Genomic DNA, 122,356 nt, shown 5'->3' on the forward strand with positions numbered 1-122,356 from the left:
TCTTTGAGAATCATAAAGGTATGACATAATGCTGTGTTTGTCTAAGAAATGGACACGTTACAATGATAACGTTAAGTGAAGTGCATTTTGACAGCACAAGATAAACTGATTCTGTTACTCCACAGGGGAACCATTTAACACATCACGTCCAATAAATTATGCAACATCCAACATCATCTCTTCCATCGTGTTTGGAAGCAGATTTGAATACGATGATCCTCGATTTACAAACCTGGTCAGTCGGGTCAATGACTCTATAAGCCTATCAGGCTCAGCAGAAATCCAGGTAAGCCAAATGTTTCATAAAAAATAAATAACATACTTTAGTCAAAGAGGGAGTTTAGCAGGACATGATGACAAATGTTCTATGTGAAAGGTAGGGACTGTTAAATTATTGTCTGATGTCCAAGCACTGAGCTTACTGATGCAATACAGTTTTGACATGTACACAAATGCCTTAAACCTTTGAGATCATTTTCAGAATTAGTAACATTACAACCACAACTATTAATGTATTTTATTGAGACTTTATGTCATAGAACAACATGTTGTAATGCATAAATGTGAAGTGGAATGATAGGGACACATGTTTTTAAAAGGTTTTCACACATAAAAATATTAAGTGTGGCCTACATTTGTATTTAGCAGAATCTAACGTTCCTGGATAGTCCTTTTTTTTAGCTCCATTTTTCATTTAAATCTGCCTACCTGTCCTTGCTGTGCATCCCCACAGCATCTTACTGCCACTGCCCTGCTGTTATAGGTGTTAGTCGTGGTGATGGTGATGTGCGGTACCGGGTTATTTTTAATTTTCCTCCACACATAACGTTTTGCGTATAGACAGCACAAGATAAAGGCTGGTTTTCCAACAATGGATTTCTTCTGGCCAATAAATCATAAAGGCTAGATTTGTGGAGTGACTAGGGACTAAAGGTTATTTGGGGGTATCAAGTCAAGTCATGTCAAGTTTATTTATATAGCGCTTTTCAGCAACAAGGCACTCAAAGCGCTGCACATGTATCAGGGTTAAGAGGCCTGAATAAATACTTAAGCCACTCTGTTCACATTTCTATTTGTAAACAAAATATAAAAACAAAACCCCCAGTGATTGGACAACCAGTCCTGTTTCTAATTTAAAACAAGCTCACAGTGAGTCTCCATTACACAAAGTTTGAATTAATATTGAATTTACTTTTGAATGTATTTTTCTTGATTTGGAGCTCTACAATATGTTTCCCCGGCTGGTCGGATGGATAAAAAGCCGTCAGGGGATGTTAAAAAATGCTATGATGACGACCAGAGATGTGAAGGATTTAATCAAGAAACTGAGAGAGACACTGAACCCTCAGATATGCAGAGGACTGGTGGACTGTTTTCTGATTCGGAAGCAGAAAGAAGAGGCAAGGCAACAAGTTGATCCATCTTTTTAAGGTTGATGGCTGCATCAAACATTGTCTTATGTATATTTTGGATTTCAGGACTCTTGTGTGAAAGACACTCAGTTCATCGAGGAGAACCTGCTTTATACAGTGACCAACCTGTTTTCTGCTGGAACTGACACCACAGCTGCAACCTTGAGGTGGGGTTTGCTGCTCATGGCCAAGTATCCACAGATTCAGAGTAAGAAAGACAAAATGTTATCTGTGATTTTTGTTTTTTATTTTCTGAAAACATATTTTTTAGAATGTTTTACCTTTAAATTTTGCAGTCACATCTGGGTTTCAGATTTTGGCACGTTAATGCCACAGACTTCAGTGCATTTAATTATAATTTTATGTGAAAGAACAACACAAAGTGGCATATAACCTTCAACAGAAGTAGACGGATACACGATTTTTATTTCAAATGTATTTCAAATCCATTCATCCATTGTCTACACCCATTTATCCTTGCAGGGACGTGGGGGAATGATACAATTGTCATGTTTTTGGACTGTGGAAGAAAGCTAAAGTGGAGGGGATCAAATACTTTCTCAGGTTATTCTTAATAGGTGTCCTCATCCAAATTTGCACGTATTATCATTGATCCCCAGTTAACTTCATATAGCTTTAGTGGCTAATCTCATGCAGAAAGGAAAAAAGCTTAAATGAATCTGTAACTTTAAGTTCTTCATTTGGTTTAACATTTTGACTTAATAATTAAAGATTAAATACGAAGGTTTGGAAATGTCCATCAACTTTGTTATTGGAGGGAGAAACGCTGTTAACCATCGTATCTGCTAGACCCCTGCATGTTTGTCGTTGTGACCACTGTGATCTATACTTGGGAGAACTGTTAGTCATTGGGGCAACGGGGTCTAAGGTGGTAGGGGGTTCGTCTTGTAACTGATTGTAGTGTAAAGCACTTTGGAGTCCTCAGACCTTAGAAAATGGGATGCAAGTGGAAGACATTAACCATTTTGTTTTCTGCAGACCAGGTTCAGGAGGAGATGGCCAGGGTAGTTGGAAGCCGTGAAGTCCGAGTGGAAGACCGTAAAAACCTACCGTACACCAATGCTGTCATCCACGAGATACAGAGGCTGGGTAACATTGTCCCCATGGCCATCCCACACAAAACCAGTCAAGATGTCACCTTCCAGGGATACTTCATCAAAGAGGTCCACAGTTGTGAAATATTTCTGAGCTTGCTACAAACAACTGGCTCCTGAATAATGACGATTGTGCTCGTATTTTTGCCTTCAGGGAACGACAGTGCTTCCCCTGCTTACATCTGTTCTGTATGATGAGAGTGAATGGGAGAGCCCTCACACCTTCAACCCTTCTCATTTCTTGGATATGGAGGGCAAATTCATCAAGAGAGATGCCTTCCTGCCATTTTCTGCAGGTAAAACAGCTCAACATTTTGTTTTCGCCAGATGCACTTGCCCAAACATGGCTGGATTAAAAATGTGTGAAATGTCTTGTTTCATCAGGTCGCAGGGTGTGTCTCGGGGAGAGTCTGGCTAAGATGGAGCTCTTCCTCTTCTTCACCTCCCTCATGCAGCGTTTTCAGTTCACGCCTCCACCTGGAGTGTCTGAAGATGAGCTGGATCTGACTCCAGCTGTGGGCTTCACTGTCCCTCCTTCTCCTCATGAGCTTTGTGCCGTCAGTCGGCAGTGAGAATGAAGCCTAGCAATATAGTTCCTCTCTGTATCAGTGGCCTGATGTGGTTTAACACATTTAATATTTAAATTTCCTCTGCGTGTCATTGTTTAAACAGTTGACAGAAATTATGATTTTTAGTTTTGGGTTTGTGGAGATCTATGTATACTTATGTCACTTCTCACCACTGTTGCACTGTTAAATGCACTGCTTACTTATTACTGATTCGAGGGAGAATTGGAAACAGCCGGAAGAAGAGAGACTGAAGCCAACTGAGGGGGGGAAAATAATTGACACAAATAAGCAGGGAATTCAGGGAAACAACAAATACATCTAAGTAAAAAATAGAACTAACTTAAATAACATAAACAGGGAGGAAAGAATCTACAAGGAATTACAAACTAAAACATCTAATACAGGAATCCAAGAATCTGACCACAAGAATGAATGATTAATCTAATCTAGAAAAATTAAAACGAGCAAAAAACAGGGACCAACGGGCTTGTCTGGAGTTAAGTCTCTTGGCATTTTGGACGTAAGAGAGGTTTTTATGGTCAGTCCAAATGAGAAAAGGGACTTCCGCCCCCTCTAACCAATGCCGCCACTCCTCAAGCACCAATTTGATAGCCAGAAGCTCTCGATTTCCCACATCGTAATTCTGCTCTGCTGACGACAAACGACGAGAAAAATAAGCACAAGGATGCACCTTGTTGTCTATAGGAGAACGTTGAGACAAGATGGCCCCTACTCCAATGTCAGAAGCATCAACCTCCATAACGAATTGCGCACTAGGATCAGGATGAGTCAGAATGGGTGCAGAAGAAAATAAAGTTTTCAATTTGCAAAAAGCTTTCTCTGCCTCAGGGGACCAATGGAATGTCTTCAGAGAGGAGGTAAGTTGAGTGAGAGGCACAGTGACCTGACTGTAGTTCTTTATGAACCTTCTATAAAAATTTGCAAAACCTAAGAACCTTTGGAGTTGCCTGCGATCCGTTGGAGTAGGCCACTCTGCCACTGCCTTGGTCTTCTCAGGATCCGTTCTGTACCTGCCTGCTTCAAAAATAAAACCCAAGAAGGTCACAGAAGAAACACCGAATTCACATTTTTCGGCTTTTACAAAGAGTTGGTTTTCATAAAGCCTCTGGAGTATGGTCCTGACATGCTGGTGATGCTGATCAATGTTCTGAGAGAAAATCAAAATATCATCCAGATAAACAAACACAAAGAGGTTGAGGAAATCACGGAGAACATCATTTATAAGAGCCTGAAAAACAGCGGGTGCGTTAGTCAATCCAAAAGGCATCACCAAATATTCAAAATGTCCCAGGGGAGTCTTGAAAGCTGTCTTCCACTCGTCACCCTCTCGGATCCGAACCAGATGATACGCATTGTGCAGGTTGAGCTTGGTAAAAATCTTGGCAGAGTGTAATTGGCCATGTATAGAATCAATGAGTGGTAAGGGGTACTTATTTTTGATTGTGATTTGATTCAACCCCCTATAATCAATGCAGGGTCTTAATGTGCCGTCTTTCTTCCCCACAAAGAAGAAGACGGCGCCAACGGGGGAGGTAGTTGGCCGAATGATCCCGGATGCTAAGGAATCCTCAATGTACTCCTTCATGACTCTTCTCTCCGGTCCAGAGAGATTGTATAGTCTGCTGGATGGTAACGGAGCACCTGGGAGGAGATCAATAGCACAGTCATAGGGGCAATGCATGGGTAAAGAAAGAGCCCCCTGTTTACTAAAAACAGATGCAAGATTGTGGTATTCAGGAGGAATCTTAGACAGATCAACAGGCTCAGGTGGTTCAATTTGTTTGCTAGAGTGAGAGACAGCAGTCTTTAGACAATTCTGGAGACAGTAATCACTCCACTTCTCTACTCTGCCCTCCACCCAATTAATCGCGGGATTATGTCTCTGCAACCACGGAAATCCTAGAACCAATTGTGGGGAGATAGAGGAGACAACAAAGAACTCACCCCATTCATGGTGGTTACCTGAAGTAATGATGTGAAGGTGGGGCACTTTAAACTTGACCTGAGATATGGTTTGACCAGTGATGCCCGAAACAGAAAGGGGGTGGTTGAGAGACTGAGAAGGTATCTTAAGTTTGTCAACTAGATCCAAGGAAATAAGATTCTGTTCCGCACCAGAATCAATAAAAGCATCCACTGGACACTTTTCTTGGCCAATAATAATAGTGACTGGAAAACACAGATGAGATATAGGGGAAAAATGGGACATGCTCATCAAAGTCCCCTGACCTATTGACGAGCCCCCTCTTTTCCCTTCTGAGGGCATCTTGCAACATAATGTCCACCTTGTCCACAATACAAACAAAGACCAGCCCCAAAACGACGTTGTCGCTCTTCAGGAGAGAGACGAGTGTGACCAACCTGCATAGGCTCAGGTTCCACAGATCCCTCCGAAGAGGAAGTGGGTGTATCAAGGTAAGCGGTCCGAGGTGCCATAAAGTGCTGCCACTCTGACTTATGATTCCTCTCTGCTTGTCTCTCTCTTAGGCGGTTGTCAATACGGATTGACAGTTTGACTAAATCATCCAGTCTCACGGGTTGATCTTTTAAAACCAACTGATCCTTTATCTGATCTGTAAGGGAATTCACAAAAATACCCTTGAGTGCCGCTTCATCCCAACCCACCTCCTGTGCTGCCACCTGGAAGTCGATGGCGAACTCCGCCAATGCCCTCTTTCCCTGTTTGAGGGTAAGTAACTTCTTAGCAGCTGTCTCCTGTTGGAGTGGTTGATCAAAGACTTCCTTGAAGTGACTGAAAAAAACAGCGTAACTCAGAGACTCAATAGGGTCAGTTGTGAGAAAAGCGTGCGCCCAGCGTAAAGCAGATCCTTTTAGGGATGTAACAATAAAAGTGATCTTGGAAGCAGCAGTCGGAAACAGAGAGGGGGAACGACTAAAAGCAAACTCACATTGGAGAGAAAACCCACCAAAATTATTAGGGTTGCCATCAAAAAGTTCAGACGGATGGAAATCAGGTTCTCGGATCCCGGATGAGTGGGTTGTGGGTGGCTGAAGATTCTCAGAACGAGCTGGAGGATTGGAAGGAGCGGGTGAGAGTTTGGTTAATATTTCACTTAAGGCATGTACCATACCACCAAGGTCCGTGAGATGGGCATCTGTCGTCCTTTGTTGTTGTAGCAACTGTTGAAGCATGGTCTCAGTGCATTGGAGGCGTTCCCTCCAGGAGGTCTGTTCATCTTCATCTGATTTGTTTTTCGACATGTCTGCTGGCTGGAACATACTATCAATAATTTACTCAGGTTGTCAAAATATAACCAAATCAGAAGATGACACAGATTCGATGCACAGAATTAGATTGAAATGAGGTTTTATTGTTCCAACTGAGGTAGACCTTGATTAGAGTTGTTAGAAGCCAGAGGATGAGGAAGCCCCAAGGATCCGAGCAGAGAGAGAGTGTTCTGGCGGTGGAAATATTTACAGTGCAGATTTCCTGAAGAAGAGTTCCATATGGCGACAGGCAGGCAGACAGATGGGCAGATCGACAGGAAGGCAGGACAACAAGCAATCAGGCAGGCTGACAGAAGTCCACATAACAGAAACTATGTTCCAGCAACAGACTTCTTCTTCTTCTTCTTGTTGGTTTTATTTGCGGTTGGCAACAAACGTTTAGTAGCATTACCGCCACTTACTGGTATGGAGTGTGGTTCGTGTCGGTCTATCTATTTATATATATATATGTTTAATTCTACAAATTAAATAAATAAATATATCTTACCTATATGTATATATACAAATAGACATACTTACACATTACATTGTATTCTACCCTTCTATATCCTCCATACTTTCACAATTTTATCTACTATAATCAAATTCTATGAAATAATTTTGTTTTCTTTAAAAAACGAATCACTATTTGTACATGTTTACTCCCTAAATTCTTCCTCAAAATATCTAATAAATTAACCTTTTCCTTAATACCTTCAAACTCTCTTCTCATATATCTTCTTTCTCTTTCATATTTATGACATTCTAATATAACATGTTCTATTGTTTCATATTTTCCACAGTAATCACATTTACCAGTATCATGCTTTTGAATTTTAAAAAGTGTATAATTAAGTCCTGTATGCCCAAATCTCAACCTTGTTATCACTCTTTCCTCCTTTCTATTTCGTCTTCCATTTCTTCTTTCTCCTACTATCTTCTGAATTTTATAAAACCATCTTCCTGTTTTTCCTTCATCCCACCTTTTTTGCCATTTTTCCATCAGCTTTCCTTGAACAATACTCTTTCCCTCAGATTTACTTGTTTTAACTGTAAAACTAATAGGATTTTGAATTACCCTCTTTGCTATTTTATCTGCCCTCTCGTTTCCTTCTACTCCAATATGTGCTGGAACCCACACAAATATAACTATCAAGCCCATTTTTTGTATTCTGTATAATGTATGAAATATTCCTAATAAAATGTCCATCCTACTATCTGATTGATTATATTTTAAACTTAATAATGCAGAGCTTGAATCTGAGCAAATTACTGTTTTTAATGGTTTTATGTCTTCTACCCATTGTAAAGCTAATAATATAGCCAACATTTCTCCTGTGTATACTGATAAGCCGTCTGTAATTCGTTTTCCTATTTTTAGATTGAATTCTGGTACTACAAAAGCTATTCCTACTTTTCCATTTATTTTTGATGCATCTGTATATATTTGAATATATCTATAATAATTATTTAAATGTATCTGTACTGAATAACTATCTACTATGGAAGATTTATCTTGCTTCTTTTCCATTATTGACATATCTACTATTGCTTCTGGTAGAATCCATGGTGGTATAATTGATATTGGTGATGTTTGACTAATTTCTAAATCAATTATTTTAAATTCTTTTACTTTATTTTCAATTGTCCATCCAAAACTCTTCATTTCTTTCTTTTCTTTTTCCCAACATGGATTTAAAATTTCCCAAATTGGATGATCCAAGTTATTACATTGTAAATTTAACCAATAATTTATTTCTAGTTTTATTCTTCTTAACTCTAACGGCATTTCTCCCATTTCTATTTCTATTGCTGCTGTTGGTGTAGTTTTAAATGCTCCAGTACATCATCTTAATGCCTGATGTTGGATAATATCTAATTTAACCAGATGTGTTTTAGCTGCTGAACCGTAAACTATACAACCAAAGTCTGTTAGATCTTATCATTCCTGTGTAAATCTGTTTTAGTGATTTCCTATCTGCTCCCCAGTCACTGCCAGCCAAGCATCTCATAATATTTAAAATTTTCTTACATTTATCAACAACTTTTTGAATATGTATATTCCATTTTAGTTTTTCATCAAACCATAATCCTAAAAATTTTATATATTTTACTTGCTCTAATTCTTGGTTATATAATTTTAATTTTATTTCCTTGTTTATTTTTTTCTGATTAAATATCATTACTTTGGTTTTTTCAACTGAAAACTTAAATCCCCATTGTAACGCCCATTTCTCTATTTCAATAATAACCTCTTGTAATTTCTTTACAATGAAATCTAAATTTTTTCCTCTTTTCCAAACAGCTCCATCATCTGCAAAAAGTGAACATCCCATTACTTTTCCAATATCTTTAAATACATCATTTATCATAATTTAAAACAATAACGGACTTATAATACTCCCCTGTGGAGTTCCATTTTCTACTATATATTTTCCTGAGATCACTTCCCCAGTTCTAACTTGTATTTTCCTATTTGTTAAAAAGTCTTTGATCCATTTAAATATTTTCCCTTTAATGCCCAGTATTTGTAATTTAATTAATAATCCTTCCACCCACATCATATCATATGCTTTTTCTATATCAAAAAATACTGCCACTACACTTTCTTTATTTACCTGTGCTCTTCTAATTTCATGCTCTAAGCATAGCATTGGATCATTAGTACTCCTCCCTTTTCTAAAACCACTTTGATACTTTGACATATATCCTTTATTATTTAAATAATATATTAGTCTACTATTAATCATTTTTTCCATTATTTTACATAGATTTGATGTTAAGGCTATTGGTCTATAATTTCCTGGATTTGATTTATCTTTTCCTGGTTTAGCTATTGGTACTATAATTGATTCCTTCCAGCTCAGTGGTAATTTTCCCTCCTCCCATATTTTATTATATAATTGTAATATTATATCTTTCGATTTTCCACCAAGTTGCCTTATCATTCTGTACCAAATTTGATCTTTACCTGGTGCTGTATTTTTTGTCTTCCTAAGTGCATCATTTAATTCAGCTTTTGTAAATTCAACATTTAACAAATTATTTGTTTCTTCAACACTCTGTAATACATCTTTATATATAAGTTTTGTATTTTCTCTTCCTTTTCTTCCCTCTTCACTAATATTATTTGAACTGTTAATTTTACTAAATATTCTTGCCAATATTTCAACTTTATCTTCATCTTTTACTATATTTATATTATTTATTTTTAATATATGATATTCAAACTCTCTCTTTATGCCATTCATTCTTTTAATTATTTTCCAAATTTTTTCTATTTTTGTTTCTTTCCCTATTGTGCTACAGAAATTTCTCCAATATTCTCTTTTTACCTTCTTAATAGTTCTCCTTACTATTGCTTGCTTTCTTTTATAATCAATTGAATTCTTATAAATTGGATTTCCTTTTAGTACCTTAAATCCTTTATTTCTTAACTTTATTGCTTCTTTACATTCATTTGTCCACCATGGTACCATTTTCTTATTACTTTTACACCCTGCTTTCTTTATAGAATTATCTGCTGCTTCCATGATTACCTTACAAATTTTTAAATTTACATCATTTATATCCATTCTCATATCTACTTTCTCTAAGTTTATTTGACTCAAGTATCTAAATTTAGTCCAGTCTGCCTTATTAAAATTTAGTTTTTTATTGACACTTATATTCCTATTATTTAAAGTTAATCCTACTCTTATTGTAATGGGATAATGATCACTACCTATTGTTGATTTTTTATCAATGCCCCACTCACAACTACCAGCTAAACCATTTGAAACCATTGTTAAATCAATAACTGATTCCATCCCTGTTCTTACATTGATTCTTGTTCCCCTCCCATCATTAATACATACTAGATTTTTTATTTCCATTAATTCTTCTATAACTTGTACATTTTTATCATTACAATTACCCCACAATGTACTATTTGCATTAAAATCTCCACACCAAATAACTTTCCCTTCCAAATATTCATTTAACTCCTCCATTATTTCAATTGACAATGTTTTACATGGATTATAAAAATGTATTATTTTAAATTTACCTTATTGTTCCCATATCTCAATTACTATATATTCAAGTTCTTTCCCTTTCCCTAATACCTGATATTGTATCCCTTGCTTAATAAATATTCCACATCCTCCTCCACTTCTCTCCTGTCGATCTCTTCTTACACCATCATATCCTTTTATCACAAAATCCAATGTTGTTTTTAACCATGTTTCCTGAACACAAATAATTTCTGGTTGTTCTTCAAGACTATCAATATAACCTTTAAGTTCTTGTCCGTTAGCGATTAAACTTCTTGCATTCCATTGCAATATTAACATGTACTTTCACCAGATGTTCCTTGTCTCCCATCTACCTCCAACTTTTTATTTATGTTCTCCCACGATCCCTCCTTAAACCCCAAAAACTTTTCAGCTCCTCTCACTATTATTTTAATCTTCTCAGTTTTATGCTTGGCTTGGTCAGTACAGTTGATAACATAGGCTACGAATAATATTAGTTTTTCTACTGATATTGTAACATTTTCTTCTGACTGTACTTTGCTTTGCTGTGGAATTTGATTTGCTATTTGTTCAATCTTTCTTGTTTTCTGTTCCTTCACATTTTTAACTGCTTCTGCATAGCTTATGTTTTTAGTCATTTTAATCTGTATGATTTCTTTTGCCTTCTTCCTTACTTCACATCCTCCATACGTAACTCTATGTTGCCCTCCACAGTTACAACATTTTTCTTGTACTTCTTCTTTACATTCTTCAAACTTGTGATCTTCACCACATTTAGGACATCTCTGCTTCCCTTTACAAACTGCTGCTATGTGTCCATACCTTTGACATTTGAAACAACGAAGTGGTGGAGGGATATAAGGTCTAACCTGAAAGCTGAGATAACCTATTTTGATGTTTTGTGGCAACTCTTTTTCGTCAAATTCAATGAAGATTGACATACTTCCTACTTTTTCTCCATTTATTGTTTTTGACAATCTCTTCAAGTTATTCACTTTTGCACCAATAATACTTCTCTTAATTTTATCAAGATCTTCATCTAGAGGGATCCCTCCAGCAACAGACTGTGTCAGCAGCTGTCTTAAAAAGCCATGAGCTCATTAGCTGGATGAGTTGCAGCTGAGAACAATGAAGTGCCAGAACCAGCCAGCAGAGATCTCACAGAGATGGAGATGGTTCATCCTCAAACACATCATGAATACATAAACGTTTTTGGGAATGTAAATAGGTTCTTTTTATTTTAAAGTCAGAATGGACAAATTTAGGGACCTCCACATAAAACTATGTACTGCCTAGAATTAGTTAGAGAAAAGTCAAAAGTCAACTTTTATTAACACAAAACTTACATTCCTGGTTTTCCCTGCTATCCATAATACAAACTTGTTCAAATATACAATATAATAATCCTTTTAACAATAGATTAACAGGCAAATGAAGCACACAGATCCATAGAAAAAATAAGCAATAAAAACAGAAGCAAAAATACAAGGTAATAAAAGGTAGGAAAAACTATATAGTTATGAATAAACAGCAGATCCTACAAATATAAAACTCTATTAAGATTATATGAAGCTGAACAAAGATTATATGAAGCTGAACATAGATTATATGAAGCTGAACAAACTGGTTTTTATGTTTGCATTACCAGGCTATTTGCAAGAATACGGAACCCTGTGCAAAGAACAACAGTGATGAAAACGTTTAGTTTGGTTTCTTGGAATCAGGTATGGTTATACAGATTATAATCTAGATATCTAAATAGATATTTGATTAATTAATCCTACTGCTAAGAAACATCACTCCAGAGGTTTAATGAATGTATGCTTCTCACTGTCCAGTATGAACAAAATAAAAGCCATATTCTCCTAATTTTCACTTTTAGAAATTGTTTTGTATTTATTGCACAATTTATCCTTCAGAGTCTGCCATTTTGGACTTTGTTTTGGTTTTGCGTTTTGTTTACCTTTCAGCTAGGTGTTTCTATTTCCTTTGGGGTTAGTAGTTATGTTTGTTTATTCCTTCTGTCATCCTGATAGTTTTGTTCTCTCTCCAGCTCCTTAGTTTAGTAGTTCTTTCTCCCCTCGCCTATAGTTCCCTTGGTGGTTGCTTTCTCATTTATTTATTACTTAGAATGGTTTTCTCCTCTGGTTATTATTATTATTATTATTAAAATAGTTCTCTTTGCTTCTTTGGCTTTTCTAGTTTAGTTTCTCGGTTAGTGTTTCTGTGCTTGTTTACTGTTAGGTTAATTGTTCTTGCTGCATTCTTCTAGTTTATTAGTTCCCTTTGGCCAAGACCCCTTTTTGTTATTATTTACCCAGTTGCTTGTTTCCCTTAAGATTAGTTGTTCTTTCCCAGCCTTGCTCTCTGTATAGTTCCTCATGTCCCTGCTTTGTCTAGTTAGTGTTCCTCCCAGTTAGTTTAGTGTTTGTTTATCAGTCAGGTGTTTCTTCTGTTCCCTCTAGTTTCTCGGTTTACTTTAGTTAATGGTTATTCTAGATTATTATGCTTCATTTGGTTATTTTTCTATAACTATATCTATAAACCTATAGTTTTGCTTAGATCTGTTTCCACCTGGTTATGTTAAGTAGTTTAGTATCTTGCCCAGCTCCTCGTGTTCCTGGTTACCCCTGCTAATTAGTTTAACTTATTCCCTCAGCTTCCTGCAGCCTGGTCCACACCTGTTACATATTTCCTCTGATTACCTGCCTCCCTGTCTCATTGGTCCATACTCCACTTCCCTCAGTTTATAAGCTCTCTAGTTTTCATTGTTCCCCTCTAATTCCTTACGTTGACAACCCTTGTTGTATTCCCGAGTTCCTCCTTATGGTTTGTTTGTCTCCTGACTGTACAACTGGATTACTTACCTGTAAATTGTTGCTTTTTTAAATTAAAACGTCTTCTACTCACCATGCAGCCTCCTCGCCCTGATCTGCATTTTGGTCCTGCCACCAAACCCACAATGGTGACAGATCCCCTAATTACAATTAACTACAATCAAATTACAACTTGAATCTGGGCTCTGCTAATGTTTAGGGGTCGAGTCCTGCTAAAATAAAGCGTCATATTTTGAAAAATTGAATTTCCCTCGTTGAAACTGTGACGTGTATCACTGTCCTTTTTAAACTAAATAAGACTCTCCAGAATAAACAATTTTTTTCTATTGAGGATATTGTAAATCCACCTTTTGAAACTCACTCTTTTCATGGAGAAATTGTCCAACCAACATAAAACCATTCATTTACTCTTAATAGGTTCCATTTTATTGTCAGTATAATCTAGTTTTCAGTTTTTTTCTTTGAAGGCAGTCAAACCATTTCAGAATAGTTTGTGGGAACGTTACCACATATAATAAAAGAAATACAAGAAAGTGATGCAAAATTGACCGTGTATTCCTTGATGATTTTCTACCAACTCTCAGATTTAGAGAGCATCCAACCTTTTCTTCTGCTACCAACATCCATGGAAAACATAGAAGAAGCATATGTTGCACTAAATGACATTTCTTTCTGCATTGATGCTGCAGTCACAGAAGTATGCTTGGCAATGATGATGCATTCGTATACCATCATAGGCTCTTAAACTAAAACTTAACAAAAGCCTCCAAGAGTCTTTTTGTCTTTAGTTCCAGGACTGTGTTTTCCCCATGTCTTCTAAAAATTAGTTCACTTATTCTCTTAACTGTAATCCACATTTTTTTGTCCTCGGCGTCTTCAGCTTATCCAGGACCGGGTTCCAGGGGCAGCGGTCTCAGCAGAGACACCCAGACTTCCCTCTCCTTAGACACCTCCTCCAGCTCCCCCCGAGGAGCAGAAAGACATAGTCCCTCCAGCGTGTCCTGGGCCATCCCCTGCGCCTCCTCCCAGTGGGGCGTGGCTGGAACACCTCCCAAGAGAGGCATCCAGGGAGCATCCGGAACAGATACCCAAACCACCTCAGCCAAGCTCCTCACTCTACCTCTAAGGGAGTTGCCGGCCACCCTGTGGGGGAAGCTAATTTCAGCCGCATGTAACAAGGATCTCATTCTATTCAATTCAAATTCAATTCAAAGATACTTTATTGATCCCCGAGGGGAAATTAGAATTCCAGTACAACCCATCCAAACATACATTATGACACAAGACAATGGGGAGATGGGTCACCGAGGCTTTGCTGCCCACTCACAGGCGCTGCCCTTGCTAGATGAGAAAAGAGGCCACATTAGGAAAGTACAGGGAAAAAAATCATATTTCACACTTTATCCTTAGCAGGATTCAGTTTGAGATTGCAAAAAACTTCAGCACAAAGAAGCAACAAGTTGACAAAACAACATCATGCCGGGAACGGTGAAGGTGGTGTGAGGGGTACATATGTTTATCTTGAGCGTGTGTGTGTGTGTAAGTGAGTGTGTGCAAGTAAGTCCATGAAGCACTGTCCCAGAGGCCATTGTCCTTGATCGCCCTGAAGATCCCATCATACATGCCAGGCAGCCTCACAATGGCCAGAACAGCTGCTGACATTCTCCGAATTTCTCGATATGCCAGGTAACCGCTGACTCCAAAAAGCAGAAATCCTGATATCAAACATCCAATTATATACACATCTTCCACATCCTCGACTGACATTATCGACAAACACACAATCCTCCACTTCTGTCCATTGTGTATCCAGAGAAAAACGTCCAGTCCGGACAAGTTGGGCTCTCCTTCACCCTGTCTTCTCCTCAAGAACAATTTGATCAATTGCATTGAGAGACCAGCTGACCAAATCCATAACTAAGAATTTGGAAGATATGCAAGAAGAGGCTCCAAAGACAAGACACAGAGCTGAAGCAGGGCAGATATAGATATTGGTCATGACCCAAAGTTCCTGCCCTTAGGTGAGGGTAGGAACGCAGACTGACAAATCAAATCACATTGTCTTTGAAGTTAAAGTGCCTCAGAAGAACTTTAATATTAAGAAACATTTTTACACATTAATATTACACCTTACCTATTTGTGTTAATCAGCTACTTGAACAGTTTGAAAAGACCTGAACCCTTCTAAAAATAGGACTGTTACTAAGTTAAAGGTTGAAAAGCAATAACATGGATGGATCGAGTTGCACAGCTGCCCTTTACAGCTTTGAACTGTTTTTAATATAGTGCCCACAATTATGAAAACGTTGTATGTTCTCTGAAATAACATTGTGAAAATGTGACATTTATACTACATTCAGATGTTAATACTTACAAAGAATCCTCAACAAACTGTCAAGGTTTACTGGAGTTGTGTAGGACCAAAGTGCAGAGCAGATCCAATGAGTCTCATGATGAGTTAAACGTTTATTATGAAATAAAGCTTTCACTTACAAGAATCACTGCAATTTAATACAGGCAGGTAACAAAGCTTGGGTATGAACAAACTAGGGAATGAATGGGTTGCAAGCAGGAGAATCTAGTGGCAAGCATGGAAAATCAGAGAGTATAAATTCTGGGGAAGGGTGGAGAATGGACCAATTAACACAGGGAGCTAATTTAGGGGGAGATCAGGAACAGCTGGTGTAAGTGAGAAAGCAAGCAACTGAAGAAGGGTGGCTAATTAACATAGAAGAGCAGGGAGACCAGGGGGAGCAACCAAACATGTAAGTGAACAGGAATAAGTAAACAATGAAACTAAAGAACATAGAACATAAACAGAGAGAAACCAGGTCTATAAGGAAATATAAACTAACTCATCTATCACAGTAATACAAGAAAAGTAATCTAAACACAAGGATGGAATGATGATGCTAAACATGAATTAAAATAACAGCCAGTGATGAACATAAGAGAAACAGACTAGGAACTCAGACAATAAGGCTAACACAGACAGATCCTTACAATGTTAAGTGCAATAATTTACATTAAGGTCCCTTTAAGTTTTTATGACAGCACATTAGAACAATATTTGAAATGAATCCAAAGATTAATGCACACTTTGTTAATCTTTTGTTGAGTAAACAAGTGTCGGTTTTACTGCAGTAGTTCAGGGGGACATGAAGCTGAAATGTGTCCAAAAGCATAAAGTGTTATGGTTTGCAAGATATTGGACCCCAGAATGCAGACGAGCAGGCATCGTGATGGTAAGTAAAAAAAAGTTTAATTACAAAAACTCACACTCAGCAGGAGGCAGGAACAAAACAAACGGGCAGGCAAGACAGGCATGGCATGATCAAAAAGACAAGACTCGGTTTGCAAACAAGACATGAGCATGAAAACGAGAAATGTTTCCGTGACGACTAACTGAACAGGTGTGTATAAATGGAGCATGGTACAGGTGGAAAACAAAACTGATTAACATGGTGCAGGTGAACCGAATAAACTTAATTGACAGAACAAAACGTGACTGGAGCAAAACAGAGACTCTTGAACACAAACTAGAAAAACATGAAGCAAAAGCATAACCAGATCCGAAAACCAAACTTGACAAAACATGAACAAGACGACAAAACAAAAGCATGAACCAGGAAAATAACAGAAGCATGATTCAAAATCTAAGAAGAATAACAAAAGAACGAGTCAAAACCTTAACTGTGAAAAACATAAGAAAAAACCAGAAACCAAAAACCAAACAACCCCTAATCATAACATAAAGTTGTTTAATTGTACAAGCATGAATGTGTGAAACTGCATTCAGAACATTGCAGTAGGTTAGTTTTTGTATGAGGGGTTCATATATTATTTTCTTGAGTGTTAAACAGTTGATTTCACAGGACTTTAAAAACTGTAATACACATTACCTCCTCTCTCTGTGAAACATAGCACAAACGTTTCACTGTTAGCAAGATTTTCAGTTTTTCCCAAAGCAAGTGATGCTTTGATGAAAATGATAAAAAAAACCCACTTTTCAACATGTAAAATAAATCATGAATAAATGATTTACCCTTGTGTGACATTTATCCTTGTGTGACATTAAAGCTCCTGCCATTTTTTTTTCACAATGTAATGATGACATTTTATAAAACATTTTTGTAAATTCTTGTAAATATCTTACATTGCCCATCTAAAAAGCAGGCATCTATTCAGTTAAAAAACCTCAGGCAGCTGACTGAGCCAACGAAAGATAAATGGTTCACAAAGGCCATGTAGGGGTAAGGGGTGAATAGAATACCTATAGGTGAAGCAACATTCCTATGAGCTTTTCCCAGCAACACAGACTCCTCTGTGTCTTCAAAATGCAACACAGGACTGGAGCTCATGGATCAGTTTTTGGCTATTTTTGTGAAAATGTCAAAGAGACTAATGGTTTGACACCACCTGTGTCTTCATCACTATGACAACAGAATACAGGAACAAGGAAAGCAATTATTGACAACCTGAAAGAGGTAAACAGAAATCACTGGACTTTTGGCAAACTCATGCTGCAAGCTTATTGGTTGGGTAAAATAAGGGTGGAGGTCACTCATGTTTGCTGTCTACACCCCAACACATCTACACAGCAGAAAAGAACATAACATACTCTATGTTGCTAAAAGCATTTGTCTGTCTACTTTTACATGTACATGAACTTTGATGACATTCAATTCTTAATCTATAAGGTTCAATTGGTTGATGGACACACCGTTGCCAGCAGAATTGCATCCTCCGCTCTAATTCGTATCAAAGCAGGTTCAGATCAGGCCAATCAAGTTTCTCCACACCACATTTTACAAACCTACAGCCATGGAAATGATTGGACCACCTGAATCCACTGATTTGGTGGTGTGACCGAATACTTTTGGCAATATGGTATTATCACAAACCATTTACAGAGGAGCATATAAAAAGGAGACACAATAAAAAAAGTAGTCCAGCCTTGAAGTAACAAATGCATGGACTAGTTTTTCAGCGTCACTCCTGGATAGGATATTTCTAATTTTGGCAATGTTCCGGAGGTGAAAAAAGGAAATCCTAGAAATATGCTTAATATGGGATTTAAATTACACGTCCTGGTCAAAAATAACACCAAGGTTTTTTACTTTATTACCGGAGGTCTATTTATGCCATCCAGGTTAAGTGATTGACTAAGCAGTTTCTTTTCTAAAGACTCGGGTCCAAAGACGACAACTTCTTGCCGACAAAGATGATTTATCATTTACATGAACAAACTGGAATCTGTCAGACAAACAAGATTTAAACCAACCTAGCGCTGTTCCCCTGATCCCTACAGCATATTCCATCCTTTCTAAGAGAATATTGTGATCAACTGTATCAAATGCAGCACTGTGATCTAACAGAACCAGAACAGACACAAGTCCATTATCTGAGGCCATAAGAATATCATTAGTGACTTTCAGCAGAGCTGTTTCAGCAATGATCTTCAAACAGATCATTGCTGTGTAAATGCTCACACATTTGATTAGCAACTATTTTCTCAATAATTTTAGATAAGAATGGAAGATTGGATATAGGTCTGTAATTTATTAAACTATCTTGATCAAGCTAAGGTTTCTTAAGTAAAGATTTAATTACAGCTACCTTAAAAGCTTGTGATACATTTACAAACCTGGTCAGTCGAGCCAATGACTCTATAAGCCTATCAGGCTCAGCAGAAATCCAGGTAAGCTTAATGTTTCACTTGATCTGCTTTGTAAATAATATACTTGTAGTCAAAGAGGGACTATAGTAGTTCATGACGACAAATGTTCTCTGTGTGAAAGGTAGGGGCTGTTGAATTATTGCCCGATGTGCAAACACTGAGCTTACTGCTGCAATACAGTTTTTACATTTAAACAAGTATCCCAAAACAAAATTCCTGTAAAAGGCCTTTTCGGAATCAGATCATTTTCACAATTTGTAATGTTACAACCACAACTATTAATGTATTTTATTGAGACTTTATGTAATAGAACAACATGTTGTAATGCATAAGTGTGAAGTGGAGGGATTGGGGACACATGGCTTTAAAAGATTTCACATGTAAAATATTAAGTTTGGTCTGTGTTTCTATTTAGCAGACTCTGCTAAATAGACATGTGTTGCCCTGATCTGCATGTGTTCTTCCTGGATTGTCCTTTATTTAGCTCCATCCTTCATTTAAATCTGCCTACCTGTCCTTGCTGTGCATCCCCACAGCATCTTTCTGCCACTACCATGCTGTTATTGTTGTTAGTCGTGGTGGTGGTGGTGATGTGCATACATGCTTGCTTTTAATTTTCCTCCACACATAACGTTTTGTGTATAGACCTCTTAAGGCTGCTTTCCAAAAATGACTTTCTTCTGGCCAATGTTCCATAGAGGCCAGATTTGTGGAGTGACTAGGGACTAATAGTTTTTTCTGCTAGACATATTCTTCCACCTGACCATTAAACCTCAGTTGCTTCTCTTGAGTCACCATTGGCCTCTTGGCTGCTACTCTGATTAATGCTCTACTTACCCAATCTGTCAGTTTAGGAGGATGTCCTTGTCTTGGTAGTTTGGCAGTTGTGGCATGCTCTTTCTATTTTTAAACTTTGGATTGCTTCATAAGATGTTCAAAGTTGGGGGTATTGTTTTACAACCTAACCCTGCATTAAACCTCTCCACATTTTTCTTCCTGACTTGTCTGCTACGCTCCTTGGTCTTCATGATGTAGATTGTTCACTAATGTTCCCACAAAATTTATGGTTTCATACTGAGAATTTATGGTTTCATACTGAGAAATTCACTGAGAAATTCACATAAATTGATTGTGTTTGCTAGCATACAATGGGGCAACTGTTGCTCATTTTATTTGGGTGTATCAAGGTTAAGAGGCCTGAATAAATACATAAGCCACTCTGTTCAGATTTGTTTTTAAAATAGTAAAACAAAACCTCCAGTGCTGTTCTTATTAAAAATGTATTAAAACAAGCGCACAGTGAGTCTTTTTTACAAAATGATTCAATTAATATTGAATTTACTGGTGGTGGAGTAGAGGCCTGAGGAGATTTGGAAGGAGTTTTGAAGCCAAATGGTGGAGATGGGGTGGAGAAGGGTCAAAGTTCAGCTGCAGAACAGAGGGATCCATGGATGAAGATCTTTTAAAAAGGAGCCTTGAAGAATGATTGGCCGGGGAGAAATGCAGACTTGACGCTGATTGGTGGAGCAGAGCTGCATTGAGGAGTAATTAGGCGAAGCTGGAGGTGATGGTGAGTCTTCCATGTTGAATTTTCGCTTAAACTCCATTCGTCTCATGTATATTTTTTCTGTCAGGACTCTTATGTGAAAGACACTCAGTTCATTGAGGAGAACCTGATTTATACAGTGACCACCCTTTTTTCTGCTGGAACTGACACCACAGCTGCAACCTTGAGGTGGGGTTTGCTGCTCATGGCCAAATATCCACAAATTCAGGGTAAGAAAGACAAAATGTTATCTGTGATTTTTGTTTTTTATTTTCTGAAAACATATTTTTCAGGATGTTTTATTACCTTTAATGTCACGTTCTGAGGTTTAGAGTGACCAAAGCACAGACAAGAGCTAGGCAGCAGCATGTTTAACGGAGTCTTCTTCTTTATTTTAAGAATAATCAAAAGGTTTTCCAAATGTAGCAAGAATGTAGCAAAATCACTGCAGTATCAACTACAAAGTTGATACTGCAGGAACATAGTAGGCAAAGCACTTAGGCGAGGGTAGCTGAATGGAGTTGTCAATGGAGATTCAAATGGAGGGAACCAGCGAGGAACAAACAAGAACAGAGGGCTTATGAACAGAGGGAAGTGGAGTATGGACCAATGAGAATGAGAGATAGGAAATCAGGGGAGATGAAATTCAGGTGTGGACCAGGCTGTAGAGAACTGAGGGAATGTGAATAGTTGCTAAGGTGACAAGGCTAGAAACAAAACGAAACACGAGAGCTAAACCATAACATAAATCCAGAGGGGAAAACATGAGGGAAGCTAGACAATAACATAACCAAAGGAACCTGACTACAAAAACAAAACTATAAATAACAAAACTCAGGGAAAATGGATCAAAGTAAAACTATGGACCAAGATAATAAACCAAAAGAAACATAAGAACCAAGAATAATCAGAGAACTAAACTGAAATAACAAAACCCGGGAAAAGTAAATCTAAAGGGAAACACAAGAACACAAGAATCTAGGTAGTGATAATTAAACGTAAGTAAACAACTAATCTAGAAGAAACAGAAAAACACCTGACATAGAAAAAGTAAATCAAAAACCCAAAATGGCAGATCCTGACAACCACACAGGACAAATAACTAGCCTCAAGGCTAAAAAGACTAAAATGCCTATCCACATTAGCTGAACGGACAGCCTGCTAGCACTTCGATTGCTTACTTTTCAACACAAACAAAGCAAAATGTCATAAAATAAATAGTATTTAGATTATTTTATCCTCAACTAATTTTCTCTGCCCAAACACCACCTTCTACGTGAACCGCTCTGAAGCAGGGGTTCCAAAGAACGCTGGTTTTGGAAAGCAAAGGTGGTCCGGACCAGTCCAGCCGGACTCGTCCAGTAGGGGGGTCGGGCTGCATCCGCGTGCAGAACTACAGTTCCGAACACAGGTTGCTTCTTTGTAGACCTCAGAAAGAAAGGTTCGAGTTACCGTTGTCTTAATTGCCAGCTTCGAATGAATGCTGGATTATCTGAGCAGTTGATCATCCTTAACTTTGTGTCTTTCTATTTGCGGGTATTCAACCGTAAGATCGTAGTCACTTTGGATTCATGTTTGAAGAGTTATGCCTTTTCACCCGCGAGGTGCGATTATACTCTGAAATTGTCTTTTTGCCTTTAGTTCCCCAGAATGTGCTTTGCCTATTTAACCTCCCAAGAGAAGGTTTTCTGGGAAGCATCCAAAACAGATGCCCGAGCCACCTCAGCTGACTCCTCTCGATGTGGAGGAGCAGCGGCTCTACTCTGAGCTCCTCCTGGATGGCCGAGCTCCTCACCCTATCTCTAAGGGAGTTCCCTTCAAATGTTTTTAATATGGTGCGCACAAATATAAAAATGTTGTGTTTCTTTGAAGTACATCATGAACCTTTGAAGGATATTAGACATTTATACTACATAATACATAGTGTTTACACTTACAAAGAATCCTCGTCAAACTGATAAGTGTAATGATGCTTTACTTTAAGGCCTCTTTTTTAGGAATTAAGTTTTTATGATGATGCATTAGAAACAATATTTGAAATGAATCCAAAGATGAATGTACACTTTGTTAATCTTTTAGTTGAGTAAATAAGTGTGGGTTTTACTGCAGAAGTTCAAGGGGACATAAATCTATGAATTGTGTCCCAAAGCATAAAGTTGTTTAATTGCACAAGCATGAAGATGTGAAACCGCATTCAGAACAATTGCTGTAACTTTGTTTGTCTGAGGGTTTCATATTTAATTTTCTAAAATACAAAGCAATTAATTTCATTGGACCTTAAAAACTGTAATTAATACCTCATCTCTCTTAGGAATCCAGTATTAAAGTTTCACTGTTAACAAGATTTCCACTGTTTTTTCTACAGCAAATGATAATTTGATGGAACTGAAATAAAATCCGTTTTTGCATCTGTGAAGTAAATAATGAATAATGATTTACCGTCATGTGACATTTTTTTATTTCTGAACCACAGGCATGTCACAATGTAATGCTGACATTTTATAAGTAATCTGTGAACCTTGTAAATATCTTTTTCAATTCACAAAGTGCTTTGCTTTGCATGTATAAAACGCTGGCACACAATCATGTTTCGACACCATCTGTCTCCTTATCAAAGTCACCAGAGAATATAGAAACATGCAAAGTAATTATTGACAACCTGGCAGAGGTGAACCGAAATCACTGGACATATGGCAAACTCATGCTGCAAGCTTATTGGGCAGGACGTTGGGTGTGGCTAATGCAGAGCTAACCTATAGGTGAAGCAACATTCCCATGAGCTTTTCACAGCAACACAAACTCCTCTGTATCGTATGTGTAGACTCGGACAAGAAGCTGAGCACATGGAGGCTTTGAAGGACTTTGCTTCTCTCTGCTCCAGTCCTACCACTGTGGTGGGCGTAGTTCTCTTGATTATACTTTATTTGATTTCTCTTGGTTCTTCCTCCAGAGAAACAGGCAAAGAACCTCCAGGACCAAAGCCTCTGCCTCTGCTTGGCAACCTGCTGCAACTTGATCTCCAGAGACCTTACAAAACACTGTGTCAGGTGGGTTTACTGTACTGGCTCAGGCTACTGTGTAGTATTTATGCAGCAAATACTTATAAACTAGTTTAATATCTGATCGATTTTCTCTTTTTAATCCATCCAGCTTTCCAAAAAATATGGGTCTGTATTTACAGTTTATTTTGGACCAAAAAAAGTGGTTGTCCTTGCTGGATACAAGACAGTCAAAGAGGCTCTGGTCAGCTATGCAGACGAGTTTGGAGAAAGAGACATTGCACCTATATTTCATGATATGATCAAAGGTCATGGTAAGATCACAAATAAACACATACAGAGTTTTGCAAAAAGTAACAATAGACAATTCAGAAACCGTTTCAATTGTTCTCTTGCCAACTTTAATGTATTTAATTGTGATTTTTATGTGTTGTATGAAAAGGTCGATAAGAGTACTTTGGCAAAGCACTGTACCTATAAAATTTTTGTTTTATCTTTTGCCTGACAATATTATAAACATACAAATGCAAATGCCTAAATAAAAGTAAAATTTTTCTTTTTTCGTGTACTGTAAAGGAATTCTGTTTTCAAATGGAGAAACATGGAAAGAGTTGCGTCGTTTTGCCCTCACCACCCTCAGAGACTTTGGGATGGGGAAGAGAGTTGCAGAGGAGAAGATTTTGGAGGAGTGTGGACACCTTATTCAAATCTTTGAGAATCATAAAGGTATGACATAATGCTGTGTTTGTCTAAGAAATGGACACGTTACAATGATAACGTTAAGTGAAGTGCATTTTGACAGCACAAGATAAACTGATTCTGTTACTCCACAGGGGAACCATTTAACACATCACGTCCAATAAATTATGCAACATCCAACATCATCTCTTCCATCGTGTTTGGAAGCAGATTTGAATACGATGATCCTCGATTTACAAACCTGGTCAGTCGGGTCACTCTCTCTATAAGCCAATCAGGCTCAGCAGAAATCCAGGTAAGCCAAATGTTTCATAAAAAATAAATAACATACTTTAGTCAAAGAGGGAGTTTAGCAGGACATGATGACAAATGTTCTATGTGAAAGGTAGGGACTGTTAAATTATTGTCTGATGTCCAAGCACTGAGCTTACTGATGCAATACAGTTTTGACATGTACACAAATGCCTTAAACCTTTGAGATCATTTTCAGAATTAGTAACATTACAACCACAACTATTAATGTATGTTATTGAGACTTTATGTCATAGAACAACATGTTGTAATGCATAAATGTGAAGTGGAATGATAGGGACACATGCTTTTAAAAGGTTTTCACACATAAAAATATTAAGTGTGGCCTACATTTGTATTTAGCAGAATCTAACGTTCCTGGATAGTCCTTTTTTTTAGCTCCATCTGTTGTGATTATGAATCTGAGAATATTATTTAATATTTAATATTAATATCTTAATATTTTATCAAATAATATTTTGGTCTGTTAAGGGTTGTCCTGTGAATACCAGCCCAATAAGGCGGTGGTATTAGGACAAAATAGAAAGGTGTGAGACGAGCTCTGACATTATTGAGCAGTAAAACTCTGCACACACATGGAATGAATTCACACAATTTCTTAAAATACAAGAATTTATTAACAAAAATAAGTCAACTCAAAGTCCAACATATTTCAATCAACAAACTCTTTACTATGCTAAAACAATCCAACTAAACTACCAAGCAGAATTAAAGAATAACGAAGACTAATGGGCTATGTACAATATAAACAAGTTGATTAAAGATGATTGGAAATTATGACCAAAAAAGTGATGCAACATTATCATGCAATGTTTATGTTTGAGAACCAAGGATTATCTTGAAGAATCTGGAAATGAAGTTAAGTTAGTCTTGGAACTAACTTAGAAAATAATCAGCAAACGTTTAGACAACCAATCACAATGCAAGATCAGATAAAATATTATTTTAATGAAATAATATTTTAAAGAATGATCTGCTGAATAAAACCAACCTTCTGGACGACTAATTCTCAACGGTGTCTAATTAGCTGCCTTCATTTATTCAAATAATATTTGAAGAAATATTATTAAGGGGATATTTTGGAAACGAGCCAAATCTTTCTGGAGAAATGGGCTTAATGGCGTTTACTTAGTTATCAAATCTAGTAAATTATGTTCAGCGACTATTATTCACTAGCTTGAAAACCAACAACCTTTCTGTTGAATACTCTTTAGTAGCAAGCACGTGTTCTTACCGGTTAGCAGTTGAGCTAACAAAGAAGCTAATAGCTTAGCACCAGAAACAAACACATACCTTTAAAATACCTCGGTTAATATAAGGGTTAAAATGCATAAGTGCGGATGGCGCGTTAAGATCAATGTTTTGTTTAAAAATCAACCTTTAAATAAAGTTTGTCTTAACTTTAAAAACATGCCGGAAGAAGGTTAATACACTTTATTTTGAAAGTTCCAGAAAAGTCCGTACCAGAGTTTAATGTTGAAATCCATGGCTGTGGATCCCAACACATCTTTCATTTAAATCTGCCTACCTGTCCTTGCTGTGCATCCCCACAGCATCTTACTGCCACTGCCCTGCTGTTATAGTTGTTAGTCGTGGTGATGGTGATGTGCGGTACCGGCTTATTTTTAATTTTCCTCAACACATAACGTTTTGCGTATAGACAGCACAAGATAAAGGCTGGTTTTCCAACAATGGATTTCTTCTGGCCAATAAATCATAAAGGCTAGATTTGTGGAGTGACTAGGGACTAAAGGTTATTTGGGGGTATCAAGTCATACATAAGCCACTCTGTTCACATTTCCATTTGCAAAAAAAATATAAAAACAAAACCCCCAGTGATTGGAACACCAGTCCTGTTTCTAATTTAAAACAAGCTCACAGTGAGTCTCCATTACACAAAGTTTGAATTAATATTGAATTTACTTTTGAATGTATTTTTCTTGATTTGGAGCTCTACAATATGTTTCCCCGGCTGGTCGGATGGATAAAAAGCCGTCAGGGGATGTTAAAAAATGCTATGATGACGACCAGAGATGTGAAGGATTTAATCAAGAAACTGAGAGAGACACTGAACCCTCAGATATGCAGAGGACTGGTGGACTGTTTTCTGATTCGGAAGCAGAAAGAAGAGGCAAGGCAACAAGTTGATCCATCTTTTTAAGGTTGATGGCTGCATCAAACATTGTCTTATGTATATTTTGGATTTCAGGACTCTTGTGTGAAAGACACTCAGTTCATCGAGGAGAACCTGGTTTATACAGTGACCAACCTGTTTGCGGCTGGAACTGACACCACAGCTGGAACCTTGAGGTGGGGTTTGCTGCTCATGGCCAAGTATCCACAAATTCAGGGTAAGAAAGACAAAATGTTATCTGTGATTTTTGTTTTTTATTTTCTGAAAACATATTTTTCAGAATGTTTTACCTTTAAATTTTGCAGTCACATCTGGGTTTCAGATTTTGGCACGTTACTTCAGTGCATTTAATTATAATTTTATGTGAAAGAACAACACAAAGTGGCATATAACCTTCAACAGAATGGTAAATGGACTGAACTTATATAGCACTTTTCCAGTCATACATGACCGTTCAAAGCACTTTTCACTAGAGCCACATTCACCCAATCGCACTCACTAACGCTCACACATTCATACACTGATACATAGGTCGGTAGGCAACTTGAGGTTAAGTGCCTTGCCCAGGGGCACATTGACATATGGCAGGAGGAAGCTGGAATCAAACCCACAACCTTCTGATTGCAAGATGACTACTCTTCCTACTGAGCCACAGTCACCTCGTGTAGATGGATACATGATTTTTATTTCAAATGTATTTCAAATCCATTCATCCATTGTCTACACCCATTTATCCTTGCAGGGACGTGGGGGAATGATACAATTGTCATGTTTTTGGACTGTGGAAGAAAGCTAAAGTGGAGGGGATCAAATACTTTCCCAGGTTATTCTTAATAGGTGTCCTCATCCAAATTTGCACGTATTATCATTGATCCCCAGTTAACTTCATATAGCTTTAGTGGCTAATCTCATGCAGAAAGGAAAAAAGCTTAAATTAATCTGTAACTTTAAGTTCTTCATTTGGTTTAACATTTTGACTTAATAATTAAAGATTAAATACGAAGGTTTGGAAATGTCCATCAACTTTGTTATTGGAGGGAGAAACGCTGTTAACCATCGTATCTGCTAGACCCCTGCATGTTTGTCGTTGTGACCAGTGTGATCTATACTGGGGAGAACTGTTAGTCATTGGGGCAACGGGGTCTCAGGTGGTAGGGGGTTCGTCTTGTAACTGATTAGCCACTAGCTTTAGTGGCTAATCTCATGCAGAAAGGAAAAAAGCTTAAATTAATCTGTAACTTTAAGTTCTTCATTTGGTTTAACATTTTGACTTAAGAATTAAAGATTAAATAAGAAGGTTTGGAAACGTCTTGTAACTGATTGTAGTGTAAAGCACTTTGGAGTCCTCAGACCTTAGAAAATGGTATGCAAGTGGAAGACATTAACCATTTTGTTTTCTGCAGACCAGGTTCAGGAGGAGATGGCCAGGGTAGTTGGAAGCCGTGAAGTCCGAGTGGAAGACCGTAAAAACCTACCGTACACCAATGCTGTCATCCACGAGATACAGAGGCTGGGTAACATCCTCCCCACGGCCGTCCCACACAAAACCAGTCAAGATGTCACCTTCCAGGGATACTTCATCAAAGAGGTCTGCAGCTGTGAAATATTTCTGAGCTTGCTACAAACAACTGGCTCCTGAATAATGACGATTGTGCTCGTATTTTTGCCTTCAGGGAACGGCAGTGCTTCCCCTGCTTACATCTGTTCTGTATGATGAAAGTGAATGGGAGAGCCCTCACACCTTCAACCCTTCTCATTTCTTGGATATGGAGGGCAAATTCATCAAGAGAGATGCCTTCCTGCCATTTTCTGCAGGTAAAACAGCTCAACATTTTGTTTTCGCCAGATGCACTTGCCCAAACATGGCTGGATTAAAAATGTGTGAAATGTCTTGTTTCATCAGGTCACAGGGTGTGTCTCGGGGAGAGTCTGGCTAAGATGGAGCTCTTCCTCTTCTTCACCTCCCTCATGCAGCGTTTTCAGTTCACGCCTCCACCTGGAGTGTCTGAAGATGAGCTGGATCTGACTCCAGCTGTGGGCTTCACTGTCCTTCCTTCTCCTCATGAGCTTTGTGCCGTCAGTCGGCAGTGAGAATGAAGCCTAGCATTATAGTTCCTCTCTGTATCAGTGGCCTGATGTGGTTTAACACATTTAATATTTAAATTTCCTTTGCGTGTCATTGTTTAAACAGTTGACAGAAATTATGATTGTTAGTTTTGGGTTTGTGGAGATCTATGTATATTTATGTCACTTCTCACCACTGTTGCACTGTTAAATGCACTGCTTACTTATTACTGATTCGAGGGAGAATTGGAAACAGCCGGAAGAAGAGAGACTGAAGCCAACTGAGGGGGGGAAAATAATTGACACAAATAAGCAGGGAATTCAGGGAAACAACAAATACATCTAAGTAAAAAATAGAACTAACTTAAATAACATAAACAGGGAGGAAAGAATCTACAAGGAATTACAAACTAAAACATCTAATACAGGAATCCAAGAATCTGACCACAAGAATGAATGATTAATCTAATCAACATGAAATTAACTGAAATAATAGCAAATCAAGAACATGGCAGTGCAGAGAAAACAAATAGAACTCAAAACCTACGTAGGCGGATGTGAAAATAAACAACCCCCCATCTTAAGGTCAGATCCAAGACGCCCTTCCAGATTCCATATAAACAATTCAATTAAATTTCAATTCAATTCAGTTTTATTTATATAGCGCCAATTCACAATACATGTTGTCTCAAGGCACTTCTCAACAGTCAGGTACATACATTCCAATTAATCCTAACAATTGAACAGTGCAGTCGGAGTTAGCTTTTTATTCAAATTGGATAAAAAGTTTTTCTATCCAAGGAAACCCAGCAGATTGCATCCAGTCAATGACTTGTAGCATTCCCTCCTGGATAAGCATGTAGAGACAGTGGACAGTCACTGGCGTTGACTTTGCAGCAATCCCTCATACTGAGCATGCATGTAGCGACAGTGGAGAGGAAAAACTCCCTTTTAACAGGAAGAAACCTCCAGCAGAACCAGGCTCAGTGTGAGCGGCCATCTGCCACGACCGACTGGAGGTTTGAGAGAACAGAGCAGAGACACAAAGAGAACAAAGAAGAACTGATCCAGGAGTACTTTTTATGGGAAGGAAACGTAAATGTTAATGGATGTAGCTCCTTAAGTCGTTTCACCTAGAAAGAATTAACAGATAAACTCTGAGCCAGTTTTCAAGGTTAGAGTCTGAAAGAGCACATAGAGTTAGTCACAGTAAAAGCTCAGTCAATTGCTATATCTAGGAGAGAGAAAGGGTTAAACACTAAAAGACAGGGCTATGTGGATCATGGGTAGACAACCATGAGCATTAAGTTGTTGCCAGCAGAAGCTCGGACAATGCCCCTCTCCAGAAAGGTGTCACAGGTAGACACAGAGCCAGGCCAGGTGTGGCTTCTAGGAAGAGAAAAGAGAGAACAAGGTTAAAAGCTGAAATAACAGCAAACAATGCAAAATTGGAGAGTAGTGTGAGAATGTAGTGAAGAAGGTGAAAGTGGTCGTTATGTCCTCCAGCAGCCTAAGCCTATAGCAGCACAACTACACAGATAGTTTCAGTTCAGATTATTTAGTTAAACGGCGCTTATTTACAACAATGTCGTCTCAAGGAACCTCACAAAGGGTCCCACTGATGGTCATTGTTATACTAAAAACCACAAGGATTGGGATACCTCTCTCTGTCAGACTGATTATAACCATTGGAAAAGAGAGGGGGTCATACAGGTAGCAGAAATGGAGGGTATGTTTGCACCTCAACCATAACTGAGCCGGCTTATGCTAAACCTGACTCCCCTTTACTCCAACCAACAGGGAGGGAAGAAGACGGAGGTAAAAAATAAGGAAGATAGCTCAGGATAAACTAAGCCACTCTAACTATAAGCTTTATCAAAAAGGAAAGTTTTAAGCCTAGCCTTAAAAGTAGACAGGGTGTCTGCCTCACGGACTAAAGCTGGGAGCTGGTTCCACAGGAGAGGAGCCTGATAACTAAAGGATCTGCCTCCCATTCTACTTCTAGAAACTCTAGGAACCACCAGTAAACCTGCAGTCTGAGAACGAAGTGCTCTGTTAGGAACATATGGAACAATCAGATCTCTGATGTATGATGGAGCTAAATCATTAAGGGATTTATATGTGAGGAGGAGAATTTTGAATTCTATTCTGGACTTAACAAAAGAACCAAAACTCTAAACGACATGAACAGAGCAGCCTGAGGGGGCCTCGGAAGAAGGGCAAGTGCCAAAATAAAAAACAGACCTCAGGCAGATGGACGGGAGGATGTCTCGGCGAGGCACAGAGTTGTTAAGACCCTGGAGATGAAGGAGCAGGAAGTCAGGCGGAGGCAGAGAACGAGTTCTGGAGGCTGGCGCCGGCAGAGAAGGAGGTCTGAAGGCCGGCGACAAAGCGTAGAGGACCCTCTGGGGACTCTTTCTGGAGGTCGGCTGCGGAGAGGTTGACTAAAAGGAAGGAATGGAGCTTTGGAACCACAATGGAGCTCAGGGGCCTTGGAACCAAGGAGAAACTTTATGGAGCTCTGGGAGGATCCTCGGCGAAGGCCTGAAGAGTGGTACAGGACCTCACAGAGAAGCCTTGTTGTTGAGGTGCTGGAGATGGAGACGGTTCATCCTCAAACACATCATGAATACATAAACGTTTTTGGGAATGTAAATAGGTTCTTTTTATTTTAAAGTCAGAATGGACAAATTTAAGGACCTAGACATAAAACTATGTACTGCATAGAATTAGTTAGAGAAAAGTCAAAGGTAAGATTTCCAACTTTTATTAACACAAAACTTACCTTCCTGGTTTTCCCTGCTATCCATAATACAAACTTGTTCAAATATACAATATAATAATCCTTTTAACAATAGGTTAACAGGCAAATGAAGCACACAGATCCATAGAAAAAATAAGCAATAAAAACAGAAGCAAAAATACAAGGTAATAAAAGGTAGGAAAAACTATATAGTTATGAATAAACAGCAGATCCTACAAATATAAAACTTTATTAAGATTATATGAAGCTGAACAAAGATTATATGAAGCTGAACATAGATTATATGAAGCTGAACAAACTGGTTTTTATGTTTGCATTACCAGGCTATTTGCAAGAATACGGAACCCTGTGCAAAGAACAACAGTGATGAAAACGTTTAGTTTGGTTTCTTGGAATCAGGTATGGTTATACAGATTATAATCTAGATATCTAAATAGATATTTGATTAATTAATCCTACTGCTAAGAAACATCACTCCAGAGGTTTAATGAATGTATGCTTCTCACTGTCCAGTATGAACAAAATAAAAGCCATATTCTCCTAATTTTCACTTTTAGAAATTGTTTTGTATTTATTGCACAATTTATCCTTCAGGGTCTGCCATTTTGGACTTTGTTTTGGTTTTGTGTTTTGTTTACCTTTCAGCTAGGTGTTTCTATTTCCTTTGGGGTTAGTAGTTATGTTTGTTTATTCCTTCTGTCATCCTGATAGTTTTGTTCTCTCTCCAGCTCCTTAGTTTAGTAGTTCTTTCTCCCCTCGCCTATAGTTCCCTTGGTGGTTGCTTTCTCATTTATTTATTACTTAGAATGGTTTTCTCCTCTGGTTATTATTATTATTATTATTAAAATAGTTCTCTTTGCTTCTTTGGCTTTTCTAGTTTAGTTTCTCGGTTAGTGTTTCTGTGCTTGTTTACTGTTAGGTTAATTGTTCTTGCTGCATTCTTCTAGTTTATTAGTTCCCTTTGGCCAAGACCCCTTTTTGTTATTATTTACCCAGTTGCTTGTTTCCCTTAAGATTAGTTGTTCTTTCCCAGCCTTGCTCTCTGTATAGTTCCTCATGTCCCTGCTTTGTCTAGTTAGTGTTCCTCCCAGTTAGTTTAGTGTTTGTTTATCAGTCAGGTGTTTCTTCTGTTCCCTCTAGTTTCTCGGTTTACTTTAGTTAATGGTTATTCTAGATTATTATGCTTCATTTGGTTATTTTTCTATAACTATATCTATAAACCTATAGTTTTGCTTAGATCTGTTTCCACCTGGTTATGTTAAGTAGTTTAGTATCTTGCCCAGCTCCTCGTGTTCCTGGTTACCCCTGCTAATTAGTTTAACTTATTCCCTCAGCTTCCTGCAGCCTGGTCCACACCTGTTACATATTTCCTCTGATTACCTGCCTCCCTGTCTCATTGGTCCATACTCCACTTCCCTCAGTTTATAAGCTCTCTAGTTTTCATTGTTCCCCTCTAATTCCTTACGTTGACAACCCTTGTTGTATTCCCGAGTTCCTCCTTATGGTTTGTTTGTCTCCTGACTGTACACCTGGATTACTTACCTGTAAATTGTTGCTTTTTTAAATTAAAACGTCTTCTACTCACCATGCAGCCTCCTCGCCCTGATCTGCATTTTGGTCCTGCCACCAAACCCACAATGGTGACAGATAACTTGAATCTGGGCTCTGCTAATGTTTAGGGGTCGAGTCCTGCTAAAATAAAGCGTCATATTTTGAAAAATTGAATTTCCCTCATTGAAACTGTGACGTGTATCACTGTCCTTTTTAAACTAAATAAGACTCTCCAGAATAAACAATTTTTTTCTATTGAGGATATTGTAAATCCACCTTTTGAAACTCACTCTTTTCATGGAGAAATTGTCCAAGCAACATAAAACCATTCATTTACTCTTAATAGGTTCCATTTTATTGTCAGTATAATCTAGTTTTCAGTTTTTTTCTTTGAAGGCAGTCAAACCATTTCAGAATAGTTTGTGGGAACGTTACCACATATAATACAAGAAATACAAGAAAGTGATGCAAAATTGACCGTGTATTCCTTGATGATTTTCTACCAACTCTCAGATTTAGAGAGCATCCAACCTTTTCTTCTGCTACCAACATCCATGGAAAACATAGAAGAAGCATATGTTGCACTAAATGACATTTCTTTCTGCATTGATGCTGCAGTCACAGAAGTATGCTTGGCAATGATGATGCATTCGTATACCATCATAGGCTCTTAAACTAAAACTTAACAAAAGCCTCCAAGAGTCTTTTTGTCTTTAGTTCCAGGAATGTGTTTTCCCCATGTCTTCTAAAAATTAGTTCACTTATTCTCTTAACTGTAATCCACATTTTTTTGTCCTCGGCGTCTTCAGCTTATCCAGGACCGGGTTCCAGGGGCAGCGGTCTCAGCAGAGACACCCAGACTTCCCTCTCCTTAGACACCTCCTCCAGCTCCCCCCGAGGAGCAGAAAGACATAGTCCCTCCAGCGTGTCCTGGGCCATCCCCTGCGCCTCCTCCCAGTGGGGCGTGGCTGGAACACCTCCCAAGAGAGGCATCCAGGGAGCATCCGGAACAGATACCCAAACCACCTCAGCCAAGCTCCTCACTCTACCTCTAAGGGAGTTGCCGGCCACCCTGTGGGGGAAGCTAATTTCAGCCGCATGTAACAAGGATCTCATTCTATTCAATTCAAATTCAATTCAAAGATACTTTATTGATCCCCGAGGGGAAATTAGAATTCCAGTACAACCCATCCAAACATACATCATGACACAAGACAATGGGGAGACGGGTCACCGAGGCTTTGCTGCCCACTCACAGGCGCTGCCCTTGCTAGATGAGAAAAGAGGCCACATTAGGAAAGTACAGGGAAAAAAATCATATTTCACACTTTATCCTTAGCAGGATTCAGTTTGAGATTGCAAAAAACCTCAGCACAAAGAAGCAACAAGTTGACAAAACAACATCATGCCGGGAACGGTGAAGGTGGTGTGAGGGGTACATATGTTTATCTTGAGCGTGTGTGTGTGTGTAAGTGAGTGTGTGCAAGTAAGTCCATGAAGCACTGTCCCAGAGGCCATTGTCCTTGATCGCCCTGAAGATCCCATCATACATGCCAGGCAGCCTCACAATGGCCAGAACAGCTGCTGACATTCTCCGAATTTCTCGATATGCCAGGTAACCGCTGACTCCAAAAAGCAGAAATCCTGATATCAAACATCCAATTATATACACATCTTCCACATCCTCGACTGACATTATCGACAAACACACAATCCTCCACTTCTGTCCATTGTGTATCCAGAGAAAAACGTCCAGTCCGGACAAGTTGGGCTCTCCTTCACCCTGTCTTCTCCTCAAGAACAATTTGATCAATTGCATTGAGAGACCAGCTGACCAAATCCATAACTAAGAATTTGGAAGATATGCAAGAAGAGGCTCCAAAGACAAGACACAGAGCTGAAGCAGGGCAGATATAGATATTGGTCATGACCCAAAGTTCCTGCCCTTAGGTGAGGGTAGGAACGCAGACTGACAAATCAAATCACATTGTCTTTGAAGTTAAAGTGCCTCAGAAGAACTTTAATATTAAGAAACATTTTTACACATTAATATTACACCTTACCTATTTGTGTTAATCAGCTACTTGAACAGTTTGAAAAGACCTGAACCCTTCTAAAAATAGGACTGTTACTAAGTTAAAGGTTGAAAAGCAATAACATGGATGGATCGAGTTGCACAGCTGCCCTTTACAGCTTTGAACTGTTTTTAATATAGTGCCCACAATTATGAAAACGTTGTATGTTCTCTGAAATAACATTGTGAAAATTTGACATTTATACTACATTCAGATGTTAATACTTACAAAGAATCCTCAACAAACTGTCAAGGTTTACTGGAGTTGTGTAGGACCAAAGTGCAGAGCAGATCCAATGAGTCTCATGATGAGTTAAAAGTTTATTATGAAATAAAGCTTTCACTTACAAGAATCACTGCAATTTAATACAGGCAGGTAACAAAGCTTGGGTATGAACAAACTAGGGAACGAATGGGTTGCAAGCAGGAGAATCTAGTGGCAAGCATGGAAAATCAGAGAGTATAAATTCTGGGGAAGGGTGGAGAATGGACCAATTAACACAGGGAGCTAATTTAGGGGGAGATCAGGAACAGCTGGTGTAAGTGAGAAAGCAAGCAACTGAAGAAGGGTGGCTAATTAACATAGAAGAGCAGGGAGACCAGGGGGAGCAACAAAACATGTAAGTGAACAGGAATAAGTAAACAATGAAACTAAAGAACATAGAACATAAACAGAGAGAAACCAGGTCTATAAGGAAATATAAACTAACTCATCTATCACAGTAATACAAGAAAAGTAATCTAAACACAAGGATGGAATGATGATGCTAAACATGAATTAAAATAACAGCCACTGATGAACATAAGAGAAACAGACTAGGAACTCAGACAATAAGGCTAACACAGACAGATCCTTACAATGTTAAGTGCAATAATTTACATTAAGGTCCCTTTAAGTTTTTATGACAGCACATTAGAACAATATTTGAAATGAATCCAAAGATTAATGCACACTTTGTTAATCTTTTGTTGAGTAAACAAGTGTCGGTTTTACTGCAGTAGTTCAGGGGGACATGAAGCTGAAATGTGTCCAAAAGCATAAAGTGTTATGGTTTGCAAGATATTGGACCCCAGAATGCAGACGAGCAGGCATCGTGATGGCAAGTAAAAAAATGTTTAATTACAAAAACTCACACTCAGCAGGAGGCAGGAACAAAACAAACGGGCAGGCAAGACAGGCATGGCATGATCAAAAAGACAAGACTCGGTTTGCAAACAAGACATGAGCATGAAAACGAGAAATGTTTCCGTGACGACTAACTGAACAGGTGTGTATAAATGGAGCATGGTACAGGTGGAAAACAAAACTGATTAACATGGTGCAGGTGAACCGAATAAACTTAATTGACAGAACAAAACGTGACTGGAGCAAAACAGAGACTCTTGAACACAAACTAGAAAAACATGAAGCAAAAGCATAACCAGATCCGAAAACCAAACTTGACAAAACATGAACAAGACGACAAAACAAAAGCATGAACCAGGAAAATAACAGAAGCATGATTCAAAATCTAAGAAGAATAACAAAAGAACGAGTCAAAACCTTAACTGTGAAAAACATAAGAAAAAACCAGAAACCAAAAACCAAACAACCCCTAATCATAACATAAAGTTGTTTAATTGTACAAGCATGAATGTGTGAAACTGCATTCAGAACATTGCAGTAGGTTAGTTTTTGTATGAGGGGTTCATATATTATTTTCTTGAGTGTTAAACAGTTGATTTCACAGGACTTTAAAAACTGTAATACACATTACCTCCTCTCTCTGTGAAACATAGCACAAACGTTTCACTGTTAGCAAGATTTTCAGTTTTTCCCAAAGCAAGTGATGCTTTGATGAAAATGATAAAAAAAACCCACTTTTCAACATGTAAAATAAATCATGAATAAATGATTTACCCTTGTGTGACATTTATCCTTGTGTGACATTAAAGCTCCTGCCATTTTTTTTTCACAATGTAATGATGACATTTTATAAAACATTTTTGTAAATTCTTGTAAATATCTTACATTGCCCATCTAAAAAGCAGGCATCTATTCAGTTAAAAAACCTCAGGCAGCTGACTGAGCCAACGAAAGATAAATGGTTCACAAAGGCCATGTAGGGGTAAGGGGTGAATAGAATACCTATAGGTGAAGCAACATTCCTATGAGCTTTTCCCAGCAACACAGACTCCTCTGTGTCTTCAAAATGCAACACAGGACTGGAGCTCATGGATCAGTTTTTGGCTATTTTTGTGAAAATGTCAAAGAGACTAATGGTTTGACACCACCTGTGTCTTCATCACTATGACAACAGAATACAGGAACAAGGAAAGCAATTATTGACAACCTGAAAGAGGTAAACAGAAATCACTGGACTTTTGGCAAACTCATGCTGCAAGCTTATTGGTTGGGTAAAATAAGGGTGGAGGTCACTCATGTTTGCTGTCTACACCCCAACACATCTACACAGCAGAAAAGAACATAACATACTCTATGTTGCTAAAAGCATTTGTCTGTCTACTTTTACATGTACATGAACTTTGATGACATTCAATTCTTAATCTATAAGGTTCAATTGGTTGATGGACACACCGTTGCCAGCAGAATTGCATCCTCCGCTCTAATTCGTATCAAAGCAGGTTCAGATCAGGCCAATCAAGTTTCTCCACACCACATTTTACAAACCTACAGCCATGGAAATGATTGGACCACCTGAATCCACTGATTTGGTGGTGTGACCGAATACTTTTGGCAATATGGTATTATCACAAACCATTTACAGAGGAGCATATAAAAAGGAGACACAATAAAAAAAGTAGTCCAGCCTTGAAGTAACAAATGCATGGACTAGTTTTTCAGCGTCACTCCTGGATAGGATATTTCTAATTTTGGCAATGTTCCGGAGGTGAAAAAAGGAAATCCTAGAAATATGCTTAATATGGGATTTAAATTACACGTCCTGGTCAAAAATAACACCAAGGTTTTTTACTTTATTACCGGAGGTCTATTTATGCCATCCAGGTTAAGTGATTGACTAAGCAGTTTCTTTTCTAAAGACTCGGGTCCAAAGACGACAACTTCTTGCCGACAAAGATGATTTATCATTTACATGAACAAACTGGAATCTGTCAGACAAACAAGATTTAAACCAACCTAGCGCTGTTCCCCTGATCCCTACAGCATATTCCATCCTTTCTAAGAGAATATTGTGATCAACTGTATCAAATGCAGCACTGTGATCTAACAGAACCAGAACAGACACAAGTCCATTATCTGAGGCCATAAGAATATCATTAGTGACTTTCAGCAGAGCTGTTTCAGCAATGATCTTCAAACAGATCATTGCTGTGTAAATGCTCACACATTTGATTAGCAACTATTTTCTCAATAATTTTAGATAAGAATGGAAGATTGGATATAGGTCTGTAATTTATTAAACTATCTTGATCAAGCTAAGGTTTCTTAAGTAAAGATTTAATTACAGCTACCTTAAAAGCTTGTGATACATTTACAAACCTGGTCAGTCGAGCCAATGACTCTATAAGCCTATCAGGCTCAGCAGAAATCCAGGTAAGCTTAATGTTTCACTTGATCTGCTTTGTAAATAATATACTTGTAGTCAAAGAGGGACTATAGTAGTTCATGACGACAAATGTTCTCTGTGTGAAAGGTAGGGGCTGTTGAATTATTGCCCGATGTGCAAACACTGAGCTTACTGCTGCAATACAGTTTTTACATTTAAACAAGTATCCCAAAACAAAATTCCTGTAAAAGGCCTTTTCGGAATCAGATCATTTTCACAATTTGTAATGTTACAACCACAACTATTAATGTATTTTATTGAGACTTTATGTAATAGAACAACATGTTGTAATGCATAAGTGTGAAGTGGAGGGATTGGGGACACATGGCTTTAAAAGATTTCACATGTAAAATATTAAGTTTGGTCTGTGTTTCTATTTAGCAGACTCTGCTAAATAGACATGTGTTGCCCTGATCTGCATGTGTTCTTCCTGGATTGTCCTTTATTTAGCTCCATCCTTCATTTAAATCTGCCTACCTGTCCTTGCTGTGCATCCCCACAGCATCTTTCTGCCACTACCATGCTGTTATTGTTGTTAGTCGTGGTGGTGGTGGTGATGTGCATACATGCTTGCTTTTAATTTTCCTCCACACATAACGTTTTGTGTATAGACCTCTTAAGGCTGCTTTCCAAAAATGACTTTCTTCTGGCCAATGTTCCATAGAGGCCAGATTTGTGGAGTGACTAGGGACTAATAGTTTTTTCTGCTAGACATATTCTTCCACCTGACCATTAAACCTCAGTTGCTTCTCTTGAGTCACCATTGGCCTCTTGGCTGCTACTCTGATTAATGCTCTACTTACCCAATCTGTCAGTTTAGGAGGATGTCCTTGTCTTGGTAGTTTGGCAGTTGTGGCATGCTCTTTCTATTTTTAAACTTTGGATTGCTTCATAAGATGTTCAAAGTTGGGGGTATTGTTTTACAACCTAACCCTGCATTAAACCTCTCCACATTTTTCTTCCTGACTTGTCTGCTACGCTCCTTGGTCTTCATGATGTAGATTGTTCACTAATGTTCCCACAAAATGTATGGTTTCATACTGAGAATTTATGGTTTCATACTGAGAAATTCACTGAGAAATTCACATAAATTGATTGTGTTTGCTAGCATACAATGGGGCAACTGTTGCTCATTTTATTTGGGTGTATCAAGGTTAAGAGGCCTGAATAAATACATAAGCCACTCTGTTCAGATTTGTTTTTAAAATAGTAAAACAAAACCTCCAGTGATGTTCTTATTAAAAATGTATTAAAACAAGCGCACAGTGAGTCTTTTTTACAAAATGATTCAATTAATATTGAATTTACTGGTGGTGGAGTAGAGGCCTGAGGAGATTTGGAAGGAGTTTTGAAGCCAAATGGTGGAGATGGGGTGGAGAAGGGTCAAAGTTCAGCTGCAGAACAGAGGGATCCATGGATGAAGATCTTTTAAAAAGGAGCCTTGAAGAATGATTGGCCGGGGAGAAATGCAGACTTGACGCTGATTGGTGGAGCAGAGCTGCATTGAGGAGTAATTAGGCGAAGCTGGAGGTGATGGTGAGTCTTCCATGTTGAATTTTCGCTTAAACTCCATTCGTCTCATGTATATTTTTTCTGTCAGGACTCTTATGTGAAAGACACTCAGTTCATTGAGGAGAACCTGATTTATACAGTGACCACCCTTTTTTCTGCTGGAACTGACACCACAGCTGCAACCTTGAGGTGGGGTTTGCTGCTCATGGCCAAATATCCACAAATTCAGGGTAAGAAAGACAAAATGTTATCTGTGATTTTTGTTTTTTATTTTCTGAAAACATATTTTTCAGGATGTTTTATTACCTTTAATGTCGCGTTCTGAGGTTTAGAGTGACCAAAGCACAGACAAGAGCTAGGCAGCAGCATGTTTAACGGAGTCTTCTTCTTTATTTTAAGAATAATCAAAAGGTTTTCCAAATGTAGCAAGAATGTAGCAAAATCACTGCAGTATCAACTACAAAGTTGATACTGCAGGAACATAGTAGGCAAAGCACTTAGGCGAGGGTAGCTGAATGGAGTTGTCAATGGAGATTCAAATGGAGGGAACCAGCGAGGAACAAACAAGAACAGAGGGCTTATGAACAGAGGGAAGTGGAGTATGGACCAATGAGAATGAGAGATAGGAAATCAGGGGAGATGAAATTCAGGTGTGGACCAGGCTGTAGAGAACTGAGGGAATGTGAATAGTTGCTAAGGTGACAAGGCTAGAAACAAAACGAAACACGAGAGCTAAACCATAACATAAATCCAGAGGGGAAAACATGAGGGAAGCTAGACAATAACATAACCAAAGGAACCTGACTACAAAAACAAAACTATAAATAACAAAACTCAGGGAAAACGGATCAAAGTAAAACTATGGACCAAGATAATAAACCAAAAGAAACATAAGAACCAAGAATAATCAGAGAACTAAACTGAAATAACAAAACCCGGGAAAAGTAAATCTAAAGGGAAACACAAGAACACAAGAATCTAGGTAGTGATAATTAAATGTAAGTAAACAACTAATCTAGAAGAAACAGAAAAACACCTGACATAGAAAAAGTAAATCAAAAACCCAAAATGGCAGATCCTGACAACCACACAGGACAAATAACTAGCCTCAAGGCTAAAAAGACTAAAATGCCTATCCACATTAGCTGAATGGACAGCCTGCTAGCACTTCGATTGCTTACTTTTCAACACAAACAAAGCAAGATGTCATAAAATAAATAGTATTTAGATTATTTTATCCTCAACTAATTTTCTCTGCCCAAACACCACCTTCTACGTGAACCGCTCTGAAGCAGGGGTTCCAAAGAACGCTGGTTTTGGAAAGCAAAGGTGTTCCGGACCGGTCCAGCCGGACTCGTCCAGTAGCGGGGTCGGGCTGCATCCGCGTGCAGAACTGCAGTTCCGAACACAGGTTGCTTCTTTGTAGACCTCAGAAAGAAAGGTTCGAGTTACCGTTGTCTTAATTGCCAGCTTCGAATGAATGCTGGATTATCTGAGCAGTTGATCATCCTTAACTTTGTGTCTTTCTATTTGCGGGTATTCAACCGTAAGATCGTAGTCACTTTGGATTCATGTTTGAAGAGTTATGCCTTTTCACCCGCGAGGTGCGATTATACTCTGAAATTGTCTTTTTGCCTTTAGTTCCCCAGAATGTGCTTTGCCTATTTAACCTCCCAAGAGAAGGTTTTCTGGGAAGCATCCAAAACAGATGCCCGAGCCACCTCAGCTGACTCCTCTCGATGTGGAGGAGCAGCGGCTCTACTCTGAGCTCCTCCTGGATGGCCGAGCTCCTCACCCTATCTCTAAGGGAGTTCCCTTCAAATGTTTTTAATATGGTGCGCACAAATATAAAAATGTTGTGTTTCTTTGAAGTACATCATGAACCTTTGAAGGATATTAGACATTTATACTACATAATACATAGTGTTTACACTTACAAAGAATCCTCGTCAAACTGATAAGTGTAATGATGCTTTACTTTAAGGCCTCTTTTTTAGGAATTACGTTTTTATGATGATGCATTAGAAACAATATTTGAAATGAATCCAAAGATGAATGTACACTTTGTTAATCTTTTAGTTGAGTAAATAAGTGTGGGTTTTACTGCAGAAGTTCAAGGGGACATAAAGCTATGAATTGTGTCCCAAAGCATAAAGTTGTTTAATTGCACAAGCATGAAGATGTGAAACCGCATTCAGAACAATTGCTGTAACTTTGTTTGTCTGAGGGTTTCATATACAAAGCAATTAATTTCATTGGACCTTAAAAACTGTAATTAATACCTCATCTCTCTTAGGAATCCAGTATTAAAGTTTGACTGTTAACAAGATTTCCACTGTTTTTTCTACAGCAAATGATAATTTGATGGAACTGAAATAAAATCCGTTTTCGCATCTGTGAAGTAAATAATGAATAATGATTTACCGTCATGTGACATTGTTTAATTTCTGAACCACAGGCATGTCACAATGTAATGCTGACATTTTATAAGTAATCTGTGAACCTTGTAAATATATTTTTCAATTCACAAAGTGCTTTGCTTTGCATGTATAAAACGCTGGCACACAATCATGTTTCGACACCATCTGTCTCCTTATCAAAGTCACCAGAGAATATAGAAACATGCAAAGTAATTATTGACAACCTGGCAGAGGTGAACCGAAATCACTGGACATATGGCAAACTCATGCTGCAAGCTTATTGGACATGTTTACTGTCTACATCCCCAACAAATCTGCACAGCAAAACAGAGCATGCCATATCGCACACCACTGATAGAAAAGCATAAAGCTACAAAATACGGAATAAATAATAAAATAAAAAACAAAATACACATAAAAACCATGTACCAGTACAACCACATAGAAAATTAGCAGACAGATATCTAGCTACAGCATATTGTAGGAAACATGACACATTCAGTTTTTCATTATTACTAAAGGGCTTCACTGTGATAAGAGTTTAAATCCACATCCTCTGAGGGGAGGGATTTTCTATTCATCAAAGCTTTAAGAATTATGCAGGGACAAACGACTCAGGACGTTGGGTGTGGCTAACGCAGAGCTAACCTATAAGTGAAGCAACATTCCCATGAGCTTTTCACAGCAACACAAACTCCTCTGTATCGTATGTGTAGACTCGGACAAGAAGCTGAGCACATGGAGGCTTTGAAGGACTTTGCTTCTCTCTGCTCCAGTCCTACCACTGTGGTGGGCGTAGTTCTCTTGATTATACTTTATTTGATTTCTCTTGGTTCTTCCTCCAGAGAAACAGGCAAAGAACCTCCAGGACCAAAGCCTCTGCCTCTGCTTGGCAACCTGCTGCAACTTGATCTCCAGAGACCTTACAAAACACTGTGTCAGGTGGGTTTACTGTACTGGCTCAGGCTACTGTGTAGTATTTATACAGCAAATACTTATAAACTAGTTTAATATCTGATCGATTTTCTCTTTTTAATCCATCCAGCTTTCCAAAAAATATGGGTCTGTATTTACGGTTTATTTTGGACCAAAAAAAGTGGTTGTCCTTGCTGGATACAAGACAGTCAAAGAGGCTCTGGTCAGCTATGCAGACGAGTTTGGAGAAAGAGACATTGCACCTATATTTCATGATATAAACAAAGGTCATGGTAAGATCACAAATAAACACATACAGAGTTTTGCAAAAAGTAACAATAGACAATTCAGAAACCGTTTCAATTGTTCTCTTGCCAACTTTAATGTATTTAATTGTGATTTTTATGTGTTGTATGAAAAGGTCGATAAGAGTACTTTGGCAAAGCACTGTACCTATACAATTTTTGTTTTATCTTTTGCCTGACAATATTATAAACATACAAATGCAAATGCATAAATAAAAGTACACATTTTTTTTTTTGTGTACTGTAAAGGAATTCTGTTTTCAAATGGAGAAACATGGAAAGAGTTGCGTCGTTTTGCCCTCACCACCCTCAGAGACTTTGGGATGGGGAAGAGAGTTGCCGAGGAGAAGATTTTGGAGGAGTGTGGACACCTTATTCAAATCTTTGAGAATCATAAAGGTATGACATAATGCTGTGTTTGTCTAAGAAATGGACACGTTACAATGATAACGTTAAGTGAAGTGCATTTTGACAGCACAAGATAAACTGATTCTGTTACTCCACAGGGGAACCATTTAACACATCACGTCCAATAAATTATGCAACATCCAACATCATCTCTTCCATCGTGTTTGGAAGCAGATTTGAATACGATGATCCTCGATTTACAAACCTGGTCAGTCGGGTCAATGACTCTATAAGCCTATCAGGCTCAGCAGAAATCCAGGTAAGCCAAATGTTTCATAAAAAATAAATAACATACTTTAGTCAAAGAGGGAGTTTAGCAGGACATGATGACAAATGTTATCTATGTGAAAGGTAGGGACTGTTAAATTATTGTCTGATGTCCAAGCACTGAGCTTACTGATGCAATACAGTTTTGACATGTACACAAATGCCTTAAACCTTTGAGATCATTTTCAGAATTAGTAACATTACAACCACAACTATTAATGTATTTTATTGAGACTTTATGTCATAGAACAACATGTTGTAATGCATAAATGTGAAGTGGAATGATAGGGACACATGTTTTTAAAAGGTTTTCACACATAAAAATATTAAGTGTGGCCTACATTTGTATTTAGCAGAATCTAACGTTCCTGGATAGTCCTTTTTTTTAGCTCCATTTTTCATTTAAATCTGCCTACCTGTCCTTGCTGTGCATCCCCACAGCATCTTACTGCCACTGCCCTGCTGTTATAGATGTTAGTCGTGGTGATGGTGATGTGCGGTACCGGGTTATTTTTAATTTTCCTCCACACATAACGTTTTGCGTATAGACAGCACAAGATAAAGGCTGGTTTTCCAACAATGGATTTCTTCTGGCCAATAAATCATAAAGGCTAGATTTGTGGAGTGACTAGGGACTAAAGGTTATTTGGGGGTATCAAGTCAAGTCAAGTCAAGTTTATTTATATAGCGCTTTTCAGCAACAAGGCACTCAAAGCGCTGCACATGTATCAGGGTTAAGAGGCCTGAATAAATACTTAAGCCACTCTGTTCACATTTCTATTTGTAAACAAAATATAAAAACAAAACCCCCAGTGATTGGACAACCAGTCCTGTTTCTAATTTAAAACAAGCTCACAGTGAGTCTCCATTACACAAAGTTTGAATTAATATTGAATTTACTTTTGAATGTATTTTTCTTGATTTGGAGCTCTACAATATGTTTCCCCGGCTGGTCGGATGGATAAAAAGCCGTCAGGGGATGTTAAAAAATGCTATGATGACGACCAGAGATGTGAAGGATTTAATCAAGAAACTGAGAGAGACACTGAACCCTCAGATATGCAGAGGACTGGTGGACTGTTTTCTGATTCGGAAGCAGAAAGAAGAGGCAAGGCAACAAGTTGATCCATCTTTTTAAGGTTGATGGCTGCATCAAACATTGTCTTATGTATATTTTGGATTTCAGGACTCTTGTGTGAAAGACACTCAGTTCATCGATGAGAACCTGCTTTATACAGTGACCAACCTGTTTTCTGCTGGAACTGACACCACAGCTGCAACCTTGAGGTGGGGTTTGCTGCTCATGGCCAAGTATCCACAGATTCAGAGTAAGAAAGACAAAATGTTATCTGTGATTTTTGTTTTTTATTTTCTGAAAACGTATTTTTCAGGATGTTTTATTACCTTTAATGTCGCGTTCTGAGGTTTAGAGTGACCAAAGCACAGACAAGAGCTAGGCAGCAGCATGTTTAACGGAGTCTTCTTCTTTATTTTAAGAATAATCAAAAGGTTTTCCAAATGTAGCAAGAATGTAGCAAAATCACTGCAGTATCAACTACAAAGTTGATACTGCAGGAACATAGTAGGCAAAGCACTTAGGCGAGGGTAGCTGAATGGAGTTGTCAATGGAGATTCAAATGGAGGGAACCAGCGAGGAACAAACAAGAACAGAGGGCTTATGAACAGAGGGAAGTGGAGTATGGACCAATGAGAATGAGAGATAGGAAATCAGGGGAGATGAAATTCAGGTGTGGACCAGGCTGTAGAGAACTGAGGGAATGTGAATAGTTGCTAAGTTTTTTATTTTCTGAAAACATATTTTTTAGAATGTTTTACCTTTAAATTTTGCAGTCACATCTGGGTTTCAGATTTTGGCACGTTAATGCCACAGACTTCAGTGCATTTAATTATAATTTTATGTGAAAGAACAACACAAAGTGGCATATAACCTTCAACAGAAGTAGACGGATACACGATTTTTATTTCAAATGTATTTCAAATCCATTCATCCATTGTCTACACCCATTTATCCTTGCAGGGACGTGGGGGAATGATACAATTGTCATGTTTTTGGACTGTGGAAGAAAGCTAAAGTGGAGGGGATCAAATACTTTCCCAGGTTATTCTTAATAGGTGTCCTCATCCAAATTTGCACGTATTATCATTGATCCCCAGTTAACTTCATATAGCTTTAGTGGCTAATCTCATGCAGAAAGGAAAAAAGCTTAAATTAATCTGTAACTTTAAGTTCTTCATTTGGTTTAACATTTTGACTTAATAATTAAAGATTAAATACGAAGGTTTGGAAATGTCCATCAACTTTGTTATTGGAGGGAGAAACGCTGTTAACCATCGTATCTGCTAGACCCCTGCATGTTTGTCGTTGTGACCACTGTGATCTATACTGGGGAGAACTGTTAGTCATTGGGGCAACGGGGTCTCAGGTGGTAGGGGGTTCGTCTTGTAACTGATTGTAGTGTAAAGCACTTTGGAGTCCTCAGACCGTAGAAAATGGGATGGAAGTGGAAGACATTAACCATTTTGTTTTCTGCAGACCAGGTTCAGGAGGAGATGGCCAGGGTAGTTGGAAGCCGTGAAGTCCGAGTGGAAGACCGTAAAAACCTACCGTACACCAATGCTGTCATCCACGAGATACAGAGGCTGGGTAACATTGTCCCCATGGCCATCCCACACAAAACCAGTCAAGATGTCACCTTCCAGGGATACTTCATCAAAGAGGTCCACAGTTGTGAAATATTTCTGAGCTTGCTACAAACAACTGGCTCCTGAATAATGACGATTGTGCTTGTATTTTTGCCTTCAGGGAACGACAGTGCTTCCCCTGCTTACATCTGTTCTGTATGATGAAAGTGAATGGGAGAGCCCTCACACCTTCAACCCTTCTCATTTCTTGGATATGGAGGGCAAATTCATCAAGAGAGATGCCTTCCTGCCATTTTCTGCAGGTAAAACAGCTCAACATTTTGTTTTCGCCAGATGCACTTGCCCAAACATGGCTGGATTAAAAATGTGTGAAATGTCTTGTTTCATCAGGTCGCAGGGTGTGTCTCGGGGAGAGTCTGGCTAAGATAGAGCTCTTCCTCTTCTTCACCTCCCTCATGCAGCGTTTTCAGTTCACGCCTCCACCTGGAGTGTCTGAAGATGAGCTGGATCTGACTCCAGCTGTGGGCTTCACTGTCCCTCCTTCTCCTCATGAGCTTTGTGCCGTCAGTCGGCAGTGAGAATGAAGCCTAGCATTATAGTTCCTCTCTGTATCAGTGGCCTGATGTGGTTTAACACATTTAATATTTAAATTTCCTCTGCGTGTCATTGTTTAAACAGTTGACAGAAATTATGATTTTTAGTTTTGGGTTTGTGGAGATCTATGTATACTTATGTCACTTCTCACCACTGTTGCACTGTTAAATGCACTGCTTACTTATTACTGATTCGAGGGAGAATTGGAAACAGCCAGAAGAAGAGAGACTGAAGCCAACTGAGGGGGGGAAAATAATTGACACAAATAAGCAGGGAATTCAGGGAAACAACAAATACATCTAAGTAAAAAATAGAACTAACTTAAATAACATAAACAGGGAGGAAAGAATCTACAAGGAATTACAAACTAAAACATCTAATACAGGAATCCAAGAATCTGACCACAAGAATGAATGATTAATCTAATCAACATGAAATTAACTGAAATAATAGCAAATCAAGAACATGGCAGTGCAGAGAAAACAAATAGAACTCAAAACCTACGTAGGCGGATGTGAAAATAAACAACCCCCCCTCTCAAGGTCAGATCCAAGATGCCCTTCCAGATTCCATATAAACAAAAGAACCAAAACTCTAAACAACATGAACAGAGCAGCCTGAGGGGGCCTTGGAAGAAAGGCAAGTCCCAAAATAAAAAACAGACTTCAGGCAGATGGCCGGGAGGACGTCTCGGAGAGTTGTTAAGACCCTGGAGATGAAGGAGCAGGAAGTCAGGCGGAGGCGTAGGCGGCGGAGGCAAAGAACGAGTTCCGGAGGCTGGCGCCGGCAGAGAAGGAGGTCTGAAGGCCGGCGACAAAGCGTAGAGGACCCTCTGGGGACCCTTTCTGGAGGTCGGCTGCGGAGAGGTTGACTAAAAGGAAGGAATGGAGCTTTGGAACCACAATGGAGCTCAGGGGCCTTGGAACCAAGGAGAAACTTTATGGAGCTCTGGGAGGATCCTCGGCGAAGGCCTGAAGAGTGGTACAGGACCTCACAGAGAAGCCTTGTTGTTGAGGTGCTGGAGATTATCAATAATTTACTCAGGTTGTCGAAATATAACCAAATCAGAAGATGACACAGATTCGATGCACAGAATTAGATTGAAATGAGGTTTTATTGTTCCAACTTAGGTAGACCTTGATTAGAGTTGTTAGAAGCCAGAGGATGAGGAAGCCCCAAGGATCCGAGCAGAGAGAGAGTGTTCTGGCGGTGGAAATATTTACAGTGCAGATTTCCTGAAGAAGAGTTCCATATGGCGACAGGCAGGCAGACAGATGGGCAGATCGACAGGAAGGCAGGACAACAAGCAATCAGGCAGGCTGACAGAAGTCCACATAACAGAAACTATGTTCCAGCAACAGACTGTGTCAGCAGCTGTCTTAAAAAGCCATGAGCTCATTAGCTGGATGAGTTGCAGCTGAGAACAATGAAGTGCCAGAACCAGCCAGCAGAGATCTCACAGTACCCTCCCCTCAACAATTGCCTCCAGGCAATCCCGAACGTTTCTCCGGATGACGTCTGTAAAAAGATGTAATGAGAGCAGGGTCCAGGATAAGAGAACGAGGTACCCAGGTTCTTTCTTCAGGTCCATATCCAGCCCAATCCACAAGGTACTGAAAACCACGCCCCCTACGTCGAACATCCAGGATACGATTGACCGTGTAAGCCGGATGGTCATCAATGAGACGAACAGGAGGAGGGAGCTTGGTGGGTGGATTCAGGGGAGACTGGCTTGATCTGTGAAACATGAAAGGTAGGATGAATGTGCATAGAAGCTGGCAACTTGAGTCTCACCGCAGAAGGGTTGATGATCCTTTCTATGACAAAAGGACCGATGAAACAGGGGGCCAACTTTCGAGTAGTATCCTTTAATTTAATATTCTTGGTGGAGAGCCAGACCTTCTGATCAATGCGGTAGACCGGTGCAGTGGAACGGTGACGGTCAGCAAACCTTTTATTCTGTTCCAAAGTGCGTAGAAGTGTCCTCCTGGTCTGACGCCAGATCTTACGACACCTGGAGATATAATGCTGAACAGAGGGGACAACAGTGTCAGGTTCAATACTGGGGAATAATGGAGGTAGATAGCCCAGAGAAATCTCAAAGGGAGATAAACCAGTAGCAGAGGAAGTATGAATATTATGGGCATATTCTATCTAAGTGAGATGTCTGCACCAGGAAGAAGGGTTGTCATTAATCACACATCTCAATGCTACTTCCAGTTCCTGATTGCATCTCTCAGTCTGCCCATTAGACTGAGGGTGGTAACCAGATGAAAGGCTTACGGTAGCACCAATAGCCCTACAGAACTCCTTCCAGACTTGTGAAATGAACTGCGGGCCTCGGTCAGAGACAATATCCAAGGGCATGCCATGTATACGGAAGACATGAAGAACCAGAAGTTGAGCAGTCTCCAATGCAGACGGAAGCTTAGTTAAGGGAATAAAATGAACAGTCTTAGAGAATCTATCAACAACAGTAAAGATGACTGTGTTTCCGTCAGATGGCGGGAGACCAGTGACGAAGTCAATAGAGATGTGGGACCATGGGCGACTGGGGGTAGACAGAGGTTGAAAAAGACCGGCAGGAGGTTGATTTGAGTTCTTGTTACGGGCACATGTGGGACAAGCTGCGACAAACTCTCTAATGTCGGGATTCATAGTGGGCCACCAGAAATACCTCTTGGTAAAAGTGATCATACAATTAATCCCCGGATGACAAGTAAGTTTATTATTATGAACCCAATCCAGAACTTTATTGATGACGGAGTTCGGAACGAACAGTTTTCCTACAGGACCAGTACCTGGGTCCGGTTCAGATTGTTGTGCCTCCCTGATGTCCTTTTCAATGGCCCAGGTGAGGGCGCCCACAATGCAGGATTCCGGTAAGATGGAAGCTTCAGTCTTGGATTGCTCAGAATGAGAAAATTGGCGAGAGAGAGCGTCGGGCTTGATGTTCTTGGAGCCGGGTCTGTAAGAGATAGAAAAATTAAAACGAGCAAAAAACAGGGACCAACGGGCTTGTCTGGAGTTAAGTCTCTTGGCATTTTGGACGTAAGAGAGGTTTTTATGGTCAGTCCAAATGAGAAAAGGGACTTCCGCCCCCTCTAACCAATGCCGCCACTCCTCAAGCACCAACTTGATAGCCAGAAGCTCTCGATTTCCCACATCGTAATTCTGCTCTGCTGACGACAAACGACAAGAAAAATAAGCACAAGGATGCACCTTGTTGTCTATAGGAGAACGTTGAGACAAGATGGCCCCTACTCCAATGTCAGAAGCATCAACCTCCATAACGAATTGCGCACTAGGATCAGGATGAGTCAGAATGGGTGCAGAAGAAAATAAAGTTTTCAATTTGCAAAAAGCTTTCTCTGCCTCAGGGGACCAATGGAATGTCTTCAGAGAGGAGGTAAGTTGAGTGAGAGGCACAGTGACCTGACTGTAGTTCTTTATGAACCTTCTATAAAAATTTGCAAAACCTAAGAACCTTTGGAGTTGCCTGCGATCCGTTGGAGTAGGCCACTCTGCCACTGCCTTGGTCTTCTCAGGATCCGTTCTGTACCTGCCTGCTTCAAAAATAAAACCCAAGAAGGTCACAGAAGAAACACCGAATTCACATTTTTCGGCTTTTACAAAGAGTTGGTTTTCATAAAGCCTCTGGAGTATGGTCCTGACATGCTGGTGATGCTGATCAATGTTCTGAGAGAAAATCAAAATATCATCCAGATAAACAAACACAAAGAGGTTGAGGAAATCACGGAGAACATCATTTATAAGAGCCTGAAAAACAGCGGGTGCGTTAGTCAATCCAAAAGGCATCACCAAATATTCAAAATGTCCCAGGGGAGTCTTGAAAGCTGTCTTCCACTCGTCACCCTCTCGGATCCGAACCAGATGATACGCATTGTGCAGGTTGAGCTTGGTAAAAATCTTGGCAGAGTGTAATTGGTCATGTATAGAATCAATGAGTGGTAAGGGGTACTTATTTTTGATTGTGATTTGATTCAACCCCCTATAATCAATGCAGGGTCTTAATGTGCCGTCTTTCTTCCCCACAAAGAAGAAGCCGGCGCCAACGGGGGAGGTAGATGGCCGAATGATCCCGGATGCTAAGGAATCCTCAATGTACTCCTTCATGACTTCTCTCCGGTCCAGAGAGATTGTATAGTCTGCTGGATGGTAACGGAGCACCTGGGAGGAGATCAATAGCACAGTCATAGGGGCAATGCATGGGTAAAGAAAGAGCCCCCTGTTTACTAAAAACAGATGCAAGATTGTGGTATTCAGGAGGAATCTTAGACAGATCAACAGGCTCAGGTGGTTTAATTTGTTTGCTAGAGTGAGAGACAGCAGTCTTTAGACAATTCTGGAGACAGTAATCACTCCACTTCTCTACTCTACCCTCCACCCAATTAATCGCGGGATTATGTCTCTGCAACCACGGAAATCCTAGAACCAATTGTGGGGAGATAGAGGAGACAACAAAGAACTCACCCCATTCATGGTGGTTACCTGAGGTAATGATGTGAAGGTGGGGCACTTTAAACTTGACCTGAGATATGGTTTGACCAGTGATGCCCGAAACAGAAAGGGGGTGGTTGAGAGACTGAGAAGGTATCTTAAGTTTGTCAACTAGATCCAAGGAAATAAGATTCTGTTCCGCACCAGAATCAATAAAAGCATCCACTGGACACTTTTCTTGGCCAATAATAATAGTGACTGGAAAACACAGACGAGATATAGGGAAAAAATGGGACATGCTCATCAAAGTCCCCTGACCTATTGACGAGCCCCCTCTTTTCCCTTCTTAGGGCATCTTGCAACATAATGTCCACCTTGTCCACAATACAAACAAAGACCAGCCCCAAAACGACGTTGTCGCTCTTCAGGAGAGAGACGAGTGTGACCAACCTGCATAGGCTCAGGTTCCACAGATCCCTCCGAAGAGGAAGTGGGTGTATCAAGGTAAGCGGTCCGAGGTGCCATAAAGTGCTGCCACTCTGACTTATGATTCCTCTCTGCTTGTCTCTCTCTTAGGCGGTTGTCAATACGGATTGACAGTTTGACTAAATCATCCAGTCTCACGGGTTGATCTTTTAAAACCAACTGATCCTTTATCTGATCTGTAAGGGAATTCACAAAAATACCCTTGAGTGCCGCTTCATCCCAACCCACCTCCTGTGCTGCCACCCGGAAGTCGATGGCGAACTCCGCCAATGCCCTCTTTCCCTGTTTGAGGGTAAGTAACTTCTTAGCAGCTGTCTCCTGTTGGAGTGGTTGATCAAAGACTTCCTTGAAGTGACTGAAAAAAACAGCGTAACTCAGAGACTCAATAGGGTCAGTTGTGAGAAAAGCGTGCGCCCAGCGTAAAGCAGATCCTTTTAGGGATGTAACAATAAAAGTGATCTTGGAAGCAGCAGTCGGAAACAGAGAGGGGGAACGACTAAAAGCCAACTCACATTGGAGAGAAAACCCACCAAAATTATTAGGGTTGCCATCAAAAAGTTCAGACGGATGGAAATCAGGTTCTCGGATCCCGGACGAGTGGGTTGTGGGTGGCTGAAGATTCTCAGAACGAGCTGGAGGATTGGAAGGAGCGGGTGAGAGTTTGGTTAATATTTCACTTAAGGTGTGTACCATACCACCAAGGTCCGTGAGATGGGCATCTGTCGTCCTTTGTTGTTGTAGCAACTGTTGAAGCATGGTCTCAGTGCATTGGAGGCGTTCCCTCCAGGAGGTCTGTTCATCTTCATCTGATTTGTTTTTCGACATGTCTGCTGGCTGGAACATATTATCAATAATTTACTCAGGTTGTCAAAATATAACCAAATCAGAAGATGACACAGATTCGATGCACAGAATTAGATTGAAATGAGGTTTTATTGTTCCAACTGAGGTAGACCTTGATTAGAGTTGTTAGAAGCCAGAGGATGAGGAAGCCCCAAGGATCCGAGCAGAGAGAGAGTGTTCTGGCGGTGGAAATATTTACAGTGCAGATTTCCTGAAGAAGAGTTCCATATGGCGACAGGCAGGCAGACAGATGGGCAGATCGACAGGAAGGCAGGACAACAAGCAATCAGGCAGGCTGACAGAAGTCCACATAACAGAGACTATGTTCCAGCAACAGACTGTGTCAGCAGCTGTCTTAAAAAGGCATGAGCTCATTAGCTGGATGAGTTGATTGGCCTGGGCCGGTCAGGTCGGAAGAGGTGGTTGTCGGTGGTGAGACTACGTCGAAGAAGAACGGTTTTGGTGCAGCGCGGGAAAAACAAAAATAGAAATATATCGGATTCGGAAAAGGTGGATTTGGGCATAAACTGGTATGTGAATGGTTCGGTTGGAAATGGAGACAGGAAATGAGGAAGACATGGATTTTGAAGGGTGGACGCCAGCTGGGAGAGGAAGAGGGAAAGGACGTGGAAGAAATAAAATAGATGAAGGAAAGGGAATTGGTGATATCCAAGGTAGCAAGCGAGATTTGGAAGGAAGCAGTTCAGAAGAAGAAAGGATAGATAGGAGGAAAGTTATGAGGGAGGAATTTAAAATAATATTGAAACTTAAGAACGAGGAAGAACAGGATAACATCAGCCCCATTGTGGTGTCAAGAGAGATAAAAAAGAAAATTGGAGATGTTGAAATGGTAAAGATTTTGAGAGATGGAAACTTATTGGTAGTTTGTAAAAATGAAGAACAAAAGAACAAAGCTTTAAAGGTGGATAATATCTGCAAGAAAACGGTGTTGGAGAAAAAAATCATGGGAGAAAATAAAAAAATTAGAGGAGTGATTTGTGGGATCCCTCTAGATGAAGATCTTGATAAAATTAAGAGAAGTATTATTGGTGCAAAAGTGAATAACTTGAAGAGATTGTCAAAAACAATAAATGGAGAAAAAGTAGGAAGTATGTCAATCTTCATTGAATTGGACAAAAAAGAGTTGCCACAAAACATCAAAATAGGTTATCTCAGCTTTCAGGTTAGACCTTATATCCCTCCACCACTTCGTTGTTTCAAATGTCAAAGGTATGGACACATAGCAGCAGTTTGTAAAGGGAAGCAGAGATGTCCTAAATGTGGTGAAGATCACAAGTTTGAAGAATGTAAAGAAGAAGTACAAGAAAAATGTTGTAACTGTGGAGGGCAACATAGAGTTACGTATGGAGGATGTGAAGTAAGGAAGAAGGCAAAAGAAATCATACAGATTAAAATGACTAAAAACATAAGCTATGCAGAAGCAGTTAAAAATGTGAAGGAACAGAAAACAAGAAAGATTGAACAAATAGCAAATCAAATTCCACAGCAAAGCAAAGTACAGTCAGAAGAAAATGTTACAATATCAGTAGAAAAACTAATATTATTCGTAGCCTATGTTATCAACTGTACTGACCAAGCCAAGCATAAAACTGAGAAGATTAAAATAATAGTGAGAGGAGCTGAAAAGTTTTTGGGGTTTAAGGAGGGATCGTGGGAGAACATAAATAAAAAGTTGGAGGTAGATGGGAGACAAGGAACATCTGGTGAAAGTACATGTTAATATTACAATGGAATGCAAGAAATTTAATCGCTAACGGACAAGAACTTAAAGGTTATATTGATAGTCTTGAAGAACAACCAGAAATTATTTGTGTTCAGGAAACATGGTTAAAAACAACATTGGATTTTGTGATAAAAGGATATGATGGTGTAAGAAGAGATCGACAGGAGAGAAGTGGAGGAGGATGTGGAATATTTATTAAGCAAGGGATACAATATCAAGTATTAGGGAAAGGGAAAGAACTTGAATATATAGTAATTGAGATATGGGAACAAGAAGATAAATTTAAAATAATACATTTTTATAATCCATGTAAAACATTGTCAATAGAAATAATGGAGGAGTTAAATGAATATTTGGAAGGGAAAGTTATTTGGTGTGGAGATTTTAATGCAAATAGTACATTGTGGGGTAATTGTAATGATAAAAATGGACAAGTTATAGAAGAATTAATGGAAATAAAAAATCTAGTATGTATTAATGATGGGAGGGGAACAAGAATCAATGTAAGAACAGGGATGGAATCAGTTATTGATTTAACAATGGTTTCTAATGGTTTAGCTGGTAGTTGTGAGTGGGGCATTGATAAAAAATCAACAATAGGTAGTGATCATTATCCCATTACAATAAGAGTAGGATTAACTTTAAATAATAAGAAGATAAATGTCAATAAAAAACTAAATTTTAATAAGGCAGACTGGACTAAATTTAGATACTTGAGTCCAATAAACTTAGAGAAAGTAGATATGAGAATGGATATAAATGATGTAAATTTAAAAATTTGTAAGGTAATCATGGAAGCAGCAGATAATTCTATAAAGAAAGCAGGGTATAAAAGTAATAAGAAAATGGTACCATGGTGGACAAATGAATGTAAAGAAGCAATAAAGTTAAGAAATAAATGATTTAAGGTACTAAAAGGAAATCCAATTTATAAGAATTTAATTGATTATAAAAGAAAGCAAGCAAAAGTAAGGAGAACTATTAAGAAAGTAAAAAGAGAATATTGGAGAAATTTCTGTAGCACAATAGGGAAAGAAACAAAAATAGAAAGAATTTGGAAAATAATTAAAAGAATGAATGGCATAAAGAGAGAGTTTGAATATCCTATATTAAAAATAAATAATATAAATATAGTAAAAGATGAAGATAAAGTTTAAATATTGGCAAGAATATTTAGTAAAATTAACAGTTCAAATAATATTAGTGAAGAGGGCAGAAAAGGAAGAGAAAATACAAAACTTATATATAAAGATGTATTACAGAGTGTTGAAGAAACAAATAATCTGTTAAATGTTGAATTTACAAAAGCTGAATTAAATGATGCACTTAGGAAGACAAAAAATACAGCACCAGGTAAAGATCAAATTTGGTACAGAATGATAAGGCAACTTGGTGGAAAATCAAAAGATATAATATTACAATTATATAATAAAATATGGGAGGAGGGAAAATTACCACTGAGCTGGAAGGAATCAATTATAGTACCAATAGCTAAACCAGGAAAAGATAAATCAAATCCAGGAAATTATAGACCAATAGCCTTAACATCAAATATATGTAAAATAATGGAAAAAATGATTAATAGTAGACTAGTATATTATTTAAATAATAAAGGATATATGTCAAAGTATCAAAGTGGCTTTAGAAAAGGGAGGAGTACTAATGATCCAATGCTATGCTTAGAGCATGAAATTAGAAGAGCACAGGTAAATAAAGAAAGTGTAGTGGCAGTATTTTTTGATATAGAAAAAGCATATGATATGATGTGGGTGGAAGGATTATTAATTAAATTACAAATACTGGGCATTAAAGGGAAAATATTTAAATGGATCAAAGACTTTTTAACAAATAGGAAAATACAAGTTAGAATTGGGGAAGTGATCTCAGGAAAATATATAGTAGAAAATGGAACTCCACAGGGGAGTATTATAAGTCCGTTATTGTTTTCAATTATGATAAATGATGTATTTAAAGATATTGGAAAAGTAATGGGATGTTCACTTTTTGCAGATGATGGAGCTGTTTGGAAAAGAGGAAAAAATTTAGATTTCATTGTAAAGAAATTACAAGAGGTTATTATTGAAATAGAGAAATGGGCGTTACAATGGGAATTTAAGTTTTCAGTTGAAAAAACCAAAGTAATGATATTTAATCAGAAAAAAATAAACAAGGAAATAAAATTAAAATTATATAACCAAGAATTACAGCAAGTAAAGTATATAAAATTTTTAGGATTATGGTTTGATGAAAAACTAAAATGGAATATACATATTCAAAAAGTTGTTGATAAATGTAAGAAAATTTTAAATATTATGAGATGCTTGGCTGGCAGTGACTGGGGAGCAGATAGGAAATCACTAAAACAGATTTACACAGGAATGATAAGATCTAACATAGACTTTGGTTGTATAGTTTACGGTTCAGCAGCTAAAACACATCTGGTTAAATTAGATATTATCCAACATCAGGCATTAAGATTATGTACTGGAGCATTTAAAACTACACCAACAGCAGCAATAGAAATAGAAATGGGAGAAATGCCGTTAGAGTTAAGAAGAATAAAACTAGAAATAAATTATTGGTTAAATTTACAATGTAATAACTTGGATCATCCAATTTGGGAAATTTTAAATCCATGTTGGGAAAAAGAAAAGAAAGAAATGAAGAGTTTTGGATGGACAATTGAAAATAAAGTAAAAGAATTTAAAATAATTGATTTAGAAATTAGTCAAACATCACCAATATCAATTATACCACCATGGATTCTACCAGAAGCAATAGTAGATATGTCAATAATGGAAAAGAAGCAAGATAAATCTTCCATAGTAGATAGTTATTCAGTACAGATACATTTAAATAATTATTATAGATATATTCAAATATATACAGATGCATCAAAAATAAATGGAAAAGTAGCAATAGCTTTTGTAGTACCAGAATTCAATCTAAAAATAGGAAAACGAATTACAGACGGCTTATCAGTATACACAGGAGAAATATTGGCTATATTATTAGCTTTACAATGGGTAGAAGACATAAAACCATTAAAAACAGTCATTTGCTCAGATTCAAGCTCTGCATTATTAAGTTTAAAATATAATCAATCAGATAGTAGGATGGACATTTTATTAGGAATATTTCATACATTATACAGAATACAAAAAATGGGCTTGATAGTTATATTTGTGTGGGTTCCAGCACATATTGGAGTAGAAGGAAACGAGAGGGCAGATAAAATAGCAAAGAGGGTAATTCAAAATCCTATTAGTTTTACAGTTAAAACAAGTAAATCTGAGGGAAAGAGTATTGTTCAAGGAAAGCTGATGGAAAAATGGCAAAAAAGGTGGGATGAAGGAAAAACAGGAAGATGGTTTTATAAAATTCAGAAGATAGTAGGAGAAAGAAGAAATGGAAGACGAAATAGAAAGGAGGAAAGAGTGATAACAAGGTTGAGATTTGGGCATACAGGACTTAATTATACACTTTTTAAAATTCAAAAGCATGATACTGGTAAATGTGATTACTGTGGAAAATATGAAACAATAGAACATGTTATATTAGAATGTCATAAATATGAAAGAGAAAGAAGATATATGAGAAGAGAGTTTGAAGGTATTAAGGAAAGGGTTAATTTATTAGATATTTTGAGGAAGAATTTAGGGAGTAAACATGTACAAATAGTGATTCGTTTTTTAAAGAAAACAAAATTATTTAATAGAATTTGATTATAGTAGATAAAATTGTGAAAGTATGGAGGATATAGAAGGGTAGAATACAATGTAATGTGTAAGTATGTCTATTTGTATATATACATATAGGTAAGATATATTTATTTATTTAATGTGTAGAAATAAATATATATATATAAATAGATAGACCGACACGAACCACACTCCATACCAGTAAGTGGCGGTAATGCTACTAAAAGTTTGTTGCCAACCGCCAATAAAACCAAGAAGAAGAAGAAGAAGAAGAAGCTGGATGAGTTGCAGCTGAGAACAATGAAGTGCCAGAACCAGCCAGCAGAGATCTCACAGAGATGGAGATGGTTCATCCTCAAACACATCATGAATACATAAACGTTTTTGGGAATGTAAATAGGTTCTTTTTATTTTAAAGTCAGAATGGACAAATTTAGGGACCTCCACATAAAACTATGTACTGCCTAGAATTAGTTAGAGAAAAGTCAAAAGTCAACTTTTATTAACACAAAACTTACATTCCTGGTTTTCCCTGCTATCCATAATACAAACTTGTTCAAATATACAATATAATAATCCTTTTAACAATAGGTTAACAGGCAAATGAAGCACACAGATCCATAGAAAAAATAAGCAATAAAACAGAAGCAAAAATACAAGGTAATAAAAGGTAGGAAAAACTATATAGTTATGAATAAACAGCAGATCCTACAAATATAAAACTCTATTAAGATTATATGAAGCTGAACAAAGATTATATGAAGCTGAACAAACTGGTTTTTATGTTTGCATTACCAGGCTATTTGCAAGAATACGGAACCCTGTGCAAAGAACAACAGTGATGAAAACGTTTAGTTTGGTTTCTTGGAATCAGGTATGGTTATACAGATTATAATCTAGATATCTAAATAGATATTTGATTAATTAATCCTACTGCTAAGAAACATCACTCCAGAGGTTTAATGAATGTATGCTTCTCACTGTCCAGTATGAACAAAATAAAAGCCATATTCTCCTAATTTTCACTTTTAGAAATTGTTTTGTATTTATTGCACAATTTATCCTTCAGAGTCTGCCATTTTGGACTTTGTTTTGGTTTTGCGTTTTGTTTACCTTTCAGCTAGGTGTTTCTATTTCCTTTGGGGTTAGTAGTTATGTTTGTTTATTCCTTCTGTCATCCTGATAGTTTTGTTCTCTCTCCAGCTCCTTAGTTTAGTAGTTCTTTCTCCCCTCGCCTATAGTTCCCTTGGTGGTTGCTTTCTCATTTATTTATTACTTAGAATGGTTTTCTCCTCTGGTTATTATTATTATTATTATTAAAATAGTTCTCTTTGCTTCTTTGGCTTTTCTAGTTTAGTTTCTCGGTTAGTGTTTCTGTGCTTGTTTACTGTTAGGTTAATTGTTCTTGCTGCATTCTTCTAGTTTATTAGTTCCCTTTGGCCAAGACCCCTTTTTGTTATTATTTACCCAGTTGCTTGTTTCCCTTAAGATTAGTTGTTCTTTCCCAGCCTTGCTCTCTGTATAGTTCCTCATGTCCCTGCTTTGTCTAGTTAGTGTTCCTCCCAGTTAGTTTAGTGTTTGTTTATCAGTCAGGTGTTTCTTCTGTTCCCTCTAGTTTCTCGGTTTACTTTAGTTAATGGTTATTCTAGATTATTATGCTTCATTTGGTTATTTTTCTATAACTATATCTATAAACCTATAGTTTTGCTTAGATCTGTTTCCACCTGGTTATGTTAAGTAGTTTAGTATCTTGCCCAGCTCCTCGTGTTCCTGGTTACCCCTGCTAATTAGTTTAACTTATTCCCTCAGCTTCCTGCAGCCTGGTCCACACCTGTTACATATTTCCTCTGATTACCTGCCTCCCTGTCTCATTGGTCCATACTCCACTTCCCTCAGTTTATAAGCTCTCTAGTTTTCATTGTTCCCCTCTAATTCCTTACGTTGACAACCCTTGTTGTATTCCCGAGTTCCTCCTTATGGTTTGTTTGTCTCCTGACTGTACACCTGGATTACTTACCTGTAAATTGTTGCTTTTTAAAATTAAAACGTCTTCTACTCACCATGCAGCCTCCTCGCCCTGATCTGCATTTTGGTCCTGCCACCAAACCCACAATGGTGACAGATCCCCTAATTACAATTAACTACAATCAAATTACAACTTGAATCTGGGCTCTGCTAATGTTTAGGGGTCGAGTCCTGCTAAAATAAAGCGTCATATTTTGAAAAATTGAATTTCCCTCATTGAAACTGTGACGTGTATCACTGTCCTTTTTAAACTAAATAAGACTCTCCAGAATAAACAATTTTTTTCTATTGAGGATATTGTAAATCCACCTTTTGAAACTCACTCTTTTCATGGAGAAATTGTCCAAGCAACATAAAACCATTCATTTACTCTTAATAGGTTCCATTTTATTGTCAGTATAATCTAGTTTTCAGTTTTTTTCTTTGAAGGCAGTCAAACCATTTCAGAATAGTTTGTGGGAACGTTACCACATATAATACAAGAAATACAAGAAAGTGATGCAAAATTGACCGTGTATTCCTTGATGATTTTCTACCAACTCTCAGATTTAGAGAGCATCCAACCTTTTCTTCTGCTACCAACATCCATGGAAAACATAGAAGAAGCATATGTTGCACTAAATGACATTTCTTTCTGCATTGATGCTGCAGTCACAGAAGTATGCTTGGCAATGATGATGCATTCGTATACCATCATAGGCTCTTAAACTAAAACTTAACAAAAGCCTCCAAGAGTCTTTTTGTCTTTAGTTCCAGGAATGTGTTTTCCCCATGTCTTCTAAAAATTAGTTCACTTATTCTCTTAACTGTAATCCACATTTTTTTGTCCTCGGCGTCTTCAGCTTATCCAGGACCGGGTTCCAGGGGCAGCGGTCTCAGCAGAGACACCCAGACTTCCCTCTCCTTAGACACCTCCTCCAGCTCCCCCCGAGGAGCAGAAAGACATAGTCCCTCCAGCGTGTCCTGGGCCATCCCCTGCGCCTCCTCCCAGTGGGGCGTGGCTGGAACACCTCCCAAGAGAGGCATCCAGGGAGCATCCGGAACAGATACCCAAACCACCTCAGCCAAGCTCCTCACTCTACCTCTAAGGGAGTTGCCGGCCACCCTGTGGGGGAAGCTAATTTCAGCCGCATGTAACAAGGATCTCATTCTATTCAATTCAAATTCAATTCAAAGATACTTTATTGATCCCCGAGGGGAAATTAGAATTCCAGTACAACCCATCCAAACATACATCATGACACAAGACAATGGGGAGACGGGTCACCGAGGCTTTGCTGCCCACTCACAGGCGCTGCCCTTGCTAGATGAGAAAAGAGGCCACATTAGGAAAGTACAGGGAAAAAAATCATATTTCACACTTTATCCTTAGCAGGATTCAGTTTGAGATTGCAAAAAACTTCAGCACAAAGAAGCAACAAGTTGACAAAACAACATCATGCTGGGAACAGTGAAGGTGGTGTGAGGGGTGCATATGTTTATCTTGAGCGTGTGTGTGTGTAAGTGAGTGTGTGCAAGTAAGTCCATGAAGCACTGTCCCAGAGGCCATTGTCCTTGATCGCCCTGAAGATCCCATCATACATGCCAGGCAGCCTCACAATGGCCAGAACAGCTGCTGACATTCTCCGAATTTCTCGATATGCCAGGTAACCGCTGACTCCAAAAAGCAGAAATCCTGATATCAAACATCCAATTATATACACATCTTCCACATCCTCGACTGACATTATCGACAAACACACAATCCTCCACTTCTGTCCATTGTGTATCCAGAGAAAAACGTCCAGTCCGGACAAGTTGGGCTCTCCTTCACCCTGTCTTCTCCTCAAGAACAATTTGATCAATTGCATTGAGAGACCAGCTGACCAAATCCATAACTAAGAATTTGGAAGATATGCAAGAAGAGGCTCCAAAGACAAGACACAGAGCTGAAGCAGGGCAGATATAGATATTGGTCATGACCCAAAGTTCCTGCCCTTAGGTGAGGGTAGGAACGCAGACTGACAAATCAAATCACATTGTCTTTGAAGTTAAAGTGCCTCAGAAGAACTTTAATATTAAGAAACATTTTTACACATTAATATTACACCTTACCTATTTGTGTTAATCAGCTACTTGAACAGTTTGAAAAGACCTGAACCCTTCTAAAAATAGGACTGTTACTAAGTTAAAGGTTGAAAAGCAATAACATGGATGGATCGAGTTGCACAGCTGCCCTTTACAGCTTTGAACTGTTTTTAATATAGTGCCCACAATTATGAAAACGTTGTATGTTCTCTGAAATAACATTGTGAAAATTTGACATTTATACTACATTCAGATGTTAATACTTACAAAGAATCCTCAACAAACTGTCAAGGTTTACTGGAGTTGTGTAGGACCAAAGTGCAGAGCAGATCCAATGAGTCTCATGATGAGTTAAAAGTTTATTATGAAATAAAGCTTTCACTTACAAGAATCACTGCAATTTAATACAGGCAGGTAACAAAGCTTGGGTATGAACAAACTAGGGAACGAATGGGTTGCAAGCAGGAGAATCTAGTGGCAAGCATGGAAAATCAGAGAGTATAAATTCTGGGGAAGGGTGGAGAATGGACCAATTAACACAGGGAGCTAATTTAGGGGGAGATCAGGAACAGCTGGTGTAAGTGAGAAAGCAAGCAACTGAAGAAGGGTGGCTAATTAACATAGAAGAGCAGGGAGACCAGGGGGAGCAACAAAACATGTAAGTGAACAGGAATAAGTAAACAATGAAACTAAAGAACATAGAACATAAACAGAGAGAAACCAGGTCTATAAGGAAATATAAACTAACTCATCTATCACAGTAATACAAGAAAAGTAATCTAAACACAAGGATGGAATGATGATGCTAAACATGAATTAAAATAACAGCCACTGATGAACATAAGAGAAACAGACTAGGAACTCAGACAATAAGGCTAACACAGACAGATCCTTACAATGTTAAGTGCAATAATTTACATTAAGGTCCCTTTAAGTTTTTATGACAGCACATTAGAACAATATTTGAAATGAATCCAAAGATTAATGCACACTTTGTTAATCTTTTGTTGAGTAAACAAGTGTCGGTTTTACTGCAGTAGTTCAGGGGGACATGAAGCTGAAATGTGTCCAAAAGCATAAAGTGTTATGGTTTGCAAGATATTGGACCCCAGAATGCAGACGAGCAGGCATCGTGATGGCAAGTAAAAAAATGTTTAATTACAAAAACTCACACTCAGCAGGAGGCAGGAACAAAACAAACGGGCAGGCAAGACAGGCATGGCATGATCAAAAAGACAAGACTCGGTTTGCAAACAAGACATGAGCATGAAAACGAGAAATGTTTCCGTGACGACTAACTGAACAGGTGTGTATAAATGGAGCATGGTACAGGTGGAAAACAAAACTGATTAACATGGTGCCGGTGAACCGAATAAACTTAATTGACTGAACAAAACGTGACTGGAGCAAAACAGAGACTCTTGAACACAAACTAGAAAAACATGAAGCAAAAGCATAACCAGATCCGAAAACCAAACTTGACAAAACATGAACAAGACGACAAAACAAAAGCATGAACCAGGAAAATAACAGAAGCATGATTCAAAATCTAAGAAGAATAACAAAAGAACGAGTCAAAACCTTAACTGTGAAAAACATAAGAAAAAACCAGAAACCAAAAACCAAACAACCCCTAATCATAACATAAAGTTGTTTAATTGTACAAGCATGAATGTGTGAAACTGCATTCAGAACATTGCAGTAGGTTAGTTTTTGTATGAGGGGTTCATATATTATTTTCTTGAGTGTTAAACAGTTGATTTCACAGGACTTTAAAAACTGTAATACACATTACCTCCTCTCTCTGTGAAACATAGCACAAACGTTTCACTGTTAGCAAGATTTTCAGTTTTTCCCAAAGCAAGTGATGCTTTGATGAAAATGATAAAAAAAAACCACTTTTCAACATGTAAAATAAATCATGAATAAATGATTTACCCTTGTGTGACATTTATCCTTGTGTGACATTAAAGCTCCTGCCATTTTTTTTTCACAATGTAATGATGACATTTTATAAAACATTTTTGTAAATTCTTGTAAATATCTTACATTGCCCATCTAAAAAGCAGGCATCTATTCAGTTAAAAAACCTCAGGCAGCTGACTGAGCCAACGAAAGATAAATGGTTCACAAAGGCCATGTAGGGGTAAGGGGTGAATAGAATACCTATAGGTGAAGCAACATTCCTATGAGCTTTTCCCAGCAACACAGACTCCTCTGTGTCTTCAAAATGCAACACAGGACTTGAGCTCATGGATTAGTTTTTGGCTATTTTTGTGAAAATGTCAAAGGGACTAATGGTTTGACACCACCTGTGTCTTCATCACTATGACAACAGAATACAGGAACAAGGAAAGTAATTATTGACAACCTGAAAGAGGTAAACAGAAATCACTGGACTTTTGGCAAACTCATGCTGCAAGCTTATTGGTTGGGTAAAATAAGGGTGGAGGTCACTCATGTTTGCTGTCTACACCCCAACACATCTACACAGCAGAAAAGAACATAACATACTCTATGTTGCTAAAAGCATTTGTCTGTCTACTTTTACATGTACATGAACTTTGATGACATTCAATTCTTAATCTATAAGGTTCAATTGGTTGATGGACACACCGTTGCCAGCAGAATTGCATCCTCCGCTCTAATTCGTATCAAAGAAGGTTCAGATCAGGCCAATCAAGTTTCTCCACACCACATTTTACAAACCTACAGCCATGGAAATGATTGGACCACCTGAATCCACTGATTTGGTGGTGTGACCGAATACTTTTGGCAATATGGTATTATCACAAACCATTTACAGAGGAGCATATAAAAAGGACACACAATAAAAAAAGTAGTCCAGCCTTGAAGTAACAAATGCATGGACTAGTTTTTCAGCGTCACTCCTGGATAGGATATTTCTAATTTTGGCAATGTTCCGGAGGTGAAAAAAGGAAATCCTAGAAATATGCTTAATATGGGATTTAAATTACACGTCCTGGTCAAAAATAACACCAAGGTTTTTTACTTTATTACCGGAGGTCTATTTATGCCATCCAGGTTAAGTGATCGACTAAGCAGTTTCTTTTCTAAAGACTCGGGTCCAAAGACGACAACTTCTTGCCGACAAAGATGATTTATCATTTACATGAACAAACTGGAATCTGTCAGACAAACAAGATTTAAACCAACCTAGCGCTGTTCCCCTGATCCCTACAGCATATTCCAGCCTTTCTAAGAGAATATTGTGATCAACTGTATCAAATGCAGCACTGTGATCTAACAGAACCAGAACAGACACAAGTCCATTATCTGAGGCCATAAGAATATCATTAGTGACTTTCAGCAGAGCTGTTTCAGTGCTATGATGAGCTCTGAAGCCTGACTGAAGCTCTTCAAACAGGTCATTGCTGTATAAATGCTCACACATTTGATTAGCAACTATTTTCTCAAGAATTTTAGATAAGAATGGAAGATTGGATATAGGTCTGTAATTTATTAAACTATCTTGATCAAGCGAAGGTTTCTTAAGTAAAGATTTAATTACAGCTACCTTAAAAGCTTGTGATACATTTACAAACCTGGTCAGTCGAGCCAATGACTCTATAAGCCTATCAGGCTCAGCAGAAATCCAGGTAAGCTTAATGTTTCACTTGATCTGCTTTGTAAATAATATACTTGTAGTCAAAGAGGGACTATAGTAGTTCATGACGACAAATGTTCTCTGTGTGAAAGGTAGGGGCTGTTGAATTATTGCCCGATGTGCAAACACTGAGCTTACTGCTGCAATACAGTTTTTACATTTAAACAAGTATCCCAAAACAAAATTCCTGTAAAAGGCCTTTTCGGAATCAGATCATTTTCACAATTTGTAATGTTACAACCACAACTATTAATGTATTTTATTGAGACTTTATGTAATAGAACAACATGTTGTAATGCATAAGTGTGAAGTGGAGGGATTGGGGACACATGGCTTTAAAAGATTTCACATGTAAAATATTAAGTTTGGTCTGTGTTTCTATTTAGCAGACTCTGCTAAATAGACATGTGTTGCCCTGATCTGCATGTGTTCTTCCTGGATTGTCCTTTATTTAGCTCCATCCTTCATTTAAATCTGCCTACCTGTCCTTGCTGTGCATCCCCACAGCATCTTTCTGCCACTACCATGCTGTTATTGTTGTTAGTCGTGGTGGTGGTGGTGATGTGCATACATGCTTGCTTTTAATTTTCCTCCACACATAACGTTTTGTGTATAGACCTCTTAAGGCTGCTTTTCAAAAATGACTTTCTTCTGGCCAATGTTCCATAGAGGCCAGATTTGTGGAGTGACTAGGGACTAATAGTTTTTTCTGCTAGACATATTCTTCCACCTGACCATTAAACCTCAGTTGCTTCTCTTGAGTCACCATTGGCCTCTTGGCTGCTACTCTGATTAATGCTCTACTTACCCAATCTGTCAGTTTAGGAGGATGTCCTTGTCTTGGTAGTTTGGCAGTTGTGGCATGCTCTTTCTATTTTTAAACTTTGGATTGCTTCATAAGATGTTCAAAGTTGGGGGTATTGTTTTACAACCTAACCCTGCATTAAACCTCTCCACATTTTTCTTCCTGACTTGTCTGCTACGCTCCTTGGTCTTCATGATGTAGATTGTTCACTAATGTTCCCAAAACATTTATGGTTTCATACTGAGAAATTCACTGAGAAATTCACATAAATTGATTGTGTTTGCTAGCATACAATGGGGCAACTGTTGCTCATTTTATTTGGGTGTATCAAGGTTAAGAGGCCTGAATAAATACATAAGCCACTCTGTTCAGATTTGTTTTTAAATAGTAAAACAAAACCTCCAGTGCTGTTCTTATTAAAAATGTATTAAAACAAGCGCACAGTGAGTCTTTTTTACAAAATGATTCAATTAATATTGAATTTACTGGTGGTGGAGTAGAGGCCTGAGGAGATTTGGAAGGAGTTTTGAAGCCAAATGGTGGAGATGGGGTGGAGAAGGGTCAAAGTTCAGCTGCAGAACAGAGGGATCCATGGATGAAGATCTTTTAAAAAGGAGCCTTGAAGAATGATTGGCCGGGGAGAAATGCAGACTTGACGCTGATTGGTGGAGCAGAGCCGCATTGAGGAGTAATTAGGCGAAGCTGGAGGTGATGGTGAGTCTTCCATGTTGAATTTTCGCTTAAACTCCATTCGTCTCATGTATATTTTTTTGGGCAGGACTCTTATGTGAAAGACACTCAGTTCATTGAGGAGAACCTGATTTATACAGTGACCACCCTTTTTTCTGCTGGAACTGACACCACAGCTGCAACCTTGAGGTGGGGTTTGCTGCTCATGGCCAAATATCCACAAATTCAGGGTAAGAAAGACAAAATGTTATCTGTGATTTTTGTTTTTTATTTTCTGAAAACATATTTTTCAGGATGTTTTATTACCTTTAATGTCACGTTCTGAGGTTTAGAGTGACCAAAGCACAGACAAGAGCTAGGCAGCAGCATGTTTAACGGAGTCTTCTTCTTTATTTTAAGAATAATCAAAAGGTTTTCCAAATGTAGCAAGAATGTAGCAAAATCACTGCAGTATCAACTACAAAGTTGATACTGCAGGAACATAGTAGGCAAAGCACTTAGGCGAGGGTAGCTGAATGGAGTTGTCAATGGAGATTCAAATGGAGGGAACCAGCGAGGAACAAACAAGAACAGAGGGCTTATGAACAGAGGGAAGTGGAGTATGGACCAATGAGAATGAGAGATAGGAAATCAGGGGAGATGGAATTCAGGTGTGGACCAGGCTGTAGAGAACTGAGGGAAGGTGAATAGTTGCTAAGGTGACAAGGCTAGAAACAAAACGAAACACGAGAGCTAAACCATAACATAAATCCAGAGGGGAAAACATTAGGGAAGCTAGACAATAACATAACCAAAGGAACCTGACTACAAAAACAAAACTATAAATAACAAAACTCAGGGAAAACGGATCAAAGTAAAACTATGGACCAAGATAATAAACCAAAAGAAACATAAGAACCAAGAATAATCAGAGAACTAAACTGAAATAACAAAACCCGGGAAAAGTAAATCTAAAGGGAAACACAAGAACACAAGAATCTAGGTAGTGATAATTAAATGTAAGTAAACAACTAATCTAGAAGAAACAGAAAAACACCTGACATAGAAAAAGTAAATCAAAAACCCAAAATGGCAGATCCTGACAACCACACAGGACAAATAACTAGCCTCAAGGCTAAAAAGACTAAAATGCCTATCCACATTAGCTGAATGGACAGCCTGCTAGCACTTCGATTGCTTACTTTTCAACACAAACAAAGCAAAATGTCATAAAATAAATAGTATTTAGATTATTTTATCCTCAACTAATTTTCTCCGCCCAAACACCACCTTCTACGTGAACCGCTCTGAAGCAGGGGTTCCAAAGAACGCTGGTTTTGGAAAGCAAAGGTGGTCCGGACCAGTCCAGCCGGACTCGTCCAGTAGGGGGGTCGGGCTGCATCCGCGTGCAGAACTGCAGTTCCGAACACAGGTTGCTTCTTTGTAGACCTCAGAAAGAAAGGTTCGAGTTACCGTTGTCTTAATTGCCAGCTTCGAATGAATGCTGGATTATCTGAGCAGTTGATCATCCTTAACTTTGTGTCTTTCTATTTGCGGGTATTCAACCGTAAGATCGTAGTCACTTTGGATTCATGTTTGAAGAGTTATGCCTTTTCACCCGCGAGGTGCGATTATACTCTGAAATTGTCTTTTTGCCTTTAGTTCCCCAGAATGTGCTTTGCCTATTTAACCTCCCAAGAGAAGGTTTTCTGGGAAGCATCCAAAACAGATGCCCGAGCCACCTCAGCTGACTCCTCTCGATGTGGAGGAGCAGCGGCTCTACTCTGAGCTCCCCCTGGATGGCCGAGCTCCTCACCCTATCTCTAAGGGAGTTCCCTTCAAATGTTTTTAATATGGTGCGCACAAATATAAAAATGTTGTGTTTCTTTGAAGTACATCATGAACCTTTGAAGGATATTAGACATTTATACTACATAATACATAGTGTTTACACTTACAAAGAATCCTCGTCAAACTGATAAGTGTAATGATGCTTTACTTTAAGGCCTCTTTTTTAGGAATTACGTTTTTATGATGATGCATTAGAAACAATATTTGAAATGAATCCAAAGATGAATGTACACTTTGTTAATCTTTTAGTTGAGTAAATAAGTGTGGGTTTTACTGCAGAAGTTCAAGGGGACATAAAGCTATGAATTGTGTCCCAAAGCATAAAGTTGTTTAATTGCACAAGCATGAAGATGTGAAACCGCATTCAGAACAATTGCTGTAACTTTGTTTGTCTGAGGGTTTCATATTTAATTTTCTAAAATACAAAGCAATTAATTTCATTGGACCTTAAAAACTGTAATTAATACCTCATCTCTCTTAGGAATCCAGTATTAAAGTTTCACTGTTAACAAGATTTCCACAGTTTTTTCTACAGCAAATGATAATTTGATGGAACTGAAATAAAATCCGTTTTTGCATCTGTGAAGTAAATAATGAATAATGATTTACCGTCATGTGACATTTTTTTATTTCTGAACCACAGGCATGTCACAATGTAATGCTGACATTTTATAAGTAATCTGTGAACCTTGTAAATATCTTTTTCAATTCACAAAGTGCTTTGCTTTGCATGTATAAAACGCTGGCACACAATCATGTTTCGACACCATCTGTCTCCTTATCAAAGTCACCAGAGAATATAGAAACATGCAAAGTAATTATTGACAACCTGGCAGAGGTGAACCGAAATCACTGGACATATGGCAAACTCATGCTGCAAGCTTATTGGACATATTTACTGTCTACATCCCCAAAACAGAGCATGCCATATCGCACACCACTGATAGAAAAGCATAAAGCTACAAAATACGGAATAAATAATAAAATAAAAAACAAAATACACATAAAAACCATGTACCAGTACAACCACATAGAAAATTAGCAGACAGATATCTAGCTACAGCATATTGTAGGAAACATGACACATTCAGTTTTTCATTATTACTAAAGGGCTTCACTGTGATAAGAGTTTAAATCCACATCCTCTGAGGGGAGGGATTTTCTATTCATCAAAGCTTTAAGAATTATGCAGGGACAAACGACTCAGGAAGTTGGGTGTGGCTAACGCAGAGCTAACCTATAGGTGAAGCAACATTCCCATGAGCTTTTCACAGCAACACAAACTCCTCTGTATCGTATGTGTAGACTCGGACAAGAAGCTGAGCACATGGAGGCTTTGAAGGACTTTGCTTCTCTTTTCTCCAGTCCTACCACTGTGATGGGAGTAGTTCTCTTGATTATACTTTATTTGATTTCTCTTGGTTCTTCCTCCAGAGAAACAGGCAAAGAACCTCCAGGACCGAAGTCTCTGCCTCTGCTTGGCAACCTGCTGCAACTTGATCTCCAGAGACCTTACAAAACACTGTCAGGTGGGTTTACTGTACTGGCTCAGGCTCCTGTGTAGTATTTATGCAGCAAATACTTATAAACTAGTTTAATCTCTGATTAATTTTCTCTTTTTAATCCATCCAGCTTTCCAAAAAATATGGGTCTGTATTTACAGTTTATTTTGGACCAAAAAAAGTGGTTGTCCTTGCTGGATACAAGACAGTCAAAGAGGCTCTGGTCAGCTATGCAGACGAGTTTGGAGACAGAGACATTGCACCTATATTTCATGATATAATCAAAGGTCATGGTAAGATCACAAATAAACACATACAGAGTTTTGCAAAAAGTAACAATAGACAATTCAGAAACCGTTTCAATTGTTCTCTTGCCAACTTTAATGTATTTAATTGTGATTTTTATGTGTTGTATGAAAAGGTCGATAAGAGTACTTTGGCAAAGCACTGTACCTATACAATTTTTGTTTTATCTTTTGCCTGACAATATTATAAACATACAAATGCAAATGCCTAAATAAAAGTAAAATTTTTCTTTTTTCGTGTACTGTAAAGGAATTCTGTTTTCAAATGGAGAAACATGGAAAGAGTTGCGTCGTTTTGCCCTCACCACCCTCAGAGACTTTGGGATGGGGAAGAGAGTTGCCGAGGAGAAGATTTTGGAGGAGTGTGGACACCTTATTCAAATCTTTGAGAATCATAAAGGTATGACATAATGCTGTGTTTGTCTAAGAAATGGACACGTTACAATGATAACGTTAAGTGAAGTGCATTTTGACAGCACAAGATAAACTGATTCTGTTACTCCACAGGGGAACCATTTAACACATCACGTCCAATAAATTATGCAACATCCAACATCATCTCTTCCATCGTGTTTGGAAGCAGATTTGAATACGATGATCCTCGATTTACAAACCTGGTCAGTCGGGTCAATGACTCTATAAGCCTATCAGGCTCAGCAGAAATCCAGGTAAGCCAAATGTTTCATAAAAAATAAATAACATACTTTAGTCAAAGAGGGAGTTTAGCAGGACATGATGACAAATGTTCTATGTGAAAGGTAGGGACTGTTAAATTATTGTCTGATGTCCAAGCACTGAGCTTACTGGTGCAATACAGTTTTGACATGTACACAAATGCCTTAAACCTTTGAGATCATTTTCAGAATTAGTAACATTACAACCACAACTATTAATGTATTTTATTTTGGACCAAAAAAAGTGGTTGTCCTTGCTGGATACAAGACAGTCAAAGAGGCTCTGGTCAGCTATGCAGACGAGTTTGGAGAAAGAGAAATTCCACCTATATTTCATGATATAAACAAAGGTGTCGAAGCCGTCTCTGCTTCCCCGGGTCCGTTGATTTGGGCACAGGTTTCAAAAGATAGACATAAACACAAAGTTCAATCAACTTAAGTTCGCCTCTGCGCAGAGTGAGAGAAAAATACCCCAGCCAAACACCTGCGAGCAACAACTCTGCTACCCTCTGGTTTCAGCTCGTTTTATTATGTCTCAAGGTTGTCTTCAACATATACATATATCATGTCACTCATGTATAGCATAACAGTTCCTTGTGTCCAAATAAGGAGTGCTTCTGGTTATTTTCTTTTAGCAAGCTTATCCTCCCCTATCTTCTTCACCCCCATCCGGTAATCCCCTGTCCTTCACCAATTTATTATGGAAGCAAATCGTTACCATATTTCAAATGAAAAAGCATTTTCAGAAATGCTTTTCATTTTAAGAATGTGGCTGCATTGTTTGACTCATAAATGAAATTAGTTATCAATAATCCTATTTGCATTTTAATTTTCTTCTTTAAGACTGCTCATTCTTTCACTTAATTAAAATGAAAAAGAAAAAGACATTTGAGATTTATTTTTCAAAATGTACCCCAGCAAATAGATACCAAAATTCAATTTGAAATGTAAAATTTGAAAATGAAAAAGCCTTTCCAGAAATGCTTTTTCATTTTAAGAATGTGGCTGCATTGTTTGACTCATAAATGAAATTAGTTATCAATCATCCTATTTGCATTTGCATTTTCTTCTTCAAGACTGCTCATTCCTTCACTAAATTAAAATGAAAAAGAAAAAGACATTTGAGATTTATTTTTTAAAATATGCCCCAGCAAATAGATACCAAAATTCAATTTGAAATGTAAAATTTGAAAATGAAAAAGTATTTCCAGAAATGCTTTTTCATTTTAAGAATGTAGCTGCGTTATTTGACCCATAAATAAAATTAGTAATCAATCATCCTATTTGCATTTGCATTTTCTTCTTCATGACTGCACATTTTATGCCATAATCAAAAAGAAAACAAAGCAGACATTGCTTTTTCGTTTTCGTGGTCTGCCCGCAAAGTACTGCCCAGAACTCGAAAACGAAAAAGCATTCCGAGCTGCGGGCGCAGAAGAGTGACGTCAGCAGCCGCTCTTCCTCAGCTCCCTGCTGACCGAGCTACCCATCTTGTTCGGTAGGGGGCGCTGTGCACGTCTGCATTGCATTACATTGCAAACGTGCCGAGAAATTGATTGAATTACAGCAGTGGCAGTGGCAGGCAGAACTGGTAGTTCCGGTGGCAGGCTGTGGCATCCTTGTGGCAGCCTTATGGCCTGGGAGATCCAGCGTGTTTTTAAGCATTTATTTATATTTTTCTGTGAGTGACAATTCAGAATTCAGACTACCAGTTCTGCCTGCCACTGCCACAAATTGAGCTCGGTCCTGCTGCAATTCAATCAATTTCTCGGCACGTTTGCAATGTAATGCACTGCAGACGTGCACAGCGCCTCCTACCGAACAAGATGGGTAGCTCGGTCAGCAGGGAGCTGAGGAAGAGCGGCTGCTGACGTCACTCTTCTGCGCCCGCAGCTCGGAATGCTTTTTCGTTTTCGAGTTCTGGGCAGGACTTTGCGGGCAGACCACGAAAACGAAAAAGCAATGTCTGCTTTGTTTTCTTTTTGATTATGGCATAAAATGTGCAGTCATGAAGAAGAAAATGCAAATGCAAATAGGATGATTGATTACTAATTTTATTTATGGGTCAAATAACGCAGCCACATTCTTAAAATGAAAAAGCATTTCTGGAAATGCTTTTTCATTTTCAAATTTTACATTTCAAATTGAATTTTGGTATTTATTTGCTGGGGTACATTTTGAAAAATAAATCTCAAATGTCTTTTTCTTTTTCATTTTAATTAAGTGAAAGAATGAGCAGTCTTGAAGGAGAAAATGCAAATGCAAATAGGATGATTGATAACTAATTTCATTTATGAGTCAAACAATGCAGCCACATTCTTAAAATGAAAAAGCATTTCTGAAATGCTTTTTCATTTGAAATATGGTAACGATTTGCTTCCATAATTTATGACCTCTATCTTCACTCCCTTTGCTTTACTCCCCTCTCCTCTATCTGCACATTACAGTTACACACATAGACAGTTTATATTCTACAAAGGTCATGGTAAGATCAGAATCGAACACATACAGAGTTTTGCAAAAAGTAACAATAGACAATTCTGAAACCTTTTCACTTTCTCTCTTATTATAACCACAAACTTCGATGTATTTAATTGGAATTTTATGTGATAAACCAACACAAAGTGATGCATAATTGGGAAGCACAAGAAAAATGAAACATATGATTTTTAAAATTTTTACTAATGAAGATCTGAAAAGGGTGGCTTTCTACTTGTTGCTACTTACATTAAACATTTGCAGTAGAAATAAACTGACATGCCTGCCCCTTTGTCTTTGCAAAAAAGTTCAAGCTTGGTCAGATTGGATGAAAAGCATCTATAAACAATTGCAATTTTCAAGTTGTGCCAATGATTCTCAAAGGAGTTTAGTTCTGGGCTTTGACTGGGCCATTCTAACACATGAATAGGCTTTGATCAATGCTTTGGCTGTAGTTTTTGGTGGTATTACCCATTGTATTTAGCTCCATTCAGCTTCCCATCAACTCTGACCAGCTTCCCAGTCATTGCTGAAGATGATTATCACCATATTTCAACATGGGGATGGTGTGTTCAGTGTGATGTGCAATAATTGATTTCTAGTAAATATATGATGTTTGTAATATGATGAAATCTAATAGGGTTTAAAGGGTATGAATACTTGCGCATGGCACTATAACTTTGCCAGAACTGTTCTTTATAGTCTTAGCGACACCCATAAAATTGAAAAATATGTTTACTGGTCCCCCAGTAGGCCCACCACCTGCAGGGGGAACCGTGAGGGACCGGTGCAAAGAGGATTGGGTGGCGGACGAAGGTGGAGACCTCAGCGGCCCGATCCCCGGATGCTTAGGCTGGCTCTAGGGACGTGGAATGTCACCTCGCTGGGGGGGAAGGAGCCTGAGCTTGTGCGGGAGGTCGAGAGATATCGACTAGAAATAGTCGGGCTCGCCTCCACGCACAGCGTGGGCTCTGGAACCCATCTCCTTGAGAGGGGTCGGACTCTGTTCTACTCTGGAGTGGCCCACGGGGAGAGGCGGCGGGCTGGTGTGGGTTTGCTTGTTGCCCCCCAGCTCAGCCGTCTCGTGTTGGGGTTTACCCCAGTGGATGAGAGGGTCGTATACCTGCGCCCTCGGGTTGGGGAGAGGTCTCTGACTATCATTTCAGCCTACGGGCCGAGTGGCAGTGCAGAGTACCCGGCCTTCTTGGCGTCCCTGTCGGGGGGCTGGATAGTGCCCCTCCCGGGGCCTCCATTATTCTGCTGGGGGACTTCAACGCCCACGTGGGGAATGACAGTGACACCTGGAGAGGCGTGATTGGGAGGAATGGCCTCCCCGATCTGAATCCGAGTGGTGTTTTGTTATTGGACTTCTGTGCTAGTCACGGATTGTCCATAACGAACACCATGTTCAAACATAAGGGTGTCCATCAGTGGACTTGGCACCAGGACACCCTAGGCAGGAGGTCGATGATCGACTTTGTTGTCGTATCATCAGACCTTCGGCCGCATGTTTTGGACACTCGGGTGAAGAGAGGGGCTGAGCTGTCCACTGATCATCACCTGATGGTGAGTTGGATCCGCTGGAGGAGGAGAAAGTCGGACAGACTTGGCAGGCCCAAGCGCATAGTGAGGGTCTGCTGGGAACGCCTGGCAGAGCCCTCGGCCAGGGATGTATTCAACTCCCACCTCCGGGAGAGCTTCGACCAGATCCCGGGGGATGTTGGAGACATAGAGTCCGAGTGGACCATGTTCTCCGCATCTATTGTCGATGCTGCTGCCCGTAGCTGTGGCCGTAAGGTCTGCGGTGCCTGTCGCGGCGGCAATCCCAGAACCCGGTGGTGGACACCGGCAGTAAGGGATGCTGTTAAGCTGAAGAAGGAGTCCTATCGGCTGTGGTTGGCTTGTGGGACTCCTGAGGCGGCTGACGGGTACCGTGAGGCCAAGCGTGCTGCGTCCCGGGCTGTGGCAGAGGCAAAAACTCAGACCTGGGAGGGGTTCGGTGAGGCCATGGAGAAGGACTACCGGTTGGCCTCGAAGCAATTCTGGCAAACCGTCCGTCGCCTCAGGAGGGGGAAGCAGTGCTTCGCCAACACTGTTTATAGTGGGGGCGGGAGACTACTGACCTCGACTGAGGACATTATCGGGCGGTGGAAGGAGTACTTCGAGGATCTCCTCAATCCTGCCATCACGCATTCCGTGGTGGAAACAGAGGCTGGGGACTCGGGGTTGAACTCTTTCATCACCCAGGCTGAAGTCACCGAGGTGGTTAAAAACTCCGCGGTGGCAAGGCTTCGGGGGTGGATGAGATCCCCCCTGAGTACCTCAAGTCTCTGGATGTTGTAGGGCTGTCATGGTTGACACGTCTCTTCAACATTGCGTGGCGGTTGGGGACAGTGCCTCTGGACTGGCAGACTGGGGTGGTGGTCCCCCTTCATAAGAAGGGGGACCGGAGGGTGTGTTCCAACTACAGGGGGATCACACTCCTCAGCCTCCCTGGTAAGGCCTACGCCAGGGTATTGGAGAGGAGAGTCTGACCGATAGTCGAACCTCAGCTTCAGGAGGAGCAGTGTGGTTTTCGTACTGGCCGTGGAACACTGGACCAGCTCTATACCCTCTACAGGGTGCTCGAGGGTTCATGGGAGTTTGCCCAACCGGTTCACATGTGTTTTTTGGACCTGGAGAAGGCATTCGACTGTGTCCCTCGTGATGCCCTGTGGGGGGTGCTCCAGGAGTATGGAATCGGGGGCCCTTTACTAGGGGCCATCCGGTCCCTGTACGAGCGGAGCAGGAGTTTGGTCCGCATTGCCGGCACTAAGTCGGACCTGTTCCCAGTGCATGTTGGACTCCGGCAGGGCTGCCCTTTGTCACTGGTCCTGTTCATAACTTTTATGGACAGGATTTCTAGACGCAGCCAAGGGCCGGAGGGGTCGGGTTTGGGGACCAGTGGATTTCGTCTCTTCTTTTTGCAGATGACGTGGTCCTGCTGGCCCCCTCTAGCCAAGACCTACAGCATGCGCTGTGGCGGTTCGCAGCCGAGTGTGAAGCGGCTGGGATGAGGATCAGCTCCTCCAAGTCCGAGGCCATGGTACTCGACCGGAAAAGGGTGGCTTGTCCTCTTCAGGTTGGAGGGGAGTTCCTGCCTCAAGTGGAGGAGTTTAAGTATCTCGGGGTCTTGTTCACGAGTGAGGGAAGAATGGAACGGGAGATCGACAGACGGATCGGTGCGGCTGCCACAGTAATGGGGGCGCTGTGCCGGTCCGTTGTGGTGAAGAGAGAGCTGAGCCGAAAAGCAAAGCTCTCAATTTACTGGTCGGTCTACTTTCCTACCCTCACCTATGAACATGAACTTTGGGTAATGACCGAAAGAACGAGATCCCAGATACAAGCGGCTGAAATGAGTTTCCTCCGTAGGGTGGCCGGGCAGTCCCTTAGAGATAGGGTGAGGAGCTCGGCCATCCGGGAGGGGCTCGGAGTAGAGCCGCTGCTCCTCCACATCGAGAGGAGCCAGTTGAGGTGGCTCGGGCATCTATACTGGATGCCTCCTGGATGCCTTCCTCGGGAGGTGTTCCAGGCACGTCCCACCGGGAGGAGGCCCAGGGGACGGCCCAGGACACGCTGGAGGGACTATGTCTCTCGGCTGGCCTGGGAACGCCTTGGGCTCCCCCTGGAGGAACTGGAGGAGGTGTCTGGAGAGAGGGACGTCTGGGCGTCTCTGTTGAGTCTGCTGCCCCTGCGACCCGGTCCCGGATAAGCGGAAGACGACGAGTACGAGTACGAGTGTTTACTGGTTATAGAAAAACAAAAATCGCAGACGTCATCTTGTTGTGACACAAATAGTTTGTCCTCATTTGACTAGAGCACCTTCGTTTCTGTGTTTGAAGGGGTCCCTACATGGCTTGCAGCAAAATGCAAATGGTATTATAGTTTTTCTATTAACAATGACTTTCTTTGATTTTTTAAACCCTGTCGTTTGTCGTGGGCTGCACGGTGGCGCAGTTGGTAGCATTGTTGCCTTGCAGCAAGAAGGTCCTGGGTTTGATTCCCGGCCAGGGGTCTTATGTTGTCCCCGTGGATGCGTGGATTCTCACCGGGTACTCCGGCTTCCTCCCACAGTCCAAAGACATGCTTTGTTAGGTCAATTGGTCACTCTAAATTGCCCTTAGGTGTGTAAATGAGTGTGTGCATGGTTGTTTGTGTGTTGCCCTGCGATGGACTGGCGACCTGTTCAGGGTGTACCCCGCCTCTGGCCCATAGACTGCTGGAGATAGGCACCAGCTTTCCCACAACCCACTATGGAATAAGCGGTAGAAATGACTTGCTGACTGTTGTTTGTTGTTCCCGCTATGTCCTGGTCGTTCCTATCTTTGTTGTGGATTACTTTGTTGTTGCAGTCGTGATTTACCTTCCTAGAATGTAACTCTGTGTCCTGGCCTGGGTCTGGTTCTGGCCCTGGATATTCCCAGTTAATCTATTGTTCCTCTACACGTCTGGGCCGGCCTCCTGACAAGCTTCGTCATGGGTTCTTCTGGTCCCATCGCCGGCCTCCTAACTGCCTGCGCCTTCATCACCATCCTCCTCAGCTCTGGGTTTCACCTGGATGTCCTCCAGGTCTTCGTCCTGGCCGTCCTCCTGAACTCTATTTTGTTTTGTTTATTTCTGGTCCTTCCGAGTCCCCATCCGCCCGCTCTTGTCGGGTTGTTTTTGGTTTTGTCTCTGGCCTTCCCTCCGTGGCCCCTCCACCCACCTTGGTCGGGTATTTCTGTTTTTGTTTTGGCTTTGGATTTTTGGACTTTGTGGGATCCGCCCTTAAAGGGGAGGCGCTATGTCATGCCCAGCCTGTGTCTGTGTTTTGTTTTTGTTCAGTCTCCCTGCCCTACACCTATTCCTTGTTCCTTTGATTAGTTAGTCTCATTGTTCATTGGTTCCCCCTGCTGTTTTGTTTGTATTTAAAAACTGTTGTTTGTTGTTCACCACTGAGTCCTGGTCGTTCCTATCTTTGTTGTGGATTACCTGGTTGTTGCAGTCGCGATTTACCTTCCTGGAATGCTACTCTGTGTCCTGGCCTGGGTCTGGTTCTGGCCCTGGATATTTCCAGTTAATCTATTGTTCTTGTGAGTGAGGAAATATTAAATGCAACTTACCTTCAATTGTCTGGCTCCTGGCTTCTCCTTGCAGGTCCCACCGCAAAACCCACATTATGACAATTATACTATTTTACCTACTACTACTGTACTTAAAACGTCTCCTCAACTTTCTACCAGACCTGTGTGCTGTGTTCATTTGACTACATGCTGCTGTTTGTTAACAAATGATCTCTAACAATCCTTTGAGGAGCTTTATTTAAACTAAAAAAAGGGATCACAGGTGGATATTTACTATTTAGCTAACTTCTGAAGGAGATTGGTTGTAGTTGATTTTATTTCGGGGTATTATAGTAAAGGGGCTGCATACAAATGCATGCTACTCTTTTAAGATAAATACTTCTAAAACATTTTGATGTACATTTATCTTTTTCCCATCGACTATGCACTACATATTGTTGCTCTATCATATAAAACCCCAAAATTGATTAAATAGATTGAAGTTTGTTTACGTAAAGGTCGATAAGAGGTATGAATACTTTTGTAAAGCCCTGTACCTATACAATTTGCATTTTGTTTTATTATCTACCTGACAATATTATAAACATACAAATGCAAATGCATCAAGTACAAATTAATTTTGATTTTGATTTCTGTGTGCTGTAAAGGAATTCTGTTTACAAATGGAGAAACATGGAAAGAGTTGCGTTGTTTTGCCCTCATCACCCTCAGAGACTTTGGGATGGGGAAGAGAGTTGCAGAGGAGAAGATTTTGGAGGAGTGTGGACACCTTATTCAAATCTTTGAGAATCATAAAGGTATGACATAATGCTGTGTTTGTCAAAGAAATGGACACATAAAATACTTCATTAATACAATCTAATGATTGTTGTGGTTGAATCTGTAGCCTTTGTAAGTTAAGTGGATTTGTTTTTTCTAACCATTTGAGTAATTGTGTGCTGTGTGTGCACATGTCTATACAGTATATATATATATATATATACTGTATAGCATTGTGTGTATCAATCTCTGATGGGACACAAACATTGTGTGGACATTTTGCCCGGTCCACACACGGGCAAATGGGGTTAATGGTTAGCTTTAGGACCAAGGTACGGATTGAGTTTAGGTATAAGTTAAGGTTTAGGGTTAGGGTAAGGGTCAGGGTCAGGGTCAGGCTATAGCACTGAATGGAAGTCAATGCAAGGTCCCTGTGAGTATACGATTTCCTTACATAGCGTTTGTTAAATTTCTATTCTTGGACTGTCTGATGGATTTTTCCAAATCCATTTTGACATACATTTTCATCTATGTGACAGGTAATATTTATAAAGATTCGGGAGCTCCAATCCTCTTAAACCTTTAGCCTTTTGTGAAGTATTTAAACTTGTGGGTTTAGATGCCCATAACAATTTTGATATGATAGAATCTAAGCTGTTGAACCAAGCCTGGGGTGGTTTAACTGGGAACATAGAGAAGAAATAGTTTGTGCACAAGATAATGCAATGACTCTGTTGCTCCACAGGGGAACCATTCAACACATCATGTCCAATAAATTATGCAACATCCAAAATCATCTCATCCATTGTGTATGGAAGCAGATTTGAATACGATGATCCTCAATTTAAAAACCTAGATTAGTCGAGTCAATAAGCCTATCAGGCTCAGCAGAAATCCAGGTAAGCTTAGTGTTTACTTGATCTGCTTTGTAAATAATATACTTGTAGTCAACAAAGGACTTTAGCAGGCCATGATGACAAATGTTATCTCTGTGAAAGGTAGGGGCTGTTAAATTATTCTCTGATGTGCAAACACTGAGCTTACTGATGCAATACAGTTTTTACATGTAAACAAAACTAAATTCCTGTAAAAGGCCTTTTCGGAATCAGATCATTTTCCCAGTTTGTAATGTTATAACCACAACTATTAAAGTGTGAGACTTTATGTAATAGAACAACATTTTGTAATACATAAATGTGAAGTGGAAGGATAGGGAAAATAAAACCTGTAATGCTGTTCCTTATTTAAAATTAAAACAAGCTCACAGTGAATCATTTTTTGCAAAAAGATTTCATTAGTATTGAATTTACTTTTGAATGTATTTTTCTTGATTCGGAGCTATACAATATGTTTCCTCGGCTGGTCGGATGGATAAAAAGCCATCAGGGGATGTTAAAAAATGCTATGATGATGACCAGATATGTGAAGGATTTAATCAAGAAACTGAGAGAGACACTGAACCCTCAGATATGCAGAGGACTGGTGGACTGTTTTCTGATTCGGAAGCAGAAAGAAGAGGCAAGGCAACAAGTTGATCCATCTTTTTAAGGTTGATGGCTGCATCAAACATTGAGGAGAACCTGATTTATACAGTGACCAACCTATTTTCTGCTGAAACTGACACCACAGCTACAACCTTGAGGTGGGGTTTGCTGCTCATGGCCAAGTATCCACAAATTCAGGGTAAGAAAGACAAAATGTTATCTATGATTTTCTTTTTTAACTAGAAAACATAATTTTTCAGCATGTTTACCTGAAGTACCTGGAGAGAACTCACACATGCACAGAGAGATAATGCAAATGCCATGCAGAGCCTGGAGAGCCCAGGGTAGCATTTGAGGATAGGACCTTCTTGCTGCAAAGCAACAGTGCTAACTGTTCACTGTGCGGCTCATTGTTACAGTTAAAAGAACATCTTATCTGTTCAGTAGCTTTTATTCTGATAAACCCTTCATAACATCTAAGATGTGAGAATCTGTTGACTGAAAGACAACTATTAGTTGCACAAAATACAAATCTAGCCAATGCAGAAGAATGACAGGAGGAAACTGTTAAAAAAATTAAGATGTCCTTCTTTTTCTACGAAATAACTTGCTGCTGTAAGTGGTTTTGCTAAGTTTTTACTCAGGTGAACTGAATATGAAAGCACTGGACTTTGCTTCAGTCATCCAGTGACTTGTAAATACAATTAGCTGCATTGGATTTCATTTAGGGGTTTCAGAGTTACGGGGCCTGAGGACAAATATATGCCTCCATTTCCAATGTTTCCCTTTCCCTTCACTTCACAGTTGTGCACTACTTAGGGTTCGTCAATACAACATATGAAAAGGTTCAGGAGGTAGGGCTGTTCTAACATGTCACTGAATTTGAACAAATGAAATAAGCTTATATTTCATAGTCCTTGTTTTAAGATATATTTAGATCTTTTGAATCAACATCAACAGATATTATCTCTGCATTAGAAAATGTTTGTTCCATTGGTTTAAATCCTCGTGCGGGGTAAATAATTTTCTTGTTTATTCTATTGTAGGTGTCGTATTTTAACTTTGGATGTATTGTCATCGGTCCCCAGTTAACTTCAGACAGGAAGGCTTGGACATTTCGACACTGGTATTAAAGAGAGGGAAGCTGTTAACCATTATGGGCCTGATCTACTAAGATCATCAGATGTCCATCAATCCCCACAGCGCTCCAGAAATCAGATTAGACCAGAAAATACCTCTGTGTGTCCCCAATGGTGTCCCAATTGTTAGGACATTGTTTGGAAGTTGCTGCAGCAACAAAGAAATGAGACTGATGGATTACAGGCTATATGCTCAATGCCTTGTCAACAGTTGGGAGATCATTAATTGGCAGAGGTCCTTCAAGTGAGCCGCTGGCAAATGAAGAGGGAGGAGAAAGCATGGGTGCACACTAGCGCAACCTGCGGAAACACAAAGCTCCAATGATAGAAATAGTTTTGAGGGAAATATATGAGTAGAAATATAGACACAGTCAATAACATTATAATTAATTATTTTTTTCTTTCAAAACATGCCTCAAGTTCAATCACAATGTTTTTTGTTTTGGTTTAATTGCATAAAAGATGTAAATAAAATGCATATCTCAAATGGCTCATGAGAAATGGTTTTGAATCAGATTGTCTGCAGTGTCACTGCATTATTCTGTCCCGCATGTGACCAGGCGTCATCTTCTTTCACATTCATGGCATCATGCTCCAACCTGTGAGGTTTTGCTATGCTGTGGAACATTCAGCAGAGAACTAAAATCTGCACCACCTATACTGGGCTATATAGAAGCAGTACTCCAGGACTATCCAGACAACGGTCTTGTGCTATAAAGTGATGGTGCGCTGGAATGATCTAGACCCAACAACATGCAGTTCTGCAAGGAGTTTTTCCATAGAAGATATGGCATGCCTTCTATTTCTGACCTGCTCCAAAAACTCAAAATGATATTGCGGGGTAGATGATATGTGTCCACTATTTTTATTTCTAACAGTCCGAATATGTGGATGCATGCACAGAAGATTCTCTCTATCCATCGTCATTGTACCTATGCCTCCGTCTTGCTACAATGCTCGCTGACATTTATTCGTAATGCTTTGCCTTTTTGCATCTGCCTTTCAAACATGCTAAATATAGACGCACCAACAGCACCTGCAATTAGTTTTATGGTCAATAAATCACATTTTGTGTGCTAAATGATAACATTCACATATCCCCCAGTATTTTTGCACATTCTGATAATCTGCATATATTCTCCATATTCATGAAGAAAACAGGCTAAATGGATTGCAACTGCTATGTTGCTCATTTAACAAACGTAATCCTTGTTGCCCCCAGATAGGAGATCAGCCTTGCGTGCAGTATTTGGTTGCATCTGTTTTTATACATGCAAAATTCTAGTAGATTAGGCCCTATATTTGCTAAACCCCTGCATGTGTGCATCACCTTGGTGACCATTCTGAGCTAAACAGAGAAAACATCCATCACCTATCATTTTGCTTTCTGCAGACCAGGTCCAGGAGGAGCTGGCCAGGGTAATCGGAGGCCGTGAAGTTCAAGTGGAAGACCGTAAAAACCTACCGTACACCAATGCTGTCATCCACGAGATACAGAGGCTGGCTAACATCGTCCCCATGGCCATCCCACACAAAACCAGTCAAGATGTCACCTTCCAGGGATACTTCATCAAAGAGGTCCACAGTTGTGAAATATTTCTGAGCTTCCACAGATAATATGTTCCTGAATGATGATTATCATGCTCATCTTTTTGCCCTCAGGGAACGACAGTGTTTCCCCTTCTTACATATGTTCTGTATGATGAGAGTGAATGGGAGAGCCCTCACACCTTCAACCCTTCCCATTTCTTGGATATGGAGGGCAAATTCATCAAGAGAGATGCCTTCCTGCCATTTTCTGCAGGTAAAACAGCTCAACATTTTGTTTTCGCCAGATGCACTTGCCCAAACATGGCTGGATTAAAAATGTGTGAAATGTCTTGTTTCATCAGGTCGCAGGGTGTGTCTCGGGGAGAGTCTGGCTAAGATGGAGCTCTTCCTCTTCTTCACCTCCCTCATGCAGCGTTTTCAGTTCACGCCTCCACCTGGAGTGTCTGAAGATGAGCTGGATCTGACTCCAGCTGTGGGCTTCACCATCCCTCCTTCTCCTCATGAGCTTTGTGCCGTCTGTCGGCAGTGAGAAGAAGGCATAGCATTATAGTTCCTGTTTATATCAGTGGCCTGATGCGCTTTAACACGTTTAAACTTTGAAATGTTCTTGCAGTAAAAGTACCCTTTTATACAACTTTAAATCAAACATCAACAATACAAGAGCAATTTTGTAACCTCTCATTTTTGCCATGTACCTTGTAATGCTTTGTGAACAAAACATTATCACAGTTTTGTACTAAAGGTTGTACAATAATGTCAATGGAAAACAGGTAACATGTTTCAATTGCATCTTCACATTTTCCATTTATTCTGTCCCTCCTGAACTTATATAATCAGGCTCATGGGGAGTTATGTATGGGTAGGAATAAAAGGTTACATCAGCTGCTCTTGAACAGAATAGACTGACAAACCCCCCACAAAAAACCCACAAAACATAAACAAAAAATCCTACAAGAGTAGATGCTTGACAGAAGAAATTCTAACCTTTAACTTGAATTCAGAACATGCTTTTTTCTATAGGTCTGTGTTAATTATTGTGACCATCTGTTTGCCTAATAAAGGAAGCAGATAATCTAGCTGGGACAAAGTAGAAAGCTGCTCAGCCAGTTTTCTTTGTACAAACGCATGCAAAATGCAGATTGAATTTCTGTTGATGAGACGGTGTCAAAAAGAGGGAGAGGCTGCCTAATCCTGACTGACACCTTACACCCTTACCCTGTTCCCTCTCCTACATTCAAAGTTATGCCAAAATATGTCATTCTTACCGTTGGCTGGAGTCATCCAGCCCACCAGCTCTCTTATGCATGAAAATTAAAATAATTCCAGAATATACTCCAATTTATGACAAATTAAACCTGCAACTTGTACAGGTTTTAAACTAATGTGCCCATTATTTTAGCCTGTCAAAGAGTGGAGTTAAGGAAATCCTTAGGGAAACCTAAAATTATATTCCACACTAAAACATGACAGTAAAAATGCATTTTACTGATAAAGATTTTGGTAAAGACTAGACTTTAGTATAACTGTGCTATTTCTTTAAGTCAAAGATTCACAGTGCAAAGGCCTACTTCCATAAGTGTGCTTAGCTTAAAACTAAAACTTTCTTGAACCGCATGTTGGTTCAATTTCAGCATATGTCTTCCTTTGGGGGAAGGTTCTCTCACCATTCCACCTCTTGGTTTGGTAATATTTGTCCAACCTGCCTTGTCCTGATGACCCCATATGGTTTCTGTTGAATTAGCCCTAAACCCTGTCCACACCGATCCACAACAAAAGCCAGTCTGTTGGTGGTTTGGGGATATGCTTGGCATTACTAGGAGGCAGGAAAAACAAGTTCCTCTTCAGCTTTGCCTTCTGGCAGACCCCTTAAGGTTTTCAAGTAAAAACTGAATGGTATTTGAAACTATTCAGAATTTCGTAAACCTTACACTATGGCTTTAGCTATAGGATGTACAGATCCATTCAGTGAATTAGAATATTGTTAAAAGGTTAATTAATTTTTGTAACTTAGCTCATTAAATGAAATACATTGTATAGATTAACTGCAAACTGATGTTTTTAAACCTTTATTTCTGTTATTTATGATTTGACATTTAAGATTAGAACAATTTAGACCACAGGTGTCCAAACTCTTTGACAAGGTGGCCAAAGTTGTCAGGTCAAGACTACTTATGGGCCAAACAAATATGATAAAAAAAACTACTCTGAGTTGCAATTTTTGAATTTAGCAAAGTTTAATAAATTAATTAAAAGAAGATTTGGGTGAACTGATGTCTCCTTTTGAATAAAAGTCACTGGATGTTTTGTATGAAATTAAAGTGGAAAAGTGTGGTTACTAAAAGACAAATACTGTGTTATGTACTTTACATTTTCCCTTGTAAGGAGATGTTACTTGGTCAGTAAAAATATTGTCCTAATTTAAAAAAAATGTCTCCATCTGCATCAACCAACTGTGCAAACTGGTCACACAAAATCGGTTCAGGGGTCGCAAATGGACACCCTTGCTGCCATTAAAAATAACTTTTTTAACAGAAATGTGGGCTTCTTGAAAGGTATGTTTTATGGCTGCGCAACGATTGTTAATTTAAAAAAAAAACTCTTAATCTGACAAACAATCCTCATTGGAACATGTATTCTGATTTATTGAATATGCAAGCTAAACTTGCATAAAAGGTGCATAAAACAGAGATTTATTTTGCATACAGAAAAATGTTTTCCTAATAACTTAAAACAGACGTTTTTACGCTATTGTGTTGTACATCATTTTATCTGCTGCCAATGCTTTAATAATAGACAGACATTTTTATTAATATGCACTATTTTTCTTCACAGTAATTTTGGTTTAGTTGTTCAAGCGAGGGTGATTTTCACACTTCGGTTCGGGAAAAAACAGGACGTGCTAGATGTAACAAGCTGGCAATTATGTTGTCATTTCATTTAGGATTTACGTTGTCAGTGGTGAAAGGAGTGAACTGTTGGAGCGTAGGCGGCTGCACTATCAGCAAATTTGAGACTCAGAGGAACCAGGGGAGCTTACAAACGATCACCCGATCATGTTTGAGGAAATTATTCGATGCCCCACTTCAGTGTTATTGTTTGGGGTCATTGTCGGCTTACTAGTCCTCCATTTTGTTAACTCCAGCTTTAGTTTACGAGAAAGGAGGGCGCCCCCAGGACCTAGACCTCTTCCTCTGTTTGGTAACCTGTTTCAGGTGGATCTGAAGAGGCTGGACCAAAGTCTTTTTAATGTGAGTAATTTTCCATGTTACAAGACAGTGGACATTTTTTTACAAGCTCACTTTTTGCTGTTCTATTTGTTTAGCTTTCCAAGAAATATGGACCAGTTTTCCAAGTATTCTTTGGACCAAAGAAGGTGGTGGTCTTGGCAGGGTACAGAACAGTCAGACAGGCTCTAGTGAACCATGCTGATGAATTTGGCAACAGAGAAATCAGTCCAGTTTTTTATGATTTTACAAAGGGACACGGTAAGAAAAACCTTCCTGACATTTCTGACTTTACCAACATCTTTTCTTCTTTTTAAAATTAGTTCACCTATTATTTCACCAGGTATTCTTTTTTCTAATGGAGAACCGTGGAAGGAAATGAGGCGTTTTGCTCTGACAACACTGAGAGATTTTGGAATGGGGAGGAAGATCAGTGAAGAAATAATTATAGAGGAATGTCATTACCTTACTGAAGAATTTGAACAATTTGAAGGTAAATCTTCTAAAGCTGTATGCAGTTGTTTTAGTATTTCTGTTTTTTTTTTAAATTAAAATAAACCATGGGCTGTACTCAATTCTCACCAAAAAAACTAATCAAAACAAATTTTTACCATAACGATCATGCAATTAGATTTGGGTGATGCAAAAAAAAATATTTCAATTAAACATAGAATCCATTTGATTCTAAACATCTACATATAATCTGGATCTGTTAGTAAAGTTGATGACAGTGGCATCTTTTTAAATGGGCCATATGGGCTGTTGTCCAGGGTGGCATTAGAAAGGTGGGCGTACAAGCAACAGATAAAAAACTTATTTGTCAGTTGTGCCCTGAGAAAGTTTTCTATTGCTTTATGGATGTGCAGAAAATGGGGATTAAAGGCACCACAAATAATAAAAAAATTATTTGATTTCTTTCAAAACTAAAGTTTATAAATAATTCTAAATATTTTTATCTATTTGGAATCAGGTTTAGAAAATCATGCACATTTCTTGTTTTTATGATGATATTTGACAGCATTTTAACTAACACTAACTCACTAAAAAAAGCACATTTTATACCTAAATGTCCATTTTTAACAGTTTTCTTTTAAAATTTCTTCACAGAAAAAGCCTTCAACAACACCAAGGCCATACATTATGCTGCTTCAAATGTTATATCAGCTTTAATGTTTGGAAAGAGATTTGAATATAAGGACTTAGTTTTCCAAGCAATGGTGGAAAGAGACAATGAGACAATTCATCTAACAGGATCAGCCTCCCTCCAGGTTTGTCATATTAACTTAAATATTTTGTCCTTTTTAATAAACTACAGTTCTCATCTTCTTTTACATTGTTTCACAGTGTGAAGATCATATCATGTGTTGTATTACATATGTGCAGAAAAAGACCTAGACTTAGGCACTGAGACCTGCACAGGCCAGAGCTTCCAGGATACAGGTTGACAGACAACGAAAAAGAAAAAAGTTATCAATTGGTTGTTGCAAACTGTAAGACAGTAAACAGTGCAATAAAAAAAAAACGATTTAACTGATCGTAGTAGTAGATAAATATAACACAGAAAACAGTTTTCAAATAATGACTTAATAAACTAAGGGAAGAAAGCAATTCAAACCAGTCTGAATCTATGTGACAAGGTAAGTTTTACTATTACAATTCATCAATGATATCACTTTTTTAAGAGAAAACCTTCTTAAATGCCGTCTTAAACAGCTGACAAAAGAAAATGCCAAAAATAAATTTACCAAAGTGAAAAAGACTCAATAAAACCAGAATGACCAAAAAAAATATACATCAGTTTAAATACAAAAATGCATCCTGCCTTACCAGAAGGTATGGTTTTCTGCTTAAACATGGACTTACTGGTTTGCTTTATTAACTTTTCAAGATATACAACATATGTCCTTGGCTTGGTCCTCTACTTAAAAACTGGAGGGATATGATCAAGAATGTGGAAGATGGCAAGGCGGACGCAACAAAGATAATCAAGAACCTGAAGGAGACCCTTGACCCTGAGATTTGCAGATGCTTTGTCGATGCCTTCTTGATTCGGAAGAAACATCTTGAGGTAAGCAGGTGAACAAGAGTGAGACCATTTTTAGGCTTTAAATATTGATGAAAAAGTATGTTTACCTTTTTATTTTAGGATTCTAAGGTCTTGAATTTACACTACCATGATGAAAACCTGCTCTATACTGTAGTGAATCTCTTTGCAGCTGGGACTGACACCACTGCAACCACACTGAAGTGGTGTCTCCTTTACATGGCCAAGTTCCCTCATGTTCAAGGTACAAAATTTCAACTTCAAGTTTTTGTCATTTTACAGTTTTTATACTAAGGTTTTGTTAATGCACCCAGCAGTTTTTACTTAAACTATTTTCAACGCAGAACGCGTTCAGGAGGAGCTGAGCAGGGTGGTTGGAAGCCGGCAGGTTCGAACAGAGGACCGGAAGAACTTGCAGTACACCGATGCAGTTATCCATGAGTCACAGAGACTTGCCAACATTGTTCCAATGGCCCTTCCTCATGCAATAAGTAAAGATGTCACCTTTCAGGGCTACTTCATCAAAGAGGTCAGCTACCTTCTTGTTTAATATTGTTGAACATATGTTTGTCTTTGGATTTATTTTAACTTATGTTTAAAAAGTTGCTTAATTTTTAATTGCAGGGAACAACTGTGTTTCCTCTTCTTACTTCTGTCCTGTATGACGAGACTGAATGGGAGAATCCTTACAGTTTCAGCCCTTCTCATTTCCTTGATAGTGAGGGGAAATTCATCAGGAGAGATGCGTTCATGCCCTTTTCTGCAGGTATGATTATTGATCATTCTAGATTTTCAGTTTCTCACACACTGTAATGTTCAACTATTCACAACACCATTTTGCAGGTCGCAGGTCGTGCCTCGGAGAGAGTCTGGCCCGAACGGAGCTCTTCCTCTTTTTCACCTCCCTCCTTCAGCATTTTCGTTTCACTCCCCCTCCAGGAGTTTCAGAGGATCAGTTGGATTTAACACCAGTTGTGGGAGTCACTCTTGCTCCTACACCTCAAAACCTGTGTGCTTTCCGTCGCCACTGAGGAGTAGAGCTGGAGTTGATTTTCCTTCCAATTCTATAGCAAAAGTGCAGGATTATTGTAGAATAGGATACATTTTAGCTGTCAGATTTTGGGTAATGCCAGCCACAAATTAAAGTTGTGCCGAATACCATATTTCTACCCCCTAATCTATAGTAATTTTACTCATGATTATTCTTTTTACTATAAACTCACATGTAATTCTCAGCAATTCTCTGACATGCTAACTCATGCTCTTTTGCAGCAGCAGCATTGTTTTTCTTCTTAAATGTGTGTTGATATTCTCCATATGCCATCATTAATATCCCATTGGCAGGAAATATGCACCTCAAGGCTTTTCATTTTCCCTCGTTTCCATGATGAATCGTATTATCTGCATTCCATTGATGAGGGCTTCTTATATGCTGGTGCTTGTAGTTGACTTGACTCAGAGCTGAGTAACCTAATTGTTACCACCTGTTCTGAAACCGAAAACCCTCAGTATCATAGAGCCGAGTAGGTCTAATCAGAGTATTTGCTTTCTACTAACAGCATGTTAACCCCGCTTTCTGAAACAGGCGCATTGAGTCTGTTTCCTGGGGTCTGCTGACTCCACGAGAGTCAGTAGACCATCCATAACTGATAAGACAAAGATAAGATTGTTGAATTACACATTTATTCCAGACAACTGAACTATTTAATTTGCTTGTTTTTTGTGGGGGATGTTTCAACACTGTTAGGGCCACATCAACCTTAGCTCATGACTTAATATGAAAAACAGTAGACACGCAGCTAAAACTGAAATATTTTTCTGTCCCTAAAACTGATTACATGTGTAGTCAATAAGGAATACTCAAAAACACAGCTGTGGAAAACACAAACTGATATACAGCTGCTGAAACATCAGTTAAATGTGGGTGAGGTGCCCACAGAGGTACCTGATTTTATTTGATTAAACAAAATATCAATAATTCTGTATTTTCATTTGCAGGCAATAAAGAACACTTAATGAAATTAAATGGCTATTGTCTTTAGTTGGGAAGTGATTGGTAAATCAAAGATTTTTTATAGCACATTGCCACTGTAACTGTTCAGTCATCTCTAATGTCAACAGTGTGGTCAACATGTTTTAATGTTGCTGCTGGACAGGCCCAGACTCAGGGAAAGAGGTCAGCAAATAGGACTGGCAGGGGTACCCTCTGTCCCCGGGCAGGTGACAGTTGTACTCTCCTAGGATAATAAAAGGATACAGTTTATATTTTCATCTGCATTAGGGGAAAATGCCTAGCATTCAGTGTAGAGTCATGAAAAATATGTGAGTCATGCTCAGACCAAGTGACCTTGGTCTGTGCATGTGGGCTGCATTACATATTCAATTTAATTCAGTTCAGTTTTATTTACATAGTGCCAATTCGCAGCACATGTCGTCTCAAGGCATTAACAAAGTCAATTCAATTGAATCTTACAGATTTCAAGTCAGGTGCATAAATTCCAACTAATCCTAACTATCAAACAATGCAATCTGATTTAGTTTATTATTCAAGTTGGTTAAAATGTTTTCTATCTAAGGAAACCCAGCACATTGCATCGAGTCAGTGACTTGCAGCATTCACTCCTCCTAAACGAGCATGTAGTGACAGTGGACAGTCGCTTGCATTGAGTTTGCAGCAATCCCTCATACTAAGTATGCATGTAGTGACAGTGGAAAGGAAAACTCCCTTTCAACAGGAAGAAACCTCCAGCAGAACTAGAACCAGGCTTAGTGTGAGCGGCCATCTGCCACAACTGACTTCGGGTTTGAGAGAACAGAACAGAGAAACATAAAGAGCATGGAAGCACTGGTTCAGAAGTACTTTCTATGGGAAAAAAAGTGAAACATTAATGGTTGTAGCTTCTTTAGTGGCTTCATTTAGGAGAGAAAGACAGCTAAGCAGATGAACTCTGAGCCAGTTTTCAAGTCTAGAGTATGAAAGAGAGCACATACAGTTAGTCACAGTGTCAGGTTTAAACAACCTACAATACTTATGACATCACAAAAAGAAGAGAAAGACAAATAATTAGTTTTATGCTCGCAGCGAGGAGAATGGTCAAGATGTGTTCAGTTACAAATCTCGCACCGCTCTGAACAGCATCTGTCCGCACCTCTCTTTTTATTATCATTCGGGGGTCCCTAGTTACAAAGAACGTTGCTCTCTAAAGGATGGGAAAACAACAGCTGCATCGTAAACAGGTCATAAACAGCTTCATCTTTTAACAACACACTTCCACAGTCTCCCCATCTTCCAGGATCAGTGCGTCTTTTGTTCAGCGCAATCAGCCTTCATCTTTATGACCTCCTCAACTGCGGACTGCTTCCTCCTCAGCAAGCTCAACTACATTTATGATCTTTGCCTGCAGACAACTCACACATCCTTTACTCACACAAACATCATGAAAGGTTATAAGATAAAATAATCAAGTTAAAGAATAGGAGAAAATATAAGATAAATCTATATTCAATTATTCCAACACACAGTAGAACCAGTAGATATAGCCTATATCTAGGACAAACATGGTTAATCACAGAAAGACAGGGCCAAGTGTATCATCTGTATAAGGGGAGCATTCCAGGTAGAACTCCTTGTCCTTATCTGGGTAGGCCAGACAAGGAGCAGAACCAGGTTTCTGCTTCAGGAGTTGGAAAACATGCTCTTGGGGTTCTCCCCAAGGGAAAGGCGTGTCTTTGCACCGGAGTTCTGTGAGGGATCTGGCCATCTCCGCATAGTCCTCAATAAACTGGCGGGAGTAGCTACAGACCCCTAAGAAACTCCGAAGTTCAGACACATTCGTTGGAACCTTTATGTCTTGGATGGCTCGGATCCTGCTAGCTTGGGGCTCAATGCCGTTTGGTTAAACCAACGTACTCCACCTTTGTCCGGCACCATTGGCCTTTGGCGAGTGCTAGCTTAGCCCCTGCTGTGCCAAGCTGGTCCAGGACATGCCGGAGTTCGGCTAGATGTTCCTCAAACGTCCTGCTCCTCATCAGGATGTCATCGACGTAAATGAAGTTTCCCTGGGTTGCGACATCAGACATGGCCTTGTGAAGGAAGATGTTAAATTCGGCCGGAGAGTTTGAGTACCCAAAGGAGCACCTGTTCCAGGTATATTGGCAGTTCCCGAAGGAAAATGCCAATTTGTACTGGTCGGCCGGGTCTACCTTCATTGTCCAGAAGCCATTCGCCACGTCCACTGTGGAGAAAAAGCGAGCATCTCTCACCTTAGCCAGCTCCTGGTCCAGGTGAATCATGGGCCAGCGTGAGAGGCGTACTTGCTTGTTCAGTGAACAGTAATCGACTGTCAGGCGCCATTTCCCGGTCGGTTTCAACACCGGCCAAATTGGGGAGTTGTACGTGGAGTTGCATTCACGTATTATCTGTTTCTCCAACAGCTTATCGAGGATCTCCTGAATTGACTCGTAAGCAGCCAGAGGGATCTTATATTGGCGCACAAACGTAGGGGGTGCGTTTGGGTTCGTTGGAATACGAACCATGTGGAGGTCGGTGACCCCACAGTCATGGGAGTCCTTCGAGAGGACTGACTGATATTCATAAAACAACTTCTTAAGAGCTGTTCTTTCCTCTTCTGTGCTTAGCGCATTGGCTTTCTCCAACTGCTCGCTGACCTCAGTCTCAAAACCGGGGTAGGGCTCGCTAGATTAGTCCTGGGTCCCTGGCTCTTCTTGAGCTTGTCCTGGGTGTGTCGCCAGTGCGTACACTACCAGGTTGCCTTCAGGCCCCAGGGTAGCACCACAGGTGGATTTGGTTGTTAAAACCTCATGTCTCTCAATTGTGATCATGTCCGACGGAAACGTGAACACGTCTGGAGAGTCCTGTCTACCGGACACAAATAAGGGCATGTCTCCAATCACGGGGATGGCTAACTCGAAGTCATGATAAGAGCTGTCTATGAGCATCCCTAGGAGTTTTCTTGTGATTACCTGGATTGGCACTTGGGTTGGATTCTCCACCAAAATATAAGTTGAATGGTTGTTCAACTCAAGCATGGGCGTGCCACAGACCACCAGGTTCAGTTCCCGGAAGTAGGTAAGAGGTTGAAAGAAAACGCGGGTGTTCTGAAGCTTCTGTCCCGTTTTGACTGTCAGTCGGATCGGTACCCCTGCTGTTCGCTGCGGTATTAGTGAATCGGTCTCACTGATGGCCTGGCAGGCCTGAGGGATAGTTTGTCCTGACAGCATGACCTCAGGGGTTCCCAGGAAGGGACTTGAGGGAGCGTTGGCTCGGGCCCAAACAACCTGGTTGAAGGTGTCCAACTGGGTGCCCAGCCGAACCAGCAGATCCGCCCCGATGAAAACCGGAGGGTGCAGGTGCTGAGCATTACTGAAGGTATGGGAGAGCTGTCTCCTGCCCACCTGCACATTGAGGATGCAGACTCCGGTTGCCTTCAGCAGGCGGCGTGGCCAGCCTGCTGAAAGTAGACTGTGTCTGCGTCGCGCCTCAATTAGACGTGGGTTTTCCCTGGGAGAGACAGTCATATAGCTCCCTGCTGATTGCGGACTTCTCCAGCCAAAGTGCTAAGATCACTTCCGGTGTGGAGAACACCTTCACACCGGAAGTGATTTCCAGCCAAAGTGCTAAGATCACTTCCGGTGTGAAGGTGTTCTCCAGGTGCACACCTTCCACTATTTTGGGGTTGTAAGGTTTCACCCCTTCACTTTCCAGAGAACAGAGAAATGAGTCATGACCGCGAAGGGCAGTTCCCTGGGTGGTCGGGTGTCCGAGACTGGCTCTGTTGAAGGCATGAGCTTCGTTGGAGGTTCTTTGGGCCCCTCCACACTGGAAACCTGGTTGATAGAGAAGGGTGGTTTACTGCTTGCACCCAGGGGTTTTGGCGCCTCCACCTTGGCCCTGGTAGCAGTCAATGAGCGGGGCCAACCTGCCCAGCAGGTCCTGGCCGACAAGGAGAGGCTCTGTGTCCAATGTGCAAATGTAAATGGGGTAGACCAAAATCATGTCTTGGAATGAAACATCCAACCACACCCGACTGGTTATGTATGAGCAGTCTTAGGTGTAGCTGGTGATGCTTACATCACAACCTTCAATTTGAAATGGTTTACCAAGAGCGAGCATAACTCTACTCACCTCCTCAAACAGGGTTGAGTACATCAGGCTAATTTCTGATCCTGTGTCCAGGAGTGTGTTCGCCTTAACGCACCCCCCTATAATTGTCGGACAGTATAGGCGACCGGCATGTGTGTTATGGATTAGTTCACCTAAGAATTTTAGGAAGGGAGTCCGGGGTGTTTCTCCTGACGAGCTCTCAAGGGGTTCTTGAGGTTTCTCAGGTTTGTTTCCCCACCCGACTAGATAGACTCTGGTTGGCGTGGAGACAGGGTCCATGCCTAGTCATGCTGACGGGGGTTTTGGATCTGGTTTACCTGGATGGTCGGTTTCCCATTTCGAAGGTTGTGGTGGTGCGGTGGCCTCACACACTGCTTCTGTTACCATCTTGCGTAAGGCCTCCTTCATCTCTTTCCCCATAATTCCTTCTGCGTGTCGGTCCCACCCTTTTCCATCAGTCTTACCTTTTGGCCTCGCTTGATGGTCAGGGCGTCTGTTGGACCTAGGGTTATCAGATTTACCAGACTTTGGTTGCCGTTCATTGCCAACCCCCCGGTCCTGCTGACCAAACCTACGTTGTTCCCTGAACCTGTTCTTAATGTGGGTTCCTGCTGAAGGCATTTCCTGACCTTCTAACGCAAGGCTGGTTCTTTCAGTCTGGACCTGTAAAATCCTAGCCTCGCTCTCTGGTCCCTTGGTTGGGCAAGCACGTGTTTCCCACGCCATCTGATCATATTTGCGGATCTCCTGCATGCTCATGGTCTTGGTTCTGCAATACATAGTAACATCGTATCGCACACTTTCATGAAGGTTTTGGAGGAACAGGGATTTAAAAGCATGTTCCTCCTCAATGCCGGGCGCATTGCGTCTTTGGAAGTAAACAGCTCTCAAGCACTGGTAATACTCCCTGGGTGCTTCGCTTTTCTTTTGCTGGATAGTGAAAGCACCAAGTGTGGCGGAGGCCTGGTCCGTGTACACAGAATATTCTTCCCTTAAAGCTTCGCAAAGGGTTGAATAACGGTCTCGGACTGCGGGGGTCAGGCTTTCCATGAAAACATGGACGCTCCTGGATGTTGTCTTCCAGATGCTTCAGTTTTTCCCGTGCTGATGGGCAATACAAATCTAGAAGACAGCGTTCAACTTCCCTAAGATAATCATCAATGTTTGATTCTGCATTATTAGGGTCGAAGCGCTCTATGTCTTTGGCCAGAGACTCAAGCTGGCGGGTGCGCAATCCACTCACAGGGATTGGTGCCGACCCATCTGAGTCATCATCGGAGAGTTCACTCCGGCTGCACTCAGGGTGTATCAGTGCATCACACCTCATCCTCGGAGGAGGCAGTGGAGGCTGCTCCCAGTACAACAGTGGGCCCTGTGCTTCCCGGACTTGGGTCCTGGGCAGCGGTTGAGGGCGGTAGGAACCACCTGAATCCCAGGGGCGGCTTTCCTGTCACCTTGGCAGAGGTGAGGGATCATAGAGGACTGTACTGCGAGTCAAGTTTGAAGGCTGCTCGCATCTGAGCCGTGAACTGTTTACACCTGCTGTTTCCCCGGCCAGGTACCGTTCATGGCTGCTGATTGCAGTGGGGTGGCACACCGCACCACTGAACCTATTCTGACACCTGTTCTTGCCTCGGTGGATGTATGGGGAACCCCATGAGCCTGGAAAGGTAATCTCTGGAGAGCAGCTTCTACATCCTCCAGATCTGACCTGCAGGTTCTCTCAGGGTTTCGCAGGTGTGGCTCACCTCCAAAGGTTTAAACCTGTGAGGTGGGTTTCGGTTCGCCCCCCCCATTCCTCCAGGGATATGGGGTGGCATGGCTACCCTCTATTGTCTCCAATCTATTTCCAGCTTCTGTTAGTTCACCTTTAAGGACATCCACCATCTGCAAACTATCATTCAGCTCGAACTGCAGTTTAACACGCTGGTCAGACTCCAACATTAACCTTCGCTGATATAACAGAGTGAGCTGTCCTAACACATCTGAGACCCGTCTGTCCTTTGGTGGGTTTTTGATGACTTGGAGCAACTCCTGAATCCTGGCTTCACATTGCTCAATGCCATAATTATTGAGACCTTTACACTCCTCTGGGGACAACAGAATCAATGACCCAATCACCTCTTGTGCCTGCATTCCTATGGGATCCTCTAACATACACACATCTCCAGCTGCAATCTGGGATGTTCCCTCCATCTTTGGCCCAAAATGCACGATGCAAACACCCAAAACTGTTTATCTATGAACCACCACTAAAGAAATTAGCAGCAATGCAACAGACTGAGTGTTTCAGTGACCAAATTAATTATCAGCAGCACAAACAGGCTAGGCTGTTCTATGATTAAAGGATTTCTAAATTAATTAGCAGCACACAACAGGCTAGGCTGTTCTATGATTAAATGATAGCTAAATTAATTAGCAGCACACAACAGGCTAAGCTGTTCTGTGATTAAATGATTGCTAAATTAATTAGCAGCACACAACAGGCTAAGCTGTTCAGCTAGCTGTCTGATTCATATATGTATCTTTCAGGTGTATGGGTTTGCTTAAAATGGGCACACAGGTTTGACCGTTCAAACTGTGGCTTAACCAAGTATATGCTTTAGTGGGAGTAATCAAGCAAACACACACAAAAAGGGAAAGAGGGAAGAAGAAAAATAATTTTGAAATAACCCAAAGCCAAATTCAAAATAAAATTTTAAAAATGGGAAAACAAAACTAAAACATTCAATGCTGTTCTTAGCTTCAAATAAATGTTAGTGCTCTTTAATATTGATCACCTACCTTCCTGTTAGACAACTAAGTTAGTTTTATGAGTCAGATCAAAACATGCTTCACACAATAAAAAACACAACAAAAACACTAAAATTTTATCCAAAGGTGGTAATGAATGATCTGTAACTTCAACTTCAACTTTCAACTTTCAACCTCTACTCACCACCACACCCCTTTTGTCATATTATCATTTTTGCCATAATTGCTGGTTTGACCCCACTGCTGTTTTGCTTTATTTTGGTTAGTTAGATATTTTACTCCTACTGTGTAGAACTTTGCATGTTTGAGTAGGTGAAGATTATTAAATCGGAAGAGCGAGTGTATCAGGGCTGTGATTTAATAAATGTTGTTCACATAGATAAACAGAAGGCGTTTTGTGTTTATTTTTGTGCAAGAGTGATTCATCAGTCAAGATAAGGTTAAAAGTTCCACACGTTTCGGCAGAAACAGTCGATTAAACAGTGACATCTCTGGTAATAGTTATTAATTATTACTGAGTATTTAATGGTTGTAATTATCAAAGGCGTTGAGCCACAATTACAACACCAGAAGACATCTCTGGTCTCGATTCATAAATGAGGATTTTGGTTAAGAAATAAATTTTGTCAAATTATGATTTGACAAAATCATAATTTGACAAAATTATGATTTTGTCTGTAACTCAGACAAAGTATAACTGTAACTCAGTTATACTCAGTCATAAAACACCCCCCAACTCTGCGCGGGCTGAGCAGACAAAGAGTTATAAAACTTTTGGCGGCAAGCTAGTAAGCAGTAAAGTTGAAGACAAAGAAAATGGTGAATTTCACCATGAGGTTATTATAACAGTCCAGTTATACTGCGCACCTGCGCACAAGTGTTTGCACGGTAAAGACACACTTGCGAGACATGGCGGTCTCCAAAAGTACCAGCGAGTTTCAAAACAATGACATGCATATACCATTCCGAACACATTAGACTCTAACTGCGACTCTAATCGCACCAAAAATCTCCTCTACCCTGCACGGCTATTCCTATTAAAGAAATAAAAAATTTAATAAAAGGATGTGTTTTTACTTTGTTGAAGTCTTCCTTCTGAGCGGAGTTGAGAGAGAGAGGGGAAAGTTGGAAGTTTATGTGCGTCTATAGTTAACTTCAGGAAAAGAGGTCAATCTTCGTCCTTTGTCCTCCTTGGCAAAAAGGAAAAATACGAGCTGACCATCAGCAGTCGACTGGAACCAAAACAAAGTGGCTATTCGTCTCCTTAAAACTCTGTGGGTTTTTTGGTTACGTGTTAAAGCTCACGTCTTTGATCGGCAAAGTGACATTTCTGGCCTTCTTATTCCAGAAACCTCTTTTATGAATTTTTTGTTGGCCAACGAAGGAGAATAAATGAAATCCACTCGGGACTCTTCTCCAGATGATGCTTCAGTTGCGTGGTCACCACGTCACGGTCTCCAGCTGAAGGCGAGCCCTCAAAATGGGCACCTTCCTATATAGCGTCTTGTGACGTCAGACTTGGGACGCCCCATCATATCAGTCGTAGTGTCCAATGGGATTTAGACGCACGGACTGTCCTGGATACAAAATGGCTGACGACGTTGGAGGGGCACAGTGGCGTCCAACAACGTGCAAATGGTCCAACACTCAGCAAACAAGTGGTCCAACATGGTCATTATGTCCTCCAGCAATCTAAGCATATTCAATTCAATTCAATTCAATTCAATTAAAAAATACTTTATTAATTCCAAAGGGAAATTAAATGTTGTAGCTCATTATGTAGGTTTCTTCAAAGAGCCGTTGTAGATGCTGATGGCTGTGGGCAGGAAGGATCTCCTGTAGCGCTCTGTCTTAGAGCACATCTGAAGAAGCCTCTGACTGAAGACACTGTTGTTGCAGGACAGTCTGATGAAGAGGATGCTCAGGGTTCTCCATAAGGTTCTCCATTTTATGAAGAATCCTTCTTTGCACAATGATCTCTAGAAGTTCCAGAGGAGTCCCCAGAACAGAGCCAGCCTTCTTTATCAGCTTGTTGAGCTTTTTTAAGTCCCTGGCTCTGATGCTGCTTTCCCAGCAGATGACGGCAGAAGAGATCACACTCTCCACAACAGACTTACAGAAAAAAACACCAAAGGACCTTCCTCAAGAAGTACAGTCTACTCTGTCCCTTCTTGTAGATGGTTTTACAGTGCATCTCCATTCCAGTCTGTTGTCCAGTTGAACACCGAGGTATTTATACTCCGCCACCACCTCCACTTCTTCTCCCATGATGGAAATAGTTTTTGACCTTTTCCTGTTTCTCCTAAAATCTACAATAATCTCCTTTGTTTTAGTCACGTTCAAGATGAGATGATTGTTTTCACACCATGCCACAAAGCTCCCTGTACTCAGCATCTTGTCCATCTCTGATCCAGCCCAAAATGGCAGAATCATCCGAGTATTTCTGCAGATGACAGGAGTCTGTCTTGTACTGGAAGTCTGAGGTGTACAATGTGAAAATGAATGGTGAGAGTCCAGTCCCCTGTGGTGCTCCTGTGCTGCTGACTACCTGGTTAGACACGCAACACTTCAGTCCCACAAACTGTGGTCTGTTTGTAAGGTAGTCTTTAATCCAGGTGATTGTTGAGGCCTCCACCTGAGTCTTCTGGAGTTTTTGACTGTTGGAAGATTTGTACATGAATTATCATTGCTTAGTTTAAAAAGATTCTTTATCCTTATGATTTAGTTTGGTGAACTTTGATAGAAGTGGTTTGAAAACTTTTTACATTTATCTTTGAAGTACTTTTATGAACTATTAACAGAATTGTCATGTTGTCTTTGAGTTACATTTGGGTGGTTGCTATGTAGACTGAGCAGGAACTTGTGTGTGTGTAGGGGAGTTTTGGGAAGAATACTGTTCGCAGATGTGGATGTGTGGGCTGTATCAGTATATGGACAAAACCAGTTTTATTCAGTAGGACTTGTATTTGTGAAATTGTGTGTAGCCACACCCACAATGCTGTAACGAGTGTTTTTTCTTTCTTTAATAAAAGGTTGTGACACAGGGCACCTCCTCTGAGAGAATGAATTGTCTCTCCCTGGCCAGCCAAAGATAACTTTGACTCGCTTGTGTCTTCATTGCATACCTTCTCTGAGTTTATCAGTGTGTCTAACTCTGACACTGACAAAGCAAATCAGGTTGGATTGTGTTAAAGGCACTGGATAAATCACAGAACATGATCCTCACGGTGCTGCTGGCTTTGTCCAGATGACAGTGGGTTTGTTGAAGCAGGTGTATGATGGCATCTTCAACTCCAACTCCACAGTGATAAGCAAACTGAAGGGGGTCCTGATAGTTTATTGTTTGCTTACTTAGGTGGGCCAACAGGAGTCTCTCTAGGACCTTCATGATATGGGATGTCAGGGCAACAGGTCTATAGTCATTGACGGGTGAGTTTTCTTTGGTACTGGAACAAGACAGGTGGTATTCCACAACACTGGAACCTTCTTCTGGGCCAGGCTAAGATTGAAGAGGTGCCACAGAATCCCACAGAGCTGCTCTTCACAGCCCTTCAGGACTCTAGGGCTGACACGATCTGGACCTGCAGCCTTATTCCGATTCAGTCTCTCCAGTTGTCTCTTCACCTCACTTCTTGAGCCACACAGGTGGAAGGGGGAGGCAAAGGGAGCATCAGCATCTTCTGATATGGTTGAAGGCAAACATATAGAAGCAGAAGAGTCTATGGCTGAGGTAAAAGATAAAACATTTCAGGCGTTACTGGACAGCTGTGGATCCTGTGTGTCAAAGGAGGGTGAGGTTGTTATGATTTGTGGGTGTTTTTGGGTTTTTGTTGGGTTTTTTCACAGTTAAGGTTTTGAATCGTTCTTCTGTTTGTTTTCCTGGTCATGCTTTAGTTTTTGTACTCATGTTTTGCTTAGTTGTGTATTTGGATTGGGCTTATGGTTGTTGTAAATATGAATCTGAGAATATTATTTAATATTTAATATTAATATTTTAATATTAATATTTTTATATTTTATCAAATAATATTTTGGTCTGTTAAGGATTGTCCTGTGAATACCAGCCCCATTAAGGCGATGGTATTAGGACAGAATAGAAAGGTGTGAGACGAGCTCTGGCATTATTGAACAGCATAAACTCTGCACATATAAGGAATGAATTCACACAATTTCTTAAAATACAAGAATTTATTAACAAAAATAAGTCAACTCAAAGTCAAACATATTTCAATCAACAAACTCTTTACTATGCTAAAACAATCCAACTAAACTACCAAGCAGAATTAAAGAATAATCAAGACTAATGGGCTATGTACAATATAAACAAGTTGATTAAAGATGATTGGAAATCATGGCCAAAAAGAGTGATGCAACATTACCATGCAATGTTTATGTTTGAGAACCAAGGATTATCTTGAAGAATCTGGAAGTGAAGTGAAGTTAGTCTTGGAACCAACTTAGGTAATAATCAGCAAACGTTTAGACAACCCTTCACAATGCAAGATCAGGTAAAATATTATTTTAATAAAATAATGTTTTAAATAATGATCTGCTGAATAAAACCAACCTCCTGGATGACTAATTCTCAACAGTGTCTAATTAACTGCCTTTATTTATTGAAATAATATTTGAAGAAATATTATTGAGTATTTTGGAAAAGAGCCAAATCTTTCTGGAGAAATGGGGCGTAATGGTGTTTACTTAGTTATCAACTCTAGTAAATGATGTTCAGAGACTATTATTCACTAGCTTGAAAACCAACAACCTTTCTTTTGACTAGCCTTAATGCTAGCAAACACGTGTCCTTACCGTTAGCAGTTAAGCTAACAAAGAAGCTTAGCACCAGAATCAACACATACCTTTAAAATACCAGGATTAATAAAAGGGTTAAAATGCATAAGCGCGGACGGCGCGTTATGAGCAATGTTCTGTTTAAAACCACCCTCTAAATAAAGTTTATCTTAACTTTAAAACATACAAAGAACACCAACCGGCACGCGCTGTAGCTAGCCTACTAGCGCCAAGATAGCCGGATTTCACAAAAACAAAACTTCATAGAATGAAAACGTTCAGATTATTTCATCCTAAATCTGTCTCTATATTATTCTGCCCAAACACTTAACCTCATGAATTGTGGTGAGGAATGTTGTCCAAGCGACGAAGGTTGAAGAGATATCCACCGTGAACGAAGGTTAGCTTCCCGCTAACCTCCAGCTGTGGATGAATAACGAACGTTGTCCGCTGCAGTCTTCCTTCCAGACTGCGTCTTAGCCGGGGCTCCTCTCGAACACCGCTTGCGTCTGTGGGGCCTCGGAGAGACAGTCAAGTAATGCTTGTACCTTAATTATTCCCGTTCATGAATGAAAATACCGGATACACAAACAGTATTTCATTCTACTTAACTTTGCATATGATCGATAATCGTATGGCTTTGGATCCAGTTGAATTTTATGTCTTTTTGCCAGCAAAAGACATCAGCGCGCTTTGTTCCCTCCTATCCCGATGGTCATCGGTGTGGAAGAGAGCGATATGTGGGAAGGGTGGGGGTCTTATACGGGCAGTGGCATCACTGGGAAGTCCTCTGCTACCCCCCTTCCCCCTTCGGAGTTGTGCTTTATTTTGGGTAATGGCGCCACAGGAAGTCCGCAGTTATCCCCTTTCCTGGCTGTGCTGGAAGAAGGTTAATGCACTTTATTTTGAAAAGTTCCAGAAAAGTATGTACCAGAGTTTTAATGTGGAAATCCATGGCTGTAGGTCCCAACATGGTTATGCTTTGGTTTCATGTTTTTCTACTTAGATTTCTGATTGATGAAACATTTTACATTGTTTTTAGAACAAGGGTTTTGAAAATATAAATAAACTTGTTTTTAGTATACTGTAAACACATTAGTAAAAGTTTTAACACAGTTATTGGTCTTAATGTTGCCGTTTTTTCATTCACACAGAAAATAGTTTCCCAACTAAATAAAGAAATTTAACAATTGCTGCTCTCAAGGAAAATTTGTGATAAAGGAGAGTGTGGATGGAAAGATGAAAGTTAAAAATATGTCTGAGGTAGTATTTATCTAATTTGGTATGTTTTCTTTACTTAACTCTAGATGCAACACAGGACATTAAAAATTACAAGTTGTGTGTGTGTGTGTTTGTATATAGTCAGTTTTTGAGGCCGACTTGACCCACATGCAGTAAACACCCAGAGAACTGAGACTGTTTCGGAATTTATTTAACTGGGTGAAAATGGTGAGAACGGGATCATCGACCAGGAGCAGGTGAACTGCAAGAAAACAACAGATCAGGGGAGTAATCTGCCACTCGACAGCTGATTGAATAAAAAAACACGGCTTACCATTGGAGCGAGGTTCGCTCCACCAGGGAGATGGCTACAGAGTCTGGGCCGAGGGGAGGATTCGCCAGGGACCACCTGGAGCCTCGATGATCGGAGCGTGTTTGACCGTCGGACAGTGGACAGAGTTCGGCTAAGCTGACGTGGAGGTTGGCTCCGACGGACTGCCAGCTGAAGGCTTGATCCTGGGGTTAACTTGGTTCGGGTTCGGTAATGAGGTCTCTCCGCAAGGAGTCAGGCTGGGTCAGGCACCTGGATCAAAACAAGAGAGTTTCTTCAAGTTGCAAGGTTCATAGCAACATGAGACAAGATTGGGCCAGATGGTTGTACTGCAGTTGGCAAAACACTCAGGCAAAGAAGTGCTGGCAATCTGTCCTCTTAATGGTACGTTCACACCGAACGTGGATTCTGCGAATTTTTTGTGTCATTTGTGTCCTGTTGCTCGCTTGACATTTCGCATGCAATTCGCATAGCCACATGTCAACAAACGGCAACGCTTCGCAGCATCATCAAATAGGAGGAGCTTCTATCTGCTGCTAGCTGGTTTCAACTGAACATGACGGACATGGATTTCACGGATAATGTTTTACCTGTGGAGAGCCGAAAATCGCCGTCAACGTCCCTGGGTTCACCAGATTCTTCAGGGACGGGAACAGTTCGGAGAGTACCACCATCTACTCCAGGAGCTGCGTCTGGATGACGGTCAATTTCAGCGGTACTTCCGTCTATCCAGGACCCAGTTCGAAGATCTGCTGTCCTGCGTTGGGAGACGAATCGGCCTCCGGGATACCAACTACCGGTGCTATATCCCTGCTGCTGAACGCCTGTCCATCTGTCTTCTGTTTTGAGTAAATAAATCTCAGCTAGTTACTTGAGTCATACAACTCAGGCTTGCTGCACACTGAAAGCAGCTTCTTCTCTGCTGCAGTCCTTCACCCTACGTCACAGCCACATCCAGTCCCTGATTGGTTGACGCAACGCGAATTTAGAAAAAAGTTCAGATTTTTCAAGTCGTCCTTTGCTCTCTTCGCACGGCGCACCTTTCGCACCACGTCCTTCGTCTCCATCGCACCGCCTCGTGCTGCTCCGCTCCTGAATGCAGCTCTACATAGGGATAACATGTAAATCGGCCGCTCCTATCGCAGAATCCGCGTTCAGTGTGAACGCACCATTATACTGCTCCAGCAGATCACCAAAACAAGCTGCACCTGTCACACCCACGAATAACAGATTCCGGTGGCACCTAGTGGTGAAAAATGGTTAGTACCAGTCATGTCAGTCCTGCAGCTAAAATCTAGACTCATTGCACCAGGTAACATTTTCTGTTACTGTCCAATTTTTGTGAGCTTCTGCAGACTATGTTTCCTGTTTTTATCTTCAAAACACTGAAGGACTTTGGAATGGAGAAGAAGATGAGTGAAGAAATAGTCATTGAGGAATCTCAGCAACTCATTAAAGAATCTGAACAACTTGAAGTTAAGATTACCGCCCTGCGATGGATTGCTGACCAGTCCAGGGTGTACTCTGCCTCTCGCCGGTAGACTGCTGGCGACTGCTCCCCAGAACATGCAAACTCCATGCAGAAAGAACCCAGAAATGTTCGAAGATTAAATGCCATTTGTTTCTAAATTGCTCAGGACTAGATAATTTCAAACATAGTGTTATTTTGCAAGTCTCTTCATGCAGAAGAACTCATGCCCCTTAAACTAATTCACATTTTGTTATATTACAGCTATTGCCTTAAGTGCATTTTACTGTTTTAACTAATAGTAGCATGTGATTGCGAAGTGGAAGGGAAGGGAAAGGCTTTAAAGTTTTATTTTTTATGGATAAAAATCAAAGAAATTGTGGAAAGTATCTGATTTGTATGCATCCACACATTGCATTTTATATGGGGGCCAAAAAGGTCACTTTCCATGTCACATAGCTTGTGGCATACTGCACACAGGATTCTTATAGCTTTCTCTTAATAATCTTGCTAATCATCTTGTAAAACTAGGCATAAACAGCCCTATGATCCCCTACCATCATTGCAGTTGCTCTATAGAGTTCGTCTGGTCCGTTTGGATTTTTCTCAGATTAATGTTCTCCTAGGCCTTCCTGTAAATTTAGGTGGGAGGCCATGTCTTGGTTGGTCTGCAGTTTTGTCATACTCTTTTCATTTTTGGATGATGGATTCAACAGGGCTCTGTGCGATGTTAAAATAGGATATTGTTTTATAACATTACATTGCTTTAACGTTTTCCACTGTGTTCCTTGGTCTTCGTGATGTTTGTTCACTAATTCTCTCTAACACATCCCTAAGGCCTTCACAGAACAGATGGATTTGAACTGGGATTAAATTACATACATAGAGATAATGAGCTCATACATCTGACGGGAACAGCTTCCCTATTGGTATGACAGAAATATTTCACTATTTTACAAGAATATTTACAGAATATAAATGTTGTACTATTGTTTGGGGCATAATATGATTTCTTACTTATTAGTCTAAATGTTTGATCCTTTTCCGGATATACAACTTTTTTTCTTGCCTGGGTCCTTACCTAAAAAACTGGAAGACTATAATGAAGTATGGGGAAGACGGGAAGGCGGACGCAAGTAAGATAATAGAAGAGCTCAAGAAGATCCAGGACCCTGATATCTGCAAATGTTTTATTGATGCTTTCCTGATTCGTAAGAAACATCTGGAGGTAAGAATTCAAACTTCAAGAACCCGTATCAACGATGCAAATGCAGAAGGGTGAACTAGTTATTTTATTCGTGTTGTACAAGGATTCTGGCATCAAGAATCCACACTACCATGATCAAAACCTGCTCTACAGTTTGATAAACCTATTTGCAGCTGGAAATGATATGACATGAAACACACTGAAGTGGTGTCTTCTTTACTTGGCCAAGTGCCCTCCCATTCAAGGTTCAAAACGCAAACTTGCTTCAGGTGGCAATTTACATATTATAGTGTTGGTAATGCAGTGTAATGTAGTTTGATGAATTTGGTTTTGATGTGCCTCCAGAGCGGGTTCAGGAGGAACTGAGCAGGGTGGTTGGAAACCGCCAGGTTCGAGTCGAGGATAGGAGGAACTTACCATACACTGATGCTGTTGTTCATGAGTCACAGAGACTTGCCAATATCGTGCCGTTTGCCATTCCTCATGCAACTAGCAAACACGTTACTTTTCAGGGCTACTCTATCCAGGAGATCAGCTCTTCACGTGAATCTTTTTTGTTTTTTTAATGTCTTTTTCAAACAAAATATGACCGATGGACTTCTTTTCACCTACAGGAAACAACAGTTTTTTTTTTTTTCTCTTCTTACTTATATCTGTTTTGTATGACAAAAGCAAAGAGAAGAATCCTTACGGTTTCAACACTTCACATTTTCTAGACAGGACAAATTCATCAGGAGAGAAGCTTTCTTGCCTTTTTCTCCAGGTACTTCGCAACACTTTCTTTATAGTTGAATAAATGTTTTACAAGCAGGATTAAGCTTCGTGATTTTGTTGGCTCTAGAGACAGAAATTTCCAGCAATGAAGACACAAGCATGTCCTCAAACCCGGACTTGTTGCTACAAGAGCTTGCAACCTAGATAAATAACCCATTTCTGCGATTGTTTTACACTTTATTTCAGGTCGCAGAATGTGCCCTGGAGAGAGTTTGGCCAGAATTATCTTCTTCACCTCCCTCCTTTGGTGCTTTTGTTTCACCTCTCACCTGGTACTTCCAAAGATCAGCTAGATCTAACTCCTGCTGTAGGCTTCACCCTCTCCCCAAAGCCCCAGAAGCTGTGTGCCTTCCTTTGCAAGCGAAGAAGAGAGCTGGAGATTTTATTTAATTGTTTTTTGATTCACTTCTCTTCATCAGAGGTGGCACAGACTAAAGACAGTTAAATGTTACGGCTCAGCTACTGGCACATAATTGACATAATTTTGTAACTTAATTTTTATTCTCCTCCTGCACTGTATAATTTAAGTGAAAATGAGAGTCAAATCACAGCATGTTCCATACTTTCCCTTGTTTGTGTTAGGCAAGATAAAAATCACCTCTTGAGAAAGCAAGTCAGGCCACGGTGGAGCTTAATAACATCCTTCTACTTTTTATTTTGTTTTGCCTTCTGTATTTGAAGAGGATAAACTGGATCCGAAACCAGATGCTCCTGCATAACCTACTAGGTTCATGGATTGTTTATTGACCTCATTGCGAACTTGTTGTCCTGTGAGAGATTTTAACCAACTGACATCAAGTTACAACTAATCAAATGCTCACTGAATGTATTAGGCGCTTATCACAAAAATAGGAGCTTCAGTGTTACACAACATAAAGCACGTGATTATTGGAAAAAAACAAGCAAGCAAATTGAACTCAATCTGTGATTACTGTCTTGCCTGACTGGTTGTGTGTTAGCATGTCTCCATGTAGTTTTATAACAACAAACAGTGTCTTTAATTCAGATCACACGGCACTCAGAATTACAAAACTGTAACTTTGTGATTCCTAAAGATAATAATATACAAATAGGATTAGCTAAAAAAAACTGTGCTTCTTACAATGGTTTGCTTGACCTATGGTCCATTCTTCCAGACAGAACGGGTATAACAGAGTCAGATTTGTATGCTGCCTTTGTCTATGTCCTTGATTGCATTTGAAAACTGTAATCTGGCTTTTTTAAAGTTTCTTTTGGAGCAATTGCTTCTTCCAAGTGTTTGGCAGTGAACATTCCTGAAACATTACTGAAATACCTTACATTGTGAAATAATTACACGTTCTGGATCGAAATCTGCTTATTTGTTGAAACGGTTCAGAGTTATGAAAATTTATAATTTGTGTCGCATTTCCTGGGGATGCAAGACAAAATAAAAATAAAAACATACAAAGTGTGTCAATAAAAAGCAACTAATTATGATTTGCTTTAAATTGGGGTCAAAATAAATCAGAGGGGTGTAAGAAAAACCTTTCATCTCTGTTGAGATATTGCTGTATGTGTTGCTGGATAATTTACCTCAGAAATAAATAAATTAAAAACAGCTTCTTCTCTATAATTATACCTTAAAATGTACCTTATATGTACCTTACACAACAATGATGCAGTAACTTAAAAGAGAAACAAGTTCTAGTTCTTCGGAGGACTAAACACTGGAATCTAAGGTCCTTCCACCTTGATGCTACTGAGTGGCTGGTCGTGTGAAGGAGAGTTCATGACCTGCTGGGTAGATCCGCTGCAGTCTGTGAACGTCCTCACAGAACAGCTGCTGGAAAAATCTGATGTTTTAGTTTCTGGTGTTCTGAAGGCCTGAGTGTGTGTCTGGTTGTATGTGGAGACGTACGACTGTGTGTAAGGTGGCATGAGTGCTTGACCTGTTTGCTGTGGGTATGCAGCTGGATATGTTTGTGTCTGAGAGGGAGTGTGAGTAAGATTAAGGCTTTCTGCGTTGCTACACGGTGGAAACCCATTTATGCTTGTAGGGCTCATTCCTGGAACCTTAAAGGCCTCTACATTTTCTAATCTCTCTAAGGAGTTATAGCCTGGCTGAGTCTGGCTGCACTGAGAGAACGTGCCTTGGCTAAAAGTGTACGTGTCTTGGCCAAAAGAGGTAGTGGCAGAGGCTGTTGGCAAAGAGGATGGGGAGGGAGTTTTGTTGAGCCGCTGCGGAGTTCTGCTACAGAGTCCTGTTTTAGAGGCAAATGTTTGGAGAGTGCTGAGGATCTGCTTCTGAATCTGTGTCTGCTGCGACTGCTCCCTTTCCAGACGGCACTGCTGGTCCACCAGCATCTTCACTGCAAGGCCCAGGCTGCGCACCTCAGAGCCAAGGATCTGAATCTGGTCCTGCAAACTACCCCTTCCTCTAGTATCCTGGACTGCTTGTGGTGGATTTGGATTCCCTTCGCTGCGAGTGGTGGCGCCTTGACTCCTGGGAGACTGCAGACGAAGAACAGTCCCTGGAGCTGAGGATGCCAACGGTGCCGGTGGACGATTAGGAAGGCGTATCCCAACACGTGGAGGAGGATGAGGGGTGCGGAGGCTCTGTCCTGATCTTTGTGGAGCAAAGCGCTGAGGGGAACCATTACCCCCAGGCTGCCCCTCAATAACAGTCTAAAACAATAAAAACATTATGTTAAATGGTGCAATCTTAAAAAAGACTGTTCAGACTTGCATTTATCAATGTACTGCTACTTCTCTGCTGGATGATGCTATTGTATTGATATAATTTGACCATATTTTCCAGATAAAACAGGTTCTAGATAAAAAAAAAATATACAAATACTGCTCCCAAGAAAACATCATATACAGGAGCAGGAAGTGCATTGGTTTTTAGCCATTTCTCACCTTTTCAGTGGTCAGATCATAGGTTGCAGGCTGCTGTGGTAGAGCACTGCTCAAATCTGAACTTTGAACACCAGTCTGATCTCTCCTTAACAACGCTGCCACCTGGTGGAATGACTGTGGAATAACATTATATAGAAAACAGAAGAACGTTTAACAATTTATACAACTTTAAAACAATCAAACAACAATTTACAGCTGAGAAAACTCTGTAGGTACCTTTGTCTTATGTGACAACGCTCTGTCCAGAAGTCGTTTTCGAGCTGCCAAAATCGAACTGGTGGCTGGAGAAGGTGTAACTCTCCTTCTCATAAATGCTCCAGAAGCAGTTAACATGGAAGACATGTTTGTACCAGTTTCTGCTCTTGTTACAGCTGGTTGGGTCCCCCTTTGCAGGCCACACTGTGCAAGTGAAGTGACACTAACAATCTGGATGTCGTTTTCTTCCTTATTTTCTCCAGGTTGCTGCTCCAGCCTGCTGCTACCGCTGGTCTCCCCAGATCCAGAGGAATTTACATTAACCTCTGAATTTGTGGATACCTGTTTGGAGCAGTCAGTAGGAGCTGCATACTCGGCACTATGAGGCCCGTCCCGTCTCAGGTTCTGAAGGTGAACATTGCTCCACCTCTCCTGAATTGCTGCAGCTTGAGCCTGAGCCTGTGGTGCCAATGTGCTACCTCTGGCCTCCAGTGGTCTTACCCTCCCTGGTGGCCTCCCCTGGAACTCCCTCAGGTACAGGTAGATGGCTTGAGCAGACACCTTGATGTCCTCCAGCTCCAGAACAGCTTTGATTTTGCGGAAACTGAGACCAGCCTTCCGCAGCTCCACCACTTTGTGTTTGGCAGCATCATCCAGTCGGCCCATGCTCTTTCAATATAGATAAACTCCCGGTGCAGACGGCAATCACTGCAGGATTCAGAAAATAAATTAGTAACAGCTAATGTTTGCTGAGCTGCTCTAATGCTGTTAACTTGCAGTGTATTTACTGTAAGTGCATCTAAAACAATCAAAGTGCTTTTTGAGGAATATCAAGTCCTGTGATGTTTTTGAAGTTTGCCTGTTGCTTTGGATGTGCATCTGTTTGTGGTGGTTTCAGGGGTATGAATAATTTTGGTCTTTACTGTATTTATGGCTGGTTATGTTATACTGATAAAAAAAATTTTTAAGTAAAACCAACCACTTAATCGTAGTAGGATCAGAAAACTTCCTGTGTGGATAACTGCTATAACTAGTTCTTCTGTTAAATGTTTAATATAAAATAGTCTTCTAGTACAAACATCACAGGGGGCTGATTACCTTAAAAAGGTCAACATAAGGTTATTTTAGGAGGGGTGCCTGCTACTCATTGATCGATGTAATGCTAGTCAAAAGTTTAGTTGTCCGATCTTAGCTGGTTATATCCTCATCTCATAGGCCTGTTTTATTGTGGTAACGATTTTAGGAAATCTCTGGTACTATCTAAATAGGATTCAAATCAGCTCTGGGATTTGCATCCAGCCCTTCACTGTATTTGTTTGTATGATATGTTTTGCATTTTTGATATTTAATTGTGCTAAATAAATAAAGTCAGAGAAAAATTAAACTAAACCAATGCTTAACATGTCTTCCAACTTCTTCCTCTTCTCTGCTTTGTAATCTTTACAGCAAATAGGAAACCAATTAAACATTAATCAGCTTCCCCCCAAAAAAGGTACTCGTCACGCTTTTGCTCTTGAGCTGAGATATATTCAGAAACTCCTTTCACTGACATAACAAGATCCAGGCATAAACCAAACAGTATGTGTTGAGGTTTTATAATATAACCTTTAAAAACAGATTTATAGTAATTACAGACACAAAAAAAGCAGAAGACAGTGTGATTCAACATTCACCTTCCTAATGAGGCTAATGATATGCAAGAATAGTTACCTATTTAAATGTCCACATATGTGGGCAATAGATTAACTTAACTGTTTTTTAATTTTCTTTACATTGTATTTAATCAACATGTACACTCTCCTGCCAGTTATAATTTTTCATGGATAAGGTGCCTTGTAAAATTCACAGCTCCTTTGTATTTTGTCACATTAAAGCCAGAAATTGTGATGTATTTTATAAGAATCTGGTGTGTGAAGTGCAGCACAAACTAGAGACTGTTGTTAGAGAATGTTAGAGAACAGTCAAGGATAAAGCAATGGAGAGGTTTAAAGGAGGGTTAGAGTTAATATCCTAACCCTAGAACATTACAAAGTGCACCGCTCAATCCATCATTTTAAAATGGAAAGGGGATGGCACAACAGCAAACCTACCAAAAACATGACCGTCCACCTAAAGTGACACGCTGGGCAAAAAAAGACATTAATTAGAGAAGTAGTCAAAAGGCCTGTAGTAACTCTGGAGGAGTTGCAGAGATCCACAGCTCAGGTGGAATAATCTGTTGAAAGGCAACTATTAGTCGTGGACTCTATAAATTTGGTCTTTATGGAATAGGGGGTCAGAAGAAAGCCATTGCTGAAAAGAAGCCTTAAGAAGTTCTGCTTCCAGTTTGTCACAGACACAGCAAATATCTGGAAGGAGGTGTCCTGGTTGTTTTGCAGAAAAGTCTTTATTACCTTTAGTAGTACTCTCCTATTTGTACCAACTAATTAAAGAAAAAGCACCGGTCGGTCTACGTTCCTACCCTCACCTATGGCCATGAACTTTGGGTCATGACCGAAAGAACGAGATCCCGGATACAAGCGACTGAAATGAGCTTCCTCCGTAGGGTGGCCGGACACTCCCTTAGAGATAGGGTGAGGAGCTCGGCCATTCGGGAGGGGCTCGGAGTAGAGCCGCTGCTCCTCCACATCGAGAGTAGCCAGTTGAGGTGGCTCGGGCATCTATACCGGATGCCTCCTGGACGCCTTCCTCGGGAGGTGTTCCAGGCCCAGGGGACGGCCCAGGACACGCTGGAGGGACTATGTCTCTCAGCTGGCCTGGGAACGCCTTGGGCTCTCCCCGAGGAGCTGGAGGAGGTGTCTGGGGAGAGGGACGTCTGGGCGTCTCTGCTGAATCTGCTGCCCCCGCGACCCGGTCCCGGATAAAGTGGAAGACGACGAGTACGAGTACGAATTAAAGAAAAACAGAATGCTTGGGTATTTCTGGAAGATGGGTAGAGCGAAACACGGGCCAATACTGGAAGAAAACCTGTTAGACTGGGTTGGAGTTTCACCTTCTAACAAGACGACTATAAAAATACAGAGATACAGTGGAATGAATTAAAACAAAGATGGATTTAAGATTGTGCTTTTAACATGACAAAAAGTGAAAATGTTTAAGTGGTTTTAAAACTTTACAAGGTACACTAAATGAGAACAACAACAAAAAAATCAAACTATTGTGTTGTTTATATATCTCTAAATTCAGACTGATCAACTATAGATTCAAAATAAAGGAGACTTTACAGCACAAGTATATTGCTGTTATTGTAATAACATGTAATAAACTACTGACAATACGCCAATTTTATCCTATCTGTTTTACAAGTGCATGCCTATACAGGGCTGTTGGAAGGTAATTCCCAAGTGCAGGAAACTCCTAGAGATTAGCTGTGCTAGCTAACAACAACAGCCAAAATAAAGTGCAGCGCTCACCCTGCGGAATCCTCTGGAAAATAAGGAAGCTCGGTCGGATTTTCACATAAAAAAAAGGGTGATTTCATGTACACAAGAGACACGATTTTGATGTTTTTCTACAGCCGTTTCTCATACGCAAACGCGTAAACCGTCAAATAGCGTCAAATAAACAAATGATTATAAGTGGCGCTCAAGCAGCCGCGCAATTTCCGGTGTCGTCATCAGTCAGCGACGTCCTTCCAGGCCGCGAGTGGTTCAAGCGAAGCCTCCTGGTCCGAAAAAGAAATGTAAGCTAAAGCGTTTCTTGGATTTAAATTTAAAAAAAAAATTTCGAATATAAGTTATATTTAATCAACCCTGAAACATTTAACGCTTCATATAAAGTTGTATCTACGTTATAAGAAGAGCTGTGCGGCATCTTGTTTTCAGCAGGGGGGTGAAGGGAATTCAATGGCGGCCTGTTTTATCCGATAACCAGAACGACGATAAATGTGGGCCTAATTTCTAACACGGTTATGATAATATCTGCTAATATAAATCATAATGTTTAAATTGAATCAATCGTTTGTACTTTTGAAGTCGATAGACACAGGGGATGAAAAAAATTTCGTTTGTTTTAATGTCCACAGTTTCCTAAAAGGTTTGCAGCTGTTTGGCTGTTGTGTTTTTATCAACTGAAAAAACGTAGTGCCTGGTTATGGTGCATTTAATGAATATAATTTTTTTCAGGTTTTAGCTGTCAACCAAGGGGAAATTATCCTTTGTTGATTGTTGGTGCGTCTATAGTATTTTCACATATGTGTGATAGGGTGAACTGACCTGCAGCTTGTAATGACGACTGTATGGGTGTGGAAAACATTACTTTTTAAGAGTTAAGCATAACAGAACAAATTTAACATTGTTTTTTTCTATGAATTTAGGGCACCATCTCCCACAAAGCGGAAGGAGGATGAGAAAACAAAAGATAGAGTTAAAGAGAAGACTGGTACCAAGGAAGGAGACAAGGAAAGGGGGAGGGAGAAAGTGAGGAAACGCCGTAGTGCTTCCTCTGGTAGCAGCAGCAGCAGCAGGTTTGCGTTCTGAACCATTCTTTCTAAAGTCTATAGTTTATTTTAGTGGAAGTGCCTGCCCAAGATATTAATTAATAAAATAATTTTCTTTGTTGTCATGTTTCTGATCCAGATCGAGCTCAACATCCAGCAGTAGTTCGGGTTCCAGCTCAGGTTCCTCAAGTGGATCCAGCTCTTCTGGTTCCAGTCGATCCGGATCTTCAAGCTCTCGTTCATCATCGTCCTCCAGCTCCTCAGGCTCCCCGAGCCCCAGTCGCAGGCGCCACGACAACCGCCGGCGCTCCCGCTCACCGTAAAAATTCATTCAAAGTTTTTCTACAAATAAGTGTTTTATAATTTGGTTTGAGTTGTTTCATTTTAAAGGGATTTAACTTATTGCTAAATGATTTTGCAGCTCGAAAACACAGAAGAGGGGAGAGGATAAAGACCGGAGGAAGCGAAGCCCCACCCCAAAACCAACCAAGGTTCACTTGGGAAGGCTGACCAGAAATGTGACCAAGGTTAGTCAAAAGACTCCAAGATGACCTGGAATGTGTTTATTCCCTTTAGAAACTTACTTCACCCTGGCCATCAGTTTTGTGCATTTCTATCGTTGGGTCCAAAGTGGCATTGTTCAAGTAAATTGCATCTGCTGATGCTGCGAGTTTCTGTTTCAGCATCATGGATCCGCAGGACTTAGATTTCCATTCACTGCAAAAGCAGAATCCTGAAGGCGATTGAAGATGGTGACGTCAAACAATAAAGCATTGATTTCAGATCATTTCATAGTGGTTATGTACTGCCACTCCAAATTTTGATTTTTAAACAAACTCTTCCAATGTCGAGGTAGTGCGGAAAAGAGGAAAGGTGTTCCAGTACATCATTATTTATGTAAGGTCACTCTAAACCTTATAGAAGGTCTAATTGTAACAAGTTTATCTGACGGCACCGACGAAAACGGAGAGGAGAGCTCCATTTGTGATTACAACAGTGCACTAAAGCCTCAACTTTGTTTGTTTTACTGTGGATACACGAACATTTAATTACAATTACTTCTATGTACGAGAAAGTTTGTAACCTTCACAGATTTATAACATTTAATGCATCTGAGATGTGTTAATGTTAAAATAAAGGAAAACAAATGAAATTCAAGGAATTTCCCACCAGTGAAGATGTGTTTTCTGTCCTGGAACCTTTTTCAGTAACGAGGACATGTTTCTGGGGCTTGCCCTCTACCCGTTATTTCCACAGCTAGAACCAAGACCAGGTGCAGTTTTACGCAAGAAGGTCTTATATATGGTTTTTTTATGTTTCAAATGATCCACTGTGATAATTATCTGGACCACATCCACTTTCAGAACTTATAAATGAGGCTCAGGGGTTCTGATGTGAGGGGGGTGTGACTGGAGAAGCAGAGAGAAGGGACACCGCTGTCTGGACTGGTAAAGCTCCGAAGTTTGCCTGAAGAAGTTACAACTTTAGGCTTTATGAGGAAGTTTTTGTCTCAGCCTTGGCAATAAGATAAGATAGACTTTATTGATCTCACTGTGAAAAAATTAACTTGCACACAGGTATGGTGCAGATAGGAAAATGTGCTCGTACTCTAGCTCGTTGCCCTCAGACTCACAACCCATAATGGGTGAGTCGTCAGAGAACTTCTGGAGATGACCACTGTCCTTGTTGTAGGTGAACGAGGACAAGGACTTTGAAAAACACAACCGCAAACTTTCGACCATGGTGAAGTTAGTTTTGGGTTGGATATTGGTGCCCAACGGATTCCCTAGGGTCTTCCTCCTGTTTGACCCGATGCAGGCAGTCTGATTATGGGCAGCTGCTCTCTGCTCTATCTTCTTGCACACGCTGGTTCGCTTACGAGCCATCAGTAAATTTTCAAACCACGCACGCTGATTCATGCTGGTTTTGTTTTGGGGGAACTGTTTGTGTGTCTAAACAGCTGATTTTATGATGATATGATCACCTGATGTATTTAAATACAGCATGCCCTACCTGCATGTAAAGGGACCAAAACAGCAGGTACCAGTACAGGAAAAACAGTAATGGAAATGCTTGTAAAGTGGAGCCGGCCTAAATAAAGCCAGTGGACAAGTGGCTTTGTAGGCGCCGTTTATTTAAAATCTGTTACACTTATACCTTTTTTTCCTCTGGCTCAATTTGGCCCTACTTGACTCCACTCGGCTTGCTTTGCGAGAGTTTATATTACTGTCTTTTCCATACCGGTACCTAGTTTTTTGGTTCCTGTTCCTGAGCAGGTTCGACTGGGGCTGAGTCTGGACTACATGTGACGTGAACAGACTGCTGTTCACTGATTGGCCGTAGGACCAGGAGAAATGAGAAGGTTTTCGCTGAGGTAGTGCAGGGAAAAGTTAATTAAACGCAAGAGCGAATACAATAATATTAAAGATCACAATGGCCGGAGCGGGTCAAATCGAAATATAGTTTTACTATTTACTAGCTTTCTGAATTACATGCAGGCAGAACGTTGTATTTAATAACATCCTAAATCAGCTCATCACACAAAAAATCAGCTGTTCAGGCATACAAACATTTCTCCCAAAACACACAAAACAATGCCACCGCATGTTTGGTTCAGAAATATACTGACGGTCCTTCAGCGAACTCAACCGTAATCAGCCTGCCAACGTCGGATCAAACGGGAGGAAGACGCCGGTGAATCCACGGAGCACGAATATCCAACCTTGACACTAACTTCACTCGTTCTTTAAAGACCTCGTCCTTGTTATCGCCATGGATGAGACAAAAATTTCCTCATAAAGCGCAAAATTGTAACATCTGCAGACAAATTTTGGAGCTTCGCCATCCAGACAGCAGTGTCTCTCCTCTCACATCAGAACCCCTGAGCCTTATTTTAGTAAGTTCTGGAAGGGCATGTGGTCCAGATAATTATCACAGTGGCTCATTTGAAACATGGAAAAACCATATATAAGACCTTCTTGCGTAAAACTGCACCTGGTCTTGGTTCTAGCTGTGGAAATAACGGGTAGAGGGCAAGCCCCAGAAACATGTCCTCGTTACTGAAAAAGGTTCCAGGATAGAAAACACATCTTCACTGGTGGGAAATTCCTTGAATTTTATTTGTTTTCCTTTATTTTAACATTAACACATCTCAGATGCATTAAATGTTATAAATCTGTGAAGGTTACAAACTTTCTTGTACATAGAAGTAATTGTAATTAAATGTTCGTGTATCCGCAAGTTCTGGCTGGGCTGTTCTAGATAATTATCCCAGTGGATAATTGTATACATGAGAAAACATATATAAGACATTGTAGCATATACAATAATACAAACATTATTTGTATTTTGTTTATTTACGTTTTATATGTTCAGTTTTTTTTAATCAATTTTTATCATTTTACTTTACTTTAATGTGACAATGTCACAGAATAATGTTAATAGCAGCACAGCGCACTACACTTAAATCTGAAGGCAGCGCTTCAGCTGCCATAATTCCAGTCATCAGTGGGTCAATGGAAACGCAACTGGTACCGTACCGAGTAGAGCGAAACAGAGTGGAGCGGAGCCGCGCCACCCCACCTAAAACGACCCAGTGGAAAAGGGGCATTAGACATTTCCACGTTTGGAGTCACTTTACTTAGATTTTAACCCATAATTGCCAAGAAACAATCTGAGATTGTTGGTCTGAATTTCCTTTTAAATTTTTTAAAATTGAGTTCTGTACTCCGCTGGTGTAGTGTGTGGAGATTTGTGCCCCGAGATCTTTGAACCAGCAACACTTCTGCAGTAGAAATGACCCTCTCAGCCATCAGCAGACTTCTTTTTTTTTTTTTTTTTTTTTTTTACATTGACAGCCCAATTTTGAACAGAGCAGAAGAACTGAACAGAACTGACGGCCAGGATAAAATAAAAGCTTAAATTCTGGGGGAGTAATGTTCTGAGTTAGATTGTCAGAATATGCCTTTTTGTTTTTGTAAAAGAACAGAAAAGAGAGAAAGTTATATTCGGCTGATCAGAACTACTACTCCCATAATCTCTCAGGTTGAAGTAAAATCATAGAAGAATTAGTCAAGTTCTCAGTCTGATCAAGTAAAATAATTGAAGATATTGCTCTTTGGTTTAACAGGACCATATCCAGGAGATCTTTTCTACTTATGGGAAAATAAAAATGATTGACATGCCTGCAGATAGGCTCCACCCACACCTGCCCAAAGGCTACGCTTACGTGGAGTTTGAGACTGCCGATGAGGCTGCGAAGGCCCTCAAACACATGGACGGAGGTTGGTGTTCGTTTCAGTGCCCATTTCTTTCAGAATACACCTGTGTCTCTGTGTTCAATGAATAAATGTCTTTGATTGGCCTTAAATGTTCAGGTCAGATTGATGGACAGGAAATCAGTGCAGCTGCTGTGCTGACTCAGCGGGTTCGTCTTCCACCTCGTAGGCTGTCTCCTCCTCCTCGGAGAATGCCCCCACCACCACCAATGTGGCGTCGCAGCCCACCACGCATGAGGAGAAGGTACCGCCTCTATAAGTGTTCTATATCAATTAGTTTTTGTTTACTACCATCAAATCTTCATGGCTGCTCCTGATTTTTTTTGTCCTTTCAGGTCCCGCTCCCCAAGAAGGCGGTCCCCTGTACGCCGCCGCTCTCGCTCTAGATCCCCCGGTCGCAGACGCCACCGCTCTCGCTCAAGCTCCAACTCCTCCAGATAATTCAGATATCACATTGTTTCCTAGATTCTGACACCAGATCAGCTGTAACTATTACATTCTTGTTGACCTCAACAGGAAGTAATGTTCTTGTTTGTAGCCATCTTTTTACATCCAGATTCTCCAACTCCAGTCTACGACGGCTACCGTCCTGTAGCTTTTAGATGCATCCCTGCTCAATTACACCCGAATTAAATAAGTTGCTCATTGCCAGGTCTTTAACAAACTTGGTGGCATGCTGAAGAGGTAATTCAGCTGTCTACACAGGGATGCATCTATAAGTTGCAGGGCCATGGCTCTCCAGGAGAGGACTTGGAGACCCCTGCTCTACATGGTAAGAGCAGGGGTGCTTTTCTGTCTTTTTGTCATATTTTGGTCTAAGATTATTCTGGAAAGTTGGCCCTCATTTTTTGTCTCCACAGACATCTGCCAATGTTTTGTTTGAAATGTGATGTCTTTTTACCTTGTATTGAGTTTTTAGACATTGTGAAAAATAAAGTGCAGAACCTTCAACAATTCTGAATTGCTTATTTTCTTGAACTTCTTGGCTTAGCACCCACTAGATGTCGCCTTTTACGTTTGTAGAACCTGTTAGCACTTAATACAGGGTCTCTACTCAGTTCTAGAAAGTGTGGTCTGGATAGGTATTGGAAGAAGGTTGCTTTCCAGACCATTCATCAATCCATTTTCTGTAAAATAATCAAAAATTATTTTTAAGATAGAACTTCAAATTCCTCCAGAGTTAGTGGCTTGAAAAATTATTCATTCCCCTTTTCCACATATTGTCACATTACAACCACAAGCAGCAATATATTGGAATTTTATGTGAAAGACCAACACAAAGTGGTATATAATTCTAAAGTGGACTGAAACTTATACCTGATTTAAAACATTTCTTACAAATAAAATGCTGAAAAGTATGGTGTGCAAAGGTTTTCAGCCCCCTTTACTCTGAGTGCAACCAATTGCCTTCAGAAGTTGCCTGATTGCTAATGACTAAATAGAGTCCACCTGTGTGTAATCTAATCTCAGTACAAATACAGCTGCTCTGTGACGGCCTCAGAGGTTGATTAAGAGAATATTCGGGAACAAACGGGATCATGAATTCCAAGGAACACACCACGCAGGTCAGAGATAAAGTGGAGAAGTTTAAAGCAGGCTTAGGCTATAAAAAGATTTTTCAAGCTTTGAACATCTCACAGAGCACTGTTCAATCCATCATGTGGAAATGGAAAGAGTAT

At 40.0% G+C, this 122,356-nt stretch overlaps 6 protein-coding genes and 1 pseudogene across 6 annotated transcripts in view; 6 read left to right on the forward strand and 1 right to left on the reverse strand.

Moving 5' to 3' along the window:
- The window catches only part of LOC124862662 (cytochrome P450 2K1-like), a 4,032-nt gene extending 910 nt beyond the window's left edge, over nucleotides 1-3,122 (forward strand). The window contains exons 3-9 of the mRNA XM_047356710.1: nucleotides 1-18; nucleotides 126-286; nucleotides 1,221-1,400; nucleotides 1,479-1,620; nucleotides 2,412-2,596; nucleotides 2,682-2,823; nucleotides 2,912-3,122. The exon at nucleotides 1-18 is cut by the window's left edge and continues 132 nt beyond it. Coding sequence (XP_047212666.1) covers nucleotides 1-18; nucleotides 126-286; nucleotides 1,221-1,400; nucleotides 1,479-1,620; nucleotides 2,412-2,596; nucleotides 2,682-2,823; nucleotides 2,912-3,099 — 1,016 coding nt within the window. The 3' untranslated portion in view covers nucleotides 3,100-3,122. The remainder of the gene's footprint in view (nucleotides 19-125; nucleotides 287-1,220; nucleotides 1,401-1,478; nucleotides 1,621-2,411; nucleotides 2,597-2,681; nucleotides 2,824-2,911) is intronic.
- A 20,097-nt stretch (nucleotides 3,123-23,219) lies between these two features.
- LOC124862661 (cytochrome P450 2K1-like) lies at nucleotides 23,220-29,272 on the forward strand. The gene is made up of 9 exons (XM_047356709.1): nucleotides 23,220-23,471; nucleotides 23,575-23,737; nucleotides 24,000-24,149; nucleotides 24,257-24,417; nucleotides 26,386-26,565; nucleotides 26,644-26,785; nucleotides 27,972-28,156; nucleotides 28,242-28,383; nucleotides 28,472-29,272. Exons 1-9 carry the CDS (start codon nucleotides 23,238-23,240, stop codon nucleotides 28,657-28,659), a joined length of 1,545 nt encoding a protein of 514 aa, XP_047212665.1. The 5' UTR covers nucleotides 23,220-23,237; the 3' UTR covers nucleotides 28,660-29,272.
- Nucleotides 29,273-43,212: 13,940 nt separating this feature from the next.
- LOC124862663 (cytochrome P450 2K1-like) lies at nucleotides 43,213-47,769 on the forward strand. The gene is made up of 9 exons (XM_047356711.1): nucleotides 43,213-43,464; nucleotides 43,568-43,730; nucleotides 43,992-44,141; nucleotides 44,249-44,409; nucleotides 45,346-45,525; nucleotides 45,604-45,745; nucleotides 46,972-47,156; nucleotides 47,242-47,383; nucleotides 47,472-47,769. The coding sequence occupies exons 1-9, from the start codon at nucleotides 43,231-43,233 to the stop codon at nucleotides 47,657-47,659; spliced, it is 1,545 nt and encodes a 514-aa protein (XP_047212667.1). The 5' UTR covers nucleotides 43,213-43,230; the 3' UTR covers nucleotides 47,660-47,769.
- A 23,475-nt stretch (nucleotides 47,770-71,244) lies between these two features.
- On the forward strand, nucleotides 71,245-87,206 carry LOC124862665 (annotated as a pseudogene).
- A 302-nt stretch (nucleotides 87,207-87,508) lies between these two features.
- Nucleotides 87,509-92,243, forward strand: LOC124862664 (cytochrome P450 2K1-like). Its single transcript, XM_047356713.1, has 9 exons — nucleotides 87,509-88,197; nucleotides 88,272-88,434; nucleotides 88,517-88,666; nucleotides 89,281-89,441; nucleotides 90,062-90,241; nucleotides 90,320-90,461; nucleotides 90,562-90,746; nucleotides 90,842-90,983; nucleotides 91,061-92,243. Exons 1-9 carry the CDS (start codon nucleotides 88,003-88,005, stop codon nucleotides 91,246-91,248), a joined length of 1,506 nt encoding a protein of 501 aa, XP_047212669.1. The 5' UTR covers nucleotides 87,509-88,002; the 3' UTR covers nucleotides 91,249-92,243.
- Nucleotides 92,244-109,514: 17,271 nt separating this feature from the next.
- LOC124863426 lies at nucleotides 109,515-115,511 on the reverse strand. The gene is made up of 4 exons (XM_047357792.1): nucleotides 115,376-115,511; nucleotides 111,984-112,670; nucleotides 111,768-111,881; nucleotides 109,515-111,533 (listed from the first exon to the last, which is right to left on the reverse strand). The coding sequence occupies exons 2-4, from the start codon at nucleotides 112,626-112,628 to the stop codon at nucleotides 110,583-110,585; spliced, it is 1,710 nt and encodes a 569-aa protein (XP_047213748.1). The 5' UTR covers nucleotides 112,629-112,670; nucleotides 115,376-115,511; the 3' UTR covers nucleotides 109,515-110,582.
- Nucleotides 115,508-121,631, forward strand: LOC124863427 (RNA-binding protein with serine-rich domain 1-like). Its single transcript, XM_047357793.1, has 7 exons — nucleotides 115,508-115,644; nucleotides 116,278-116,427; nucleotides 116,540-116,719; nucleotides 116,822-116,927; nucleotides 120,530-120,683; nucleotides 120,777-120,921; nucleotides 121,013-121,631. Coding segments are annotated over exons 1-7 (843 nt in total). The 5' UTR covers nucleotides 115,508-115,642; the 3' UTR covers nucleotides 121,119-121,631.
- Nucleotides 121,632-122,356: the final 725 nt, after the last annotated feature.

Source organism: Girardinichthys multiradiatus, chromosome X (genome assembly GCF_021462225.1).
Source record: "Girardinichthys multiradiatus isolate DD_20200921_A chromosome X, DD_fGirMul_XY1, whole genome shotgun sequence".
Classification (NCBI taxonomy): domain Eukaryota; kingdom Metazoa; phylum Chordata; class Actinopteri; order Cyprinodontiformes; family Goodeidae; genus Girardinichthys; species Girardinichthys multiradiatus.

Bases quoted from the DNA above. Each gene is read 5' to 3' on its own strand.
- LOC124862661 (XM_047356709.1), top strand. From the start codon at position 23,238: ATGTGTAGACTCGGACAAGAAGCTGAGCACATGGAGGCTTTGAAGGAC. The intron at 23,472-23,574 runs GTGGGTTTACTG...TAATCCATCCAG, and splicing joins CTTACAAAACACTGTGTCAG to CTTTCCAAAAAATATGGGTC. The intron at 24,150-24,256 runs GTATGACATAAT...GTTACTCCACAG, and splicing joins AATCTTTGAGAATCATAAAG to GGGAACCATTTAACACATCA.
- LOC124863426 (XM_047357792.1), bottom strand. From the start codon at position 112,628: ATGGGCCGACTGGATGATGCTGCCAAACACAAAGTGGTGGAGCTGCGG. The intron at 111,882-111,983 runs GTACCTACAGAG...GTTATTCCACAG, and splicing joins CGTTGTCACATAAGACAAAG to TCATTCCACCAGGTGGCAGC. The intron at 111,534-111,767 runs GTGAGAAATGGC...TTATTGTTTTAG, and splicing joins ATGATCTGACCACTGAAAAG to ACTGTTATTGAGGGGCAGCC.
- LOC124862663 (XM_047356711.1), top strand. From the start codon at position 43,231: ATGTGTAGACTCGGACAAGAAGCTGAGCACATGGAGGCTTTGAAGGAC. The intron at 44,142-44,248 runs GTATGACATAAT...GTTACTCCACAG, and splicing joins AATCTTTGAGAATCATAAAG to GGGAACCATTTAACACATCA. The intron at 47,157-47,241 runs GTCCACAGTTGT...TTTTGCCTTCAG, and splicing joins AGGGATACTTCATCAAAGAG to GGAACGACAGTGCTTCCCCT.
- LOC124863427 (XM_047357793.1), top strand. The intron at 116,720-116,821 runs GTAAAAATTCAT...ATGATTTTGCAG, and splicing joins CGCCGGCGCTCCCGCTCACC to CTCGAAAACACAGAAGAGGG. The intron at 120,922-121,012 runs GTACCGCCTCTA...TTGTCCTTTCAG, and splicing joins CCACCACGCATGAGGAGAAG to GTCCCGCTCCCCAAGAAGGC.
- LOC124862664 (XM_047356713.1), top strand. From the start codon at position 88,003: ATGTTTGAGGAAATTATTCGATGCCCCACTTCAGTGTTATTGTTTGGG. The intron at 89,442-90,061 runs GTTTGTCATATT...TAACTTTTCAAG, and splicing joins CAGGATCAGCCTCCCTCCAG to ATATACAACATATGTCCTTG. The intron at 90,242-90,319 runs GTAAGCAGGTGA...TTTTTATTTTAG, and splicing joins TTCGGAAGAAACATCTTGAG to GATTCTAAGGTCTTGAATTT.